Genomic DNA, 117,500 nt, shown 5'->3' with positions numbered 1-117,500 from the left:
CACACATCCTCAGGTTGTCATTCTTAACAGAGCTGAAACTATAGCAACAGATGAAGTGTTTCTATGGAAGTAAAACGGCAGCTGTCTGATGAGTCTGTCTTTTCAATAGTGCCAATTACAGCGAGTTCTTTCTCCTGACCCTGAGCCATCTACATTTACCTGTGCTGCATGCTGTCTGAGTGTAGATGTTTTAACAATGGGTCCCCTTTTGTCGAATCAATGAGAGCATCATTAAAGGAGGGGGAAAAAAAGAAAGAAAGAAAGAACAGAAAAAGCGAAAAGTACCGTGAGCGATCAAGACCAGGAAGGAGTTGGACAACTCTACACCGTTACCTAAACCATGCAGTGAACTTCAGACTCAGTGTACCCAACCCACACTGAACACCAGTACAGGAACTGAAATTCACTTCCACTGTTAGACAGAGCCAACCATGCTAAGTCTATGCAATCCAACCCCCCCCCCCCCCCCCTCTTTTTTTTTATTATTATTGTGTTTTAGTAATGCCTGGGAATGGGTCACTAAGGGGGCAAACTTTCTCCAGAGCAGAACCTTGTTGCGACAGCTTTCCCTTAGAGTGTCATAGTCTCTCAGGCTTTTCCTCACCTCCGCTCCCACCTTTGGGCCTCAGTCTGACGTTATCTAGCCTTCAGGAGGATGGGTTCTCCGGAGACTTTCTCTGGATTTGAAAATAGTGGCTGGAAGTGAAATATTGCATAGACAAGGTGTTGAAATGTTCGCCGCATGGGATCAGGAGAGGAGAAGAGCGCAATAGCCACTGTGTTTTTCTCCCTCTTTCTCTGGCTCTCGCTCTCTCTTTTATTCTCTCTCTCTCTCTCTCTCTCTCTCACACACACACACACACACACAAGAACCTCACTATCTCACTGCAGTGGCTGTGGCCGCCAGCCTGTTTTCTGTTCTCACTGCCTGATGACTAGCCTGCTGACTCATTCACCAGGCTCCCTGTCTCTCTCCAGCAGCCATAGCTGCCTGTGTAATACCAAACCAGGCAGTGCCAAGTGTGCGCCAGGGCTAATACTGCAGGCTTAAGATATAACAAACCAGTCAGTCATCTTCAAAGAAAGACCCACCACTGAACTCCAGTCAGAGTTAGTAGATAAAGATGAAGCGATATGCCCTTATAAAGAACTGCATTGTGCGAAAATGTCATTATTAACATTCTATTAGTAATTTACAGTACGACATGTGCCCTTATAAACACCCCATGTCGAAACAAGTCATATGCATATTTTGTCCCCGTAACGTTGCATGTCCCCACAACCCAGCAATACAAAAGTGTGAGTGTGTGTGTGTGTGTGTGTGTTCGTTTGCTTTCTGCCCAGTCAGCGCTTCGCTCTTCATTATTAGAATATCTTTATTAAGAAAAGCATATCAGCATTTTTTTTTTTTCTTTTTTTTTTTTTTTTGCGGAGGATGAGGTCTAAGACATCCCCGCTGCTCCTGGGAGAACCTATTCAAACTCAGTCCTCACAGCCGGACTAATTTAGTCATCACCAGAGGTGCCTCTTTAGCACGCCATAGAAAATCCATTCTCAGCAAGTCTAGTGTTTCTGCACAAACCCACATTGGGGCAGTTGGTTATGATACTTAAAAAAAAAAAAAAAGGAAAAAGAGAGAGAGCGAAAGAAAGAAAACGAATCGATACGCTTTTGATTCCTAACCTGCAGAACCAGGAGCCGATCAGCGGGTCGGCAACCATAGGTCGCCAACGGCAACCGTATACACACCTCGTCCGTATCATCCCAGATTGCCAAATCAATAAAGTAATCCAGTCCAAACCAGTTCGCGCCGCACTCTGGCTTATATATATATTTTTGTTTATCACCAAAGAGGAGACATAGACCTGGCCACTTTGGCCCAAACAGCATATACCTAGCTGAGTTATTTCTCCATACATGGCCGAAATGTGTGTACCGTCCCTTTAAATGCTTACTCATGGAAGCAATCAATCTCTTTTTCATTGGACAGACAAAAGGATGAGTCACTCAGCTGGTCTTATTATATTCCGCCTGCTGTGTAAAAATGATTTGTCTAAAATTAAACTCGACTAAAATGATTGATAGCAAACAATTCGGAAACACATCCCCTGGGAGAGAGACGACAGAGGATAATGATGAATGTGTTTTGAAAACACGACTGGGAGATTATGTTAAAGGTATATTAGCATTACGTGCTTTCTCAGCAAATATCGTACCATCTATTTGAACGGTCAAATATTAATTCTAATTTACCTGAGGTCTCTTAGTATGATTTTTGACACGTGTGTATGGTACACAGTGAATGCACTTTGAGGCTTAACGCTTATTGCTATGACTGTTTCGTGTAGTGTTTCTGTCTGTTTTTAGACTTACAAACACATGCAGTCCAGTCACATCTGCACAGTCCCAAACTCCAAGCAGATATAAAGTCAGAAGGAGAGTAAGCCTATTTCTGACGGGGGGGGGAAATATTTGCTGACGTGTTGGTTCGTGCTGTTGACACGTGCCACGCCAGCGTGGAAAGGTGCTGGCCGTCAATGCCTGGGCTCTCACAGTGAGTGCTGCTGGAGGTGAGACCTGTGTGTTCAGGTGGGTTTTTTTGGTGTACAGATGTAGGATCATTACTGGGTACAGAATACTTACACGATAAGAGAGAAGAGAGAAAAAGAGTTACAGAAACCCAGTTGCCAGTTGAAGGATTCCGGTGTTTGCCTCATTTAGTCTGGGGAGAGAGAAGGATGAATTATGAATGAGTAAGGAAGGACAGGCCATGGAAAAGGAATTAAAAAAAAAGGAAAAGAGCAAAAAGAAAGATACTTCAAACATGACAAACTGTAATGTGTGTGTGCATGTGTGTGTGTGTGCATGTGTGTGTGTGTGTGTAGGTGAAATTAAGGCCTACGAGCACAGCCTTGAGTATCTCATCTAAAAGAATTAATTACCTTGACTAAATATGTTCCTAGTTTCTTTACTCTGCAAATATTAACCTTAAACTGCACTTTACACCTTTTTTGCAGGATAATATTGAAATCCAGCAGACCCTCAAATGAGCAAGAGAGGGAGAGGGGGAGAGAGAGAGGGAGAGGGAAAGAGAGAGAGAGAGAGAGGGAGGGAGAAGAGAGAGAGTGTGTGCGTGTGCACTCAGGGCAGTAAATTGAGTACAGCATTGCATGCTGTGAGACAGTGTTGTAGGAGAGAACGCCTGGGCTTTGTTCTCTCTGCGCATTCGCCCAGAAATACTTCGGCCGCTTGGGACCTGTCATTTTTATACGCCAGTCTAAAGGACATTTGACTGCGACTGGAACAAAAAAAAAGAAAGAAAGAAAAAAAAAATGAGTCAAAGTATAAGATTAATTAAATTCCCAAATGAACGATGAAATATAGTTTTCTCTGAAAGAGACATCCACTCTCTCTCTCAGCATGGAAATGTCTTGTTTTGCTGTACCAGGCAGATAGTTAGGCAATGCATGGCGTTTCCAGATTTGCTGTATTCAGATTTACATATGAATAATAACCAGCTCTATGATGGATATGCTATTCAGTCTCTCCCTTTACTCACAATGATACAGCAAATGAAGTTTGGTGCCAACTACTATATAATTACTGTATTATGTATAATGTATTACCCAGTTCATTTCAGTGGTAATGAATGTTTAATTTTATACATACAATCTTTGGGACGTACAAGGCAATTACAGCTTATTGTACATAGTCTTTCTCACCAAAAAAAGGTGAATCTCGTGCATGTTACAATACATAGATTTGAAGCAGACACTACTGATGTCATGAAATATCAACGTATAGCCTTGGTATTAACATATAATTATGATTGTCACTGAGTTTGTCTAAAGTTTAGTGTATGACACTTGTTATAGGAGAATTCAGCTGTCTGGGTATTGCATTCCCGTTAGTTAGGGTTAGCGTAACAGATTGCTAAGAATCATCGTTAGACAGGTTCTAAAGGTCTGAATCAGTCACTTTGTGTAACTGGTGAACTGCCATAAACACAGGGTATAGATTCATCTGTGTCAGTGTTCTGATGATGGTTATGCCACATTCTCGGTTACACCTGATGAGTGGCTTTGACTGTTGAATAGGACATTCAGTTCATCCTACAGAATCAGATCCAAAACGAACTCAAATTAAACCTGAGTGGGACATAACAGAACCATCGGTTTGTCTGACTCGCTCCTTCCCTTCTTCACTTTCACGTTTTAAAGAATCTATAGAGGAACAGACTTAAACTGTGATTATAGGCACTCCACTGCATAACTTACTCTCTCTCTGGCCTTGAGGTTTTCTTAAACTCTTAAACCCTTTCCAATTTTCTCCTCACTCTGCCTAGTTTTCTCTCTCTCTCTCTCTCTCTCTCTCTCTCTCTCTCTATTGCAATATACCTCCATTTACCCGCCCCAGCTGTGTCTCTCTCTCCTCTTTGTTTCTCTGTCTTAATTGTCTCCCTATTTCCTTCTTTCTTTCTTTCCTTCTTTCTCCCTCACCTTCACAAGTCTCTCTCTCTCTCTCTCTCGCTCTCTTTCTCTTGCTTTGTCTTTTTCTGTCCCCCTCTGTTCTTTCTGTCTCTGTCTCAACCTCTCTACTTTCTCTCTTCCCCTCTCACTTTCTTTCTCATTCTCTCTCGCTACACTTGTTCCTGTAGTCCAGTGAGTCAGACATTTGTTTATTGACAAACTCGCCGTTCAGGGTCCTCTGTCGTAATCTTCATCCATCCTCTGTTCTTCATGAGACACTGAGCCAGTGAGTGTGACAGTGAAGGAGTGAGTGTGGTTGAACTGGTGTGCACCGGTGAACTAGTGAGTATGGGTGAAATAGTGATTGTGGTTGCACTAGTGAAAGTGATACTTAATATGATTGAACAAGCATGTGTGTGTGTGTGTGTGTGTGTGTGTGAGTGTGAGTAAACTAGGGAGTGTGACAGAGTGATGAATTCCTCTTTAATCATTTTTCAAATGATCTGCTTCAAGATCCAGGGTCAAGGAAGTAAGACTGTGAAAGTCACCCAACAAAGCAAGGTTTAAAAAAAAAAACGAGAAGAAGAAAAAAAAAACGTCAGCAAGCTATCATTTCAGGAAGGAACAGTTTTTTATGGCCGTTTATAAAGTGGTAGACTGTGAAATGCTACCAAAGGACAGAGAGACTATCATCTCTGACTGGCACATTTTACAAAATGGTCACGTCTTGATTAAAGCTGATGTCTGGTCTTTTCTTCTTGTCTCGTGTGGAGTTAATCACAGTATCTTACGGAAGTGTGCATTTCATTAATGAAGTGTCCTTAAACGCCCCCCAAAAAACAAAACAGTCATCTAACATGACAGAAGAGAGGCAGAAAGAGAGAGAGAGAGAGGGAGAGAGGGAGGGAAGGCGTGAAAATAGAGATCAATTTCTGCAGATTGAATTATGAATGTAGCCTTCCTGAGGGTGTTTATTCTATCGGGTCTAATAAATAGACCTGGAAGCCTATCCACTCACCTCATTATGGCAGGACAGCTTGAGAGTGCAGCGAGAGATGAAGGAGGACCCTTTAATGTGGAGATAGGGAGACATCTCAAGACACATTGGTTTGAACTAATTAGCCACAGCATACAAGAGCTCTTCTAGCACCATTATTATCTTTTCCATTAAGTTATGAGGAGTGTGTTTGGTGTGGGTGGGTGGGTGTGTATTGAGGGGCGGGGGGGCTTACAAGGCATTATTGTTTCTTTTTTCTTTTATTTTTTTTGTCTTTAAATTTTATTTCTTCTTTTTATCTTAAAGAGGACAACTTCTTGCCGTCAACATCTAGTGGCCGACTTCGTTCCTGATACTGCCTGGTGTTGCCATAGCAATGGTATGAATAGAGTACAATATGCTTTATGTTTTGGAAACTGTAAGGTTTTGAACTTCTCAGAATTCCCGTCCAGTGTCCGGTCACTGCACTGCCAAACTGCTGTATCATTTTTAATCAGTGAATCAGTCTATCTATCTATCTATCTTTTTTAAATAGTAGAAACTTATGTTCCCCATCAGTTCTATGAGAACATGGTTTCATTGTTTTGCAGTCTTCAGCCATAACAATCTTTCTGTCTTTCTTTCTTTCTTTCTTTCTTTCTCTTGTCTGACTTTGAGGCTTTCTTTTGTTAGAAACAGACAGAATATAGGTTCTAATCATTTTAAATTCATGTTGGCATGGAATGAAGTTTTCCTCTATAACTGAAAAGAGTACATTTCAATCCACTTTTTTTTTCTGGACCCTTTTAAATAAAAATCTTTTTTTTTTTTTAATAACTGAAGTGTTCGAGAAGCGAAATAGGATCAAATAAAGTATCACTGTTATATAAAGTGCACTGACAGGGCAGAAAAAAACATCCACTGGGGCTGTTTTGCTTTTACCTCTTCGATTTTGAATCTTATGGCCATATTTCTTTCCAAATGGTTCATCATATTCAAATGCTGACATCGACTATCTGAGCAAACATAGCAGTATATCGATTTTTTTTTTTTTCTAAGGCTGCCGAAAGATCTTTCCAATAGCTTTCTGAACTGGAATACAGCCGTCAAATCAATGAAAGACATAAAGCGTGTTTGTAAGCGTATATACTTTAGATAGAGAGCCAGACTGCGCCGTGAGTTTTGTCTGACTGTTGAAGAAGCCGTCTTCGTGTATATGGACTGTCTCGGAGGGCAGCAATACCTGCTTCTCTGGCCTTGAATGCCCGTGAACCAGAGTCCATCGCTGTCTGCTGAGTTTCATATTCATTCCTGTGTCCAGAACAAGTTTTGCCTCAGCCTGCTCGGAAGTCTCCGCTCCTACCCCATCCTCCCCAGTCATTATAAGTCTGGTTCTTTTCATGGTTGTTTGGCTTCTCCAGCGCCAACCAGCAAGGCCATCTACTGCAACAAAAGTAACAGTTATTGAAAGAAAGTTTTGAGGAATCCAGTTGAATTCCGTTAGCCAGTTCAAGGAGTAGGACTGGGTTAGAGGGGGGGGGGGGGGGGGGTGATGAAGGGGTTTTTTTCTGTCTTATCTTGCCAGCCCACATGCTGGGGAATGCTGAGTACACCTTTGGATCCCTCGCTCACCTCAGCTGGTGCAAAGCTCGGTATTACATACACACTCAACCTCTGCTATCGCGAAAATATTCCTACTTTCATGCCTCCCCTTGTCTTCACCCTCTTTTTTTTTGCCTCTTCTGAAAGTAACGAAATAGTTGAGCTTTTGCCGTGGAGCGTTATCCAACTAGAGCTCTATTGTCCAGCTCAGTGCCACATCTTGGAAGAGAAAGAATGGTATTCATTTGTTCTTTGGTGATGCCATGGCTGTTTAGAGATTTGAGTTTTACGGAAGAAGTCTTGCGAGGCAACGTCATAATGAAATGTATTGTAATTCAGAGCCGACGCGTCGTAATGGGAACACGTGGACCCCTGCCTCGATAAGAGAATGGGGACTTGGCAGTCCCGGGAGAAAGTAAGAACGGTTGGTGATGTAGGGGGTCATTTTCCACAGCGTGCATTCGGTTTATCTCACTGCGAGCCAAAAAAGAAAGGCGCTCTGTATTTTTTTTTTTTTTCCCTCCTTCATCTCGAGTAACAGACTCACAGTGACTGCGGGGGGGGGGGGGGAAAATAAATAAATAAATGAATGAATTACCGTAAACAATAGTGAAAAGAGAATATGACAATGTCATTATGATTATGCAGACGTCAATCAGCGTAATTGGACGATCTGATTTGAGGTTTGTTTGGAATCTCTCTGATGGTGTTTGTGATTATGGTGCTGAGGTAGCAGTAATTAGTATTTGTGTTTTTAAGGCAGGAGGCAGGAGGCCTGCGAAAATCACCCTACTGTAAGAGCTGACAGTGTTTGCAATACAGAAATTCAGACAAGTTTTGATTTTTTTTTTTGCCTCCTCTCCCGAAGAATTACCAACACATTCATTATAAACATATTCATTTGGTTTTGAGCTTTTTTGGGGTTTTTTTTTTTCAAAACAAGACAGCACAAACAAGTTAATATATGCTCCTTTGTCAGTCTCTTTATTTGCGTTTTTTTTTTTTTTTTTTTTATTGGATTGAGCTGCCAGTACCCGTTGTGTGGTAAGCTCTCTGGTGTGCAGATCAGACATAAGTGAGTTAGTATATGAAGTATTTCAATGACTGGACCCCGTCACAATTCTCTTACCTTGTGGACTGAATCAGTGTCGCTCCCCTCGCTCAGGTCATCAGCCATATTCACGGTCTGAAACGCAACTTTAGAAACGTTTTTTGCAGTCCACACGGAGGCTAAGACAACAAACAGAGCGCTGGAAAAAAAAAAAAAAAATAAACAAAGCATTTCACCCCCCGTGTATTTCAGAGAATCATGATGCATTTCATCGGTCACAGTTCTTGAAAACGATGACATCATCTGAAGCACGCTCACATCGCATCCGGCTCTAAAGGATGAAAAGTACACAAACGTCTCACGCAAATATTGCATCCGGCCTTAATTTAACCGTTTGTGTACCAAAGTCCCTACCATCCCTACGAATTTCTCTGCCCTAGGCAGGACTGAATGTGTTGAAATAATTCCAAGCAACCATCACACCAGTGTCTTACGGTCTTCATCAAAACTGCCGTTCATCCCATTAATAAAGAATGCTAGGTTACAAGGAAAGGAGACAATAACGAGAACTGGGACACAGTCCAGCCATCCACTTACTTCAGATACACATTTGACTCACTCAGATACTCATCTGACTCACTCAGATACTCATCTGACTCACTCACTTCAGATACACTTTTGACTCACTCAGGTTACCATGTGTCGTATGGTATTTTGGCTAAACACAGACTCTGATATATAGGAATAGCTTGTTTTTGGACGTCTCTGGTACAGGGCCTTAGCTTTTCCTGAGACTCTTTGCGAAACCAAAGCAGATTTGACACAGTTTTTATGAGGCGTGGTGGCGGAGAGACCTTCTGCACGAACGGCAATTAGTACAACATTAGTTAACCACATGTGACATTACTGTGGCGCCGAAAAGCATTTAAAGATTCATCATTCTGTTCAGACTGTGGGAACAGCAATGCACTGTTTCCATTTCTCACACAAGAGCAGCTACCCTCAAAATCAAACCAAATTACTTTTAGCACACCCACCCTCTCTCTCTCTCTCTCTCTCTCTCTCTCTCTCTCTCTCTCGGTCTTTCTGCATTTTTCTCTATTACTCTTGGAGCAGGAAGAACTCCCACATGATCTCACTTTCCTTCCCCAAGTCATATTTTACTTATGTGTTTATGTGTTTTGTCCTCTGGTCCAGTGTCATAGCTGCATGCCTGAGTGTCTGCAAGGACAGAAGAAATGATACAACACAAGATGCCTTAGAAATACACAAACACATATATGCATGTATACCCACACACACACGCACACAGTTTTTCTTCAGTCTACTTTATGCACACACATTGACATATTTCACATCTATGAAAAAGATAAAAAAAGGGTGAATAACAGACACAGATGCGCCCTGTTCTTCAGACATGTGCCTCTTTATAAAATTTCTCACGCAGTAGCCCCGAGGAACATCTGAACAGAGCATGTCCGAATTCAAACGCGCCAGAGCACCGACGAGCAGTTTACGGCTCTGAATTACTCTTTTAGGGCCCATGGTATCACTGCTATAATCCCCTTATGGTTTCATTCAATTTCATGCCCAGATGACTGACATATGAATAGAGTGGCAACTGAAATCTGTTCGCAACATGCGAGATATTTCTACCGTTGCTTATGAAAGGTCAGAAAGAGCCTTTTTACTGGCCTCCAGCGCTCGTAGCGCCTGGCGCTAAATGAAATCGTGGCCTTGCCGTTTCCTGTCTGTGAGGACACCAGCCTCAGAGTTACGTCCTATAAATAGTTCGCCCTCGGCTCCCGTCTATAACGCCTGTCTCGCGTTTTGTTTTGTTTTTTTCTTCGTCCCGTCTCCGCGTCGGAAACGAGACCAAAGTATGGAGTGTCTGGAGGAAAGTATTGTATAACGCGGTTATAAAAGACGCTGAAGCAAAACGTTCGGCCGGCCTCGAACAAACGCACTTGATGCGTATCACACAGCTTTTATGCAACGAACCCCCCCCCCCCCCCCCCAACAAAAAAAAAAAAACGAAAAACAAAACAAAAAAACATATTCTAGTCAGATAGCAGTGGAATCTCCTGACCCTGAGTGTGGTGATGGGTCTGGGAGATGAAAGAGGAGATGAGGGAATGAAGGAAATGTTGTTTATGGTTCCACTCACACACGCACACACACACACTCACACACACACACCTCCCACCTTCCCCCCACGGGCTGCTAGTTCGGCGTGTGCTCCAAATGCAGTGAAATTGCTTAGTCTTGAACAGCAATTTGCAAAGTGCAGTGGAGAGAAGGTTCTCTGGCTCCAAGCGTATTAAGGGGGAAAAAATTAAATGGAGCTTCTTATTTAGTCTCTTTTTTTTTTTTTTTTTGTTTGGATGGACATAAAACTTTGCAGTAATTGCTGTGTCTGTCTTGTTTTTGGAGTCTTTTGAAAATGTAGCAGTCGCTAAGAGTTGCACAATGCACCATGTATCACTGTTTAGCTACATATGTTAAATGTAGAACATATGCTATATGTCAAAGTGCAACTTAATAAAAAAACGCTCTTGTTAGAAAAGCCTCTTATCTTTTACCCGAGTGTCATCTGTCAGAAACAAACAAAACAAAATGCATTAAATTAATTTACATGTTTTAAGTCTTTCTGGATGTTATTTTACATGCTTCAGTGACACCTCTTGCGATTTCTAGTTTAGATAAAATAATTATGGGAGAATTTGTGAGGCTAGTGTGAGTAGAGTTTAGGCCTTTCTTCAGTTTTAATCGGAGACTCATTACATCGGCCGCTGTAGCAGCGGGATTCGTTGCCTTGACATTTTGAAGCACAGGTATATCAGTACATTGCAACTTGTTAAGTCTGTCATGGGCCACAGAGACCAAGCTGTGAATTTCTGATTAAAGTAAGTTAAATTGGTCCATTAGTGGTAGAGTGCCCCAGGAGACACACTGGTTCCACTCAGAGTAAATCACTCTATCCGTTCCCCGAACCCCCCCCCCCCCCCCCCCCCCCGCAGCAAACACAAACACAAATACAAATATATACATTTACTCATCCTGGGCACTGCCCTGTGAGACAGGATGAAGAGGTAGATGAGAGATACTACGGAATGGGAAAGAAAGAGTAAAAAAAAAAAAAAGAAAGAAAAGAAAAAAAGAAAAAGGAGAAATGCAATGCCGTGGACGTTCTTTTTTTTTTTTTTTTTTCCGAAACATTATGTTTTAAATCTGCATAGGTTTTTATTTTGGTGTCATTCAGTGGGCTTTTTTTTTAGCTAAATGCAAAATATTCGTGATGACAAAGTGATGTTTATTTAGAATTATGACACATTTGTGTGAATATTCTTATTTGCATTTGGTTTAGTCTTAGTTTCGTTTGCAACTCTTAATAGAACAATAAAAAGTTATGTTAAAATGGTCATATTCGGTTGAGAAATAGATGTCCTTTTTTTTTGTTTGTTTGTTTGTTTTGGGTTTTTTTTCCTCAGCCAGTCCCGACAAGGCTGGCGAATGGTCTGGTTAGTGGCCAGAGAATCCTGCGCTCTGAATATGTGAATCAATCCTTCTCAAACATATGCAAATACGGACGCATGAAAAAACGTGTTTTTCGTTGTATGAAAACATGGACCTCCTTCAGAATCGCTGATCCGTGTTTTCCCCCCCCGCTGCGTGCGGGGTTTTTTTGGCCGCGTCCCCGGCACACGGTTCACCTCCCTCCCCGTCCTTCTGTTCCCTCTGGCCTCTTCCCCGTAGCCTCTATGTGGTGCTGTTGGCAGTCAGTTCGTCAGCGGCGTCTATGGGACTGCAGGCGAGAGGCATCAGATCTCGCTCGCTGCCACCCTGAAGCTACAGGGGCAACAGGGACCGCAGCACGGAGCAAAGGGGCCGAAAACACTCGGCCGGCTATAAGACAGATTCAGCTGCTAATTGGCTTTATTAATTATTAGCAGTAGGCAACAAGTTGTTAGTGTGAGTCATGTTAATTATACTTCTGTTGCTCTCTGTTTGTTTTCGGATGAAACCGAAACAAATGTGACTGTGTATCTCATATGTAGTGTGTGCGTGTGTGTGTGTAAATGTATGAGAGAGACAGAGAGAGAGAGAGAGACCATGTGTGTGAGAAGTCAAACATTATAAGGCAGTCATGTTTGTCCTCCCAAACAGCTATGTCTTGTCTAAAGATGCAATTTAACAGTGGCTAAAGAAATCACTAGAACAATTTTACTCTTTTCTTTTTTTTTTTTTTGCAGAGCTTTTAGCTGAAGTAACATCTAAAATCAAACATCAAAGCACGTGGGCAGAATTAGCTTGGCATAAATCAATCTTAGTATGGAGATGAATGAGGCATTTCTCAAATCCCACAGCCTACGGCTAAATACTGTGCGTTCAACTCTTCTGAAATACGTTTTTAATGACCCGTTTTTGACAAAGTTGGTAAACGTTATTGCCTTTTTTTGGCGAAAGACGGAAAGTGAATTCATTTAAAGTTAGCTCCAAGTTCGAATTGAAAATTGATCCGGAGTGACTAGGGTTTGTTCTTGACTGATTCCGCTCCGTCGGTGAACAGGCTTTTCTCATTGTAGGGATAACGAATGACTAACTTCACTTTCTAACCATACATCCAGTCCCATCTGTGTAAATTATTCTGGCATTATGTGCTTAGCTGGCCATACCGGAGCGCCAGCGTAGTGGCTTTATGGGTTCAAAATGGAGTCACAGACAAAGAACAATATCAACAGCAACAATAACAGCGTCATTCTCTGTGGCTCCCGTTTGGTCCGACAGACTAATTTTCTGACTGATTATGCTCACGTACCGGCCGCACGGAAGCCTCCAGAGAAAGGTGGGTTTGAGGTGCCACATCAACCATCCCACGGAAATGTTGTTTTGATTGCTGATTGCTATTAACGTGCCGTGTCCTCTGGGACACACACACACACACACACACACTCTGAAAAGCTATATCCACCGCAGCTCTGGTCCAGCTCTGTAGCGTCAACAGAACGAAGAGATTAAGCAGCCATAATAGAAAAGTAGCCCTTTAGTCAATATAATTAAAAAGAACATGTTTGATCACGTAGAACTTATTTCGCCACAGGCTATTAAAGCTCCTGAAAAGGAATGTGTGTTTGCACTGAGTGCGGTTTAGATATAGAAGAGCAGTCGTAGATTAGGGGCCTGGTATTTGTTCCAGTCCCCTTTCATTTTCCAATAAAGAATAAAAACATTAGATTTCTTCCTCTGGACCGGACTTTTCTGGTCGCTGTTTTGCTTGCTGTTATAGTTCATCATTTGAAATGTTTGTGTGCAGTACCTTTCAATCTTGTGTCATAAGTAAGGAGTAAGTTATAATAAGTAATTGTGTTTGTGATTTGGTTTCTGTTATTTGATTTTTTTTTTTTTTTCTGATAACAAGGCAACACCTGGGACATCTCCTCTGACAAGACTGATAGTTTTGTTTGGTGTGACAGAACATGACATTTTGGTCGAAAATTTGGAATGGTTTGCAATAGTAACTGCCGGAGAAACATTTTTCATATTTCTGAACACATTTTCATGTTTTATTCCTGGAGACTCTAGGCCATCATGTGTCCTTCACAATTAGTTTTCATTTTGAGGCAGAAATTTGACTCATTATAACACATGTGGGAGAGAGAGAGAGAGAGAGCAAATATGAAGTGTAAAGCATATTGCTATAGCTATTTTTGTCTGTTGCAGCTCATTTTGTGCGGTTATAGAATCTTTAAAGCATTTCTGTTTAAAGTTTATCAAAACTGAGCAACTCATTTGAAAAAAGTTAAAGTTGAACAAACTGACACACTACTAGTTCTCTGGGGGGGGGGGGGGGGGGGGGTGATGGCTTTACTCGAGAAACTTAAATGCTGGACAGCAGAACACGGAAATAACTGTGCGAAGCTTTGACTCGATCATATCTTAAATGAGGTGTATAGCCGCGATGAGATGTAATGATAGATGGGGATGGTAATGCATCTGCCCACTTTGCTTTAAAACTTTTCCCTAAGTATCTCCCGGATTCATTTCAACTGTGGCGCTGGCTCTACTCTGACGCCGGCGGGCATCTAAGAGGATTGATAGCTCTTAAAACATCTGAGTTCAAAGCTCTATTTCCTCTGAAGGTGCCCTTAAATGCATTTAAAGCATTAAACTCCCTTGCAAAGTCTCCTGTAATGAGAACTAAGAGTTTGGCAATGCCGTCCAGTTTTCCCCCGTATTACCCGAACAGCACAGCTGTGCGTATCGCAATAGATTAGCCTTTAGCTACACAAAGCACAGTGTGACAGGACAGTGAAGCGAAAAAACACATTTTGTGTTGAAGGGTAGAGCAATGAAGAGCTCCTAACAGACCGGCTCAACAGTACAATGCAGGCCACAGGGCAGTGGAAGTCTCACAGAGGGCAGCTTAGGGGAAAACGATAGCTCGAAGCCAATCCAGATGCTCTGCAGAATTGAGGCCTGTTGAAAATAAGACACAGGGGCACAGTTTGCAGTCAAACAGAGGCAGCGAGTACAGAATCTAAACTGGACTGTATGTCGTCCTAAATTGGTACAGCAGATAGACCAAGGGGGAAAAAAATCAACCGAGCGTGGTTTCTCAGTTCACCAGATAAACGTTAAGCCGAAAATCAGGGGCTGTTCAATGATCCAGTCAGCTCTCCTGTTGGACGGTCTTAATTTTATCCAGCTGAAGAATCGGGCTTCATTGTAGGCTGCCGCCACATTGTGTTTTATCAGTTTGTTTGTTCCCTCTGAAATTGCACGCTATAGGCGTTTTGCGCTGACTGAATTTGGACCGATGGAACGTATGGTTTGGGCCGTGCCCAGAAATACCAAGCCCGCTTTTACCGAGCCACGCTCTCTGGCTCGCTGATGTTTCTATTCGGTTTTATTCAACGGAGCGTTTTTTTTGTGTGTGTGTGTGTGTGTGTGTGTGTGTGTGTCTTTCCCGTTCGTCACACCATTGTCACGTGACCAGAGAAAGTCATCAAAGTTGGCCAGTCATCCGGAAAAAAAAAAAAAAAAAGAAACCCTGAAAGGTCACGACGCGTACAAACCTTGGCATCATTCATTGGCCAGCAGGTCTGGTTATTCTATGGGACCGGGCCTTTTTTTTTCTGGACACCATCAGACCCCCATTTGGCGCGGGTTCTGGTCTACAGAAACTGGCGTTGGCAGCGTCTCCAATGCATGGTGGGAAATGGGCAGTTTAGTCTCATCTCAGAGCTGAATCATGGCCGATCGTGATGAGACATCTGGTGCCAGCCAACGCCATGCACTGCGTTGTTGAAATTGGCTCGAGCTTAGGCCCGTGTGATGGGCGGTGCCAGTTCAGATGAAGGGGGAGAAAAACAGTGATGAAAAAGAGGAATCTGAGACGGGTCCCTCGACCGCACCATGGCCAACTGCATCACCTCAACCGCTCCCCATTAAATTCCACAAAAACAGATTGGCCCTTTGATACCTATCTTCACTCTTCTCCTGATGCCTGTGAAGTTTGACAAAAGGAGAGTGAGAAAACAATCCTCAGGTCATCGCTCTCTCTTTTAATTGAGACGTGATCTCTATCCCGGAGGTCGAGCATGGCTATCACGAAAGACTCCTCGTATGTTCACAGCAATTATGAAACGCTTACATGCACATGTGTGTCTCGTTATTGTATTATGTTTCTTTTAAAGAGAAGAAAAGCAAAACATTGTGTACGTGAAAGCAAGGGCGACAGTGTCGTGGTTATAGCTCCCTGAAAATGCTGTGACGTGAAGAAGGTATTTTGCTTAAGTAGAAAGTGAGCGTGACAAATGAACTTAAATAGATTCCTTTGACTTTTCCAACAGAAATTAGTACAAAAGGAACATTCTGCTGTTCACAAGCATCATAAGCATGCGTGGTATTAGTGAAATCCCAGACTTTTAACATCTGTCCGCTCACTCATGTATCCATGTATCCATCAACTTGCTGTACGTCTTATGAACAAGCATAGTGGGGGCCTTTTATTTTTATGTTGGTTCCACTGTCTGGTGTCTGAGCTTAAGACTTTGGCAGGACGTTTGTGGTTCTGTAGGTGATAAACGTCACGGCCTGACTGTTTGAACGTTAGACTTCGAGACATTCTCACACAATGACTACTTAAAATAATATGGAAGATGGGAATTGCACACATGTCCTCACTCTAAGGGTCTTCTCTTCTCAATAGGTCATTTGACATTTTTGCTTCTTTTTGTGTTGTTTCTGAGTAATGCAAACAACCATTTAGAGTCTCCTGTTTATGTGTGCAAAAGTTTTATTTGTTGAAGTAATTTTTGCCCTCTCTCTCTCTCTCTCTCTCTCTCTCTCTCTCGCTCTCTCTCTCTCTGCACAGAATGAGAACCCCTAATTCTTTGAAGTTATTCAGTACTTTAATTCACGCGCGAGTAGTCAGTGGTCCTGACTCAACATATTACATTTATTAAGCAATTTATTAAATTAATTTAACACTTTGTCAGTTGAGAACTAACTGAAATTGTAGACACTTGATTTCCGAAACAGCCTGCACACCACACTGTTGCATGCACAAAACAGCAGGTTTTTTTTTGGGGGGGGGGGGGGGGGTTTCTTGGAATGCTGTTTTAGGGCATTAATGAAAAAAAAACCCAAAAAACACTCATGATGTAATCACGTCCCCTTGTTGTCAGATTCTCATGACTGGAGTGTTGAGGCTTGACTTGACAGAGCTCTTGTGGGGACAGGGGACAGACAAGTGTAATTCAGAGGGCCGGCTATTGGCATTGTCGGACCGGCTGCAATCAATAGCTGGAGGAGATTCTGGGAAATGACATTATCTGCTTAAAAGGGCACTTCGGTTCCCAGGCTCCTGTCGTAGGGATTGCTTCTTTACCCTCTTTTTTTTTTTTTTTTTTTTTTTAGCAGACCTAATCGGAAAGAAGGAAAAACAACAGTGACATCCTTCAGTGATCACAGGTTTTCGATATTTGATTGGGGGGGGGGGGATTGACAGTGTCATCACCATGATGTTGAATTTTCTGGCCTCTTTTTGATGTCAAAGATGTCCATCCCTAGATGTAGACCCAAGGTTGAGCACCTAATTTCTCTCTCTCTCTCTCTCTCTCTCTCTCTCTCTCTCTCTCTCTCTCTCTTCTCTCTGTTTCCTTCCCTCTCTTGTACTTCTCATTTTGTTTAGAAGATTAGTGCTGTGTGAGACAGGCCTAGACCAAAAACCCTTTCCTTGGACTGACAACATGAAAGAGCCAAAGGCTTAACATTGGACACGAATGAAAGAGAGAGAGAGAGAGCAGGTGTACCCAAAGCCCTTGCTCAGGCCTAAGGCTAGAGCCAAAAACCCGCCTAAATGACCTTGGGGCGTTGCTAACTCAGAGAGGAGAGTGCAAACAGAGAGGAAAAAATGAGTGAAAAGAGTTGGCAGTTCACATCACAACATCCTTCAGAGCATCCTCAACAACTCTGTCTCATTCTCTGTCTACCCGAGTCTGTTCTTCTCTATCAGCGATTATGGCTTAGGAGTCTCCTCCATGAGAAAGCCTTTGGCTGTGTACCCATCCCGAGTTATGCTCTGTGGTCTGCTATTGGCCGGCCAGCAGTCTCACGGAGACATGGCAGAGCAGGTAACGGCAGGACCTGCTTCAAAGACCTCTGCCCGCCTCAGGACGAGGTCTCATAGGAAAGTCTCTGCGCGTCTCTCTCTCTCTCTCACACACACACACACACATACTCTCACATGTTCATACGCTCTCTCTCTCTCTCTCTCTCTCTTTCACTCTTATAATCTGTGCCCTGCTCAGTCTCATGCCTACGCATGCATGCATGCATGCGCAGACATACAGATCTGCAGGACACAGAACAAACTGTTATGAACTGGCTCTGCTTTCCTCCTTTTTTTATTTTCACTATGTAATCATTCCTTTCCCTTGTCCACATGGTGTGGATTTGGCCCTGGAAAAACCATGCCGCGAAGATGAGCCGCAGATGCCGCTTCATATGTGCGTGTGCGTGTGTGTGTGTGTGTGCGTGTGCGCGTGTGTGTGTGTGCGCGCGCGTGTGCGAGTGTGTGTGCGTGCGTGCGTGCGTGCGTGCGTGTGTGCGCGCGTGTGCGAGTGTGTGTGCGTGTGTGTGTGTGTGTGAGTGTGCGTGTGCGTGCGTGTGTGTGTGTGTGTGCGTGCGTGCGTGTGTGCATGCGTGCGTGCGTGCGCGCGTGCGTGTGTGAGTGAGTGTGTGTGCATGCGTGCGTGTGTGTGTGTGTGAGTGAGAGAGAGAGAGAGAGAGAGAGATTACCTTATTATCCATGATGGATGGCTTGTGTTTGCGCCGCTATCTCTCTCCCAGATTCAGACGGCTCAGACTTCCAAACGAAAAAACGCTAAAGCGTTCACTTGAGCAGAGCAGTACTCATCGCTCTCCACAGATCGGCTTGACCCATCTGATCCGGTTCTTCAGTTCATTTTCAAACATGCAGCATTGCACACCGCTCAATACGAGCTGGGAGACGGAGCGGCCAAGGCCGGCAAAATGATGTATGATTTTAATACAGCCGCTGTTTACAAATATGTCCCGGCAGGATAGTTTTGAGCCTGATTCTGTAAATTGCAGTGATTTGGTGGAGGATTGTTGTGTTCTAACACAGTTCTTTGGAGATTGCGTCCATTCATTGCGGTGTGCACACTCCGTGGTTTCTTTATGCCAGTACAGGCTGGGAGAGTGATTTGGATTTAGAAATTGTTAAGATTAGTCATATGTGCAAAACCAATAACACAACCATTAACTGGTGCTTTACCAATTGAAATATTTCAAAATTACAAATACTAGGTTGTTTCGCTATATCGAATTGCATTAAACAAGCAAACAAAAAAAATGCCTTGGTAATCGGGTCAGGGGTGTTGTTTGGGAACTACACATGCACTTGTTCTGACAAAACCTGTCACTGAATGGTGTGATCTAAGGCCTGGACCCTACAGGGACATGGTCTGTGCACTTTCTCTGGTCTACACATGTCTGCCTGGTGTTTTAGTCTGCGTTCTCTGTGCTTTCTTACTTTGCTCTCTGACCTCTGTGCAGAGACATATAGAACAACCCTACATCAAAAGCTCTCACCTGATTGGTCCAGTCCTCTACCATACATGTGATAAGAAATTAATGGAGCTGTGTGCACAGCGCCACCTTGTGTCCACTCACTTAATTATTCGTCATGATCCACTCTACTGTTTGACACACCGCTAACGCCCTCTTGAATGCTTGGTTTTGGAATTTAATACGTGTCTATCGTTGAAATATTTGATAGTCATGACTGATCAGGCTTGTGATTTTCTAATCAAAGCTGTTCTTTTTTTTTCTTTTCTTTTCTTTTTCTCTCTCATTGCCTGGATGGATCTGGATGGATGGTTGATGACATCATTACAGGTAAAGACCCATTTTTTATTAATATTATTTTCACTAATCATCTATCAAGAAGCATAGCAAATGACTTCTTTTCAAAACTAGAATGAAATGATATGTTTCAATAATGTTTCTTTTCAATGACAAAGGTTATGAAGACACTTTAAATAAGTATTGATGCTGATAAGGAGACAAACATTACAGACGAAAAACGTGGTGTGGATTTGTCTTCATGTTTGCTTGTGTATTGTCTAGAGTGGGTTCAGTCAGAGGACAGAAATACAGATGCTTACACAGGGTTAGATCCTTAATTCAACCTGGTGCTGACTTAACGACCAGCTTTACTCTACCTGATAAGCGTGCACCGCGGATGGACAGATTATTGTGGTGTGACACCCGCCGGGGCTGTGTGTGATTGAGGTGCGGTCAGTCAGGGGTTGAATGGGCGCAGACCTCTGGTGATTTAGGAGGTTCAGTCCCAGTGTCTTCTCCATGGCCGTGGTCAGAGGTCAAGGCAAAGGGCCGTCGATAAATATCGGTTTTCCTGTGAGGGCCCATGTAAAAGATCTACCCCTGTACTTATGTCCAGTCACTGGCTTATTGCCCTTCACAACAGAGTCCACATCGAACAAATGGTTACCAAGGCATTTTGAGAATAAAGAATCTTCTTCTTCTCCCTCCTCTTCTCCTCCCTCCCTTTCCCCTTCTTTATCACTCCCAGCTCTGTGTTCTTGTTCTGAGTTGCACTCATCACATGATGTGATTATGACAAGTTCTATGTTATGAATAGTCTATAATAAATAGTTATACTTCAAGTCTGTGGAGCTCAGGAGTAGTTTAAAGTGAAGCGCTCAGATTATGGTCAGCAGGTTGGCTCCAGGATGACTTTAAGATTGCTCTGTATCTAACCAAGCTTAATGTTCCATAGCTTTTACACGTATGCTCCAGATGCGTGTTGTCAGACACACGTGACACGCTACCTGTGTGATCCCAGAGCAATATACCGGGCCATTCTGCTCCAGGGCATCTCTCTAAGACAATCATATTCTTCCCTCACCGTTGATTTTATTTTTTCTCCTTCACGGTTGAGTGCGTGACAGTGTCTGAATATGCAGGGCTTCCGGAGGAGAGCTCGTAAATTGCAGGGTCGAGAGAGACTGAGAGAGAGAGAGAGAGAGAGAAAGGGAGAGAGGGAAAGGGCGAGAGAGAGGGAAAAAAATGAACTCCTTTGCAAAAGAGAGGCAGATGGGCTTTTGATCATTAATCCAGCCACCGCCCATTCTACCCCCTCCTACCTTCACATCACGTATTTAATGTCCGGAGAAGAATGTGCCAGACAAACTATGCCCCAGATACTGTCTATGCAAATGAAGCAAATAAATATGAATTTATTTTGGACTAGTGAAGCTGGGTTATTGCTGTTGCCTTCATGAATCTTCAGTGGCTCCTTTATCCATATTTAGTATCATCATCGGTGATCATCCACGAGTTGAACTTCAAATATATTTGTCAAATAATGAGGTTTCTTGCCACCAAAGTCAGTTCGTTTTTGAGGTCTACACACCAAGAGTATTTTCAGTAAGGCAAGAAAGGTATCATAAATGGATCTTCTCCACAAAAGAAGACTGAGACGTCTAGATTGTGGTCCATATAACTGTGTTGTGGGCACATACGTAAAAGATAGAATTTCCTGGACGTGAGGATGGATGTGAAGAAAAGGTAGTGTCGAAACATCAGGACTTGTTCTGGTTAAGACATACACTCTGAACAGGATACACAAGAACCATATCCAAGAAATGTGTTGAGTATCAGTGCCACTCCCCCTAATCCTTTACACTGAATTCCATCAGTGAGGACCACATCAGTGAGGACCACTTCAGCGTACATGACAATGAAACAGAATATGCTTACATCTTATATTACCCCTTATGCATGAAATGTCTTCTGTTTTACATAGACCAACAGAGGGAATGGGAGGAGGACGGGCCCATAAATAAAACAGAAGACAATATTGATTCACACACACTGCGGTTGAGAAGTCACTCTGTTGTTTTTAAAGTTGAATATTATTCCACTGCACTGTGATGAGCTAAGATGAGATGGAAAAAGGGATGAATTGAAAGATGAAAGAAGATGGTTTAAAAAAAAAAGGGGGGGGGGGGTGGGTGTGGATAAAGGCAGGAACAGTGAGACAGCGTAGGAGTGGTATCCAGTTTTAAGGACACCGCTAAAAAACAGACTGGGTTGGGGATGTAGGGTAGAGGAACGTAGCTGAGCTGGAGGAAAGGACATGTTAGTAGATTCACTGGTGGATTACAGACTTATTTGTGAGCAAAGCGTGTCACCAGGTTGAATGAGAGAAGTAGATAGACTCCTAGATGGGCAGATGACTGAACTGGGAGAGAGATAGGGATGGAACTGTGGCCGGTATGTTGGCCTTACAGTCAGTCTCACCAACCCGGAATAATCCGTTTCAAAAGTGCAGACAAACAGGAAGCTAACAGGAAGCTGTTAGATATTTCACAGACTGAGCTGCAGTGGTGTTTTTAACCCTCAGAAAGAGTGTGGGAACATGAGCAGAAGTGTGTGTGTGTGTGTGTGTGTGTGCGTGCGTGCGTGTGTGTGTGTGTGTGTGTGATAACTGATGAAAATAATGCACAGATTGAAAATGTCGCCTAGCAGGCCGCCATACTTCAGCTGAATTTCTAGCCGAATTTGCTTCAGCAAGTTACTGACAGGTGTTTTCTTGCCTATAAAAACCTAGTTCTCTGTATAAAATAACATTTAAAGAGAAAGAAAAGAGAGAGAGGGAGAGAGAATGAATGTGTGTGTATTAGCTGTTTCACCTCGTCTCACTCTCTCTGTATCCTCATTAACGTTTAGATGCATGCTTAGATAGGTGTCTCGAGGGATTCCTGGTCCCTGGCGTCGTGACTCCCACTGAGCGGATGCCTGAGTCGGTGTGTGTCCAGGCTTGGCCCACCTCTCCAGAGGAACACCGGGCCAGAGCAGCTTATCACCTCTGGCTTTCTGCCCTCAGTTTGAACCACGCCAGCCAGCTCCTTAGTGTCTATATCACCTCCCAGAACTGACTTCTCCCTCACAGCTTGGTCCAATCACAGCTTCTCACTCTCTCTCTCTCTCTCTCTCTCTCTCTCTCTCTCTCTCTCTCTCTCTCTCTCTCTCATTTTCTCTTTTCTCTCTCCCTCTCTCTCTCTCTCTCTCTCTCTCTCTCTCATTCTCATTCTCTCTCTCTCTCTCTCTCTCATTGTCTCTTTTCTCTCTCCCTTTCTCTCTCTCTCTCTCTCTGCCCCCCCCTCTCTCCCCCCCCTCTCTTTCTCTCTCTCTCCCTCCTCTTGAAATGTTATTCAAACCTCCATCTCCTTTCCTTTTTTCCCTCCTTTGTACTATTTACAGTTTCAGAAAAAAAGGACATGACAATGCGGTGTATCCCTCAAGGAAAAAAAAAAAAAAGAAAAAAAAAACTGGAAATGAGGTCTATCCCTACAGCCTCTGCTGTTTTTACCTGCGTCTTCCACACAGATTCCACATAATGCTCACCTGGGGCCCGTCGGTGAGGCTGGGCCAATTAAATTAACTCGCTGCCGAACTCATCTCCGTCACTCTCCCGCCACTGCATCCTGTTTACCCAGAGTCCCCGTAGACCTCCACCGCCGCGCTCCACTGTGTTCGGTAATTGTATTTAGGCCATTGGCGCCTGACAGAATATGTTAGAAACGGGAAGCAGATGAAAAAAAAAAAGAACGAAAGAAAAAAAAAACTATATACTATACAAGAGGGAACAGGCAAAATGAAATTCATAATAATACTGCCCTCTGCTACTCCTCGTGGTAGTGGATGGGCATGCGGTACTTCCATTCTTTGAGTTTGTGGTTGACACACGGGGAGAACAGGGAGGTCACCCCGGCATGAGCACAGAGTCCCGTCAAATCAGATAAACACCAGTCAGTCTCAGAATAATCCCCACAATGCTAATATACAAAAAATAAATTTTATTTATATATATATATATATATATATATATGTCTTATACAAACATTCTATGCCTTAAGACATCCTAGTACGAAGAAAGTTATACTTTGTTAAGCTGTAACATAAATGTGAATCGTACTACAACAGTACTAAAAAAATTGATTGATTCAGTGGATTATGTGTGTCCAGATTAAATTAGATTATAGTGAGGTGTTTTTAATTCAGTGGATGATGATTGTACATGTGTGTCTGGATTAAATTAGATTATAGTGAGGTGTTTTTGAATCAGTGGATGATGCTTCTACACGGGTCTCTGGATTAAATTAGGTTATAGTGAGGTGTTTTTGATTCAGGTGGATGATGATTCTTCATGTGTCTCTGGATTAAACTAGATTATAGTGAGGTGTTTTTGAGCATGTCTCCGCTTCCTCTTCCTCCCTACCTATTTTTCTCTCATGAATAAAACCGGACTGCCGAAGACTTGATTCCGTTCCCAAGGACACCTTATTTTTCATCAGATATCTACATAATTTGTTCATTTCTTCAAAGACTTTGTCTATTTTTCACGAACGTGTTCATAACAAATCTCGTATCTTGGGAGCCTCCGTGCCCCGCGGCGTTTTAAATCATTTTTACCTATCAAATGAAACAATAAATGAAATAATGCAAAATTCAACATTTACAAGGGGGGGGAGATGCACAAAGTAGCCCCGATGCCCTGCGGCAATCTGTTGACTCTCGACAATGCCAGCCGACTGTTTTGTTCGACATTCATAACAAGGTGTCGTTCTTTCTTCCGCGTTGATGGCGGGATTAGAAGCCGTCCTTGTGATCATCATCACGTTTAGCACTTCTAACAGGTTTCTGGTGGCTGCCGTGGCGATGTGGTCTCTGCCAAGGCCCTTTTAAGTAGAAGTGATCGGCGCCGTGGAGACGGGTTAATTAAAGTTAAATAATTAAAGAAGTGGCATTAATGACCCGGAGTGACTGAAGGTGAAAACATATGGCGACAGCAGACTTTCTGCTCTCCTCTCTCCGCGGTTTTAGAGAGAGGGAGAGGTGATGCCCCTCTTCCATTCACTTTGATGATGTCACCTGAGCATGGGCACAGGTGCTGGGGTGGCATTAGATATGCTGGACAGGTGGTATTGTGAAAAAAGGGACACTTCCATGCCACTATAATGAGAGGCATGCCAACTGGTCTTCCATCTGCTGCTGGGTACAGTGCTGGAGACTATTAAATCACTCCACAAAGTTTGGTTTGAGAAGCTCTCTCTCTCTCTCTCTCTCTCTTCCTCTCTATCTGTCTCTCCCTCCCTCTCTCATCCTTTGTCCATCTCTCCTTCACTCTCATGCTCTCATTCCTTCTCTCTCACCTGTTCTCTTCCATTCTTCCCCTCCCCCCTCCCCTCTCTCTCGCTCTCTCTCTCTCAAAAAACAAGTAAAATTTGCACTATGAGCATTTTTCCTTCCCTCTTTCCCTTTTCTTGCCTTCTTTATTTGTATCTTGCTCTCTTTCTTTGCATCTTTCCGCCTTTCTTCCTTTCTTTCTTTTTAACATGCCCATCTTCATCTCCTGGGTGTTGGACTGGGGGACTGGGCGTGGCGGATGTTGAATGACACACAGTGACTGGGCCTCCACCAAATCATAAGGTGTGACACACTCTGATCAGTTAAGAGGATTTCCCGTTGTCAGCCTGTGGTTTAGCTGTCAGCAGCTGACGTCCAGGCGAAGAGAGGGTACGCGCGTTCTGGGGGTCGTTCGCTTCGCGGGTCCGGTGGCGGGTCAGGATGCCCTGTCTCTTTGTCAGTCTGAAATGGGCCGTCAGTGAACAGATATTGCTGTTTACCACTCCGACCGTTTGGTTTTTTGGAGATCGGCGAGATCGGCCTTCGCCCCCCCAAAGCGTACTTGCTCGCAGCATAAAAAAAAAAATAATAAAAAAATAACAACATGACATCTGATTGTAACAGATATATTTTAATTAGGGTTGAATTATAAACAATTACATCCAGTACAAGTCACTTTGGACGGGGGTAATTGTTTTGACTAACTGCTCGGCCTTCTCTGCCTTGAATTGTAATTACCAAGCACGTAGATGACTGAGTTATCGGAGCAGACCAGCAGAATAAAGACGTGTCGCTGTTAACAGTGTATCACATGACAAAAGCAATTAAATTAACATGATCCTCTATCGCAGCACTCTCGCACTTAAACAAAGGAAACTTGGGGGGTGGGGGGGGGGGGTGCTTTTTTGATTTTGGCATTTTGATATTTAATACATCAGGTAAGAATAAGGGACAGGGGATGCAATCACATGAATAAATATCTCATTATGTTGAATACACCTTGGCCTAGTCGTGTCAAGTAATTGTGGGAAAGCGTGTCAGGTTAATATGATTACACGCGGATATGATGCTATAGCAATGTGTGCGCTGATTAATTTGACCTTGTGTCTCATTCGTTTGCTACATTGATTGGAGCTGATTGGATGAGATGGGTCTATTGACTGCATTGAAGACAAATGATTTCCATCCGTTCTTGTTAAATGCTTTCCCGGCGGAGAAAAAAAAAAAAAAAACCTTTGGATGACTTGGAATGGTACAGATTAGAGGACGAGAAAAGTCCAGGGCTGTCACGGCCTTTTGGAAATTTTGTAGAATATTGAAGAAAGATTGCAGTGTAAAAAAAAAAAAAAAAACTGGTTATAATGTCAGAGGAGCTACAAACTTCATTCCATTTTTCAACAGCGGGTCAACCCAGAGCAGCTGATAAGCTCTCTTGCCTGTCAGTTATGATTTCATAGCAAGACCTGGGTCACATAAGTATCTGAAGACTAGGCCCTGTCTCAATACTCTTCCGTGGCTCTCTCAATACTCTTACATGCCTCCTGTTATCTTATGACCTCTCCTGCTAAAGTTACTCCAATTCTAACTTGACTGAATGTTTTTTGAAGCAATACCAATGCAGCCTCACAGGAATGCCTCGCAGAGTTTTCATCAAAACTGCCATTTACTCTGTTAATTGAGGGAGCAAGGTCATGAGGAAAGGGAACGCTGAGGAGAATTGAGACACGGCCTAGTCATTCATACTAATTTGACTCGTGTCTGCTGATTGCTGCCGCGTCCCCAGTGATGCCCGTTGCATCATAACGGGGAGAGAGAATCAATCAATCAATGAATTAATCAGTCAGTCGGTTTGTGTAGGATCCAAAGAATAGCTTTAGTTTATTTTTCTTTCCTCTGTTTCTCTTTAGCCTGAGTGTTAAGAATGTTGCCAGTGTTTTGTTCTGAAGAGGCAGTGCTGTACCTGAACCGAATATATTTCAAATGGGGTGGACTCAGTTGGGTAGATGGATTCTCGATGTTACGAAAAAGATTTGCGCGCGGTGGGCCGATTTTCTCTCATAAAGAAAAAGGTGCCAGACTCCGCTTCAGCGCCGGCAACGGCGACGGCGGTAGCAGCTGAATCCACCAGAACATCAATCTGACTCTGAATCGGGGGCGCTGTCATGTCGCCATAGTCCAGAGGAATGGAAGCAGAGCTGTATGTTAAAAATGACCTAGCTCTGTTATCCATTTCGCCACCTGACGCCCATACACCCAGCCGCCAAAGCAGAGCCCATAACCCGAAAACCCCCAAGACGTCAGCGCGCATTCAAATGCCCGCAAGCAACGGTGCATACTGACTAACATCTGATAATTGAAATAAAGAGTGAAATCAATAAAGGTAGCAGAGATAGTTTTGAAATAGGTGTAAATGGATAGAGACCAGACGAGGAAGACGCCGAAGGCATTTCGGTGCTAAAGTACACGTCTTTCGTCACCGCCGCGCCACTCCGCTGACCGTTGACTCGCCGCTTATGTCTTTTTCCGCGTCTCCAGGCTCAGGTTCAACGGTTGAGTTTCGTCTCATCCGATTTTTTCCCCAACCCCAGTTATCCACTGCAGTCAGGCATCAAGTCCGCCTGTTTTAACTTTCGACAATAATGCGTGGACAATGTGTGCATCTTTGAGTGAGAAGAAAAACTTTACAGCCAGACGCAGCAGTCGGCTAAACTGTGACGGTCTTAACGTTATCGCGTTAACGCGCAGTTTAGCTGTCTCTTTTTGTTTTGGGGTTTTTTGTGTGACATTTTGATCTACGTGTTCAAGGTTGTTGAAGCTCTTTTAGACACAGGGGCCCATTTCAATAGTAATTAAATCATTAACACAGTTGGTCTGGTCCATTGTTTCAATATATGTGTGTGTCTGTAAAATTGCGATCACTGATAACTATGTGTCTTTGCAGTGACCAATCCAAAATAGTTTTACATTCTGCCGTAACATAACGAATCACAAAAGACGCTGAGTTGCCCAGTATCTCTGAGAATGCATGATAATATGATCAATGTGATTACCCACAGTTACCTGCTCTAACAAGTAATAGGTCTTTGATCTTTTTTTATCCAAATGACAGTTTAAAATAATGGGATTGTATGGAAATTCACCTTCGACACAGCCTCCTCAGTGGATATCACAGTCAAATCAATGTACTTCTCAGTGTGTTTTATGTCATTATGGAAAAGAAGCGTTATTTAAAAAAAACCTAAAAACTCAAGTGTTTTATCGACGGGCCGTGTGAGGGACAGACAAATAGTGAGGGTTTCTAATGAGCCTACGGCAGAAAAAAGGTCGAATTTCCCATTTAATATCTGAATTTTCCACTTGCATTAGAGAAATAAAGTGATAGCACAAATGTTCCTCTTCACTCATTTAGCTCTAATTGACGTTTGGTCACTGATACAGCAAGTAGAAAAGACCTCCAGCTGGGAATAAAAGTGAGGTTTCATTTGAAAATGTTCTGACTAATGATTACTTCAGTGTGTGCCCAGTCGTAATATTATAAAATCAACTAATCTGTGTAAGTTCACAACTGAAAAATTAAAAAAAAAAGGCAGTGGTTAATCAAACGAATTCGTTAATCAAACGAGTGTTATATTGTACATTTTTTTTCATTAATTTGGGTCTGATCATTTCGAGTTGTCTCGGCGGTTTTGTCGTCATGCAGACAAAAAAAAATCTATCTCCTGCGGTTTTACTGTGGGCTTATGCTCTTCAGCAGTGCTCACTTCTCAAACAGTCGAGTTCTTGGAAGCTAAAGGGCCATAGCACAGACCTATGGAGGATAAACCAGTACAAACTGGATTCAGCTCCATATCCCACAGCATTGGAGAATGTGGCAAGGGAAGATAAGACACGGGAACATGGTATGGGCTGAGCAGTGAATCCCTGTGCACAGGAATCCGTGTGTGTGTCTGTGTGTGTGTGTGTGTGTGTGTGTGTCTATCAAGCATTTGTGTGAGGATGCTTACCAAAGGCATTGTGCTCTCCTGTCTAATATTTCCACTGCTTAAATCACAGGACTTAAAAAAAAAAAAAACACTTTTTTTTTGCCATTTGAGACATGGGCAGTTGGTGAATGATACTGATCCTTTGTGCACTAGTTAAAGGCCAAGTCACACAGAGAGGCCTTTTTTTTTTTTTTTTCATGTTTGTGATTCTAATGACTTTCAAAATGTCATCTCAAATGTCCTGACTGACTCTCAGGCTCCTGCTAGCCTCAACTTCACAATGTTCCTCTGCGTTAGCAGGTCTCTGGAGGAGAGAAGTCTCTTCCATGCCCAGAGTCCCACTCCCTTACACATCTGGCTCCCTTCCTACTATCGCTGTCCAGTCACGAGCTTTAATTAAGCCACAGAAAATCCAGATATAACAATATAGGGTAATGTTTTATCTTTCGAAAAAAAAGAAAGAAAGAAAGAAAGAAAGAAAGAAAGAAAGAAAGAAAAAGAAATTAAATCCAAAGATAAAAAAAATCAAAATGCCTTCCAAAAAATTTGAACAATTTGGTCTGAAAGAACGTGCGGAGCGTGACACATGGCGTATTGGGGGTGTGACCGTAATTAAGTGCTGCTTCTAGGCTTTCTGCTAGTTTATTGCATCCCGCCATGACACTGCTGCTGTTTTGCATAATGCAAAACAGGTGGATGAACACTAGACTTTCCAGTCTGCGCAGCAAAGCTAATTAAACTTCACTGTTAGCTGCGTTCCAGCCTCCAGTTTAATTTTCTTGAGCACAGAAGCCTCTGGGCCACCAGCTATTTAAAGTGAGATCCGTCTGCGCGCAAGTTTTTATTTGTTTGTTTACTTGTTTCTTTCCGGGGGGTTTTTGTTTTTTAGGGTTTGGTTGTTGTTCTTGTTCTTGGTGAGAAATTGCTCAGTTCTGCTGGTATCTGCTCATGAAGCAAACCTGAGAAGATGTTCTTGCACGGTTGTGACTTTTGTTTGTTTGTTTGTTTGTTTGGGAGCTGAATTGGATTCTAAGTTCGGGAAAGTGTCAAGTCGTACTCTGGGTTTCTCGCTGCGCCTCCCCTTAGCCCCCCCCCCCCCCCCCCCCCCCCACCCTGTCTATCAGGTGTTTGGGGAGGTGCTTGGGATGAGGAGCAAGAGGTGAATATAACCGCGTCCCTTAGACTTACAGCTGTGATAATGGATACAGACGTGAGTGATTTATAACAGTAATTAGAATTTTCCTTTCCCTCGCTCTCAATTAGGCTGTGTTTTACATGACATAGCACCCCTCATTAAACGTGTAATCCGTGTCTCCTCTCAAGTCCTTTCATCTGATCTGACACTGACTTTAATGAGCACCAGCGGATTAGAACCTGTCACTACGAACGAGGCCACGTGACAAATTTACCCAAAATACATGTAACGCAGGGCAGGGCAGAGCCGCGGCCAAAAAAATTCACGCCGTGGTATCGGCCGAATGTTGGGCGGTATCGGCAGATATCGCGGCATTATGTTTTTTGGAAGGTTTTCGGGGTTTTTTGTCTGTGTTATTTTAAGTAAACACTTTCATTTTCTCTAATTTTCACTGCCTACAGTTTCTCCTTTTTTTTTTTTTTTGCTTTGTTTATCTAGTGTATGTTGTTTCCCCCCCCTTTTCATATAAATAGACTGGCTAATTGGTTGTTTCCTGAAATTTAACATCTTTTTTTTTTCTTTTTTTTTTAATGGCAGAAGGCATTTAACGACTTGAAGCAGTGCCATGCATTCTAGATGTATAATTAGTTTTCCTTCAGTGTGATTTGCTGGTGGTCTGAACAGTAGGATAAAATTGTTATTGTAGCATTATTGATCTCGTATGGTATGTGAGTTGACCCGTTCTGCTGTCCAGCCTTGAAAAGCTAACTGCTTTAGTATATAATGGTCACGTAGAGCGTTTTCATTTTAGTTCCTCAACTCAATAAAATTGTTGGGAAAGCTTCAAATTGTGTCTGATTGCTAGAAATCTGGAGCGATTAGAACAACTATAATGCATGACGGTTATTTTAAAGAGGACTGAATGAAAAGATGGAAAGTGATTGAATATATATGTTTGAGTCTGCATGTGAAGAAGAAGAAGAAATACTGTTATTGATCCTTGTGGGGAAATTCATCCTCTTTACTTAACCCATCCTACACACACACACACACACACACACACACACTAGGAGCAGTGAAGCACGCAGGGACCAACTCCAGTTCTTTTCCCCGTGTCCTGGAGTATGACACTGACAGGAGTATTAACCCTAACATACATGTCTTTGATGGTGGGAGGAAACCAGAGCATCCGGTGGAAATCCACACATACACGGGGAGAACACCCACATGTATGTGCGTGTGTGGCTCCATAACAATGGCTTTCCCTTTCCAAGAGTGTTTGAAAATAATTTTAGAGAAGGTTGTGAATCTCTCAGCCATGAATGATTCATTCAAAAGACTTTTCTTTCTCTGTCCCTCTTCTGTCCTTTCTCTGTCCTTTCCTCATCTGTATTTCTCTCTCTCTCTCTCTCTCTCTCTCTCTCTCTCTCTCTCTCTCTCTCCTCGTAGCTTCAAGATATGGAAGGTTCTCACTTGTCTCATTTACAAACGCTTCCACTGGTATTTGCCAGCTGGCGACTTTGAGTGGTTGGATAGCGTGTTGTTTGTCTCTGGAAAAGGACGTTGCTAGAAAGTGAGAAAGAAACTCTGTGGATTGAAACTGGAGGAAGCGGAGCGCTCGGTCCGAATTTTATGCCGTAGGGTTTGAGTTTTCTCCACCGCCTAAACGTTTTCACGGCCGTTCAGTTTCAGCTACAATACACCAGTCGTCTTTGTATCCTCACTAAGTCACCCGGATTTCTGGATGATTTCTACAAACGTTGCAAGGATTGGCGCGCGGTAAAACTACAGAGTGTTCAACTGTCAAGAACCTAACAGTGTTAGTTTTAGTAATGCTTTGCTATGCTCTTCACAAAAATACTATTCATTATCACCATGGCACAGTGCGCTCAGACTTTTCCAGTGCTGAGTGTTGTGTGGTTTGGGGGAAGTGGAAGTGTTGATTAACGCCCCCCCCCCCCCCATTAAGTGCAGCAGAGAAAACGTCCGCTCAAGAGGTAATTCTGAGACACGTGAAAGGCTGCTCTTCAGAGCAGAATGAACTTACCCCCAAAGTTTTTTTTTTTTTAGAATCAGATTTTTATTATTTTATATTTGACTCCTTTCGCATTCATTCGAGACATAAATATGAAGCCTAGATGAGGTTGAGTTGTGTCTGTGTTGGAAAACTGGAACTATTTTGAGGCGACAGCAGGTTGGCGCTACTCCTTCCCCTTTACATCTTAATGAAATCCACAAACAGTTACTGTCTTTGAGTCCTGTGTGTCTCTCCCAGGAACTCATCAGTAACAAAGTAAATGAACACCTCCTGGAGAAGACAGCCATGAGTCTCCCTCTATCCTGTAGCGAGCGCTAGGAACAAAAACAAAGCCAAGCCCCAGAGTTGGGTATTACTGCTGAAGTGTTTTCTGTGTTTGGTTGACCACAACAAAGAACGGGTCCCTCACGGTTTTACACTGTCGCCAGCGCGGCAACGTCTGCGCCTTACATCTGCATACTTAAGGCACCGGGCCTCCATAGGCAAAGCTTTAGAAACTTCACATTTTGAGTTGGGGAAAAAAAAAAAACAAGAAAAAAAAAGAGCAAAAAAAAAAGTTCCCTTCGACTACTCTGCCGTTCGGCTTGAGAAAAGAGAAACTCAGCAAGTAAGTCCAAAGAAAGCACTGAGTCAGATTTTTTTTTTCCCCCCTAAGTTTTTTTTTTTTTTTTTCTCTACCATCTTCTTCTCCTTGAACAGTTGTTCCCACCTGAAGTTTTAATTGCAGGAGCAGCTGAGGCAACTCGCAGAAGTCATTTTGTGCCCCATTATGTTTGGATGCTCAAGACAGGGCCGACAATTAGCTTGTCTTTTTTACCTCCATTGTCCCTGCTCCCTGTATTTAAAAGGTAATCTTCCGAAAAATGCGTTCACCACTTTTCCCACTTCCACACAAGACACCCCTAGGAGCGCACGCATCCGGAAAAATCGAATTTTAGATCTAAAAGTAGTAACACTTTGTATACGAAAAATTTGCCCCTTGCTCCACTGATTAACCTTAAAGGGGGTGGTATATGAATCCATATGGTATCTTTACTTAACTAGCTCTGCAGAGGTGAACTGAGGTTTGAAGTCCAAAAATGAAAAGGAGAGAGACTCCATCCGCACTAACTTAAGCCTCTCGGTGTTTTATATTCCTGTCTGTTCCGTATTATTCTGTGACCTTTTCATCTTTTACTTTCTGTCAGTCATTCCACAGAACCGTGCGCATGTCTAAGGGAAAGAATAGTTGAAATAGTTTGGTGGGGTTTTTTTTCCGGGGGGGGGGGGGGGGGGGGGGGGGTTGTTCGTTACCTTTCCTGAAATGAAGTGGGTTTTAGAGGACCTATTGTCTCCAGTGACAGGAAGTCAGCCCTGAAGAATGACAAAGTAATGAGTGGCCCTTATCTGTGCCATTAGATGGCCCACACACACGCCAGGACTTTGAGTGACTGCTGCACGGTGCCCGGCTCTAAACAGGCCCTGCAGATCCATCAAGCACGAGCTATTGTGCTCCAGCACTAGAAGGTAGCTTTATAATGCTAATTAAGTTTGTTTCATTTCGGAGGGGAAAAAAAAGCATACGTGTGTGTGTGTTGGGGGGCGGGGGGGGGGGGGGGGGGGTTAATGCCACCATCTCTGATGATGAAGGGTTTTGATTAGGGTCCAATCTCATTTTGATTCCACCGACGGTACTGAAGTAGGCACTTAATTTCAATGAGATGGACAGTTTTTTGCGTGGTCGTCCTTGGAGGTTTGGTGAGCCCCCACCGCCCCCGTCACCCAAGGGGTCTGTCTCTCTCTCTCTCTCTCTCTCTCTCTCTCTCTCTCTCTGCATGTTCAGCTCAGAGCACGCTCAAATTCATGCTTGCGTAGGTAAACCTTTAGCGCTGATGCCACCCTGTGAAATGCCAGCTGGGTCCGTGGCGATCCATCACTCTGCTCTCCTCTGGGGAAGGCTTTTCATTGCCAGTCACCACACTGAATGCACCACAATTAATTCATTCCTTTACTTAATTACCCTAATTTTGACGTCTGCTCCATTTTCTTATTTTATTCTCTCGTTCTCTCTCTCCCTCCCTCTCTCTCTCTCTCTCTCTCTCACCAAATGAGGAAAATGTTCTTTGAACATTTTCACTCTCTCTCTTCCTTTTGCTCTCTGTTCATTTTACCTTTCTTTGTTTGTTTGTTTCTTTCTTTTTAATGTACTCATTTCCATCTCCTCAGTGTGTGTAGAGAGCGGCTGGGAACACACATTTGGTTGTGTGTGTATGTATGTGTATATATATATATATGTGTGTGTGTGTGTGTTCCACAGAAGGCTTGCCATGCTAGGCTTGGTACTGCAGAGGATAGCTTGTATTCATTTCAGTTTTACAGTTATTTCCAGCCCTCCCACTGTCTTAACCGTCCTCTGTGATGTTTGGAGAACGAGTTTGGCTGGATTTAGCACAGTGTATCGTACAGTTTGAGACGTACGCTAACAGATGGCTCAAGTCTCTTCCCCAGGTATTAATGCTTAATTATCTGTGTCCAATTTACTTCTTAATATACCAGTAATAAAGAGACAACAGAAGGCGTACAGGGAAAGTGGGTTATGGAAGAGAAGAATATAGGAGAGACTGAAGCATCGTTGCATATGCCGAGAGCTACCGCTGAACCTGCATATGGTTGAATTCTACATCGGTAGTTAGAAATGCCTGTCAGCATTTGTTTAAATGTAAAATGTCACTCTAAAATCATCTTAAAGTTTTCCTTTTTTTTCCCCTTTTTTTTAAGGTTGTGTATCCAAGGCTAATTACAGCTATTTCAAGAGACACAGCAATTTTTTGTGTCTGATAGAAAAGGTAGACAGAAATCGATAATTTTATTTAATCCACCAGAGGGGAAAAGGCATCAGACTCGTTGCAGTTATGACCTGGTAAGTATAGTGTGTAATTAGACAGAATGCAGCATAGGCATATTGTTACCCCATTTAAGGATGGAAGGACCTCATTTTGTGTCATTAATATGTCATGAGCCGGTCTCATAACAGGAGTACGAGTGTAATTAGGCAGGTTTATGTATCCTGGCTGGTGGAGCAGACACAAGACGCTCTGACCGAATTTCATTAAGAGTGAAGAGGCAAAGCAAAAGCAGTCGTCAGCAGTGAGCCTGTAACAGACCTGCCAGTGTTCCAAATCCTCCATCTGGACTCACAAAGCCACTAAATGAAGACTGGGACATCAGGCAGTCTCATCTGCATTAAACTATTAATATGCCCTTAGAGAAACGACATATAGCCCCTCACAGGCCTGAAATAATCAGAGGTACTGTCTCTGGTGTGTGTGTGTGTGTGTGTGTGTGTGTGTGTGTGTGTGTGAGAGAGAGAGAGCCTATGTGTGTGTCAGAGAGAGAGAGAGTTTGTGTGTGTGTGTGTGTGTGTGTGTGTGTGTGAGAGAGAGAGAGAGAGAGAGAGAGAACACGAGAGAGTTTGTGTGTGTGACTGTGTGTGCGCGTGCGTGTGTGTTTGTGTGAGAGAGAGAGAGAGAGAGTGTGTATCAGTGTGTGTTCGTAAAGAGTTTACACAGAGATATGCCCTTTGAAAACAGAGAGCTGAAATGTCAAAAGCATAGAGAATAATGGAAAGGCAACATTAAAGAAGAGGGGGGCGAAATAAGCCATTCAGTTTATTGTGAAATAAAAACCCCAGTAACTGTGTCCATCCACAGCTGGTGTGTGTGTCTGTTTGAGGAGCAAACTTCAGGAAGCTTATCCGTAGCATCAGAGTTTTCCTTAACATTTGACACAGAAACTGGAATACAGGGATTCGTTAGCACATTATCAACGTTTCCACACATTGATTGATGCGTCAGTAATAGTGAAGCATAGACTGTTAAACACTACAGAAAAAGAGAGGTGTGTGTGTGTGTGTACATATATTTTTAGGAGGCAAGTTCCACTAGGGGTACACGTGGGCCTGCCTGTTTAATATCTTAATCAACAAAAATTTGATTAAGTAATCTCTGCCTAATACGATATCTTTATGCACACATGGATTAGAAATAGACTGCCCAAAATATTACGTCGAGTTTAATATATTCACAGCACCACAGATTTTCAAAATTCTCCAAGTGAATTTGTCAGCTAACATATGAAAGTAAGGAATTAAAGTTTAGAGGTGTCTATGAGGAGTTTACCACACAAATGTCACAACATCGTGGTCATTAGGCTCTAAATGAGAATGTAACAAATTCAGACCTGTTTTAACCATTGCGTGGTAACCCAGCATGGCTACACAGGTAGATTTTCTTACGACTGGAAAATAAAAGAAAGTGTCTTTCTCTCTTCCTTTTTGTTTTTTTTTTTTAAGGACCAGAAATAAATAAATGATGCACATGATTTTATTCTAGTGTCTTCACAACAAAAATGGGAGAGAGAGAGACCAAGCGATGAATAATACAATATAAAAGAAATATAGTGTTGCATGTTAGCACCCCCCCCCCCCCCCCCCACCCCCCAATACCACACACACACACACACACCATGCTATGCTATGACAGCTGAGGGAAAGAACCACATCATGACCTCAATTGCTGTTACACGTTTGAGTCTCAGGCAACCCTGTTTTGTCGCATCCATTTAAACAGCTCTATGAAGTCTACCCCCAGCGTATAAATTGTGTTTTTATAAAATATGAGCCGCAAAACAGGGCCCTGAATAGTGATTTTTGCATGACCGATAAATAATACAAAACTTGGATTTGCGCATGGTTTGGCTTCTAGACTGTTCTCAGCTCTCACACTTTCACTATCCCTTTCTTCCCTAGACCCAGGGAATTAGTAAATATGCTGTTTTGTTGGACCACCGTGTTTCACGATCATGATTTCAAGTAAAGTTATAAAAAAAAGAAAAAAAGAAAAGAAAAGAAGAGAAAAAAAAAGCTCCTGAAACATTTAAAGAAGTTCAAAGTTAAGGGAGAAGCCACATATGTCATCTTCTCTCTTCATGTGGGAGGCAAGAAAACCCAATGTGAAAGATCCCCCACCAAGACAGCCCGTGGCTCTATGAATGGCTTCCTCCTCTCCTTGTTTAAGCAGTCTTTCCACACACACACACGCGCGCGCGCTACACTGCCCTATCGCCATCGATATTTCCAGCTATTGAGGGAGAGCTTCCCTCAGGAGTCGTCAGACTTCAAAACCGTCTCAGAAGTCTTTGTTAGCCAAGTTTGCCAAATAAAAAATAAATAAATAAATAAATAAAAAGTGCCGCAGTGAGAAGGACAGTTTGAAATATGAAATATTGACTAAGGCTGACATTAGCTGGGAATCAGAAGAATCCAATGCTTGTCCTCTTTCAGCACTTTTTCTTTTATTTATTTATTTATTTTTCTCTTAACTGAAGGTCTGTTCTGGGACATCTTATGTGATGTAGACTCTTTAGGTTCTACACTTTTCAAACGGCACTATACAGAGAGCAAAAATTCTGTAGTCTAGAAAGGTTTTTTTTTCTTCTTCTTCTTCTTCTTTATGCTTTCCTTTCGACGGGTGGTACTATAGAGCCACGGAACATTCCGGATTCATCCTTAGGCAATCGAGCCGTGTGACTACATCTTTCCACAAGGACATGTTTACAGTACGGCCAGTGTATTTACAGCCTCTTCATGTACTGAGAAATGGATCATGTTTTTGGTGGCCAGCTGTCTCGCGTAGCCCATGAGGATCTCGTCTCTCTCTAGACGCGATTCTGTCGCTATCCATCCATCAACGTGTACGAGCGACGCTCACTAAACTATTTGTCTGAAGAGGCGGCAGAAACAAAAAAAAAAAAAAACCACGAAACGTGAATCATGCTCGCGGCTACCCGGTCTATCATGTACGACCCATACCTGTTAGACTTTTCTCGTTTGAAAGATTCATGACTTCGATATCTTTTCCACAGCTTATTGGAAATTGGAATGTGTAGCAACAAGCCATAAAAGATTTATTTTTCCGTTTTTTTTTTTTTTTTTTTACGTTTTAAACGGTAATACTTTACAGCTTTGGCAGACAGATGGCAATGTCAAACTTCAGTTTAAAGGTGACATAAAGCCTGGGGGGGGGCGGGGGGGGGGGGAATAAAGAAAAAAGACAGAAAATCAACATAGCTCAAGACGGGAACGATGAGCTGTTTTTGTTGTTTTGTTGTTGTTGTTGTTGTTCTTCTTCTTCTTCATAAGTACACCACTACATTATGGATGGTCTGTTCTCTTTTTTTTTTCCTTACCATCTGTTTTTAGCTGTGTCAGAGTTGGGTATAGAAGGCTGTCATAGCTTTTCCTCTTTAAAGCGTGATTCTAACTGTCAGTGATATGGAGAGAGCGTCTTCACACACTGCGCATCAAACCCACCTGTGAGTGAAAAGGCTTGTACGGGCTTCGGGCATCTCAGGCCATCCGCCGACAGAGACGGCGCTCACCTCAGACACTGCTAAAAGGAAAGCTGAAAAGAGTAAAAGAACAACAACAACAAAAAAAAGTTCGTTTGTTGAAAATCTTGATGTAGTGTTTTGAATATGTCTGAAAGTGTTTTAGCACAGAAAGACTGGAGTGGGTTCAGCTTCATCGGGGGACTCTGGGACATCAAAGACTAATGAAAGAAGGATGTTGAAATGTTCTTTACTTTATTATCACTTCAGTGTTGGTTTTGAATGCAAATGGTTGTCTAAACAAGTACTTCAATTTTGCGTATTTAAAAAAAAGGCAAAACACTGATAAACAGGATGTTTAGCCACTGTTGCTCAATAAGCCTCAGACTGATGATACAGTCACTCGGAATCAAAATGTGAACGACAGCGAACATCGATAAACTAGTAAATCCTGGTCAACTGAACGAGCAGTCTGGATCAGACAAATCGTGTCAGTGATTTAATTACAATCAGGTAATCAGCAAAAGGGGCTCACATGTCAACAACGGTGGGTTTCCCTTTGAGACAAGTCCGTGTATGTGTGTGTTGTGGTGTGTGTGCGTGTGTGTTGTGTTGTGTGTGTGCGTGTGTGTGTATGTGTGTGTGTGGGGGGGGGGGGGTATGTATAGCTGGAGGGTTTCTGGGTAATATTAACGGAGACCTAAAGAGATGTAATGTGTCAACCTGACCTTTCATGGCCGATAACTCTCAGCTCCTACCTTAACAGCCACCGTTAACGGAAATGTTCAGCCACGCTCAAGTCACGCCTAATTGGAACTCTCTATATTTGTCTCTCATCCTCATCAGTCTTGTTGGATCATCACTCCCTGGAGGACAGGGGTGTCACCCTTCTCTTTTGGGACAGCTCACCCTATTCCCCATTGCTTTTATTTATTTATTTATTTATTTTTTACCTCTGCTCCTCCTCCTCACTCTGTTTTTGTAAGGATGAATCTCCGTCAGGCGTAACCAGGTGCCTATGGCTTGCGGTCACGCGCGTGGAAGTAATTATGTCTCCCAGCTGCGCCTCCTTTATTTGTTTTACTGATGAGCAAGTTTATGTTGAAGAACTGTGCCCATAATGACTTTAAGGAGCATGAATCAAATATTCGCGATTAAATGGAAAACAAACACAACGGTCCCTCTTCGTAATGCGAGTCAACAAGGCAGAATTAGAGAGAGATCTAATAAAGACTGTTCTAGAAACAAAACAAAAAAAAAAAAAAAGAGAAAGAAAGAAAGCTGGTTTAAGTGATCTTTATTTGATTTATTAAAGTGTTTGCATGCTTGGCGGTCTGTATTTTCTTAGCAAAGGATCAAATGCAGCAGCAAGAAAAGGGAAAAAACAAAAACAAAGAGAACAACAGGATCCCGACGCCAAATGGCCGCACGAACGCGCGTTCCCTCTGATCACATCGCTTCCAGTGAAGCGACAAAGAAGAGTCGCGCCGTCTTTGTGGTTCCCTCCTCCTCCTCAGACACGCGTCACAGCGCGGTACGAGGGTTTGGGTACGAATTAGACGATCGTGACGCGTTCGCCTCCAGACGTCGGTGACATGGTGACAAACAGCACATTAAGATTGCATGGGAATCTGCTCTCTCGTCAAAGCGTTCGTGGCGTTCGGAAGGCAAAAAATATCTATCAAACAGCTGTTGCTCCACAACAGATAAGACTCCCCGCTCTCTCCACGCAGGCGATGCAAGGCCCTGCCTCCACTCCGGCTCTTTGCTTTAGCATTCATCTCCATTGGTTTGTGTATGTCACTTTGTTGAATGTATTACCTGTGGGGGTAAGGAAATCTGCCAGAGGCAAACACACTCTAAATCTAGTGTGTGCGCTTCAGATATTGAGAGCGAATAGAGCGAGAGAGAGAGAGAGAGGTTTGAAGCGGGAATGATGATAGGAAATGAAAATGGGAGAGAGAAAAAAAATCGGCGTCACACAGGGATAAGTCGACGGCCCCAGGTGAGCCATCGCCTGGGGCAATGCCAGGATGGGTGCTGCCGTTGCTTCTGTTTATCTGGGATGCAGCGGGTCTTGTGAACACACGAATTCTCCTTCCCTCTCTCTCTCTCTCTCTCTCTCTCTCCATCTCTCAACATCTCGCTGAAAGTAGCATGGCTTTGTTTAAAGGCCTCCCCTAAATGTCTGACAGGTGAAGGAAACAATATACATGTGCTTTTGTCCGTGTGTCGAAAATGATTAATATGCTGGTTTCCCTCTTGTTTCTTTGTATTTTTCTAGGATTTACCTGTTGACATAACACTATGCACTTTATAAGCTAGATATGATGAGAGTGTCTGTGTGTCTGTTTGGGTGACAAGACAATGCACAGCACAGAACTTTCTCAGAGGATGACATCATAGCTGTTCTCAGCTAGTTGATGTGATGGTTACAATTCACCTCTTGGCCATAAGTGATGTTGAGTTAGGACAGAACTCAGTCAAATTCAATAAGAGCCCATTTATTCAAAACAAATAATAGCTATTTGAAACAATTCAGTGTTAGCAGAAATGTCTCCAACTATTTTGAGTGTATGCGTTGTTCGGCACATAATATGACATTCTGGATTGGGTATGTCCAGTATCTTCATCATGCAGGCCTCCCTCTTCTTTCTTTCCTTTCCTTGGTCTCTCTCTCTCTCTCTCTCTCTCTCTCTCAGAAAACAACTCTCAGTTAATGCCACAGTGGCTAATCAAGAACGTAATGTCCACTTATCTACATTTCAGTCAGATCACATCTCATCATTTCATTCATATCTCATCACAGATATGCAACACGCTCTTGCGTGAGGATAATCACTGAGTGAATCTCCCTTTCTCTGGAGCAGGGCTGCTCTTTCTCCACCCAAGCATGAATGTCAGCATATGGACCTTTATAAAGAGTAATTGGATAGCATACGGCAGGTAAACTGAAAGCTCAATATAAAAAGACTTATAGAGCTGCGCCGTTGTTGAATGAGGACGATGTACACTCTCATATGTTCAGATCTTAAAGAGAGATGTGGAGAGAGAAGGAGAGAGAGAGAGAGAGAGGGAGAGGAGGTGTCTCCCAATGGGTTACACTGGAGCTGATTGTGAGTCTCCTGCTCAGCCTTCAGGCCAGGGCCACAGCTGTGTGCAGGTGCTTTCTGCTCCCGGGAACAGATTGAACTTGGCAGGATCTGAAGGAGACGTCCTACGCTAAAACACTCCCTGGCTAAAAAAAAAAAAAAAACACTCACTGCTTTATCCCAGCCACTTTGTTCAGCTCTTTAATGCCCTCTCAGAACCAAGCGTCCACACTGTAACTACAGCTCTCAGAGTGGAACCTTGAAAGCGTTGGAGAGTGAGACCAAAAGATATCCTGGACTCGGACAGGGAGCTGCAAACACGCAACGCTTTTTTAACTAAGAGTTACACTTTCATGTCGACAGCATGAAAAAAAAAGTTCAAAGAAAGAGTGATAGAACATAACTGGCCACAAGCTGGTTACTGAATGTAAAAGTTCACTCTTTGATGCGGTAGTGTACTGCAGATTGTAAGACGTGTGTGTGTGTGTGTGTGTTGATAAAAAAGCTACTTCATCAGGTTGAGTGCGTTCTTTCTGTGGACCACTCATCAAATGGACACAGAGAACTATGAAGTGTGTGTATTGTTGTGTAAGAGAGAGACAAGTCACCCAAAAAAAAAAAAAAAAAGATTAATAGTCAAGTTATAAGAAATTATCAATTATTATCATCAGATCATTTTAAGCAAGACTCAATGGGGTACTGCACATATATGTATTGTTACGTACATTTTTTTTTTTTTCATTTTTTTTGTCATGTGCGACATTAAAGCAAATTCTGTAGGTCACACTCAGTTGACCTCTACCCACAAGGTCACATTCAACCCCAAAGCCACCCCCGATGTCACGCGGTCCCTGATCATTGCTCCATTCCCTCCGTGTCTTTTATAGGTTTGTTCTATTGGATCTTGGTCGCTCTGACACCTGCTTACTGTCTACATCCAGTCTAACCTCGTAGCAAAATGACATTTAGGCTTGAGTTTGCTCTCAGCGCGGCATGTAATATGATTTTGGGTCATATATCTGGGCAGTAAGGGATTGTAATGTCGCTTATAGCTCTTACAATGGCTTGTAGCTTATAGTTCGCTAAAATAGCGTGATGTTTACTGAGATATTGGCTCATATTTCCTAGTGCAGGGCGACAAGGGTGACAGGCATATTCGTGTAGGGCAAGCCTTTGATGCGTCCTTTTTATTGACTCGTTTAGCTTTGGCTGAGACCCCCCCCCCCTTCCCTCCGCAGGAGAGAACCTAATGAGCCTTAAACGCCATCCTGATTTTATTTCACGTTATTTCATTTGATTTTATGCTATTTATTTCCACCGCACACTCCAGCACTCCGGCTCAGAAAAAAGGAAAAAAAGAAAGAAAAAAAAAAAAGAAGGAGGGGGGGTGAAAACGCTCCAGGCCACGGCAAATTGTCAAATTACCATTGAGAACCACACAAACAGGAAATTAGCAATCAGGTGCTATTGCTTTCCTTCCACCCTCTGAAGGACTTAAAAGGCAGGCTTTTTATGACGACTTCCTTCTGTCAGATTTCTTGTTCACCTGTGCTGAATGTGGCACTTTGTTAAAAGAGCTTAATTCAAAACATTTGAGCAGAGCGCACTAGGAGAGAGGGATAAGGTGTGTATTTGGCAGAAAAAGTGTTAGTATTTAAGAAAGACAGGAGAAGAGTGGGGAGAAAATAGCAGAAGGTTTGGTGGGAGAGAGAGAGACAGAACGAGAGAGGGAGGGAGGGAGGGAGGGAGAGGGTGAGTGAGAGAGAGAAAGAAGGATATTTGAGAAACAAGACCAGACTCTTGTGAAACACATAATGCGTGACAAGTACCTATCTCTGTGCAAAGTTTTAATCTTCACAGATGAAAGATTTTAGAGTTCGGCAATTTATAGTGCTCTTTCAAAAAAAAAAAACTTTCTTGTGCAGGAAACAGTCTAGCCGTCTGCCTCAATCATTTTATGTCTGTGAAAACCGAAGAGCCAATCAGACGATCTGAGTGGAACATACACGGTCTGATTCAATAAAGGTTTAATCAAGGTTTGCCGCTCTTTTACTTGTCTGAAGGTTTGAGCGTACAGAGAGAATCATGAGGGCTGATCTAGCGTGATATGCAAATGCTCTGTGTTAAATTACAGATTACAACGGGTTTTTTACACAGACATTGGGATTAAAGTGTGGTTTTTAGGTGTTTCTGTTGGAACGCCATCACAGTGGACCAGTTACCTCTCCAAAAACGAGCGGGTGTGTGGCCAGAAACGGGCTAATGATTTATTAGCGTATAGTTTAATGCTAGCAACCAAGGAACAACTGTTTTCCCTCCAACGCCTTTGTTTGGCAAGCAGGGCAATTTTTCCAAAAAGAGAAGAAATGAATTACGCGTATAATGTATTATCATGGAATTTCTAAGCTGATTCTAAGTGAGATTAATGCCCTGGTGGATGACAAACACAAATAGCCAACACCCCTGCATGTGTCAACTTCTCCTCCCCCTCAGTTTTAAACATCATAAACGATGCAACTCGTTAGCCTGAATCTTTTACTCCAAACTCCAGCCTTAACCTCCGATCTGAATACAAATGCCTCCATGCATCAGAGAGAGAGAGGGAGAGAGACAGGTGCGTTGTTTCTGTACAGTGTGTGCAAAGACAGAACATTACAGCCGTCCAGAGCAGAAACCTATTAAAAAGTCCAAAGGCCTTGAGAGCTGAGCAGCTCTTTTTTTTTTACTCGTTTTTGGGGTGCTTTTTTTTTTTTTTTTTACCCTCTTAAAGCTGGCCGTTTGGTGTTATCCGCAGGTTTTTCCAACACCCTGCTCCACCGCGAGCCTTTGCTCTGTTAACATGTAACGCGTGTCAGCTCCGCTACGCGATAATGATCAATGAGAGCCGATGAGGCGAGCCTCCCATTACGTCGACGCGTTCATAAGGATTTGACATTAATGTTCGTAACGCTAATCTCTGTTTCCCTGCACCATCTTCTCCCATCTATCCGAAGCCGATGATCTGTTTTAGCACCTCTCATAGACTCAGCAGGCCTTTGTCCTCACAGGGATGTGGAGCTGCCTCTAAGCATTAATTTTCACTGAATTTCATTAGTTATATAATAGGCTAAGTAAGATGAGAAAAAGAGGTAAAAGGATAAGTCTTTCAGATGGTATGGTTTAATTATTTAATCAGGCACATGTGTGGTATTTTATAGTGTGAAAAGGATTTTGTTCTTTTTTATTTTTATTTCTATATTTTATTTTATTATTTTATTTTTTTATTTTTTTTTTTTTTGCTTGGGTTTTATTGTGTAATCAGTGTGTGATGTCATGAAATACTGTGGATGGGAAGCACTTTGGGGTGATACCCCCCTCCACACACACACACACTCATTATAGTCCCATGGGTTGCATTGGTGATACCAATATAGGAGGTGTGGAACGACCCTAAAAGGAGCTGAAGGTTTCTCCTGTCTCACTCTGCTTCGTCTGATGCTATAGCGACCAAAAGATAAAAAATCGTTTCTCTCAACACCTTCGTGTCCATGGAGAGCAAGTTTACAAAAGATCAACTCCACATAACCTCACTCACTCAGTGGTAACTGTGCAGCTGTGTATGTGTCTGGAAACAGAAACGTCTCTGAACCTTCTATGGCGTTCGAAGCGTCCCCCCCCCCCCCCCCTCCCCGTCCGTGTGTGTGTGTGTGTGTGACTGGCCTGACTGAATGAGTCACAGAAACAGATGCAGGCCAGAGACTCTTCCCTCCGCGCGGCGCTGACACGATTTAGGGCGTGGTCCGCTGGAAGTGCAGTGATGCGGCAGCCTCTCTGTATGCCTCTCTTATCAGGGCCCCGTTTCATTTTTTTCTGTTTAAATCTCCTCTATGAAGCACTTACCTCCACACTCTGGATACAGTACTTCGCTCAAAAAACCCCCAGTCCCTACTCTCCAGTCCATTATGAGGTAGAGAAATCTGCAAAACTGACAAAATCGCCGCTCTTTGTCTCCCCGGTGGTGGCTCTTCCGTCGTAAAGATAACATGGTTTAGGGAAAGCTCGGAGCATGTGTCACAGAGATGCTGCTTAGGCAAATCTGAATCTCTCGCAAGATGTTTTCATCAAATGTGTGGGTAAAAGAAAAAAAAAACGAATCGTTCCCTCCCCTCTTCATCCCCGATGGTTCTGTCCCGTCTCCCCGTTGTGTTCGTATCCTGAAAAGTTGTTTGTTGAGCGGGGATTATGTGCGGTTCCCCTATTTTTCTCCTGTAAAGGTTGTCATTGACCATGCAAAAGGTCTTTGGCCCCCTTGATCAGAGCAAAACAGGGCATCAATAATGCAGAGCTGTTGAATTATTCACCGGCTCAGAGCCACAGGTGAGAGGTAGACAGCAGAGAAAGACTGTCAAAATGACATACAGCACTCTAAGTCTCCTCCTTCACCGCAGGAGAGCACTGTAAAAATGCCCTCTCCCTCACCCTCCGCCCCCGCGCCCTCCTCCCTCCTCCTCTCACCCTCCTCCGCCTGCCAGACAGGGGGCCTCCAAGTCTCTCGCCTAATTTATCCCTAGAGAATGCTACTTAGCCCCTGTCACTCAGATGCGAACCGTGCCGTTTGAAAGAAAGGCCCGACGTATTTAACAAACAGCGGCGAAGGAAGGAGCTGTCAGTTAAACTGCTCTAATACGAGATGCTTTAATTGTTGGAGTTTGTTATGGTGAAATATTAACTGTGTCAACCCTGGCTACAATGAGAGAGAGAGAGAGACCAATGCTGATTTAAATGGGAGAACATAATAGAGTGGTGAAGCGTTTTACCCCCTTTAGTGGTGAAGAGTAAAGGGGGTAAAACACAGACACACACACACACACACACACACACACACTTATCTTCATATCATAGCAGAGGACTTCCTGCTGACTTCTGTTTTATTGATATATATATATATATACACACACACACACACATATATATATATAAAATAAGCCAGTCGTCATTGTAACCATAACGAAAGATGTATTTCGGTACAGTCTACCTTAACAGTGAGAGCTGTTACTTTTGTTTAAACTGGTGACTATCCCAGAAATGCACATGCGTGCACACACACACACACACACACACATCATTTGACTATATCTGAATGTACAGAGCATGCAGTGTGTGTAGGCTGCGGGTCATTTACAGTGGTTTAAAGCTTTGGGTGAGGCTATGCCGGACAGACATTTAACATCATAACTGAGCCACAATAGATTCATGGAGCCATACCTTATTCTTTAGATAACTCTGCCCCTCGATGCTCTTTTTGTGTTTCTGGTAAACAAGTGGAATGGAGGAAAATAAGTAGCAAAGGGAGGTTTCCCCGCAGGGGCGGCAGAGAATTCTTCACGCATTGTGCTTTGTGAAATTGATGGGTCTATTGGTATGCTTCCAATGTGCCAACAAACCTTTTTCAGTTCACAGCAAGAAGAGACTTATCACACAGCCTGACTTTGTGTGTTTTCGAAGATCTAGATGCCGAAAATGCACTGTCAGAGACAAATTACAACCACAAGAAGATGAGGGAATAGTATTGAAAAACTTTCTAAAGTGCTCGTGTGTCTTTGCATGAGTGTGAGTGTGTGTGTGTGTGTGTGTGTGTGTGTGTGTGTAATTTATTTTCCCGGAAGATTTATAGATAATTGGGCTTTATTTACTCCTGCACATAAACGCTGTACTAATATCTGTTTTTTTTTGTTGTTGTTGTTTTTTTTATTATTTAAAAAAAAAAAAAAAAAGCTCACAGAACTCTTTTATGACCAGTGTGGTAATTACAGTGTGGTCCTTTTGATTTAATCCTCCCTTCCCTCCAAGCTACTGTTTTTAATATTTTAGGCCGTTTTTCAACAGGGAGGGAAGAACAGTAATAAACGGTGCCTTTTGTTTTTTTTTTTGTTTTTTTTTTTTGGAGTGGTTTTGTTAATTTACAAGAAAAGTAGTGTAGTACAGTTTTTCTGAACTTTTCCAACTTCAGGCTTTTTAAAACCGCTGTTCAGGATTAGCCAGCGTTTTAAGCTGAGGCCTCCCTGCCCCTGTGTAGTCCGCTGGGTATTGTTTCCAACGGCTCTTTATTGATATGCGCACAGAAACTTTGAACTACAAGACTCGGCAAAGTCGTCTGCACAGAGATATCAAGGGGGCAGGTGGAATTAGAGCCGCGCGTCTGTTTAAACATTGGAGAGGTTTTCCGGGGAGAACACAAGCCCGACGCGGCCTGCATTACTAATTGGCGAGTGGCTGAAGAGAGCTCTCGCTGCTGATCAATAACCATTCACAAGGTAATAACACTACAGAGAATTTCAATTCGTCTGAGACACAAGCAGCAGAGAGCCACAGCACAAAGACAATTTTACACCGGGGGCCCTTGTTCTCCCATGTCGTCAAACCAACTTTTACCTTTTTACAAAGGGAGAGCTTTTGTGTGGGTGTGTATGTGTGTGTGTGTGTGTGTGTGTGTGTGTGTGTGTGACAGAGAGACAGAGTGAGAGAGAAAGAATTTCTTAAGGCGTTTGAGATGTTTGAGGAAGAAAAGAAGTAACATTTCATTTCATCACCCTTGGTCTGTGTAAACAGGCCCCACAGCTGAAGTCATCAGACATTTTGGTAAAAACGCTGTACTGGACTTGATATCTGCGTACGTGGTGCAAAGGTGCAGCCGGTGTGGGTTATCTGCAGATGAAAGACAGAGTGGCGTAACAGCACTGAGAACTCCAGTTCTGTAATGCTCACTGAATTGATAGGATCCAACTGAATTGATATTGTCCTAGTATGCTGACGCTTTGGATTGTTCTTTTGTACTCTTTTGGAAGGAGCCTGATAAAGATGAAAATCAACTTCTTGGGTTTTTTTGTTTTGTTTTGTTCTGGTTTTTGTTTTTGGTTTTTTTTTTTTTTATGGACAAGAAAATTGCTATGCTACTGAACTGCTCAGTGTACATCCCTAAATCTAACCACTTGTTTTCTCTCTTCTTTTCTTCCTCTTCTCTTTCCCTCCCTCCCTCTCCCACCTCCCTCTCTCCTTCTCTCCTTCTCTCTCTCCACCCCTGTCTCTCGCCCTCTATCTTTGTTTCTCTCCTGCCTCTCTGATGTGATTCTAGCGGCGGCTACAAAAAACAAAGTGAGAGGTGAGTTCTATGCTCCATCTTCTCCGGAGCTTGATTAATGGGGGACACTGTTACCAATAAACTGTGGTCAGATAGCCCTGCCTTATCTCTTCTCCAAGCTGGGGAAGTTTTGCCACTCTGCAGACCCAGCTCTGGCCCATGCACGCCCACAGAATCCATCCTTCTGAGCCTTCTGTTCACTGTGATTTCAACGCACTCATTCATTCATTCATTCATTCATTCATTCATCATTCATTCATTCGTATACTAGTTCATTTACTCATCTGTCTTTCTTCCATCCATCCATCCATTCATTCATCCATCCATCCATTCATTCTTTTATTTTTCTTCACCTCTACCTCTGCTTTCTGTTTCCTGTCTTCCTCTGCCTCTCCTGCCTGTCCTTAAAGAACTGCATTGTATAACTGCCTTGTTACCGATATTCCTGCTCTGTGTCACATGGCTCTGGTTTGTAAGCGCACACATCTTTTTTTTTTTTTTTTTTTCCCCTGTGCTCTGTCATTCTCTCTTGTCATTCTCTCGTTTGTGTTTATGTCATAGCCCTGATTTGTGCATATTCCCAGAGCACAAACAAGTGAAAAAAAAAATCTTGTCTGTAACAACAGGGGTTAAGATTTTGTAAGTGACAAAAAAAAAAAAAAAAAAGAAAGATTCTCTCCCTAGGAAAGTAGTGTCACTTTGATCTGATGAGACAGAATTGTCAGGTAGATGAAAGGCAGCTGAACTCTAGTTGAATTATTACTATACTGTAATGAGGTTAACAGTGTGAGCTCTCACATGATCTGTGTCATGTGATGAAAGCCATATATGTCCGGAGTGTATTGACCCAGCAGGAGCCGCACAGCCCTGCTTGTGTGACGGCAGGCTCGGAGACGCACCGTCAAACGATCTTTTTTCATGTCTTTTACTTTTTGAGCTACTGAGATTTCTGTAAACTGTTTTATCTTTTCCACACAACTTCCCCTTTGAATTATGTAGATACCTAAATCAGAAAATCAGAAGTTATGATGTTAAAAAGAAACAACGTGCAACAGTCAAATGGTACAAAGTAGGGAAACGGTTTTTAAGGATTCCGTGTGTTCTGATTTGATTCTATTTTTTTTTTTCTTTTTCATGAGTGGAGTATCATAGCAACTCTGTTTCAGTTGTTTTTTAACTGATTACTCTCATTGTCTGAACAGTTCATTAGATTACTAGTTTCCTCGTACAAAAAATGACAACACAGAGAGGCTATTAAACCTAGCTCAGCAGTCAAGATGATTCTAGAAGAAGATACTGAAAGGTTCTCCTGCTCTGGTCTGGTAATGTGGAGAACAAGAGATAGAAGGATTAAAACCTCCTTCCACCATGGAAAAAAAAGAACTCTTTAATGTATTTTGACTTTTTACCAGGAAACCAGTTCTGGCACACATCTGTAAGTGTGTGGTTTTGTTGGTTCTGTCCAGCCACCTGTGTCTGAAAGCATGAATTACATTCTGATCCGTTTGGGCTCGGTCACGGGAGGCCGCCTGGGTTGACTCCAGAGACACCTCAACACCACACGACCTTTAAGAGCGCATCTGGGAGTCTGCCCACTGCTACTTACCCATTTGTCTCCTAACAGAGAGAGAGAGAGAGAGAGAGAGATCCAGGCTTTGTAAATAAAAGGGAGGTTTGACCTGGCCTTCTGTAATGGTCTGTTTCCAGCCTAATGGTTTTCATATGGCTGCATAGGAAATCCATCTCTCCTTTAATGAGAAAGAGAGAGGGAGAGAGAAAGAAACAGAGAGAGAGAGAGAGAGAGAGAGATGTTGTGTAGATCACTGAGCTAGGCAGGATTCCCCTCAATCTCGTTTGGCGTCTAATGAAGATATCGGCATTAAGACGAGAAGCTCAGATTTTTATTGATCACCTCAGAGACATAGCTATCCCTAGAAGCAGCCAAACCCCAGGAAACCAACAGAGCCAAAATTTATTTCTCTCCGTTTGTGAGCAAGCGGGTATTTCAGAGTTTGATGTCCACCGCAGCTTTTCAGAGTGTGTTAGCAGAGGATAAGAAATGCGAATGCTAGGTCATAGGTCTGTTAAATCCTACAGAAAATGCATTTAAAGAACATCTTACAGAGTTATGGAGTTAAATGACAATTTACATGTTCATCTTCGGCTGTTATTGAGAATCTTTTTATTTCCATAACAACAAATGCAAAGTTATTCTGAAGGAAAGAAATAACAGAAAATGTGTTTTGAATACCAGTGTGTATTACACACACACACACACCATGTATTTACCATAGATACATCAAAATCTCTGTCAAGATCTCTGTCAAGTTCCATCCATCCATCCACCCATCCAACTGTCTGTCTATCTATCTATCTATGACATTTGGTTCCTTGTTATATTTAAGGTCCAAAAATCTTAACCACACCAGCAGACGGCCGCAAATGTTTCTTTAATTTGATACAAATGAATGATTAGTGGTTTGGGGGTTTTTTTTTTTGGTGCTGTTTCTTTGTTGTTTGGTTTCACGAAACAACTGCACTACACAGCGCGTAACAGACAGAGGACAAGATCCGCGTTCACGTCGGCTGTCGTGTCGGGCTCACGAGAGGAGGGTTCCGTTTTTATTTTCTCTTCTGTTTTATGAAGCAGCGCGCTAAAGCTAGGCCTTAGTGTTATAGCCTTCTCATATTCAGCTTTAACGGAGTGTGTGTCCTTTCACACTGCTGTTCTGTCATTTCACAGTTTGTTGTTTGCCACATGGGTGCTGATTGAATCTAAAGGACGCTTATCTCCAGCACACTGAGGAGAAACGACAGACTTTTTATGGGTAAAAGCTCACTGAGGTTTTTAATGGTATGAAGTGTGTTACGCTTGGCTGGACTGAAGGGAGTTATCTCTTTGTTAGCACAGTCTTCATCTGTAATACACACGGAAAGATCTAGAACCACAGCAGTCACGTTCAACACAATGTGGCCACGCCTGTGTCAGTTAAGTGAAATTTAATTGAGATATGAAGTAGCAGTTTGAAGGGAGAATCTGGTTTTGCCTGAACATCAAACCAGGAAAGCTAATTTGATGTGTCAGATTTCCATGGTGGTCCGATTGTTTGAATTGTAGGCCTATTTGTACACTGAAGGTTAGTAAACTGACAGGGTGAAAATAGACCTCAACACTGTTCTTTACTGGACCGAAACTCTCTTTGGACCCCAGGACGTGTAGGAGAAAGAGACTAAACACACACAAAAAAGAAATAAACATATAAAAATTAAAAAATAGAAATCAACTTTGCCGTTTCCCTGAATGGGGGATGGAAACAGAGCACGTGTATAGAACGTGTGTGAGATGGTATCGGAGAGAAACTAATCCAAGGCACCTGCAGCCACTCTGAGAGATGAATAATTCATGAGTGATTCAGTGAACAGGCATGCCTCTGACTGCAATTTCACCTGCGTGTCGTCCGCACGCTGCGGGACCCGGTGCCAGTGTCGGGGGGGTGTTGGGGGGTTGGCGAGGTGGTGGTGGTGGGGGGGGTGTGCCTGAACGCGCGTTCGGTCGTTAACTGAGTTGTTTGTGTCAACACCACTTTCGCAGGGATGGCTCGATCAGGACGTTTGACATTCCCCGCATCCCCATTGGTTTCCACACGTAATAACGCCACACACACACACACACGCAAAAACCTTGCAACAATTAAGAAACTGTGGGATAGGGCTGTTTGTTTACACTGGCAGAAAACAGCTGTGCTCTGGTCTAATTGTGCAAATGAGAGTGGAAGTGCCGGGGCCAGTTCATTTGTTGTTTTGTAATTAATTAGATTTCTGAAAATAGGAAATTACAGTGTGTTTTGAAAAGCGTGTGTCACGTTCCGAGTATGAAGGGAACATGCTGCTTTTCCCCGAGTTTAATTGAATTTGTTCACTGTGTGATCTTGTTGCAAACCCTGTGCACTTCCCCAGACTGCGGGCTGCGTTTTTTTTGTAGGGTTTTTTTTTTTCCTTTCTTTTTTTTTCTCTTTTTCTTTTTTTCCCCCCCATATATTCATTTTAGGAAAGGAAAAATAAATATTTGAGGTGTCAATTCGATCCGACACTTCACCTCAGAATATTCACACCTTCGCCTGTAGATACATTCTTGGAATAGTTTAAGAATATTTAGTATAAAAACGTGTTTTTTGGGGTTTTTTTTTAAAGTTGAAGAGACAGGGGCAGACTCAAAGCAGAGTTTCTGAACTCTAAAAAGACTTTGGAAAGATAGCAGCTGATAATCTATAAGATCCAGGGGTCGGGGTTACTGAGATTAAGCTGTCGTTTTGGTATATCAGGGGTTTTACTTTCTCCGCTGGGCTTTGAGTACGTACCAGTCTTTTCAGAGTCAATAAACAAAGTAAATCTTATCTGTGTATCTGTCTGAAAAAATAAAAGCTGTCTGTCACCTTAGTGATACATATTTCAGCAGATATGAGTCAGGCAAGATTTCATACCTGTCTGAGTTTACGTTATTCTTACCTACTAGTGCCTTTTCACGCAAAAACACAGTGCGTATTAGATTATCAGAATTAAATCTGACACAGCATAAATTAAATTCTGTGTCTTTTTAAACAATTGAATGACCCTTTGAGGATTAGTACTCTTGACCAATTACATTAATCAATTCATTAATCAATTCATTAATTAATTACTTAATTGATGGAGATTATTTCATCAGTAAACAATGACTGGTTTTGACAGCTGTTAAAATAAAGTGCAAATTTACAGAGACGCTCAACACCAAGGACTTTGAAAACTATTAGAAAACACTCTGGACGCATTAATCTGGATGTTACCAAATAAGGTAAAAATTAGTTTGGGCCTCCATTAGGGAGCCTGGAGCGAGCAGCAGATCTTGGGCCTCTTTGTATCGTTTTGGGCTCTGAGAGTCCTCCAGTCTTAATTAAGGATCCAACCAATATCCTTCCCATGCCGTAGGGGAGGCCTCTTTAGGGTTTTTGGGAAAAGGCATGATCAAGGACAAGTGAGCAGGGTTGCCACAGACTCTCCTCCTGCTGCACCATCTCCAGAGCAGGAGGAGGGAGCAGGAGCTGTGGTGATTAGGAAAAAAAAAAAAGGTTATTAATCTCACAGAGGGTTGCTCCATTTTGGTTCTTTTTTTTCCGTAATATGGTGTATGAATGCACTGAAACCAAACCTTGGGTGTCAAGTGTGTGTATATTCCACCAGACAGAGTTGAGGGTGGTGGTGGGGGGGGGGGGGGGGGGGGGGGGGGGGGGGGATGTGGGCGGGGGGGAGGGTGGGGAAAACAAACAGATGGAACAAAATCACCCAAATACCACCTGTTTACTACAGGCGCATGTCTGGCACAAAACGCAGCCTAAAACATCTGCCCGCAGACTGCTGGCACCGAAACTCTGCCGTTAAGCTTCCTCACCCTGCGTGTTCGCCTGTCATACCGGAGACCTTTCTCTCCCCGCGAACATTCGCCACGACAACGAGACAAATCCAGAGGTTAAACCGGGGGACGGAGGTGATCGGTTTGAAAAAAAAAAAAAAAGCGTCTCCGTCTTGATTTTTTTTTTTTTTTTTTTTTTTTAAAACAGGCTTGGAGATGCCGCCCAGGCTATTCGCATCTCTTATCGCGTCGGCGTCTGCCGTGACATCGGGCTGAACAATTTATAGTAATTACATATGCTTGTCTTTAGTGTCACTCTTCATCCTCTCAATTCTAGCCTTTTCACACAGCACGCTTGATTTCACTCACTGATATCAGTCTTCGGCAGTACATAATGAAGAACTGTTGTTTGGCTGTCTTCAAGTTAGCAATGCGCTCTCTCTCTCTCTCTCTCTCTCTCCCCTCTGAGGACTTGATTGGCTTGCGTGGCGGTTAGTAAGGTCCAGTTCTGAAGGTCACGGGCTTGTCTACCTTCAGGCTGTCAGTGGTCTCTCGGAGAAACAGAGCTCCGTTTACAGGGTTTTCTGTAAAGGTCAGCTTGTTCTGGCCCGGCTCAGAAAGGTTACAAGAAGCATGTGGGTTTGAGGATACCACAATGATTATCCATACATGCTTGTAAACATGTTTCTATAGAACTTGCAGCAGTTTTCCATATGCACTGGTGCTTGCTTGATGCTGAGGTATAGTGGAAGTCAACAGAGTTCTATACTTCTATAATGTTTCTTTTTGGGTTCAGTTGAAGGAATGGTTAGGAAGCTCTGTGTGGTTAATGATGTACGTCACTTTTCCATAGGGCAAAAAAGACCATTTTTTTCCACTTATAGTCTCATTATTTATGATAGGAAGCATGACTTCTGTCAGAAATTCATTTCCATGATACAATGAAGGGGTCGTTAAGACTGAAGGTAACTCAATTTATATGTACACACACACACACACAAACACACACAGTGGCAAGGTTCACTCAATGGTGACGAGGCGCATTGGGGGGGTGGGGGGGGGGGCGCTTATGAACCTTATATTCAAAGGGTGTATATTATGTTACTTAGTATGATTAGTATATGACATTTCTATACATTCATAGAAAAAAAAAACTATAGTTACACCAAAAAAAAGAAAAAAAAGAGCCGTGGTCGTAAAAGCCAGTGCACAGGAGAGCTCTCTCCCGCTGTGTGCATGTGTTCGGTTCAGTTCTCTCTCTCTCTCTCTCTGCATGGGTGTAGCTCTATGCGTGGTACATGTAGTCACCTGAGGACGCTGTGTGTGGGGATGTGTGTGTGAGGGAGAAGAGCTAATTTTACTCATAAAACAGAAGACAGTACGGCACATACAGACATTTCACATTTCACTCAGTCAACACAGGCCAGGGTGGAATAACTCACTTCACTGCTCAATTAAACTCTCACTGGAACACGTCAGTCCCGATAAAATCATTACAATGCTCATATTCTCCACGGAGTGGTGTCACACACAGGAGAGGACAATAACAACACGCATGCAAATTCCACCTGCTCTTCCGACTACCATGCTACTGTGCACCAACTGCATAGAAAATAGGACAACAGATTGTTTACCAGAAGACTTCACACACACACATACGCACACACACAACAAGTTCTGGCACCGCTACGTCCACTGACTACTGATGAACTGGAAAAGTTAGATCAACGTCTAGATCAACTAGGTAGATCAATGTTCAAGGCTCTCAGCTTTTTTTTTTTTTTTGAGGCCCAAAAGTTAAGTTTACAAGAACCCCCCTAAAGGTGAGTATTAAACCATGTGAGAATTAAACTTCCTTACATTTTCAAATGAATCTTTTTTACAGCCGATGATGAGCAGAACTGTTCTGAAATGATGGGGGCACGAATGCAAATGTGGTCCAGTAAGTCTGAAATGGGCCATGGACCTCCGTGCATGTCCTTAATGACTCTCCTCCTAATTTAATCTCACAAGGAGCTCAGCACAATGCTCGGCAATTTCTTCTCCTCAGATGCTCAAAGCAACATCAGACTAATTGTCTAATTCACTGCCTTCCCTGATTACGCTGGCCGTGCAGAGAGTGGGTTGGCTTTAATGGTCAATCTTTCACCGTTTCTCTCACTCACTCACTTGCTCTCTAAATAAAGTCCAGGAGAGCGTGTTTGTCAAAACCCAGGTGCTGAACTGTAAATACACGCTCCTCTGAATTATCAGCCCTGTTTAACGAGAACTAATTCACCGAATCCAAGCGTTTGACGTGTTTACAGAGGTCTGCACGGCACAGATGAATCTTCTCATTTGTATGGTCCGAGAATGAAGACTTAGAGTGAGGAGAGTGTCAGAACCTCTGAACAGCCAGTAATATAAAACTAATGAAACTCATTATGGATCAGTCCAGAAAGGAACAGTTACTACGCACATACCAAGAGCGTTTTCAGGAAAATGGACTGAGATATATACGTGTGTGTGTGTGTGTGTGTGTGTGTGTGTGTGTGTGTGTATACAATATGCGCAATCTGTCTACCTATGACAGTCTTTAATGATTCTTAAAAGCATCTCTAAGTCTCTATCAAGACCTGTGTAGGCTCTTATTAGTCTCTGTTTATCAGTCTCTGTGTGTACAGGTTATATAAGAGAGCCCAGAGAGCTTCTTAGGTGTGACTGTATGAGGGAACATACAGTCTGTTTCTAATGAGGTTTATTAGGTGAGGACTTGACTTAATGGGGTTATGTTGTGACTCACAGTGAACACCTTTGTCATTGTTGCAGTGCTGAGTTTGCCTGCTCATTGCTTCCTCATTGGCTGTTCTTTGACTGTTCGTTGGCTGTTCATTGGGAGCTAGTTCTCATTATATAGTGCAGCCAGCTGAAACCAAACCAAACTAGGGTTTTGGTTTTTTTTTACCTCATTTCTTCAACTGTGAATTAACTGCTGGAGACTTTAATTTCAGTCCTGTCAGATATTTGCTTTATACAAAGAATATTTTCTACCTGGAAGTTTCTTACAAATGCGTGTTTTTTAGTACACAAATTACAGGCTTTCTCCACCCACACACATTCTGGTCATGATATGTGTGCTGTCAGGGATTATGACTGTTGTTTTCCCCCATTTTAAAATGATCCAGAGTATTGTGCAGTCGTAGCCGGTGCCTGAATAATATCTTGTCATATAGAATCTGCTCATTTTTGAATAAAAAATCTACACGTATCTGGATGACAGTAAAGGTGGTGAGAGAGACAGGGACAGTAGGGAAAGGAAGAGTGAGAGGGGGGTGGGTGGAAGAAAAAGGAGAAAAAAAACATAAAAAACCTCCCTGTCAGGCCATGCTTCATGCAAAAATCGTTATGAATAATTCATGGACCCCCTACCTACAGTAATGCAGATTCATTTCTCTGTCTCTGCCCCCCCCCCCCATTCCACAGCCTTCTTCCATTTCCAACGTATGTTGTTGACTATGGGAGACTTTAATTATGGCCGAGAGTGACCAGTAATCTTCACACATCGTCGGGGTTAGGACGGGACAACTACGTGGGGTTGGACTCAACTCCTGGCCAGTTTGCATCTCTATGGTGCCCTGGCTTGTCTATCAAACTCTGGATCCCTCCTTTTTTCCCCTTAGTATTCTGCTCATTCTCAGAAATAGGACCAAAATACTCCTACCAAGAACATATTGAATAACCTATTTACCCACTTTATTGACTTTTTTTCCCTTCTTTGTAAGGTTTAAAGCCACAGGGAATTGAAGGTGCTGGAGAAAGACTGGGTCCGGTCGATGTTAAACATTCACTGCATGTGTGACTTACTGGAGCAATTAGATTTAGTCTTTCTCGTCATGTGGTACACTGTGTGTGTTTGTGTGTTTGTGTGTCTGTTTTTTTTTTAGAGCTGAGTGCTTTATGTCACTGAGAAGAATGCAGATTTCCAGAAATTGCTAATTTGATTAACACATTCGCTCACAATGACTCTGCAAGGTTTTGTTTTTTTTTTTTCCCCCTTCCCTGAAAAATTTATCCCCAGTCCTACTGGGTCAGTATTTAACACGCATGTCGAAATTCTTTAATTAGCATTCCAAACTCGTTAACTGTTGTTTGATCCCCAAAATGCATTAACACAGGCTGATTGTGGTAAAGTCGCAGAGAAGTTTGAAAGCACTCTCCTCAGAGGAAAAAAAAAAAGACAGAAAGAAAAAGAGTGGAAATTGGTGGAAGTAAAGCCAAAACCCCTAATTCTCCACACCTGTTCAGCGGCTCTACTGGAGTTTTTTTTTTTTTTGTTTGTTTGGAGCGACGCAGGCAGCCCAGAGAGCAGTTTGGTTGAGGCCTTGTCAAAACGAGCCCACCAGAGGCGTGAAAGAGGGCTAACTACCACAGCTGGCCAGTGGGCCCTCCAGTCAGGAGCCCCTGTGGAGAGGCCCTTAGCGGCTGTTTTTCTCCCTCTCGCCTCTCGTGCGAAAGCCACACCACGCGGTTCGAGATTGCCTCTCCAATCACGTTAATTGTGACACGCTGCAATTAGTGGCGAATGGCGCAGCTCGCTAAAATCGTTCGACAACACACAAGCTTGGTTTTCCACAGTTGTTTCACCAGCCACATCACGTCTCTCACTCTCTCTCTCTCTCTCTCCCTCTCCCTCTCTTTCCGTCTCTCTCTGGTTCTCTCTGTCCTTGTCCTTGCCCGTCTAGATATGATCTTTTCCTTTTCCCATTCAGCAGTAGCGGAAGCGTTGACCTCATTGCCAGACTGTAAACACACTCAGATCATTCATGGACCGTTTATGCTTCCGAGGCCTGTTCTATACACATCCACATTTTCATTATCCCTGTTCTGTGTCCCTTCACGCCGCGTGACGATTTATCATCCAGCCGTCTAATCCCGGGTGTCACCGTGGATGTCAGTTTGTGAATAATTTCTCAACGTGGCTAAACCTTTATTCACTCCTGGCTTTGCATTCTGACACATCAGGGCTAAGGGAGTCACGCTGATACATTGCTCCAATCATTATGAACTTATTTAGTGGACTTTCCCAGTATCCCTGGGCTGTTCTTAGAAACCAGTGGCTCTGTTTTGACTCTTCACCGGTCTACTGGGTCAAACATTTTGCCCAGGCCCACCCACCATCTCAGCTCTTAGCACGCTGCTGTCGGTATGGTATGTATTTGCATGCTCTGTCAGACACAGGATCATGGGCATTAGCTGTTCTTCACCTCTGAGGTCACTGCAACCCATTGGTTTGGTAGATACTCTTCAGAGCTTAGTTAACAATACGTTACAAATGAGTCTTTACTGTCACCCAGGGGAGGTGATTCACTGCTGAGGAAGACTGAGGAAGACTATGGGACCCGGCAAAGAGAAACTAGTGGAATTATCTTTGATTTTCCCGCTTGATTTTGTTCTATCCTGAAATGGGCACAGAGCAGAGTGGCTGAAACAGCCCAGGGTGTTGTGACTGTATCATCCACTGCATCACACTGACGTGTAGGGCAGTTTGTGAATTGACCTGACGCAAGATTAACTTGGTGTCTTTCCCAAAACACATAGTCCATAGTTTAGCAGAAAATGTTTAGATGCATTTAAAACACTACAGCCTTTTTGACAGCCTGTCGTCAAGATATGCTTCCTTCTTTACGCTGTGCGTTCCTTTGCCTGCCAGTACAGTTGTTGTGCATGGTGGGGTCTAGAAACACCGTGTTTTCTAAAACAAAGGTGTTTTTTTGTTTTTTTTTTCGGAAAAAGAATAAAGTCGAATACGAAAGGTACCACATGCCGATTTGCTCATTATTCAATCTTTTCTTCTCTCTCTCTCTCTCCCTCTCTCTCTATTTTTCTTCTTCTTCTTCTTCTTCTTCTTCTTCTTCTGTGTTCCTTCTGTGCATCTCTCAGGAAGTCAAGGTCAGTTTCCCATCGTTCAGAACGTGACTGTGACAGAAGGAGGAACTGCCAACATGACCTGCCGCGTGGATCACAATGACAACACCTCCCTCCAGTGGTCTAACCCAGCACAGCAGACGCTCTTCTTCGGGGACAAAAAAGGTGAGTGAATGAGTAATCAATTCAGTAAGCCCCCCCCACCCCCCAAAAAAATTAGGACCCCTTAATTCGTTCCCAATAGAAACTCTGTAGCTTTGACCAAGTTCGTCCATACAGTCAAGTGAGTGCTGGAGGTGGTGGATGTGAGCCGGTGGGAGGTAAGGCTTAGTGCATGGACAGCTGTGTGTCTGCTCTATTGAGAACCTCAAGGATTACTGCATTAGGTTTAAATATCAACAGTCTCTGGATTGCTCAGGTTTATATGTATGAAGATAGATTTTCCATCACGTGAGAGCAGGACGGGGGTTGGGGTGGGGTGAGGTATCGTTTACAGTGGGATCTTTGCCAGCCGGATGTTGTCTGATGAATTTTTATTCAACTGGAGCGCTTGATTGATTTTTCTATATAGGCCTGCAGAGACTCAATAATTTTGGAGCATGCCAAATCAACTTACACCCGTGCTTATACACGCATATGCTACAAGCCGCACCAACGCAGACACATGGGCCGGCTCAAACACACATCACACACACTCATACACATCCTATACACGACTATACATGTACGCATGCACGCTCTTTAACCCACATACACACACACACACACACACACACACACACAACATACCGATACACACACATTCATATGAATCCATACATATACACATGTTCATACACATATACTTGCACACATGCATGTGCACAGACACACACACACACACACACAGAAGTGGGCCAGCAGCATGATTAATGTTCTATGCTGGTAGCAGATTACTTTTGATAAATGAGAGAGGATAGCTCAGGTGGAGGGACTTAAAGGATTTCACACATTCTTACTGGTCCGATTGTAAAACCGCCGGACCACGTGCTGTTCTCAGATCAGATCGATGCTCAGACGAAATGTTAGCACTAGTTCGAATCGCCCTTCGACCATAATCTCTCTCACACGGCCCTTTGAAGCTATCGATTTGGAACAGTTCTTGTTTTCCATTAAACTTCAGCAATAGCGTGGGAGAGAAGCTTGAATCAACATATTCTGCAGGTGTATGAATGTTCATCCGGATCACCCGGTCCTCCAGAACCAGTCTCTGCACAGATATCTTCCATTTGGCCACCGTTATACCTTATTTAATTGGTAAATGAAACATCAAGCCTTTAATGTAGGTAACCAGGCGTGATGGCTGTGAATTAGAACAGATATGGCCTCACGGATGGTTCTAGAAAACCGGACTTAGTTCCCTTGTTCCCCTTCCCTTTACTAGAGTTGAGTGCTGAGACATAAGTTTGGCCCAGTTTACCTCCAGATTTCCTCATTTCTCATTTTCATTATTTCTTCCTCTCACACATTTTCCCCCCCCATCCTCTGGTGGTTAAAGTAATTGTGAAAGACCACCTCGTTTCACTCTGACATTTTCTACATTCGTGAAAGAACTTTCTGTGGGTTTTACTACATCGCTGTTATTTCTCGACCGTGAACTTAAAGTACAAGTTTCATCTCCGCTCGCGGCTGCTTAAAAATGTACAGTAACGTACTTTCAATGGCCACTTTATTAGGTACACCTCTGCTTGGTACAACCAACTTAAACCACCAAGTACAGCCCTGCTTTTCCCTCCAGAACAGCCTGAATCCTTTACACCGAGGATTCAACAAGGTGCTCGAAACATTCCTTAGGGATTTTGGTTGATGCTGACACAAGCATCACGCATCTCCTACAGATTTTTCATCTTCCTCCTCTTGGCTGACAGGAGTGGAACCCAGCATGGTACGCTGCCCCTGTAGCCCCACCCACTTTAAGGTTCCACACGTGGCACATTCAGAGATGCCTTTCTGCATTCTACCATCATAAAGAGCCGCCATTTGAGTATTTGTAGGCGCTCTGTTAGCTTGAACAAGTCTGGCCATTCCCCTCTGACCTCTCGCATTAAGAACGTGTCTTTGCCCACAGAACTGCGACTCACTAGATGTTTTTTTTTTTTTGTAGTTGTTGTTCATCACACCGTTCTCTGTGAACCCTAGAGAAAGTAGTGTGTGAAAATCCAAGGGCAGCAGCTGTTTCTGAGACACTGGATCCACCACGTCTGACACCAACAATTATACCACGGTCCAAGTCGCTTAGATCACGGACATTGCCTGTTGTCATGTTTGTTTGAACGACAACATAATATATAACGCATGTAGACATGGTTGAGTCACAGGCACATTATTTGCTGTTTGGAGGGGCAGAAGCTTGTGTTAATAAGCAGTTGTATGTATTGAAGTGGTCACTGAATGAACACGCTTTGTGTTGTGAAAAAAATCATGAGGAAAACCTTTTTTTTTTTGCCTTTCTTCCTATGCTTTCCCTCACCTTGCAGCTCATGGTCTGCATGTGTGAGAGGGGGGTGGGGTTGGGGGCACAGGAGAGTCTTGCGTCAACGCCTTTTGATTGGCCAAAAAGCAGCAGTCACTGAGTAGGAAGGCTCTGTTTGCAGATGCTGTATTGATTGCTGCTCGTGTCAATCACCGGCGTGCTAGTCTGTTTTAAACAGGAAAAGGGTTGAGAACAAATCCACTTACCCACATAACCGATTTAATTATCAACAGGAAACCACAAAAAATAAATAAATAAATAAAAACCGCAGACTACAGATATATGTTCATGTCCAAGCTAAAGTGTTTTGTGTCAAAGACAAAAAAGCAGATCTCACCGAATGTGGGGGAGAATCAAACGTATTCTCTAGAAGCTCAGTTCGGTTTGCATGGCGTGCTACATACAATATGAGGTCAAATGACTGTTCAGAACCCTCTGATATCCCCTTGTTATTCAGATGTGCTCTGTCCCTGTGTGTGGAGCTCTTTCCATCATACATGCAGTTGGCGTTTGTCAGTAAGTCTTTTGTTTGAGAAGTATTTCCATTTTTGCCGGCCACCGCGCGTGTGAAGAATATTCCTCCGTTCCAAGCAGTCTATCTTTCCGTCAGTTCCGCTGCTCGAACCTTATCGTCCAATCGATCCGCCAGACTTTTCAAGCTCCTCGCATCCAGACAGCCACGCTAAAAGATTCACTCAAGTGTCCTCCACCCGTTCTTGAGTCAGGAGCTGCTCTGAGAAACGTGTTTGAAAAAAGAAAAAGAACGAAAAATAAAATAAAAAAAAAAAAACACTCCTCTTTAAGGTTGCAGTCAGAAAAAGAGTGTTGGTGTTCTAGATTGATTGTTTGGGGGGGGGGGGCGGGGATAAGGCTCAGGTGTTTTAGCAGACTGCCAAACAGAGGATTCAGGGGACTGGTGTGAAAATGACTTCATCGCGTTGACTTTTACATAAACAGGGGGGGAAAGCTCGGTCTTTTTCTAACTCTCCCCTGTCGCCCCGCAAAAGAGGTGAAAATGAAGAATGGGACAGCAAAAAAGAGAGAGAGAGAGAAAGCGAGAGAGCAAAATGAGCAGGGGACCTGGACTCTCAGTGCTGGGCCAAAAGAGATTTCAGGGAGAGATTTACACCTGCAGATTTTTTTTTTTTTTTTCTCATAAGCTGCTGTGTACCCAAATCACAACAGCATTTTTCTCTCTCTCTCTCTCTCTCTCTCTCTCTCTCTCCCTCTCTCTCTCAAATACACAGACACACACGCTCACACGTGTGTTTGTGTGAATCGGTTTGTGTGTGTGTGTGTTACACCTAATTCATCCACAAAACAAATTTTCTGTCTGTAACCCAGGTTACATTCTATGCATTTTGTTGTCTTGTCTATAAGTGAAGAAGAATAATAAGAAGAGAAGTCTTTGTCTTTAGGGCTGAAGGTTGAAATTCCTACAGAACAGTGTATGTAACTTAATGTAACTGCAGAGCATAGACAGACCATGGGCTCCTGTACATCCTGTCGGCGTTGATTTCTGATGCCAGCATTCAGGACGGTGAGAAAACAAGCCAAGAGAATCATGTCTTTTCTCATCTCCAGATGCCCAACTGAGTTCTGAACTTGGTTCCTGGTGCCATTTTTCATAATTACAATTTCTTCTCCCCATCTCTCCACATTCCCTTTTATTGTTTTATTTTTCGCATATTGTTTACTCTGGCACAGTCGCGTTGCATTGTGACATCACCTCAATTAGATACATCGTGTATTGGGTAAATGGTAGCAGAATAAAAACAACTTCAGAAAAGTTCGGTTACTTTCAGCTTCTCAGAGCTGTTTAAACACTTTTCAGGCTGTGTCAGTAAAACTCCACAACTGTTTGATCTTAGCATCCTTTACCAGAATATATTGCTTAGGTTTTTATTGTTAGTCTGTCCAACTCTGGGACCCATCTCTCTCTCTCTCTCTTTCTCTCTAGCTCTTGCCAGCCCTTAACACCACATTGAGTGTAAATGGTGCAGCGTCAGCCAGATCCCTGGTGCTTTAAAGGGACGTGTTTATGACACTTCAGCATCTGTCTATTATAAATATGAGTTTATTACAATCAAGGACATTATTTATTTCACTTTGTGTCTTTTCTGCCAGTAAGTGGCCTCATTTAACATTGCCAAGAACACCCCTCCCCACCCCAAACACACACACACACACACACACACACACACACACATCACTCGCTGTCTCACCCTGAATTTGATGGTTAAATTCACCGTTTATCTACTGGCAGAGGAAGATACAGTGATCTTTATGCCTCTCTCCTGGGTTCCTGGCCAGTGCCGCTGCCGGTTAATTCTTCCCCCGTGAAAGCGTGTCAATGCCAGCAGTCGCTCTTTCTCTCGTTACCACTGGGCCTTTGCATTCCTTCACCATCCGCCACTAGTGAATTACACTTAAATGGATTTTATGTGCTCTGCTCACCAGACCAACAAATTAGGTAATTCAGTTTGTGATAGCATATTACAAAGGAACAGCACAAACCATCTATATGACATTGTGAATGTGTATGTGTGACTCTTTGAGTGTGTTTCTGCGTGCGGGTGTGTGCGCGTGTGTGTTTGCTTGTGTTCGATTGCTAGGGGATTCGGTTACATCATTGTCCCCATGAGGAAAGAGAGCTGTCAGTCAAACCGTCTGGCTGATGATCTGTCCACGAATATCACCTGTCTTTGGAGAAGGGACAGCCAACTGTATAAAGCGGTGTGTTTCAGTGTGTGTGTGTGTGTGTGTTTGTGTGTGGGAGTGAGAGAGAGAGAGAGAGAGAGAGAGACTTATTCATCCCAGCTGGACATACAGATCAATGACAAAAAAAAGCAGTTACCACGGTTACCTCACAATGAGATGGTCGAGCTTGTCTGAAGTATCATTACGTCAAGAGATTTCTACCTCAGCAGGGCTGATAAATCTCAAACAAACAAGACAGCAGTCGGCGAGGAAGCTGTGCTCGTTTTGGCAGATGTTTAGGCGACACATTTTCTTCTGCCTAATTGACTGAAAAGCAGAGCTCATAAGCTTTAGGTAAGCAGTCATCTGTGTGTGTGTGTGTGTTTTATCAGCCCTCCTGAAATGTAAGCCTCTTCTGTTCTGTTTCTTCTGGATGAATATTCCATTTTTGGGTGCTGAGAGCTAGTTAGAGATGCTCTTTGATGGCCCGAGTGAGAGTGATGACCCGAACGCACACGGATCGCGAGCGCCTCATTTTTTTCCGTCTCATTCAAAAATGAAGACAAGGCGAATTAAGAACGGAAATGATTGAGCGAGGCAACCAATTACAGAGGCCCCAGACTTAGATTCCTTATTATAAGGGCTATTTGTCTGCCAAGAGAATCAGTCCAGAGAGAGGGAGAGAGAGAGAGAGAGAGAGAGAGAAAGAGAGAGTGAGGCAGCATTCATCACCGTATTCCCAAGGGTCAGTGTTAATGCTGTCAGAGCCCACTCATGCTACTATTACCATAACCCACCACACACACACACACATACATGTATGCACAGAAAAAGAGTAGGAGAACAACTGTGCTGCCACCACAAATCAGTGCAGGCGAGCGCCAAGTATTTGTTTTGCCCCAACAGGCATGCTCTCGCCGTCCCTGAGAGGAGCCGCAGTTTTGTCACGGCGAGGGAAAAAAAAGAGGTTGCCGGACCAGTGACTCATTTGCCATTGGAGGGGCGCATCAGCGCAGAATAAAGGAAGAAGAAAAGACAGGGTGGGGGTGGGCGGGGTGGGGTCATACCCACGACTGAGGCTCTGATCCAGCCTTAGCTTTGTAAGTCGTCCACCCCCCCCCCCCTCTCTTTGGCGAAAACACAGTGACAGTGCTGACCAACATAGTTGTAAATTGAATCATCAGGGCGTGAAGACAGCATGGCACTAAGGGGCGGAGATTGAAAGCTCGCCCCCAGAGCCTTGAAAACCAGTCATATCTCTCTCTCTCTCTCTCTCTCCGTTTGTATATCAGTTGGCCCCCGTAACCGCATTAGAATGGCTTAACGTCTTTCCGGGGCTTTCCTTAACTTCCAGCCAATTGCTCTCTCCACTCTTCATCACAGAAGACTTTTTCCATTCTTCAGCTGACCTAACATATCCTGGTACATTATTGCTTTTTCTTCCATTCTTTTTCTATTCGACTTGTTTTTTTCTTTTTGCTTATTTTTCCCTTGGTTAGGCCTACAGCAGGGTGTATTATCTGGCCTGTGTATATTTGAATGGAGCTCTCTTTGAGTGGGCGCTCTCTGCTTTTTGTATCACTGCTATACTTTTTAGTCTTCTCTTTTTTTTTTTTTCTTTTCTTTTTTACTTCTGGAGTGGTAGGAATTATAAAAGACAGCTGTAGTGAAGGAGGAAGTTAGAGTCGTGCCCGTGACAGTGTTCTTAAAGTGCCAAGACTCTGGAAGCTTCTTACAATGCATAATTAGACCGTTCCGCCACCTAATTTAGCACCTAAAAAGGCTGGAATTTGGCAGGAAACTCGTTTGGACCCTCAGTAAGTGCTTTCAAGCATGCCCAGACGTCGCCTTAGAACAGTCTCCCTCGAGAGAGTTGGCCGTAAAACATTTGCAGTTTTTTTCTTCTTTTTTTTTTGTTTTAAATGCCATTCTCCACCTCTTCCTCTGTTTGCTGTCATCTCCTCTCAAAAACAGGGTAGACTATAACAGTACAGTTATCCTTCACGCTCTTACCGTAGTGAAACAAATCATTGACCCCAACGTCATATTTCTCACATAGAACAAATGGCATTATAAAAGCTTTAATGTATGAAAATGTACTCATATTCTGCTACCGCAAAGTAGCTACTGTATGCAACCCCCCCCCCTCCCCCCCCGTTTCTTATTTACTCAATATTATGATCTCCATCACAGCAAAGGAAAGAAAAACAAAAAGGCAATGATCTCTAACATTTCAGAATTTTAAGTGTGTGTGTGTGTGTGTGTGTGTGTATAATCCAACAGTGGTGAAATGTTTGAGTGCAAATGAGAATAAGCTCTGTGTATCCGCCCCCAAAGTCAATGCAGGCAGACATTACAGGCAAATGAACCATTCTGCCACGACGCTACTCCTCTAGATTAGAGCCAGGGAGACCTGAGCCTTTCTCCTTACTCTCTGCAATACCAACTCATAATAAAGACAATACGAGGGGATTTAGCTCTTGCCGAATCACTGTGGAAACATATGTGGGATATTTGGTCCTACTGTTTGGTTTCAGGTACTACCTTACGAATCAAGGAGGGAAGGAAGAGCAGTCTGTTGAAGGTGTGACAAGATCTTTTAATGAACTCTTAGTGTTTTGTTTCCGGGTCACGGTTCTGGACTGGATTAGCGCAGTGTGAGTCTGCATGAATTCGTGATGGTAAACCGGTATTCAACACCGAGGAACAAGGAACCACCCATAATTTCACCCCTCTTCAACAGGGCAGCATGTAGCTCCATAATGAAAGGGTGTGAGAGAGAAAGAGTGCTAGCCCGCTAATGGAAGGTTTTCTTAACAGTTGTGTTAAAGTGTCTCGTGGATTCCTTTTTTTTTAATGAGATTCACAGAACCACACTGAGAAAAAAAGCAAATTAAATTTATCATCAAGCATTGTGCGGTTGGTCTTAAACGTACTACTGTTCACAAATCCTTTTTTCTTTTTTTTTTTTTTTCTTGGCACACTTTCAAGTCTCAAGAGATAGGTGCACCTCCAAAATGGGGTTATGCCTTTTAGAAAATCACAAAAAAAAAACAAAACATGAAATGAATAACTCTTTTTAAGCATATTGACTCGGGAAAAGAAACTCCAGAGGGGGAATACTGTATTTTCCACCCGGTATAACCTGAATGTCAAATACGTACGCTGAGAGAGAGAGAGAAAGCAGCCACACTGTTGGGACCATGTTCATTGGATGGAAATGAAAAGACGCGCTTTCTCTCCATTTCACCGACAAGAATGGAAAAAAAAACGGCAGAATCACCATTTTTCCCCAGACACCCGAATGTTTTAGCTTTATGAAATTGTACATTTTAGCAACGTGACTGTACCCGTTCGATGTACCACTCGGACTTTCAAGCAGAGCAGTCGGTCTGTGACAGCATAGTTATCACATGGACATTTTGGTCGTTTCTCTTTTTTTCTCTCTCTCTCTCTTTCTCTTTCTCACTGAAATAACCATATGGGCTGCGAAAACCCACACAGGACATGGCAACAGTAACTGTATGGACGAAGTATGAGGTACGATGACCCCTACCGTGACCCAGTATGTCCCCAAAACCTCGCCCTACCCACGGAGCCGATGCTCTGAAGACGCTCCCTCGGATCACAGATGGAGGGATGTAGCACGTACAGAGAGCGAGAGCGATCTAAAACCCAGACTTCGTGGACTGTTTCGTTCGCTCGAGAAGTCCGTTAGCCGACTTATTCATCATGCAAGGGAACAGGACACTTTTGGGAACTTTTGTGGAGAGACCCAGGGGAGGGGGGGGGGGGGGGGGGGGGAAGTAATCGTATTTGAGATACCCGGTGTCATGTTGCTCAGCTACATCCGTCAGAATAACCAGCTCTCTCACATCACGGCTGCCAATTAAGTCGTTAATAATTGAGAACACCCAAACTCTGGCCTTACTATTCCCTCCAGACAACACCTGATATCTGAGACTGGCTGCCCGTGGCCCCTGACTCCACTGCGGAGCGTGATAGATAGCACAGCCATGTCTGGGCGGATGTCCTCCCCGTCTATTAAAGCAATTAAACAAGAGGCATTGATTCAGTGCCCACTCCTGAAGCCAAGCATAGGAGAGGTGTAGTCTCAGAAAAGAACACATTGTGTTAAGTGTAATTCTACGCTTGGAAACAGTGCAGATTATATGTTATACATTACCAACTTCATTTGATTACCATAATTCAATGCGTCTGAAAGCTTGGAAAGTTTTGTTTGCAAAGTGCTAATTCTTGCTTAACTATAACTCTATCCTAGCTGCTGAGCGGCCAGGAGACCTGGTTCCAATAAGTTTTTTAGTGTTCCCTTTTCCTGGTCACCCTCCTTTCTTAACTGACAAGATAAATGACAGTTTTGATGAGGACTCATATGGTGTTTGTGTTTTATTGCTTCTGGAGTAGACGCAGTAGTTGCTCGAATTGTAGCACATTCAAGTGAAAAGGACTTAAAGTAAAAGGAGACACTGACGAGTATTGGGACACGACTCAGTCATTTAAACACTTACTTGACCCAGATCTGGAGTCCAGAACTCGGTTTTCTGATTAGCCACACGGCCAAGGCATTTTCTTTTGTCGAAGAGAGAGTTATTGTCAGGTATAGCACTATCAAGTTGGAGAGTATTCCACCGTTTTAGCGCTTTTGAAGTTAGGGAACAAGAACTGCCTTTGAAAGGCTTAGTCAGATGAAAAAGGTTTTGACGTGTCTCTCAAAGGTGTTCAGTCAACTCGGGAAGGTTGTTAGAATTTCAAATGAATCTCCCCAAAGCACAGGATTTTTTGTCCTTATTCCAGTGTTCAGCAGTGTGGGATTTAGAACTCACCATAACTGCTGATGAACCACGTGCAACTGGGATCTCGTTTAACAATCGCAGAGAAATAATATATATATATTTTTTTTTTTCACTTTACAAATGAGTTAGGGGGGGAAAAATTATATGTAATTCGACTCATGTTAATTGCTTTCATATTTAGATCAGAGTGATTATGTCCTTAAGTACTAGGACACTGTGTTCTCTCTTTTGTTCTTGTCTGACCAATGAGACGAGTGCATTTGATGGTCGTTTCTGATGAGGTCAGAATCAGAGCAGTGCTAGCCAGCCTTGAGAATGTCTGTATGGCTGTTTGTTGGAGCCTGTTTTCATCCAGAGAGATGGCAGTCTAGCCTCTGTATTGTGGCTCTGTAGGGACCGAATCTCTCTATGCGGAAACAATTATCTGATGAGCAGTGGTGTACGAGGACATTTGTGGATCTCCACTTGGAAATTTACTTACACACAACCACCCCCCGTTCCCCCGAACAAAAGATGCCGTTGTCAAAATAAAAGTGCCGAAAAAATCTCCTCGACTGTTTTTATGATTAGGGACAGGGTTAGTGTAAGGCTGTTAATCTTTACCTGCAGTAAAATGGAAGTCAATGGAAAGTCTCCACTAAGATATAAAAGTAAACTGTGTGTGTGTGTGTGTGTGTGTGTCTAATGTAATATTGTGTTTACGAACATCTGCCAGTCACCTGAAATGGACCGGGTCATGATGTACCATAGTGTTTTAATTAGGTTCTTAAAAAGGAAAATGCCATTAGCCACCTAATTGCTTCTGCTATGCGTTCATTAAAAATGCTCAATAGAGCACGATATTGAAAAATATAATTGTGAAGGTTAGAGAGGGCATTCTCCTATCAGCAACATTAGCAACATGTAACCATCTGCATCACTGTCACATTAAACAACACCATTTACTTTACAACATCCGCCACACACAGACACACACACACACACAAGGTGTCGTCTGAAATAGAGCATAGCACCTTCAGCTTCACTGCGTGACTTCACTGAGGCAAGAAATTGTTTACTAAAGAAAAACAAACACCGATGAAATTGTCAAGAACCTTGTCAATTTACCCTTGTGTATGTGTGTGTTTTTTTTACTCTGAATAGAGTGATATCAGGTTCATAAACATTTTTTGCTTGATCGGTCTCAAGCTGATGCGTTTTTAGGCCTAATGTTTTTTGACAGATGCGATACATGTTTATCCGTACATCACCATCTTCCGTACTGAGCTAATAATGATCCGTCTTTGTGTGTGACCCCCCCCCCTCCTGCTCCAGTTTAGGTGGTAGAGGTTTTGTTTTCTTGGCCAGGGGAACCTCCACATGTTCACCTCTGTCTCATGTGTTAAAGGTTTCCCCATCGCATAGCTGACCTTCAACTAAAACACGGTCCCTAAAGAACCGAGGGACGTAGAGAAGAACGAAAACAGAAGAGCTTTGTTTACCTCTTCCGCTTTTCCTGGGCTCTCCATCCATCCGTTCTGGAAAGAATAGGAGATAAGTAAAAGCTGCGTCCCTGGAGTGGGGCTAAGCATACCTGGTACTGTGTCTGTACTCGTGTGTGTAATTATCCAGCAGGCATCTCCACAGAACCTCCGCACACGTGGGACTGGAAACGTAACTATGGAAACCTAAAACACGGGTTCAGCTCCTGCTACTGCCTCTGTGGGCCGTCGTATCAAAATATACCCATATATGGAAATATTCAAATATTTAATAAAGAAAGAAAGACAGAAAGAAAAGAATGACAGAAAGAAGATGAAGAAATGCACTCACAGGCATATACCGCGGTTCTTCCTGTCGTTCATTCTTTGAACCGCGAGAGCTGTGGCAGAATTTATTTGATTGTTCATTAATTTTTTACTTAATTTATCCTTTTTTTTCATCCATTATAATTTTTTTTTTTTAATTCAAAGACATTCTTTCACTCTCCTGTTTCGACTGAATCATCAGATGTACGCGCTGTCAGCAGTCTGTGGTGATGAATTGATCATAAAAACGATTCGCTAATGAAAGTAAGCCAGTCTCACAGTTCAGAGAGGATACAACAGCTACTTTGAGCCTCAGGAATCCCTCGTGGCCTGATGGGAATAAGTGAACTTAGTTATAAAGGACATCTTAATGGGTCATGTCCTAACAGTACAGACAAACCATCAGAACATGAAGTCGAGCGGCAGAGTAGTTCTTTAGGCTACAGGCTTATGAGCTGTTGTTCTTACTCAACACAGGAGTGAAGCAAATTTTACACCAAACCTCTGAGGACTGAGGCTTCGGTGAATTCTGCATTGATCTTGTCAAGCACGTGTGTGTGCCTGTGTGTGTGTGTGTGTGTGTGTGTTTATTGAGCATATTGTAGGTATGTTTATCTAATATAGATGTCTTAATCAGCATGCTACACTCACTCCTGCTGAAGGATGCAGTTTATGGTGCTACTGGTCCTTCTAGAGAGAGAAGTCCATCCCTGTCACAGGTTGTTCTCTCTCTCACCCTCTCTCTCTCTCCCTGCTTATCTCCCTTTCTCTTACTTTTTTTTTTAACTTACTGCCAATTAAACTTGCTAGCCTTTTAGCAGTAGCATTTTGCTACTGATTAGAGAAGCAGCAGCTAACAGCACTTCAGCACAGTACAATACAAGTTTTTGTGCTAATATTGGGGGGGGAGGGGGGGGGGTAAGGCAGTTACTGGATAAGTTTTTCCTCAGGTGACGTTCATGTGGAATGTTGTTTGTTTGTTTGTTTGTCTTTAGGTTTGGGTTTTTTGGCCAATGTAATCTATCTGCCACTTTTGCGAAATGAATAAGGAGTCGCGGACGACCGACGAGACCAGAGGTCAAACTTCAACTCAAATCTAATCACATACAGTTGAATGGAAACACCGAGCCTAGAAATGTATTATTCAGCTGTATCAATCTGTCTGTTGGGTTCAGCCCCGTGTCCACGGCTCTGCTTACAGATCCATCAGACCCAGCTCTGATGCATTTGAGATTTGCAATGCCTGACCAACATTCAAGCAAATTCTGTAAAGTTTGGAACTTTAACTTTCATAGCTATCAGCTTTTAGCAAAAGTAAACTTCTTGGGTAGAGGAGAAAACAAATGAAGGATTTAGAGACCAGGAAGTGGAATAGAATAACATAAAATTTTGCTGAAATTCCGCTGTGCAAAAGAAAAAAAAAAAAAAGAAAAAAGTTTGACAAAGACATACATATTTCATTTTATTCTAGTTTTTTTTCTTTTGTTTTTTTTTTTTAAGAAACAAAGAAAAACTTCATTCTGTCTCTAGTTTACTGATGTACTCCTTCAGGTAGAAGAAGAAAGCCAAGTTTGAAATCTCCTGGTACCCCAAACAAGTCCTCTTCACGGTACGCACAGAAAGTTCCAACGCCATGCCAGAGGGCGAGAGGAAGAATTTGGAATTGAATTAAGCGGCCTTTTTACCCTAGATCTTGTCCCCTGTCATCAGTCTACAAAGGACGAAAGAATGGATAAAACCTTTTTTTTTTCCCCCTTGAGGTAGTTTAATCCCCTCCATCTCTTTTTTTTTTCTTTCTCCTGTGACAATCAGCTTAATAGACAGAATGACTCTTATTTTTTTTTGCAGCTTCCCATTGTGAGGCTTCAGAGGTACCCCTGCTGTAGGTAATAGGGGTTTAACATTAGCATACAGGAATGGAAAAACGGACAGAGGTTTTTTTGGGGGGGTTTTTTCGCCTTCTCTTTGCATTCTGCCTCAGCTTTTGGGAGCTTGAGGAGACACCGTATCCCAACTGTTTCTCATTACCTGGCTAGCAATGTCGGATTCTCACAGCTCCGCTGACAGACAGGCCTCCATCTCCTATATGTATACACACACACACTCTGTTAGCAAATATTGCTTTCGGTCCCCAAGGCAAACACAGTCTGGGGAAGTTGGGCACGGACATTGTTACGCTTTCGGAGGAGTAAAGAAAAAAGAAAAAAAAACAGGGCTGCCCACCCTGGGACTTGCATTCCATTTCTTTAAATCAACACAGCAGATACACCAGGGACGATTTCTCTGTAAAAGCCCTATCTTTGCATTGCTTTCAGGGTAGATGTATGAGGACTTTAGATATTTCTCCAAATGATTGTGAGAGGGTTAGCAGGCCTCGGCCGTGATAAATGAAGTACAAGATGGAGTATTTGGAGTGTTTTTCGGGTATTTACCCTTAAAGCACGTTAGGCCCAGGCTGTGCTTTCATCTCCAGAAGAGCAAACCTGTCAAAAAATTCAGAGCGAGTCACAAGTAAGAAATTATATGTTTGTGTCCTCATGATGACTTAGCAGGCTATAGCGTGGTGATCGTATGGTGTCTAACACAGCGTAATACTATGAACTTGATTATGGCCTTTTGAGAAAAAAAACTCCCGCCCTGCATGTCTGACCTCATTAACCAAACCATTTACGTCAATATCAGTGTATGATCTAGATTAGACCTTTTCTGGAGGCAAACATGCTGTACAAAAAAAAAAAAAAAAAAAAGCTGTAATTTCATGTCACTGTTACCTACAGAACATGAAGTCACACTTGAAAAGAAAAAAAACATCTGCTGAACTTGTTTTTCAAATGCAACGTTTATTATCTTGAAGTTTACCATAGATTTGTGAGTGTGCTGGTTAATTTGTGCGTCAGTTCAAATATTTGCTTTTGTGTGTGTGTGTGTATTGATTTGCATGTGAGAGAGATGAGAAATACTGTCGATCACTCGGGTCTCCTTTATTGATGAACAAACAGAAAAAGCCAAAGCAGAAACAGTATCAAAACGGCTACATTTCAGTTTTTTGAAAAGTCTGCCCGTGAAGAAAACACAACGCGTGAAAATATATACAGCAGAGAGAAAGAGAGAGTGCGTATTTTAATTTGCATAAACCTCAGTCATCAGGAAACAATATAAGCCCATTAGCACAGGAAGTGAGACAACTTCTCCTGCGGGCAATGCTGCTGGCTCGACCCTTGGCTAACACAGCTCTGTTCAGATTTAGCAAACCTCAAAATCATTAACAGTCTCCTGCACAGAGAACGATATCACACAGTGACTAAAACAAACTAAAATAGACTAAAATAAAAATGCTGATTAAACCGATTATCCAGGCATCACAGGTCACACTTCAAAATTCTGCTTGACCGAAAGTGTTTTAACCATGAGAAAACACGATTTTGGGCATTATTAGTCTGGAAAATGCTTCCCTGCTGAAAAGAAAAATGAATCGTTTAAATTCACAGGCAGTAAAACTCTATGTCTGTGTCTTTTGTTTGTGTGCTGTAATGTACCTTTTTCCAGCAAGCTGAAAAGTCTGTCTCCAGGGAAACAGGGACTGAAACTGTCAAAAGAGCATATATCCAGTCCAATCCAACATGAGATTCTTTGGGTTTGAAGCAATTTGCTGTTAAATTACATGAGCAGTGGGCAGTTTGCGATACAGTAGGGTTTTTTTTTTCGTATTGTCCTGTAAGACATACCTGAGAGGTACCGTCAAATCCTGCTTATTGAATGACACTCAAATCGCATTGGTGACACTCTGTCCCTGAAGCCAATGGTGCATCAAATGCATCTGCCAACACGGCTCAGCCTGCCCAGATATCGGGGAAAACACCTGCTCGTTCCCTCTGTGGCCCCTGGATCTCAGCCTCTATCCCTGTGTGTGCACTGACAGCACTTGCAAGAGAATGCACGTCAGACCTGGGTCAAGGAAGAAGTCCCTGTATTTGAATGGCCAGCCCGCCGGCCCAGTTCTCTTCAGTGCTCCCTTTCCTCACGTCCTTATTGCCTTAATTGTATTACCTTTACTAGAACAGGACACAAAGCAAAGGATCTATATAAGAGTACTGGGACAAGGCCCAGTCGTTCAGATATAATCATTGGACCCAGGTTTGTTAAGCATGCATTTCAGAGGTGTGTGTTTTTACGAGCATGAGGCGTGAGTGTATTTCTGGAGAGTGTGTTTAACAACATAATCATTTAGCGTGTTGGCAGGCGTGTTCTACCCAGGAGACGTACTGTACACAACATTGGAGACACAGTTCAAAAAAGAAAAAGCACCCGACGAAGCATTTAACACGTTGTGAATACAAATCAACAAACAAATGCCTCTAAGTGCAAGTTCAGCAATGGAAACATAATTTACAACAGCGATAATAACCCCCCCCCCCCCCAAATGCCGTTACCCCAAGGCGGATTGATTCAATTTAAGCCATTAACTGATCATATTGCAAAGACGCCCTGGCACAGAACCAGCTCCGGGTCCGGTCCAGCAGTCTGTGTACCTCAGCATAAATCCCATCTCAGCAATGCGGCGTCACTGGAGCTGGTGACCCATCAGATAGGAAACCACGTGAAGAGAGCAACTAAGGTTTTTCTAGAAAGTCATAAACGATGATACCATTTCCTTACGTCTGCAAAGGATGAAGAAGGTAAAGAAAAGAAAAGAAAATCAATGCGTCTCAAGACAGCGGCAGAAGACGTCACCCCCTGACATGTACGTTTGAGGGAGAACTCTGTTGTGAGAGAGGCTTGAGAGAGGAAGACAGGAGAAAGGCGATATTTTGTCATTTCGACAGGTGGTCGGTCTAATAAAAAGGAAATAAATAAATAAGCTCTCTCTCTCTCTCTCTCTCTCTCTCTCTCCATGGAGGTGGTGCTGATATGTGGGTGAGAGGCAGTGAGGTGTGACAGCCTTGGGGAGGCTCACGTCATAGGAGAAATAGAGCCGAGAGGAGGCGCAGGCGGCAAGGCCGAGGGCCGAGATTTACAGAGCGATGGGAAAACAAGGAGCTGGGGTGTCGCGAGGCTACTTAAGCTTGTGAAAATGACTACTCTTCAACACGGTCCCCCCCCCCCTTACACCATCAGAAATAACAGAAGAGCTAAGTTATCATTTTGAGTTGTGTGTCTGGGGCCATAACGCTGGTGCTTTAGAGTAGATCTCTCTTATTACTGCCTCCAGTGAGTAAGCGGATTACTCCCATTGACTCTTACCAACACTCTGAAGAGTGTGGATGAATTACTGCAACTGATTTTTTTTTTTTTTTTTCTCCATAGGGATGAATGAATGGGATAAATACAGCCCCGCACACACATGGTAGGGGAGAGTGTGACAGAGTGTGACTGTCCCCGAACATTCCCCTAAATCATTTCCCATGTCTGTCCAGTAGCCTGTTCCCCTGCTCTAGTGTCCCTCAGCAACACTGAGTAGGCGGCTAAAAGAAAACATGGTCATCCAATTGCCTCTGTCCATAACATTGTGAGGGTTGAATAAAAAATGGTTTGGCAACTTTATGTATGTTATATATAGATATACACACACACACACACACACATATATATATGTACAAATAGCAAATCACCTTGTACTTGAAGTGCTATCCATTTGCATGGCATCCCCGACCCCCCCCCCCCCCCCAAGATTTTTTCTTCAAGGAAAACCCACTGCTTCAGTGGCCTCACATGACCCACACCTACACCAGGGTCTGTGAGACAACCAGGCAGAAACTCAACACGGGTCAGTTGCTACACTGACATTTCCTCGAGTCTAAAAAAAAAATTAATAAAAAACAAAAAGGATATTAGAAATAGCAAGCTGTTCACAAGAGCAAGAAATGACCTTACTGTGAAAATGTAAATTCCTCAGTCTAAACTTCTGTAGAATTCTGGTAAAATGTCAACGTTGCAACTGACCTACATTCGTTTTTTTGTTGTCGTTGTTGGTTTTGTTCTTTTTCCCCTCATTTTTTCCTCCCTCTGCAATGTGTATTTTTCTTGATCCTGCAACCACATTTTACCACTTGGTAAATGTGTTTTCTGTTTTTAACAACTCTAGTACCCCTTTTTACCATTTCTAAGCCTTGAAAAGACATTATTATGATGGGGTTTGTCAAAAAAAGATTCAGAGATTTTACCAAAAGGCTGGAGACTATTGATCAGAGCGGCATTCATAACTTCAACCTCATGAATGTTTCAGACGGTAACATTCAAAGGTAAATAGCTCCTTTTTTTTTTAACCTTCCAATCAGACACAACTCAGAGAATGGCAAATGTGAACTCATATAAAGTTCTGGCTTGTGTTTATTATATGTTCAGATATGTGCCAAGCGAAATGTTGCCTGGTGGAGATTGATTTCCTCTGGATAGGTGAGAGATTGAGAGGGGCAATAAAGGACTTTATTAGCTATTGCAAGAACTGTACTTATTTATCAGTCTGTGTATAATTTATGGGATAATTATGCATGATAATTAGATGGTGGCTCAATCACATGTGAATAGCTGGCGCTATTTTTCCAATGATCTTCATTTGTTAATGAGGATATGAGAGAGAGAGAGAGAGAGAGAGAGAGAGAGAAAGGGTGTGACTTCATGATAGCAGCTTGTCAGATTTCAGACAATTCCCCTATCATTATCTCTGGCAAGAGAAAACTTTTCGCAGCTTCTCTAGCGCTGTGTCTGATTCTCAGACCGGAATTCATTACAGCAGTCCCGACGATACTTTGTCACCACGTCCAACCTCTCCACTCGTTTTGGACAACCCCTGGAAAAAGAATAAACATCCAATTTTTTTTCAGTACAGAAACCCTAGAGAAATAAAGAAATGTAAATGATCTCCATTTTGACAGGGGAGCGCTTCAGTGGGGCAGGCTGGGGGGGCGGGGGGGTGTGACAGGGTGCTTTGTGGCAGTGCTGTTGCAAGGATTTTTTTTCCTCCTTCTCAGCAGTTCTGATACCCATGGGACAGGGGCGGGGGCGGGAATAAGTTGTTGTCTTCTATGTTGGACGATACTGTCCAAGAGATGCAGGAAAAAAGGTGTAAAAAAATTGATGAGGCCCCCCAGTTTTTTGGGGTTTTTTTTGGTAATTACATTTGAAATGTACAAATAGACATTAGCTGTGATCAATGGTTCGTTTTGGATGTTGGCACGGTAACCGACGCTTATCGTTAGATACTGTTAAGTGTGTAATATGAATTTGATCATACGCGTGCTTGAAGTGTTTATTCCCCAGACACTTGCCCTTTAGTGAACTGCCAGGGCAATTTCAGCAAAGGCGTCATTAATTACTAGTCGTGTTGTTAACAAGATTGACCCTTTAAAAACACCTAGGAAACTTTACGAAAGTGGAGGGGAAAAAAACACGGGAGGGCAATTTATGTTTGCGTGTTCCCATGTTCCTCTGGCTTTGGATTTTGGATATTCTTAATCAAAGAACACTGTTCCTCCTGCTTCTGATTGTTACTCATTACATTAAATATATATTTTTTTAATTATCGTGATTTTTCCAATAACGTATTTATATAAGTGTTTGCATGCGCGTGTGTAAACAGTATATTTCCGCGTTCGCAAGTTTCGAGTTAATTTGGCTGGTATGCTTCCGATGTCTTCAAGCTGCTCAATTTCACATATGGAATGTGTAAACAGCACTATCAACACAGGAACGGCATTGTTAAAATTAGGCGGCCGTTACATACGAGCAGATGTGGTGCTGTTATGGAGTAAGTGATTATGACAACATGGCTCTGAAGCAATGCCAGCATGCCAGAGCAGCAGACGTATCAGCGTGGCATGCTCAAAAATAAACATGTCATATCCCATGTTGCCATGCTGTGTTAGCCAGAGAAAACACGTGGAATGAAATTAAAAAGAGAGAGAGAGAGAGCAGAAGGACACAAAGGAGAGATAAAGGAAACCGTTGTCACAGATACGAGTGTCCTCAGCAGTATGTTACAGCCTTAGACTGGTTGTGAATATAGAGGACTCCCTTCCCTTTATGTCTGGGTTCAGGGATGGATCAAATAAGTGTTTGAATAACTGGGCCTTGTCTCAATACTCATGCATGTATCCTTTACCGCGTGCCCTTTTCTACTGAAGCTACTGGCATTGTAACAGGACTTAGAATGTTAAAGCTATACCACAGAAACGTCACTATCTGGCAGAGCATTCATCAAGATCCACATTTATCCCGCTGATTAAGAGAGGAACGCCGCAAGCAAAAGGAGTTCTGAAGAGAATCGGGAGGGAACCAGGTCATTCAAGGTGTCAGATACTTATTTAACCCAGGTCTGGTTTGTCTGCCTTCCAAGAGACATAATAAGTAAAACCAGTTTTACATTAAATGGAGTTTTAACATAAAGGTTCAGGATGAGCAGTTTGAAGATGAACCCTCAAACTCCCTCTAGCCAAGCCACATATTAAGTTCACTCCCCTTCTACCACATTAGCTGGCTTACACTGCACTGTGTCAACTCCTTTTTTAAAACATCTCTCATCACCCCCCTGACCCACCTCTCCATCCACATGTCCCTAAGGAAGGCACTCTGGCTAACATCCCTCAACACAGACTCCGCACCACATTAGCCTAGTTTGTCACCCTGCATTCCCTATGTCTGTTCTCTCAGAACCATACCATTTGACAATCTTTTGACTATATAAGGAGAAATGTGCCCCGAAAGCTAGCTAAATGTCTGACGCTAGAGCAGCATCCCTGCAAATCCCATTTTTGGCCTCCCTACGAAACATATTAGGTCAGCCAGGTTTGGAAGACAATGGAGGACGTGAATGATGTTTAAATACATTTGTGACATCTACCTCCTTGTCAGGTAAACGTGGCTTTAAAAAATTGTTGTGGTCATGTTGGACTATCTTAGGAATGTTTTAAGGATTCCAATGAATTATTTGAAGTCCAAAGGACTATCTTTACTTGCACAAAAAAAAAAAAAAAAAGAATTCCACTCTGGACATCACTAAATCCAACGTTCTGTTCCATGGAATGTCCCAGGCATTAGGTCTCTGCTTTGAATCACACACTTTCGCTTTGGGAGACTTGAGAGGGTTTAACCTGTAGCAACATCAGTCCGTCGACATTTACAAAGCTGACACGGATGATAGTCATTCGATCGAAAGTTCCCGAAAGCTCTCTCTCTCTTGGGGATTGTTTGACTTACGCAGCCAGTTTGGATTTTAAGGGGTTGAACTCAGAAGGACACGGAGCTGAGGAAACAGTTGAACTGTAAGACATGACTTGTCCCCATCAATCTATTCACCTTTCAAATCCGTGTCTGATGCTTATGCATCCAGCTGCCTCGGTTTTAGCCCCTCTTTATTCTGACCATACATAAGATCTTTAAGCAAAGATCTTAAGCCTTTTTTCCACACAGAGAAGATTCGGTGAAGGCATGGAACAATGAGTGTGGGTTTGGACTTGAATAACCAGGGGCTAAGAGTACAGTTAGAGACAGTGCTGCATTGTGACTAGCTTAGCCCACACAATACACAAGGGTAAAGAAACTGAAAAGCTAGGAAGAAAGAAAAAAAGGGGAGAAACCTTCTAGAGCGGGTCCTATTTTGACTAGAGTGTTGAGTGGCCTCGCCTCTTGTAATGAAGCTTATTATGTTCAATTACCTTTGAGATGAGGGGTGCGCGGTTCGGCGGGAGCAACGCTAACCATCTCCCGGGAACCAAGCCGTGGCATGCAGACTGAGCCGACTGTCGGTTAATTCATTAAGAGGCATTAGGTGCTGAGGCATCTCGCTGGTGTGTGGGCGCAAGCAAGCATGCCTGTGCCGTCATACTTTCTATCTTTCATTTTTTTTTCCTATAATGCGTTTCATGAGTAAAATATGTTCTTTGACAAGACCTGCGGAGGCATTGCACCAAGTCGTGTCGTCGTGGAGATTATCAGAACGCCGAAAGCGAACTCACATTTAACTCTGCTCCGCACCATTGTCTTCCGTTTAGTTCACTAAAGTTTTCTCCTTCAAGCTATTCTCTTATGTGACAGTCAGTTAACCAGACTGCATGTACCTAAAGTATGTCACTGAAGCCAGCAGAGAGGCCTACAGTTCGTCGTTTTGGCAATGACGTGACTGATCAACTAAGCTTACCATATTGGGTTTGTGTTTGTTTGTTTTGTTTTGTTTTAACTAAAATTGTTTCAGTTAATCTTAAAGTCAAGCATCAAACATTTTTGTCAAACCATTTTATAGTCGACGCAAATTGTCCTTTTGTAGCTAGCTTTCAGATAAACCTCACTTGTTGAGGTTCGTTTCGCCAGAGATAATTAAGAAAATAAAGAGTTAATTAACTTTCAGTGAATGATTTAGTGGGAAGCCATGCTGTGTGTTTTAGAGCGAGGGTGAATTCCATCAACGCTTCTGCTAGGACAAAGCAGACATCTATAAAATAGTTTAATATTCCACGGGGTCGTTTTAGGACATTGATGAGGCCTGAAATGTCTGTGCAGGTTTGATGGAGGAGAGAGGTGTCGTGCTGGGTAACCTTGGATCTTTCAATTGAATTATACTGCAGAGATGGCCAATATTTCCACTCTATGTTTTTCCTGACAACCTTTCCAGCTCTGTCATTATCATCAAATTTACACTTTAAAAGGAGCTATGCACAATTTCTGTTCTCACAGACCTAAGTTTATAGATACAGTGATATTTATAAAGGACACTGAAGGATACTCAAACCCAGAAAAGTTCCTATTTCTCTTTCTATGAGATGATTTGTTTCCTGTCTCCAGCATTTCAAAAAGATATCATTATTTGTGTACCTGTTGTACAGATCAGATAAAGGTAAAAAATTAAACCACATGTTTTTGATCAAACCAGAATGATATTTATATCCAGTTGTAACAGTGGAATGTTTGACTACCTATTCACCCATATTGTGTTAGAACAATCAATAGAACTCTCACTCCATATATTTTATTGATTTAAAAACAAGGGTGAATTCGAGCAAAGGTGATCTATAATTTCACAGTGCTGCCTCACTGTTATCCATTACAAAAATCATTTCTTTCTCTGAAAACTGGAATTGATTTCTTTCTTGTGCTATGTGGTTCATGCTTTCTGATTATAACGGTCAATTGTTGAAATCTTCCAGCATTGTGTCACTCTAAAATATACTTCATTGAAAAGTAATTGGGGACTAATAATAGTAAAAAAAAGGAAAATACTTTTGAAGGATTTCAGCATTTTTAATGCTGTATAGTGTCAGTGTCTGATGTGGTACTGTATTTTCTATATTTTTGTGGGTAGTGTTTTATAATGGCCAGCCGCTTGAGACAGAGTGTTAATTGTGGTTTTAACCGCATGCTTGCGTTTTTGGGGTTTTTTTGTCTTTTTTTCACAGCTCTAAGGGATAACCGGATCGAGCTGGTTCGAGCATCGTGGCAGGAGTTGACCATTAGCATCAGTAACGTGACCTTGGCGGACGAGGGGCAGTACACCTGCTCTCTGTTTACCATGCCAGTGAAGACAGCCAAGGCCTACCTCACTGTGCTTGGTGAGTACGCACACACCCACGACTGCCCCCCCCCCCCCCCCCCCCCACACACACACACACACACACACGCACTACTGTCCCCATCACTGTAGATGAACCCAAGTCTCTGGAGGTCTTCATACCCATTCTTCTCAGAACCTTTCAGTAAACGTAACACTACAGTATTTAAGAGCTAGTGTAGCATCCAGAGGGGAAAAAAAATTTACACACAAGCACAGGTCAAATGAGTGAGAGAGACTGGGACTTCATGGCCATGAATGTGTTTATTTTCACCATACCTACAGTTGTGTTATTTTATATTTGTAGAATATGTAGGTTGCTGTAATGAGCTTTGAAAGTTCTGGGAGTTATGACAGAAAAACCAATATTGCATTTGTAGAAAAAATTAGTCTTTTCGGAACAATGATAGATAATTAGATTTTTTTTTATTATTCCAATAAAGTGATGCTGCTGAAGCTTCACACGCGGTCTCTGGTTTTAATTACGAGGACATTTTCCTAGTCCTCCTTTGACAAACACACAGAGAATCATAGAAGCGCAGACAAAATTAGCAAAGAAGATTTCTTCCCAGCACCTCACATTTTACATTCAGAAAAAGCTTTGTCGTCAAGGCTCAAGCATGTCATGCTAGCTATTAAAGTCGACTTCAGCAGCCAGCGAATGTAGTTTCGTTTCAGATTTTGCAGAGTTAATTAAGTACCCAATTAGTTTGCCCAATATTAATTACTTTGCGTTACTCCATTAAAGCCATTAGGCAGTTGTGCAGTTTGTGTCAACAAGTTTGTAGAACATTGTAGCCCTTGTTGATCGTGGATATGGATACAATTAATTTACCGCATAATATTTAATGATGAGAGTGGGTCGAAAATGCATTAATCCACCAGGTCCTAATGCATATTAAAACTTTTAAAAGGAACATGACGTTCATTAAGTCTTTAAATAGACGTCGGCCCATACAGACAGTTTTGTCCGCGTCGCGTTGTGCTTTGCCGTTGAGCTGTAAATCATGGAGCATTTTACATTTTGCTGAGTGGAGAAATACAGTAGATTTCCCTTGACCATAGCCAAAGAAAATTGAATTCATTTTGTTATCGCAAAACCATAACTCACCACCATTGATCCACTGCTTAAAATAGAACAGATTGTTACAAAACACTTTAGGGGGTTTTTCCTTGTGTGTCATGTTATTTTTAAAAGCTCGAAAAGTATGTCACATTTTTTTTTTTTTTTTTGTCGTTGTTGTAGGTTTTGATTTATTCTCCCTGCATGTGACTGGTGCCTCAAGCCCACAGTAGCACTACACTCTGCCAGCTAAATGCTTAATATCAAATCTTTTCTCCTTCAATCAAGAAGAACCCAATATCTCATTTTCCTGAGTAATGTTACCTATTGATTTTCCCCAAGATATCTGTCTTCTCTTTTACAGAAGGGGGGGTGGGGGTGTAGGGGGGGGGGGGGGGGGGGGGGGCGTGGATCACCGTGCCACGTTAATGAAAACTGTCTGTCATTGAATCTTCTGCATGTCTCAAATACTTCATCTAATGCCAATGCTAATTAACGTATTCATCACACAGGATTGGGGAAGTGCCCGGAGGGGCAGTGGTAGCGGCCAGACCAACAAGCATGGATCTGGCCCTAATGAATGTGATCTATATTATCTCTGCTGAGCGTACCGTGTTTCTGGTTGTACGTATTTATATTCTTGGTTAACCTGGTCGAGATTTCTGGATTCACACCGACGAGAATCAAAGCTCGCTAAGGTAAACTCAGAGGGTGTTTGAAAAGCTTAAGTCGACGTCTCCGCGCTTATATATCCAAATAGAGTCGGCAAGGTCGCTATGGTCACCATGAGAACTGAAAAAAAAAAACCAGATGCATGTTAATTTCAGGGCTTGACATTATAGAAAGTGGACCAAAAATAGTGGATCCAAGTCAATACAAACATAGCGCTGACTATCCAGCTTCTCCAACATATTCACAGAATAAGAGTCCAACCTTGTTCTATCCTGGGTTTTATATGAGGGCACACACCACTCCCTTTGATCAGTAAGACTTCCACATTAGCATAATTACAGTCATTACTGATTATTAGGAATAGATTATACACACTGGTTATGACGAGGCATGGTGCTGTCGTTGAGTGAAACTCCAGTTAAAACTTGTGACCAAAAAGCAGTACTGTTGCATCTCCTAAAATGTAGCCTGAGTTTTCATGCCTGCTAAACACATTTGCAGTGTAATCATGCATAGACTGAACATGTTTGAGATTAATTATTTTGAAATATTAATGACACTTTCTTGAGATCAGAGAAATTCTCCTCGCCCCCCCCCCTTTAGAATGTCAGTTCGGATTCTTTACATGTGAAACACTATTAGCTGAAGGTTTGACAGTTTAACTAATGGACTATCTTGTCAGAAAATCTTAGTTGTATTACCCATAGACCCGTGTTGAGCTGTTTGTGTTTCTTCACTTTTTGTGAAGGAGTTCCAGAGAAGCCAAAGATTGACGGTCTTGAGAAACCAGCCTTGGAGGGAGACCAAATCACCCTGACCTGCGTGACCTCAGGAAGCAAGCCCGCCGCAGAGATCCGATGGCTCCGCAATGGGAAGGAAGTCAAAGGTAAAAGATGAAAAAAAAAAAAAACAAAAACAAACAAACGACACAAACATCTCGAAAACAAGCTCTCATTAAAGAACTCAGACAGTTTCATATCCAGTTAGACCTGATTGGAAGAGACACACCTAAAATACACAGAGATGTTACAGAGTCAGAACCTCTGAAATCAACAACCTTGTATAGTATACAACGCCTCCGTTTCACATGTTCAGGATCTCAGATCATCTTCCCTCCTGTTGCCTTTGATAAATGAGCTTCTCTGGCAACCATGGAGTGCCACAGTTGGAGAAATTGTACAGTGTTGGGACACTGCAGCTGCTGTCTTCTATGCGAAACCGTTTTTGTTGTTGTTGTTTCTGTCTCTTTTTTTTCCCCTTCAATTTGAGTCTAGCTCTCTGCATACCAAGTAGGAATCATTGATTGCCTTTGTTGAGTACAATGCGGCACTTCCAAAAAAAAAAAAAAAAAACAGCTGTTGTAATTAGCAGTGAGACGGTGTCATCCTTGCTGGGGTGATTATTGTGTCTCCGGTGGGCAGAGGATGGGGTTAGGTAAGGGGTTTTGAGGATGGAGAGGAAGTGAGGGAATTAAGTGCTGTATTTCTGACTGGCTGTTTGTCCTCTGTTGTAGCTGAACTAACGGACCCTTTGTTTTGCTCTGGACATCACCAATTACATTCTCCTTTTTCTGTTCTAAGTCTAATTTTACTGGGAGATGTTGGCTTTCTTCATTTTTAATGCACGTCAGAACACAGAACACCCCTGCTCCTTCAGCTCTCACTGTTTATATATACACAAATAAAGAGAGAGAGAGAGAGAGAGAGAGAGAGCAACATCACCTATATTTATATTTAATTCCATTTCCATTTATGAGTACACAACATGCAGAAATTTGAATCTGAATGCTTGGATGTGGCTGGATATGCGACTAATTCAAATGAGGATAGTCTATAACCAGTAAGTCTTTCAAGGAAAACTAGAGGCCTACCAGTTGGATAAACTGTTGCTTCAAACTGTTGCTATTACTATTACAATTAGTGCTATTGCTATGAAAAAGAACTGATATGGATGCTCTCACTCTTTTATTGTGGAAGAAAAAGTCTGATTGTTTCTTTCTTATTGAACAAGCAATATGCAAACCATCAGTAGTATTGAATGCAAAACCTGAGTTCATACACAAATAGAAATTGCCCGGTACTTCCACACATGCTGGACCTGAGTCTTCTCTCCTCTTTTAGTTCTTCAACGATCTTTTTCTCTGTTTGCTATGAGACAAAGTCTAATTAGCGGGAAAGATCTTATCACATATTACTTTTCTGGTCAATCTGGAGATGAGATGATAAACAGAGAGACGGTAAACAGGAGGGGATTTTGGGGAGCTTACTCTCTGTTATCAAGGGCTTGTTGATTTGTGGATGAGACGGCAGCCAATTCTTCGCTCTCATTTGAAATCTCATTTTACCTTAAAACCCGGTTAATGACTAGATTGTCAGATTGGGCTCTTGCTTTGTCTCAGACGTAACAATGATTTCGCCACCGATAAGAAGATCTGCTCGATAATACGCGAATTTAGTTTAATTAAAGTGAACCGAAAGTTGTTTTAATTAGCGCCACTTATTTTTAAACTTCAAATAAAAAAAAAAAAGGTTCATTTTGACAGAGCATTGGGTTTTTTTTTTCCCTCTTTGCCTTAAGTGGATGTTTTGTGTGAAAATAGTTGTTGCAACAGCTAATGAGGTCACAATAATTATTCAAGTCACTAGTTGTTAAAGCTGGTGTTATCATCAACAGCGTTTTCATTTAATTAGAAATGTTTCTTTCTTTCTCTTCTGGTTCTAAAACACCACTGCTTAACAGACTCAATCAAAAATGTCTTTAATTTGCTAATAAAATAAATAATTGGCTACGAGACCCAGAGTGAACTATAGCAATACTGTTTATATACTCAGTTTTCACGTCCAAGACTCACTCTTAACAGCTCCTTAAGTTTATTAAAAACACCTTCAAGATGCGTCCTAGTGTTGGTGTTAGAATTTGTCATCTCCTGTCTTTGGACAGCTGTTTTATTTACCAGGCTTTGGAAGCGTGTTCCTATAAATAGGATGTGGTGCAGAAAGGGTTAAGTGTCCAGTCTACTTGATATGACTGTCAATCTGAAACAGTGCATAGAGAAGGAGAAGCTTTACGGTCCCATACGGGCTGTGAGACGTCAAGAGGAGTAGTTTTCATCATGAATGTAGCAGGAAGTGAAATCGTGATCGATGTTTTTAATAAGAGAGTTCAGGCTGCACAATGAGTAGGCGTGGAAAGAGAGAGAGAGGAGCACAGAGAGAAAGACAGAAGCAGAGAGAAAGAGGTGTGCAGACAGAAAGAGATGAAAAACAAAGCACATACACACTAAAAATGACTGCCATTAAATTTGATCAAAAATTAAAAGGCTGGAGCCAGGAGACGAGAGATTATTAGTATTGCAGACCAAATCCAATGTATTTACGTTGTCCAATCTGTGCTATTTCCCTGCTTCAAAAGGTTGAACTAAAACAAAGGGGGGTGTTGTTAAAAAAAGAAAGAATAAAAAAAAAGGATATTGCCTTTTGCCAAGGCTCTATCCAATCTATTCCGCCTGCCTTTTCCTGTAATCATCCTGCCGTCTGACTGTGTGTTCATCGCCAAACTGTCAATGCGTTCGTTCATGGCGCCCGCCCACGTCGGCTCCCTTTTCATCGCCTCTCCCGTGTCATGTGACCTTCTGCCGTGATAAAAAAAAAAAAGGGGGGGTTTATTTTGGAGCTTGGTAGCAGGAATAGGGGGGAATCTCTGGGAATTCTCTGGTGTTTGACCCGGTATTAAATTTGTGCTGGTCTCCGTGAAGGAGAGGACTAGCCATGTTCCTGCATTGGGAAAAGGGGGCCTGGAAAGGCGTGTGTGCGGAACCGTCGACCACACCGGAATCCAATATCACTGCCTTTCACATTTCACGTCCTTCAACACGCTCTCTTTCTCTTTCCCTGTCTCTCCACCAATCCCCTCTGTGTTGATCCTGCTCACAGCAATAACTCTGCAACTTCCCCCCTTTTTTTTTTTTGGCCTATCAAATCTGTTGAGATCTCTGCAAATATTACAGTGTGGTCTAGCATGACAGCAGATACCTCACTACAGCTGCTGTCTGCATCTCTGATGGGGGTTTTTTGGGTTTTCTTGGGGGGTTTTATTTTTTTTTGGCTTTTTTTTTTTAATTCATGGTTACATTTATATTCTCCTTCATTATGGACAGTGTTTTATGGCTCATATAGCATGAAATCAATCAATAGCCATTAAAAGGTCTAATACCAAAAATGCCTCCTCGGTCTGGCTCCAGGCATGAATAAAACATGTGGCGAAATGCTGTTTTCATTCAGCGTCTCAGAATTCCCCATACTCTCCCAGACCCATCTCCTCAGAGGATACAAGCTTAAATACACAGCACCAGGAGGGGTTTTACTTATTTATTTATTTATCCGATAAGTAACTCCTCCTCTTTATTTGCATGTTTTGTAGCAGCTTCACTGAGGGAGTAAATAAAGTGTTGTTCCTTTCTGAGACAAGTAGCATATCCATTCATGTCTCCCTACCACAGACTCCATGTCATGCAGAGTAGATAAATTGCTTTAGAGGGAGGTTGCATGGGCTGGGGCTGGGGCTGTGGAGGGGGGGGCCGAGTGGCATATTACAAAAGTGGAGGCAAGGGGGGGAAAAAAAAAAGAAAAGAAAAACTTAGAGCACATGAAAGGCGTATTCTCGAAGCTCGGGACGGATACCTCTGAGGACCCGCGTTTTACCTGCGTAAATAAAAACAGCGGGATACCACGACCTTAGGGCGACACTGTGTAAAACAGTGTGTAACACTAATCACTACAATGGACAGGAGTTCCTAGCACAACTTTCCACGTACAGCTAAAGAAGGCGCGAAAGCTCTGTTTGGCAGGCTTTCAAGCATCTCTCTGCAGTAGGTGGTGTTTGGATAGGTTTTGGTGGAAAGTGGAAAGGGGGTTGGAGGGTGGAGGTGGGGGGGGGGGGGGTTGGGGGTAATTCCAAAAACATCTGCTGCTGTTACACTAGCGATAATGACAAGCGAGCAGGTGCTCTGATATAAAACTCCTGGGCTCTGGGTACAAGCCTCGCTCAGGTAAAGCCGGGGAAACCGATGGCGCACCGCTGAGCCCAAAAACGCAGCAGCAGCTTCGGAATTTAAGGCTCTCCTTTCATCCTATCAGCGTGGGACCGACGTCTCGGAGTCCATCATCACAACTCTGCCTCGCCCGCTTTGATTTCATGCCCCTGTTTTAAACTGTGAGGTAATAGAATGTCTCTCCAAGTTTACCCGGCGTACAAAAAAAAAACACCACATTTCTCAGCAGGAAAGCACTCAAGTCCATCAAAGGACACAGTTTGCATAGATATTTGTTCCAGCCACATACAACATCACCTGACTGGCTAATTAGCCCAATTCCTTAACCAGGGTAGCAGCCTAATCAGGCTGAAATGAGGTCGGGTTTTGGAATAAATATTTGCAGACACACTGCAACCCTTCATGTACTGCCGAACCTCACACTAGAGACAAACAGATTCAGAAAGAATACAAAATGAACTGAAGATTTGTGTAGACTCTCAGACATGTCCGTTCGAACAGAGCATTTCACGCTTATCACAAACTACCATTAATTTGTCTCTTTGAGTATCAGTTTCTCTCATGTCTATGCTTCAGGTCATGATCATGTGACCATTAGACTGATGTAGGATGAAAGAAATGAGGAGCTTATGATGCAGATGGAGATATGGATAACAACGTTAGAGCTGTTTTATATATTTATATTTATATATATAAAATCCCGGTAGAGTTTGAGGTTCTGAGCCTGTGGAGAGAGCATCCAGACACCGTGAAGTAATATTACACATCACCAGACAAGCCAAAGCAAACGAAACTCATGCGCGCTCAGCAGAACGAGAACAAAAAAACACTCGAGCAGACACTAAGGGCCGCGAGGAGATAAATGGAAAAATAATTTGCTTCTTTCTTTTCGTGCTCTCCAGGCCCCCTGGACACAAGGGGTTCACTCTGCCCCATAGGAAAGCTATGTTACAAATGCTATTCCTTCTCTTGCGGTAAAAGTTTACAGCATATAAAACAACCTAGAAGACTATTTTTATGTACAAGTACGTCAGGATTTATTTGCATCTACATCTTTCCTGAAGAGTGCGCATTCAATTCGACCTAGAACACGGCTAATTTTCCCTGTAAATTAAGGTGACAGTTGTTTCACTGTCTGTGTTGACAGTAGCTGCCTCTGGCAGAGAAAATCCTGGAATAGATGCAGCAGAATCAATTTAAGAGTGCCAAAATGGTAACTCAAAAACATATCGAGTTTCGCATTTTCGTTTTCATCAACGCTTGGGTTTAATATTTTAAACTTTTCTTTCAGGCGCCCACAAAATATCCACCAACCCTCACCATAGCAGTGAAAGACAGTTCCTACAGTTACATGTGGATGGAGCACAAATGTTTTGTCCCACCTCAGAAAAAAAAGATTGTTCATGTGAATGGGCAAGACTCAGATGTTTTTTTTTTCCTTCTGTCAAAATACCCCCTCTAATGGGCTTGCAAAAATGACGGATAAGCAGTTCGCATCAGGTACCAGGTACCTTTCTCTCTCCTGTTGTTCTAAACTAGCTGTTTGAGGTGGAAATGAGCATTTACAATTCAGATCTGCTCAGAGCCAAGAATGAAATGCTAATCTTTTCTCCCATTTTTTCCCCCACTTTTTTCTCTCTCTCTCTCTCTCTCTCTCTCGCTCGCCCATTCACTCACTCACTCTCTCTCTCTCACTTTCTCTTTTTTCCCCTTCTTCCCTCAGCCTCAGCATACGCCTCAGCTATCTCTGAATGCCAGGAACGCATTCCAATTTGAGAAACGGCAAGCCTTATATCTTTCAGACAGAAATCCTAATAGTTAACGATTGCTCTGATTGGCACTGAATTGTGTTCCTATGATGAACGTAATTACACATGGTGTGTAACAGAGATTAGGAGTGTTTTTAATATGCCTCACATGCATGTGTGAGAGTGTGTGTGTGTGTGTGTGTGGGCGCACGCACACGCATCTGTTAAAGCTTTTCTAGCATAGGTTTGCCTTAATATCGTGGTTCTCTCTTTTGGTAAATCGACTCGTGGTGACAGTCCTATTCAATGAGAACGTTTGTGAAATAATATCTAATATGGTGTAATTACATTGTCCACATGGGTGGACACATGAGGCTGGATGGATGGATGGATGGATGGTCAAAATAACACAGCTGATCAAAAATTGCTTTCCTGAGAGGAGTTAATGGGGTTCAGGAGTATGAGAGGCACTGTGCTGTTTAATTCTTTTAACCTGATCTGTTTCATTTAGAGAAATTTACATCCATCCATTTTTCGTTCTTTGAAAGTCAAAGACAGTTTGGTCAACTGCAGTCTGGTTTGAAGTTTAAACTTCACCACGAGAAACTTTTCTTGATGCCTGCTGTGCCCCTGCATGAAACCAAAGCACAAAGTGGAACACCCTTCCTCTCTATCAAATCTAATTGTGTTTGTCTCAAAGTTTCAGATGAATCAGTCCATTCTTGTTTAGGAGTGTTTTCATTTGAACACTCTTGTGTACCAAGTTAGAAACCCCGTTGTTTTGGTTCCCTACTGTCATTTCTTGTACTCGGTTTTTATGAAATATATATTTGTACCCTTACTGGAGTCTGGTTGGATTGCAGACTCCAGTAACACCACGTAATTTACTCTGTGCAGAAAATGCAGTTTCGTGTTCACAGATGATCCACTAGAATTTGGCATAATAATCAATAATGGTTGCAAACATCTCAAATCTCATTTCGGTAATTTACAACCCTTTGAATCTACATGCGCGTGTGGTGTTTTGACACTGATTGGGAAGCAAGTGAAGAGACATTAACGAGGCCACTGAAAGTCCATCCACAGCAGCCTTTAGTTGTGTCAGAGGAATGGACCCAGTAAGCTTGCAAATGTCAGTGCCAAAAAGCGTTCTACAAAACACTGCTTTTTGGCAAATTACATGGTTTCTCTGAGTATGTGGTTCAAGGTCATCTGATATTTCAACCCAAAAATTCAAAAATACACACTGTCATCGGCAACGTACGTCATAGCAGCTTTTTGCTTTTCGGCATTTTAAAAAACACTTACGTAAGTATGAGACACACACACACACACGTTAAATAGTGCCAGCTCTTACATCTCTAATAATGACAGTCAGGCTCTGGTAAATCACATTAAATGTGCAAATGCACCTATTCCTTTGCTAAATCAGGCCCTCAGGAATGATAACTAAGAGTCGCAGGGATATGAAATTTTGGATATTTGGCTCTTATAGTCCTCACTTCTCACATTATGAAACTAGCCACAGCCGGCCAGATGTTGGCCCTACGTGAGAACCAATTTTGATACAACTCATGACTGTGTACACCACAGAATTTTTTTCCTCCCCTATCTTCTCCACCTGGTCCGCAGACATCCTTTATGACTTTATTTGTACAGTATTCGAGATTTCCGTTTTGACCTTCACTAGTAGACTAACCTTTAAAAGACGTCTATTCTTTGTCTTTTCTTTGTCTGACTATGCTCCATCTAAGGAGCCTTTTCATCAAAAGAGTTCCAAAGCATCTATATAGTGCAAACCATTCGTCAAACACAAGATGATCACCCTGGGTAATGGCTTTTTTTTTTTTTTTTTTTTTTTTTTACAAAAAAAACGTGTAGAACACTGATCCTAAATGTTATATCAGGACCAACCGTGAAAACCGGTTTGTGAAAACGGGGTTGTTTGGCCACTTTGCGGTGTCAAACGGGAAAATATCCGAACTGCTCATCTGCTCAATTTGATTTCCATATCCCGAATTTAGTGTTTAACCTCCACCAGCCCCACCTTCATCTCATGGCTGTCACCTCGGGCAGAGATGCCCAAAGCACTGTAGCACTCACCCCTTCTATCTGACGCAGATTTGTCAATTATACTTCTGCGTGCTCGGGTGCACCGGAGCAAGCGACCTTACTCCCAGTAGTTGTTGATTGACAGCTCGCTGCTGGGAGCAGTGCAGGGAGATGACTGGCTGCTCGATCAGATTTCGGGCTGGTTCCGACATGCTGGTCCAGGTTGGGATATCATTTAACCCCCAATAAACTCAGCTTCTGTGTCAGATGGACGTGAAGATTTCGTGCCATCTGTAAATTTAAGTTAGCTTAACATTGTAGATTAGTTCTCACACAGGAATGGGTTATCACATACGTAAGTTATCGTGAATTCTTTTCCTTACTTCCAGAGTAGTCAAACAATTCCCATAATATCCACAAAAATTCCATATGTCAAATTGTGTTAGAAATGGAATATTCAATGCAGGAGCCATAAGTCAAATAGTGGAGATTCATGAGAGTGTGAAGTAACCAAATATATACTTACCTTCTAATCTCCTGCCACTTAATGTCAAGTAAAAAAAAAAAAAAAAGATAAAAAGGTCTACACTTCAATGAACATTATTCAAAGTTTAAATAATCTTCTTACTTTGTTATTACCAGCACGGAGGGGAGTGAAATTGGCACAGATGTTTCGGCATAAGCCTTCATCAGTTTACAGCCGCATTCTGCCAGCAAGATGAGATGAAGTGTGAATTATAATTGTATATTGTAGGATGCACTGACTTCAAAAGAAAAAAAAAATGACATTTTAAATCAGAAATGCAAAACCCTCACTAAACTTTGTGTTCACTGCGAATATATTAAAAAAAAAAAACTTTATAGTTTTAATCAAAAAAATTGGATTTATCTTCGATATCGTTGTAAATGAGACTCTCTTGCCCCTCAAAGCCCACGTAATTGGTCCGTAACCCACGGGTGCCTGTGTTCAGAGCGTAACAGAGAAATGAAAGAAGAAGCTCGTAGCCTCTCGGGTATTGTGCATGGCTGACCTTTTTATTTAACCTTCATTACAATTTGAAATGGATGTTGTAACTTCAGACTAAAAAAGTGATTAAGTGGAAATGCTTCCCTCGACACTACTTAATGGCCTCTGTGATATGGTGGTAATTTGAAAAAAAAAAAAAAAAAGGGATTACAAACTGTTTTATTCTGATATGTTGATTCAGTTTAATGACTCTCTCTGATTGGTTTTACTGTTTACATTATCAGTGCCAATGAATAAAACGAATCCATTCCTGCTGGCCATGCATTTGTTACAAGCCTAATTCAAAGAGCTTGTGTATCCATTAACAATAAAGGCGATTTACACAGTTTAGTATAACTAATCCTCCAGCGATCTGAAATATTCTCACCCACTGAAATGTGGCAGTATCATTTCCCTGAAAAATTATATTGCAGCTGTTATGGGCGTGCATTTATTTAGACAGTAACGCGCAATGCAGCAACCCAACATATTCAAATATCACTGCACATAAAAGAAAACAAGTTATGTTTCCATGGTTCAGAGGAGACATGAAAAAGAAAAATTATTGAGAAATGCGGATTATACGGCACAAATCTGAAGTTTAAAGACTGTGAGATGTTGCATGGTTAACAGAGGAGTCGTACGAGAGAGTTTATTGAGATAAGCACTGTGTAACAGTACACCAGTTGTTGAAATGGTCCCCCCCCCAAAAAAATGAATAGAACATTGTACAATAGGAAATTGTATCTCTTGGATCTAAATGAAATTTTACTGATGTCATTGTTCCTGTGATAAGCAATTTTGTGGGGGTTTTGACAAGGCCATTAACAGTTATCAGTTTTATAGCTTTTTATTGATAATGATACATCAGCTATGAAAGTCACCATTTTTTGACAAGCCAAGTAGGTAGGTGTCTGCAGGCTTCTTTATAGCTGTGTTCATACAAACCTTGATTAAACCAGTCCTAAGCTCAGTGACTATCTGAATCTCAGGCCTTTTGTGTGTTGAATAGCTACTCTGTGGCGTTGTGGAAATATCGCTTTAGACTCCAGCAGTGACCAGAGCTCTCTGCTTCAGCAGGGGCTAAGGAGGTTAACGCCAGTGGGAAGACCTTCACAGTGAAGAGCTCCCTGCAGCTCCAGGTGGACAGGGATGATGACGGAGTGGCCTACACCTGCCGTGTGGACCACGTGTCCCTGGCCTCCTCCCCGCAGGAAGCCACTGAAGAACTGGAGGTCCACTGTGAGTCCAGCTCACAAACAAAGTACACATCACACACAGGAACAGGCTTTGCCATTTCCAGAGAAAATGTACAGCTGGGTTGTTTAGTTTGCAGGTTTCTGTATTGTCCTGAGTACGGAACTCAAAGTTCTTTTTGTCATAGATGCCCCTCGGGTGGAGATCAAGCATTCTTTGACAGTACCACAGGAAGGACAGAATCTGAAACTGGAGTGTGTGTCCAAAGGGAACCCCCCGTAAGTCAGAGCTTCTTACCAATATCTTTTTCACCTGTGCAGTTTGAGGATTTCAGTTCAGTGATCTCAGTGCATCACAATGACACCTTTCTGCAGACTTTTAGCCAAACACATTAAGTTAACAATGAAACAGACATTTTGTGAACTGTAACAAATCACGCCAAATTTATTTCTCTTTCAAGTTCAGATTTTTTGTGAATGTTGATTCTAGTAATGAGTCAGATTCGATTCTCGTGTCAAGATTGTTTCTTCATTAGCATAGTAAGATTTAGCTATCCCTGTAACGTACTATACGTATTCCCATATGCCATATGTGCGTTTGGTTTTACAGTCCATGGTGCAAGACATACAGGGTCTTGAGAGAGCTAATGTTGCCATTGTGTCAAGAGCCTTGTGTTTTGTGTTTGTGTGTGTGTGTGTGTGTGTGTGTGTGCGCCCTTCAGGCCAGACCCTGTGTTTTGGACGAAAGATGGTGTAGAGTTGCCTGAGCAAGAGCGGGTGATTGTGGAAGGCAGAGAGCTCACCTTCACGTCCCTAAACAAAACAGACAACGGTACTTATCGCTGTGAGGCCTCCAATCACCTGGGCACCAGTCACGCTGAATATGTACTGTTTGTCTATGGTAAGTGTCAATCAAATATGTGCTGTTTGTGTGTGGTAAGTGTTGAGTAATCAAACGGTTCCTCGCTGCTAACACGACTAATACGCGAGCATACGGCTGGATGACGGCATGTCCTTCGCTAATCTGAAATCAGAGCTTTTTACCATAGTTTTTGACGTTCTTCATTTTAAGAAATCATAGATCACTTTGGTGTAGGATGTGATACGGTTGCATAAATAAAGGTTTGAATAAAGGTTTTAATGTATTTCAGGTTCTTTCAAACTATGTATGGATTGAAACATTATTTTGCTTTATTACTGAGACAAGACTGAGCAGATAGATCACATTGTCCATGTCAGACACATGCGATTGTCCCGAAATCATATGGGAATGGGTGCAGATTCGGATGATGTCATAATGTTCAAATAGACGAAGTCACTGACCACTGAGTACCAGTTATTTTAGCTACAGAAGCTAAAATAATTGGTACTCCAGCTCTCCTGTTTTTGGTCTGGAACCAGAGTAGGGACCCTGGAACTAAAGTAAACAGATTTCACATGTTCAGATCGTCTTTAGTTAAATGAATTTGGTCTCATTCGTAATGGATTCGGGAGCCTTCAAGCTGAAATTAAGACCTCACAATACAAAACTGAGTGAGTATTGAAATATGTCTTCCAGAGAGAGACGAGAAGAACAAGAAAAACCATTAACTGAGTACAGAATGAACAAGCAGTTGCATATGTCCTCCAACCAAACCAAAGTGGATTAACCTAAGTTCTCCTTTGTGCTTTCTGAACACTATGAAGAATAGCGTGTTAGCCCTGAGCAAAATGCCACACTTCAAATGATAGTGTGCCCCTATGCCTTGATCTAGTCCCCGAACGTCACCAGGCCTACAAATCAAAAGCAATAAATAATCAGTGCAAGTTAGGTCTGCAGTGTTTACACGTTTAATTTATTAAGCATGATCGACTGTACTATTGAAAGATGCAGGTAGAACATAAAACCATACACACTATAATGTATAGAATACGTTTGAGGGGACGAATGACTTTCACTGTCCTGTAAATACACACAAACTGAGGAGAAGGAGGCTCCAAAATACAGACCAAGAGGTCAAAAATCACTCACGTTCCCACACACTGGCCCACATCTGCCCCTGTTTTTCATTCAGACAAATCAGCTTCAAACAGGAAGTGATGGACACCATCTCAGCTATCACTCCCTCCATCCGTCCATCCCCCCATCCGTCCATCCAACTGCTCTCCAACTCTTCACCTCCATTCACCGTAATAATGTTTCAGCATTCGCCCGAGAGTTCGACACAGTCTCTTTTCTCTTTTTACTACTTTCTCACCTCTTGTCGAAAGTTTTAAGCAAATTTAATTAGCACTTGCAAGTCTTTTGGAAAGGTATGTCCTTTGGCTTCCGTAAATGCCACAGCATTGGCGCAGGGGGGGTAACCAAAGCACTTAATGATGTTGATTTCATAAAACTGACAATTTTCCCATCCAAAAAAAAAAAAAAAAAAAAACCTAATTGGGTGCAACAAATACAGAGAATCCTTGTCTGCATTCATTACTGTCCTTAAACACCCCCCCCCCCCCCCCCCCCCCGCCCAGCTGTCGACCAGCTTTCATCAGTGATTAGCACACTTTTTGGCACTTACAGTAACCATCATTTTAATGAAACCACCTTTTTTTTCCTACATTTTTCCAGCTGAAAATGTTTTTTTTTTTTCCTGTTCAATATGTACCTTGTGACTTAATGTTTCATGGGGTATGCGCAGTGTCAAGGAAGCCCTTTAGCAAAGGAGAGAGAGACACTCAATGAATGATATTTTGAAGATTCGCCTCTAATTAAATGGGGTCATAATATTTATCCAGCTTTCTCATTTATCATTTTAGAAGGGAAAAAAAAGCTTGCTAACTACAATTTTCACAGCACTCTTGAACCCATGCAACATTTACCACTATGAGTTCATTTAAGAAATGATTATTGATTATTGATGATTATACATGAAGTGAGGAAGCGATTGTCATTCTGTTTGTTAGGTTTTTTCAGGCAAATCCCCATAATTGAAGAATGGTGCATTTAAAAGACTTTCAAATGATCAAAACGAATAAACACACCCAATGAACTGGGATGTTAAAGACATACATTGTCTACAAATAACTCTGACGCATCCTGTTTACTCAAGATGATATTCCAGCCCAGTCATTAATGACGTTAACACAGGACATCCGGGCCGGATTTGAGCAACTTGTATTGTCTTGATCCATCAGCTTTCGCCTGCTGCTGGTCTCTCTGAGTTCATTAGAGAAAACAGACTGCTGATTCACCTTATCAGCACCAGTTTAACTGTCTTCCTCAGCCCTTATCGCTACGGTAACCCAGACTTAATGCATTCCTAATGAATGCAAACACCACACAGGCTTTGGGCAAAGGCTTTTTTTTTCTTTTTGAAGGCTTGACTTTAGCTGTCGTTTTTAAAAGCATGAATACCTGAATTCATTTCATACCAAATCTACATGTTATTTTTTAAATAGCTGATTTTTTTTTTTTTTTTTTTTTATTACATCGCTGCGCCAAAATTTTACAAGAATTTTTCCCGCGTATACCTTACTGCACCGCTCTGACTTTCATATATGTATATTAATATATGTTTATTCAACACCTTTTCTTCCATGCCAGCGCTTGCCATTTTTTCTCGTGTACACCGTCACATTAACTTTTCACCTTCTCACATTTACTGCGCAGAGGTGACACGCGATGACTTCACGTCTCCAGCATTTTACAATATACCTGCAGTGTCACACAGTTTCCAAAACATGGATTTTTTTTTCGATTTCTCACCGCATCTGGATATGGGAGAGATATGGATATTAATGCTGTGTATATGCTACTCCCTGTCTTGGCTTTCTCTCAGAGACAGAGAGATGCAACTTTCCACTGCCGTTAAGGCGGAGGTTGTGATTGGCCCATAGATGCAGCTAAATGTCAGGGACATATAACGCAGAAAAACGCTCTGAATTATTCACTCTTTTCATTTGAGTTATGCTCTACGTGTTGTTTATTTATGTGTTATTTATTTATGTGTAGCATTTCCAGTTTCCCCATTCAACGCTGTTTTTTTTTTGTTTTTTATTTTCCTTTTGGTTTGTCTGTTTTGTAAGTTGTTCAGTTTTTGGGGGGGTTTCGTTGTTGTTGTTGGTTTCTTTGTTTTTTGGAGTTTTTTTTTTCATATTATTTGTGAACCTAGAGAATCTGTTTTGTTGTTGTGTTTAATTCAGCGTTGAGTTGATGCATCACTATTTTGTTTTCTTCTGTTTTGTCTTTTTGTTTTTATGTTTCCTTGTCTGTCGCCCTGTCGTGTGTGTGTGTGTGTGTACTTGTATGTGCCATTGACCAGATGTCCCTACCACAATGCCTCCATCCACAACACCACCCACTCAACCCACCCTCCCAGACACCACTGCTTTCTTAGACTCCAAACGCTCCATCCCCGAAGTCACCGATGACCGAGGTACAGTACCCTCTAATCCCTGCCCTGTCTTAACGTTGTCACAGACCCTCCCCTCTCTCTATCTCTCTCGCTCTCTCTGTTTCTGCCTCCTCAGTCTAAACCCCACACTCTCTCTTCTTCCCCCTTTTTCCTCGTTTTCCCTCATCTTTCTCTTTTTCTTTTCCTTTTTCTTTATTTAATGATTACCGTCGGCCACGTCTGCCCAGTCACTCCACGACTCTGATTCCCCCTCACTCTTTCTCTCCATCAGTGAGCTTTCTCATGGTCTTGCCCTTCTCTCCATCTCATGCCTGATAATGCTTTCGTTGTCTCCTCCATGAGCATAAGTTTGTTGAGTTCTTGTAACTTGCATCAGTCCAGAATGTTCCCCCTGTCCTCCTGTGTTCTCTGTGTTCTGTGCTGAGGAACAGACAAGTCCAGCCCTCAACTGTTGGCTGAATGCCTCACCGATTTAAACATTATCATTTGGAGCTTCTGTTTGTGATAACGCAGCGCCAACTTTTGAAAGTGATTATTTCCTGGAAAAAATGATGAGGGGCACATTCTTAATGTAATCATGACTTTTTTTCTTTTTTTTTTTTTCTTTTTAAGAGGTTTGCCGGGGTTGTCTCTCTTGTCCTGTTGCCGTTGTACGGTTATGGTTACCGCTGTATTAACAATATGGTCTAACACAGCACACTTGAATGGTTCAACTTTGGGAAGTACTTATTTCACTTTTTTGTTTCCTTGGGCAGTGATATATAAGGCATCCACAGCAGACACAATTTACATTCTGTTTGAAAGTTTGCTTGTGTTTTTCCTATCTTTCTTTCTTTTCCTTTTTTTTTTTTTTGAGTTATTTTCGAATAGTGTGTCTCAATTTTACGAGATGAACAATGTGTTTCATCTATGTTAAGCTGTTTTTTTTGGGGGGGGGGGGGGGGGGTTGTTTTGAAAATCTCCTCGCCGTTAAGAGCCGCCGATATCCTTCAACACATTAGTCGGTCGCGCCTTTTTTTTTTTTTTTTCGCACAATGGCCACGCTCATCGCTGGCGTTTTTAGCGGACGGCTCAGGGCCTCATCTCTCTCAGCCTAGCTTTAATAGCGGTAATAACTCTTCCAGAGGGAAAGCACAGCGCCCAGACGATGCCATCAGCCACGGGCTCGTCCCCCCGTTAAATCTGCCAAATGCATTTTTATGGCTTGCAAATTAGCCGTGACCTTATGAAGCCGAGAGGTTGAATAAAGTACACGGGTTTTCGGGGAGACTTTTTAAAATATTTACAGCTCACTTTTCATAATCAGCGTGTGTCTGCCCTGCCTCGCACCTTCACGCCGTTATTGTTCCCCATGACGCTCTCTGTGAAAGGCATGACAATCACTCACCTGTCTCCGTCTTTTGGCAGAAGCTGACTGCAGAAAATTCACGTTTTAGAAATTTTATTCGGAGACGTTACCGCTACCGTGTCCGGCAAAGAGAGAATCGGGACGGGCTGTCAGGCTTAGAAATTAAAGTGAGCTTTATTGGAATTGTTTCCAAAAGTTTTCCGTGAAATCTCTAGGAACAAGGCCTGCAGGGACACGGAGGAAAATCTTATTGCTGACAGATTGAAGGCAGACGTCGCCTTGTCTCTCGACGTGGTCGCCGGTGTCTGGAGGTAAACATATGTCTGTGGATGCTGTGGGTCAGACCTCTGCGATTTTTTTTTTTTTAGGCGTGACCGCACCACAGGAGCCCGACAGGAATCCATTGCCTGTCAGTTTTCGACCAGATAAAGCCTTGTTCATGCCCTGCTGATCCCAGTAAGACAGAAACAAATGAGGAATCCACAAGAGCCATTTGCAGAGGGGGGGTGGTTATTTCTTATTTGTTGATGTTACTCTTAAGTGTCTCTCAGGGAAACTTTGTTTTGCCAATTATGGTTTGCTCAGCCCTGGTTAGAGCTTCAAACGCATCCCAGAGGTCCTCCTTTTCCTCCAGTGTCATTGTTGAGGCTCCAGTGAGCTCCTTATGTATGCCACAGCCAACTGCAGTACTGAAGCTACCCATCTGGACCGTCAGGAACAGCAGCCTAAAACATGTTCTAATGGCGTTTTAGAGCTTGAACTTTTTATTTTTAATGAGATCAGGGAGGTTTTTTTTTTCCAATATCAAGAATTTGTTTACTTTTGTGTATTTTACATAGAGGAAAAGACACATCCGTCCACGCCATACCACACCCCCTTAAAAGCTCTTAATGACACATTTTCATTGCTATTGATTTTTCTTTAATGGAACCCCAGCTGTCCTGAATTAATTAAAAAAAAAAAAAAAGAAACGAATTCTCTGAGCCCTCTGGAGAACACATGAAGGAAGTTGCGGTGTGAATGTCCTCACATTCAGGTTAAATATCGGGACAATGGACCAGAGTTCCTGCTAGTTCTCCTTCCTCAACACACAGCAGGACAGCAGAGGAATTAAAATGTAATGCAAAGGTCTTTTCTACTCAGTCATCTAGCGCCGTTATTGGAGATCTGTCACATTAAGTCACGTCAGTGGAAGAATTATGACAACAATTTAAAATAAAGCACAGGACAAAAAAAAAAAAAAAAAAAAGTAAAAAGAAAACCATTAAATCCTGCGGCGGCATATGAATTCTCAATAAGGACCATTTCATTCATTATGGCCCAATGGTCAAAGACGTATTAAGTAATGCTTTAGAAGCAGATAGCGACTGGATTTAATTCGCACAAAAGGGGGCCTTTTTCCATTCTTTTCCATTTTGGTGCCAGAGATCTCGTTTGGGTCTCCTTGTTACGGACGGTCGTTTTCCTCGTCGGGTCTTTGTGATTGCGTTCCCCTAATGAGTCATCTCCCCCTTTGTTCGCCTCTCAAAAAGCAACATCTGTATTTGCTCTTTTTCATATTTAGGTTAACCATTCGGTCTCTAAGCGGAGTCCGACGTGCATTTTCTGGGCTAATTTGTTTTGAAAAATCTAATTAAATGACTTTGACCCGTAGCGTAGTCCCTCTTATGTATCCCGTTTGATTTCAGAGCAGTTCTCCAGAGACGTCGGCATGTAAATCATTCAGTTACAGGCTCACAGTTCAACGTGGTGATTATTCCAAGAGGAAAACCTGACAGAGTACGCTCACAGATGGCAGAAAATGGTCTCCCTGTCCAGGTCTTTGTTCTCACTTTTTGTCGAAGGAAATGGATGGAAAGAGGTTCTTTTTTGTTGTTTTGTTTTTCAATTTTGGAAGTATTCACTCAGATGTAAATATCCTGTGACATCATGTGCCACTCCAGAGACCCCTGGCATACCATCACACTGGCATCTCATCCTGGCATCAGCGTTGGTTTTTCCATTAGATGCGAGTCGCTGAATGTTTAGAGTGTTTGGCTGAAAAAAATATGTTTGGCATAATCAACTCACTCAACTCAAAAACATACATTTAGCCTCTGTTTTATATCTCCTCTATGGTTTGTGACTGTGTTGGTTTGATCAGTCATTGGTTGTGGCATTGAAGGTGTCAGTAGGAGTGAAACAGCCAGCCGAACACACAGTTTAGTCTGTGCTGTGGTTTGGGGTATGACCAGCCTGTCCAGTGGAAAATTTAAAGTACATGCCACAAAGTGTTATATATGTTCACACCCCCACCATACAGGGAGAGGAAGGCAAAGAGGTAGAAGTTTCTAGAAGCCCAAGATGGCACTTCCCTTTTCCCATCTTTCAGACAAGAAAGGATACTATCATCATATCTGTAAGATGGGGGGGGGGGGGCAGACAGAGAAGCCAAAGTCATGTGACAGGCGGATGAGAATATTTCTAAAAGCCTCTTTAAGGCTTGTGGCGGTTTTTTCCAATATTGATCTGAGGACCTTGGCTCATGATTCATGAAGATGCGTCAAAGGGAATCCGTATAATGGTCCTCAGGAAGAAAAGAAAAAAAAGGAAAAGAAAAAGGATCCATTTGCCATCTTTAAAATCCAATATTTAAGATCCACCTACAGACAATCACCACAATGAAATGTCCATACAGATAAACAACATCACAACCTAACGTCGATAACATACAGAGGGGAAAAAAAAAAACGCTCAGCTGGTCTTATTACCTCATATTCCCACAGGATATAAGCTGATCAGTTAGTTATTAGTATTATACATTCAGTTTGGATATTGGTGTTTGAATGCTGGGTATGAAGAACAGGCATGAGACTTACCACACCTTAATCAGTTCTAGCTGTTACTTTCACTTAAACCTACTGAAAATTCCATCTCTATGTCACTGTGTCTCTCAGCTCTGTTTGTACTTGGCCAATTATTACATATCAAATATAGTTTTTCTATTTTTTTCCTCTCTCAAATGATGATGTTTTGTATCAGTCTGTGAAGTATATTTTGATACACAAGATGGATCTCGACGTCATCTGTATTCGCCTTGTACTCTGTAGCGTAGTCAGCACTGTCAGATGTCGCCGTTTTAATTTCACGAGCTTGGCAGGACTTGCAACTTTACGAATCAGCACGTTCCTTTCAGACCGTGGCCCACTATATGATTCACCTTCAGCAGCCTAAGAGCACTCAGGCATCCCCGCTCTTGACTCATCGTCATCCATTTCTCGCCAACTGTCATTTTCTTCCCGTGGTCCTTAAAAGCGTTTATTCAAATACGTCCAGAGATTGCTTCTTCGGCAGTTATCACCGCCATACCGCTGCAAGTCCTTGTTCAGAAGGACCAAAGAAAGAGCATACGACTTAAATATTCATGCCATTCTCACCTTGAAACCTCTTCCCAAGGAGAGAACAAAAGGCTCCTCAGGCAAAGCCTGTTCCGTTTCGGCCTCACCGGCTTTGCTTTGGCTCTAGCGCGAAGAGGAAAGTTGCTACACGATGTTCTGCCGGTGGAGTCGCTTGAAATATTAATGTGAGAGGAGAGAGAGAGAAAGAGAACGCGTGTTTGGATGTTTTTTGGGGGGTTTTTTTCGTGATCTGTTTCTTAGAGTTTTTTGGGAGTTCCCCCCCCCCCCCCCCCCCCCCCCCCCCCCCCCCCCCCCCCCCCCCCACTCTGAGGGATGAAATGAAAACAGTGGGCTGAGACAAAGATTAGCTGAAGCTCACGGAGGCAGATGAGCACAGTTTGAACTCGTTCGGTTTATTAAAAATGCGCGCGAGTCGCAACGATAGGGGGAGAGGATGGAATTATAAATATTAAAAAATGGAATTGGCGTGTTGGCTCCAATATTAAATCAAATTGAGAAGAACGTCTCTGGCCTTATTAAAAGATAATGCGTTCTGGAGCACGAGAAATGTATCTTCTTTTTTTTCCCTTCATACCTACAGCCAAGCGTACTCTGTGTCAGCTGAGAGAGCGTTGATGAATTCTGACATCACGCCAGGCTCCGTCTACAGCAGGAAAGACAGAGAGCAAAGGAAGGCTGAGCGAAAAAGAACAATATATATATATTAATTCAGCATATTTCCCAGAACAGCCAAGACCCCAAAACAGATCGCCGCATAATGAAACGGAGCGTTTTTACTCTCATCGATTTCCTCGGCCCTGAGAAATTAACTTTCACATCGTTATCATCGGCAAGACTTCTCAAAATGTTGGCAAGTCAATAGATTATCCCCAGAAACCCCTATCATCGCGGCCTTGTTTGCCTCTGATAGAGAGAGAGGAAGAGCACACTGGCTCAGTAAAAAGGATTATACCATTACTGGAGCATGGTCTGTGTAACCATACTCAGTCTGATGAAATGTTGCCGTATTAAAGATGTATCTTTTTGTTGTTGTTGTTTTGCAGTCATTATGTTTCGTTCCCATGGAGACCGATAATCTTTGAAACCTGAGCGTTGTCAACGATGGTATAGGTATAGTTTGTGTGAGTGTTTTAGTCATTGTGTCCGTTTTTCTTTTTTTTTTTTTTTTTTTTTTAAACCAGAGCTCGAACTCAGCTGGGAGCTATCAGATCTCCGGAATGTTCCGAGTGACACGAGGTCTGTGGGACTGGGACGCTGGTGCGCAGATTTAGAATCATTATCTCGACAAACACATTGACAAAATTTTGCTCCTGTTTATGTTAGGTGGGAGGAAGGGAGGCGCGAGAAGTAGAGACGTTTCAGAGTGATGGAACAAACAGACCTCTTTATTAGAGACCCCCCGCCCCCCCCCACGCCAAGCAGTCCCTCCATTACTAATTTGTGAAAATTATCCGAGGATTTGAATGATACCCTGGCCCTTTAGTTTATCGTAGCTTTCTGAGGTTGATGTGGTAATTGCGGGCGGCGATCCGGATGCTTCCAGAACACAAAAGAAGGCGCGGATTAAAGGCATGCTAGTTCAATTACAACGCGGCTCCGCGGACTGCACCGGGAGGAAGTTAATAAAACGACGCCGATGGAGAGGGCAGAGATGCCACGCAAATCGAGGACTCGATTTAAAATCACGGCTGGAGACCCGGCCGTCCTCGTCATAACACCATTAACCGCCCCGGCTGAGGCTTTACTTTTGCACGGGCTACCGTTGTCCGCACTACATTCTCTCAAGCCGAGAGACGAATGAGTCGCTTATTCACCAGGAATGCCCCCTCTGGTTATGATGACTGACTGTATGTTTGAGTTTCTTCTCTTTTTTTTTCCCCTGTTGGACTAAGGTAGCGAGTGAGAGTGAAAAATACAAGCATTGAGGAAGGAGACTGGTCAGAAGACGACAGCAGGGCCAAGAACTGAGGGAGAGAGTAGACTTTCTTTTTCTTTGTCTTTCTTTCTTTTTTTTTCTTTTTTTTTTTTTACTGCGAAACACAGGACGTGTTGTTTGTCCAAGGAACTTTCTGTACACACATTTGCCACAAGCAGCACTATCTCCATCTGTCTCTCTCTCTGTCTCTCTCTCTCTCTCTGGCCCTGTTCACCTGAGCGTGGGATGAGCAGCCAGCGTGCTCGATAAGTCTCAGCGGTCCAGACAGGCTCGCTGTTCCGTCTGACCGCTCATCTGAAGATGCGCGCTGTTAGCCAAGGGCAACTGACACCAGACAGGACATGTTGAATCTCTGTTTGGGAGACTTTAGAGTGCTCCTCTTGTTCCTTTACGCTCCAAAACACCAAATGTATAGATCAGCGTCCCCTCGACCTACAACATATACTGCACACCAGACTTATCAGCTTACATGTGTGTGTGCCTCTGTGTTCACATACTGACACTACATCAACTCAGTCACAATAATCGTTCCAATGTTCAGAATATGCAGTATTAAGTAAGTCCTGATAAACTGTTTAACCCCCCCCAGTGAACTAAAAAGTCAGTATATATTACAAGCTTTATGGTTTGCAAGAAGCATATGTTATATTTTCAGCAGGAATACATTGAGTGGTCCGCTGACAAAAGCTTAGAAATGTTGTGTTATAGTCATATGTAAATAAGATGTTAATGATGTTTGTTCTCTCATTATAATACACACTTGGTATTAATATTATTCTGTTAATATTTTGGTTTGTTTCAGTGGATTCCACTGTCTTTGGCAAAGTTCAAGTCGTGAAGTTACAAGCTATGCGTTTTTTTGAAGTATCAAACCAGATTTTTGCCAGCTAGCATTTTTTTTTTTTTTTTTTTAGGAAGCAGACTTGTTTCTCTTTGTATTTGATTCAAAGCAGAACTTTTGAAACATGAAAATATGGAAATTACTGGAAACACAGTGGTCCAAGAGAAGCTGCAGGGAATTTTTTGAGGTTAATTGGGGAGAACGGGGTGTGTGTGAGTTGTGCATACACGAGTTTGTGTGAGTGTGAGTGTGTGTGTGTCCTTGGCAAACTTTTGCACGCATTGTCTCAAAGTGAATGTGTGGGAATGTTTTTTTTTTGGGGGGGGGGGGGGGGGGGGGGTCTAGTCCTCTGTATGCCAGCCCTCTGTATGTATTCTAACCGATTTTATTGTAAGATGAAGTATACATGGATATATGTATTTTGCCTTTATTTCTATGTTTGTTTTCATCATTTTCATTGAATTATTCATTCAGTTATATCTTGCGCTGTATGGTTAACAAGTTGGAATTGTTTGCTCCTTGTGGGGTTGCAAAAATAATAGACCTTTTTCCCCCCTCTCCTTGTTTCACTCTATCACTGTTTCCCCATGCCCAGTTCTTCTGTCAAGGATTTTCTGCTCTGACAGTACAAAAGGCAGTGAAATAAAATTAACACAGTCACAAGTCTTACTCTCTCTCTGCCCCTCTCCCTCTCTCTCTCTCTCTCTCTCTCTCTCTCCCTCTCTGTCTCTCAGATCCAAACGCTCTGGAGCACCACGGCCCTGACCACGCCCTGATTGGTGGAGTGGTGGCTGTCGTCGTATTCGTCACCCTGTGTTTAATCATTGTCCTGGGACGATACCTAGCGCGGCATAAAGGTGTGTGTTCCCCGCTCTCTCATCAACGCACGGCACAGCTTAAACAGTTCGTTATCAGCAACCCTTTACAGATTCATTACCATAACAACACACAAATGTACGTCTGTCAGCCCCCATACACAAATCCCCTCATAGCAGAGATTCTGCTGTATGAGACTGACACAAAGGGAGGTGTATGAGTCACTGTCGGCCAGTTCATTACCAATGACTAAAGCTCTTCCAAAAGTCTATGAGACCATGCCATCAGTGAAACTCAGGTTTTCCATTTGTGTGTGTGTGTGTGTGTGTGTGTGTGTGCGCTCGTACGTGCATGTTTGTGTTTTAAATATATATTACATTTCTTTTGCATAGTTCATAATCTGCCTTTAGAAGTAATAAAAGTATAATTTAGGTCACAAGTCATAGCAGTGGAAGTTATTATAGTTTGCCAAAGTTATGAATATGTAAATTGGATCCTCTGTGCCGTGTGACCGTAGCGTAATCGGGGGAAACGTGCGGAAAACCTCCTTTCAGGCATCTTAAAGCAGTTTGAACAAAGGGATTAAAAATTCAAGGTGACGAGTTGATTTAAGGGGTGAAAACAAATGCTACGACGAGTACACACGGTAAAAACTTTTTTTTCGCCCCCCCCCTGGAATATTCAGGAACGTACTTGACAAACGAAGCCAAAGGAGCGGACGATGCCCCGGACGCGGACACGGCCATCATTAACGCCGAGGGCAACCACGCGCACGCGGAGGAAAAGAAGGAATACTTCATCTAGACTTCAGTTGGGCACCCTGACCTTCTTATTCCACTGCCTTCATTGGCCCATATCGAAAAGAATAATAATAATAATAATAATATTATCGTCAGACAGCAGCGAAGCTCCTCCTTAATTTCATTCCTCTTTCTTTGGTCATTCCTTAATTAATTTTTTTTTTTCCCTTTTTCTTTTTTTTTTCTTTTTTCTTTCGCAGCCAGTTTTTTTTTTCCCTCTCTCTATGAATCAGCTCGACTCCTGGCCCTCACCTGCCACTTTGTACAGGCGACTTTACTTTAGCTGCTGAAGATGTCGCCTTTTCTATTCACGTTATGTCTGTAAAAAATCCAAAAAAGAAAGAAAAGAAAAAAAAACTCTAAAACCACGTGAACCATTAAAAAAAAAAAATTCACTAAATCTACAGCTTTTCTTTAGTCCTGTATGACCTTCTGTATGACCTTTCCTTTCCTTGCGTCTGCACAGTGCCTAAATATACAGACATCCATTGATTTTTCTCTCTATGCCTTCGTTTAGCATTTGTTTCTGTGCTGATGTAAACCAATCACTTGCTTTCTGTCTCAAACATTGCAACACAAATGATTCTCATTTGTGCCATGGTTTTGTTTCTTGTTTGTTTTCATTTTGTTTCTCTCTCTCTCTCTTTTTTGGGGACGGGGGGGGTTTAATTGATAATTGATTTCACCCCCTTTTTTTTTTAATAAACTAGAAAAAGCAATGAAACAATGAATCAAAGGGGGAGTTGATTACTTCTATAGCTACCGTTCGATGTTAGCTGGATTTTTGTGTTAATTGATTAGGATAAAGTTGAATAGTCAAAAGGTTTGCATTTAAAAGGATAGCTCACACTGTCGTTTAAATCAATATTTGTACTTGAGAAGTAGATATTGGCAAATTTATGAAGTAGGTCAAGGCAGTTCTCAAAGCCTCATAGTCCTAACACAAGAAGCCATGTGTTTAGGTACACTGATTTTGATCACCAAAAAAAAGTAGAATAAAGTTTTTTTTTTTTTGTTTTGTTTTTATAAAAAAAAAGCATAGATAGTGAGGTTTTCAGGCTAAAGGCTCAATCGAAATCAGTCTCATGACAATTTCACATCCCTCCATCTCCTCACCCATTAATCCAAATGGCGTGTGTTTGTTTGGTCTGTATATTCCAGCACTGTCTTCAGCCCCGACTCGTGTAACACTGGCCTAGCGTTGCCATGGCAACATAGTTCTAATTATTATTACTACTGCTATTATTATTATTACCTTGATGTTTTCATAGAATGTGTCAAACCAATCACAGCTCTTGGCCATGTACTGGGTCAAGGTATATTCTCATACAAAAAAAAAAAAAAGGCTACAAAGCACTATGATAGTAATACTCATTCATTTACTCATTTTTTTCCTTTGAAGTTTTTCACCGAGGGCTTTGGGTCAGCGTAATGAGTGTGGGGTCTCTTCTTTCACGGTAGGCTTTGCTTTAAAGTCACTGGACTGTAGTAAATCAGACTTAAGACATGTATCGTAGGTATCTACCGAATGGCTCTATCCACGTTGTTAAATATCTTTGTATTTTGGGATAGAACTTAGATATGTTACTGGCCTCCAAACGAAACCCAGACGGAAACGCTTCCCACGGAATCCCTTTGTCCTGTCCTGACGTTTACATTGTCATTAGGAAGTTTTTGTGCCATGTGGGTTTTTTTTTTTTTTCTCTCATCGATGAGTGTGATGGTTAACCAGAGAAAAATAGAAGCACAAGTTTTGTCCTGGGAAGACAGTATTTCTTGCCAAATCCGGGGTGGACCGTCTCAGGATGATGTGATCAAGTAACTATGAAATGCCACAGCAAAATTAATATTTCAAGATTGTCTGGGCAAAAATATGTAATAGTCACTGACATTCACAACATTAATGAACGGTTGAACTGTTTTTGAAAATGAACTGTCCATACATTTTGTGGGGTTTTTTTGTTTTGTTTTTTTGTTTTTCTCTCTTTTTTTTTTAATTATCGTGCTGAACAGGCCCCCATGTTACTGTATTGCATTCGCACTACATGTGCTCATTAGTGACAACTGTGTTTAAACTTTGGCGTTCAGAATACTATTTAATTTCTATATTAGCCAATTTAACCACTAAAAATGTTCATAGCAGGGCGATGTCATTCTTGGGGGGCGGGGTTTGTTTCTTTGTTTTTGCTTCTCTTAACTGAAAACATGATCCATTTGCTTTTCTCCCAAGGCATGTATATACCGTGTAAGTACTAAATTTTTGGTAAAAAAAAAAAGGAAAAAAAAAAACAAACAAACAAAGAAAATCCTGAAGTTTTTTTTTGTTTTGTTTTCAATTCTCAGTGTAAATTATTTAATTTCAGTCGACTGAAACCCAGTGGAAATGCGTAACTGGTTCTCTTAATTTTTTTTTTGGTGTGGGGGTATTGTTGGAGAGTTGTGAGAGTTGTTGCCCACTCCCCTGTGTTTGGACTTTCAAAAAAACAAAAACAGAACCAAACATTAGATGTTCCACAATCACAGGACATAGGAAATAGTGAATTCTGCTGACATCAAGCTAATCCCAGTATTTAAAAAAATATATAAATATATATATACACACAGTACACGGTATGATTATTGTTAACTTGTGATGAAACGATTCATCGTACACATAATCAAAGCTTTTCAGTTTTCCAAAGTAATACAAAAGAACCGTCTTTTGATCGTATCTCTTTATACAATGTATCGGATACAAACCAACAGGTTTCTGACACGAATGGAACGGATTCTGTTTTCATTGTACTCCTCATCTGTGTGTAAGAATCAGTAGTTGTGTGATACCCACTGAGGAAGCAGAAAGTGTATGTGTAAATGTGGGGTTTTGGGTGGGGGGAGGGGGGGGGGGTATGGAAATAATTGTCAAATTACTTGTTAAGGCCAATACATGATCAGTGTGCTCAAATTACAGAAATGACAGCTTTTATAAATCTTTCTACAGAATCACAAACTATTCTATGTGTTTTCTCTCTCTCTCTCTCTCGTAATGGTAAGGCCAGCTTGGCTGAATCTTTTCAGTACTTTGCTGCATTATAAGATTTTTTCAAATATTTTGATTGTGATTGTTCACTGAAGGTTACCTGTAAGTGGTGACATTTCTGCATATATGCATAGAGGAGATGGGGGGGGGGGGGGGTCATTACTCAACAATATAGTTGACATATTACACCAATATCGCATATTATCAACAGTTTAAAGAAAATAATAAACAAATAAATAAATCTGCTTCATTTAAAATAAATTAAAAAAAAAGAGTCACCATGATTGCCTTTGTGTTTGCAATGAGAAATGTCAGTGTTAGGTGTGAAGTTACAGTACCAACTCTAACAGAGTGTTTTAACAGCCGTTAAAATGTCCTTGCTGATAGACATACCACTGTCATCAGTGTTCATGCCTTGGTTTTTTATTTTTTTATATATATATATATATATATATATATACACACACACACGCTCTCCAACATATCATCTCATCTTTGGCTTGCTTTTGCGATCTTTCTTTTCTTTTTTACCAAGCATTTGGTAAATATTTCATTATACTGTTTTGTTTTGTTTTTTGTTTTTTTGTCAAAGGCATGAAAACAGTATTGTTGGTTACGGAGTGAGGCTGAGAAGCTGGCCTGAGTTTCTGGTTTACCCTGGTCTTCTCTGAACTCTTCACTCATCAGTAATACATTGAGCTTTGGTTTTTATCATCATTGATTGGCTATGCTTTTGTTAATCCAGACCCATAGAGATTAAGCGGCACGTGTAATAGAAAATAAACTGTCATCTTACGCTGTGTACCCACCAGACGGAATTGAGAACCGGAGGGAAACGTTTACTGTTTATTCTGAAGGATTTTGTTGGGGGTTTTTTTCTTTTTTTTTGAAAGCTGTGAATTTTTTTTTTTTTATTCTTTTTGAAGATGTGATTTTTCAAGCTTGATTTTTTTGGGGGGAAATATTACATCAACATCAATGAAAACCCAGTGTCCTATGTTTTTTTTTTTCTTTTTTTTCTTGTTTTTTTTAAATTACACGCTGGAGCTACAGGACCCAAGTTCCCCACATGCCTCGCCAATAGCCAATGTGTTTTACACAGCACCCAGTTCCACACAGACCTGTTCAAGAGAACTGTCAGTCTCACCCTCTCTTGGTACAAGAGTACACATGTAATGACTTCCAATGTCATTCTCCCTTTCAGTGTAAATTCTGTATAAACAAGAGACTTGAACTGTCCTACTCATGACGTTTGTTACCAAAAAAAAAAAAAAATTCAAGTCACTATTCAAACCATAGCGCAACTTTGGGACAATGAGAGTAATACGTTTTAGCAAAAATTTCATCTCACTGGCCTTTTTTTATTATTTTTTTTGTTTGTTTGTTGTTGTTGTTTTGTTTTAGTCTTACATGAATGTCAGAGCGCATGATGCAGGAAGCTCTTTTTTTCAGTTTGTTTGACTTTTTTTAGTTTTAATTTGTTCAGTTGTTTGGCGCTTGTGTTGTGTCTCTTTAGTAATTTTCAAAATTCATTCAAGTGTTCAGTTCATTCAAGAAAATTCAAGTAATTTTCAAACTGATTTACTCTTTCATATGAATATACTTTTTTTCCTTTGCCTGATAAATCTGTAAATCTGGACAACGTTGGTCACAGACATGTCACTAATGTTTGTTTGCTTTTTTTTTCCTTTTCTTTTCTTTTAACATCTCAGGAATGTTTGAGATAAGTTTTGGGTTTTATTTTTTATTTTTAGAGAGGAAACTGGTGAGGCTCACTCACCTGTTTGCCCCTGTCTGCTGGAGATGTGTTTCCACTGCATTTCAAAATAGATCATTATAATGTTAATAAAAGTTTTTCTGTGTTTATTTAATGTTATTCTGCTTTTTTTCTCCATCTTTTGAGAGTTATGAGTACAGAGTCATCAAAAAGTAAATAAATAAAAGCAAGTTCATTTTTCTACCACATCATAATCTGAAATCACTGATACTAGAAATTCTGTTGGACTAAATATTTAAATATTTCAGTGTTGACATAAAGCGATATACATATTTTTGTGAACTGTTTTTTTTTTTTCCTTTTATTTATTTCATTTAGCTATTCATCACTCTGAAATTAAGAGCCAACCCCAACTGACAGTATAAAAATTGCATTATGCAAACCATCAAAGCTTTTTAGATGATCCAATTACCATTACGGTTACAAGTACAATTACAATGACAAACAGCAAATACACCCATCCCTTCCACTCCTGTAAACTACCCTCAGTTTCAATGCTATGCCATATATTCCTACAAGACTGTCAAACAATAAGGTGAAGCCAAAACAAGGATTTAGTTGTTACATTGCATAAACAGAGCATTATTATTCACTCCATATGCCATAGACACAGTTTTCCCTTACAGTTCTCTGGAACCATTCTAATGGACTTCAGGGCAGAGGTAGCAGGTAGCATTTTTTGTGCACTGGTAGATTTATGGTTTTTAACAAAGTGGTTTAACTAGCTCACATAAAGAATAGTGACAACAGACAATGAAGGGATCTGTGCTTCTTGTAGAAACCTGAAATGAAAACACCTCATTTGGATAGGTTTTTTGTGTTTTTTTTCCCCCTGTATGTATTCAATCCAGTTTCAATCCAGATTCAAGACATAGTTCACCTGTACGAAATGGACCAGTTGTATAAATAAACAGGAAAATGACTCTTCTGGGCTGGATTTCTCTTTCTTTCCTTTTGTTTTTGGGCTGCAAAATAGTATTCAGCTTAGTTATGGCTTTCAACACATCCAGTTCATTTCTCAAAACCGCTCTCAAAACTGTACTGTGAGGTTATTGTGTATATTAAAAGACTTCGAAATATTGGATCTCTGTTACTCACGGTGATTTTTTTTATTGATGTTTTTGTAAACCATACCTGGTAACTTATGGAGTCTGTGCACCAGCTCAAAAATATGATCACTGATGAAAGACCAAATGTATAACCACAATCTGTTTTACAGAGATAATAATTGAAATGTATCGACGACAAACTCCAGAGTAGCCAGTTCTGCAATACTTTTACAACTTAACCCCCGGTAAATTGGCTTTGGATAATTCAGTCATTAACATTTCTTTCCTTTAGGATCTCTGTTTGAAGCTGCAATCTATCAGTGTTAGAGTAGCGGCTAATGGCTGTAAAATGGTGCGTTGTTTTGGCTGCCTCGTCAAAGACGGATGCCAGTAATAAAACAACAAACCCTCCGTTGGGGGGGGGGGCACAACTGGAGCCCTCGGGCTATGGCAGAGATCGGAGGGGGGGGGGGGGGGGGGATCTGCCGTAGGGGGGAACAAGTCTAGACCTTTTACCCCTCTGGGTCAGCGTTGCCATGGCAGCACACAGCTGGCACTATTTCTCCATTTCGGAGCGACCGATGGGTAAATACGATAAAAAGACGAAAAGGCGTCGACCAGCCTGGGTGGGAAAAGAGTAAAGATTTGGCAGGAGTAAGTTCCTGGAATCCAGCCTCCAGCTATACTCAACATTTAGAAACTTTAAAAAATGATCTTCGTAATGATCTTCATGAATCTCTTATGAGATTACAGAAAACGGAGACCAATTAGGAAACCTTTGAGAGGGTTTGGCGAGTTACTATATTGCTCATAACCAAGGTGTCATAAGAACCTTTTTTGTCACAATTAATCGTTCGCCGTTTTGACGGCATCGACTTAGCATGAGCAGAAAAGTTACCCCGTACTAAAACGCAAGAGGGTTCGGCGAGGCCCAGGGGGTTGAAATAACGTGTTTATCTCTCCTACACCGCCACTGCGCGCACCGCTGAAAGCGTCGGCCGATTTCTGACAGCCTGCCGTCGATTAGACGGCATGAGTGAAAAGGCACACCTTTCCCCATCAGTCAAAACGTGGACATGTGACCTTCTCCTAAAGGGGTTTGTTGCTTTTATTTAAATGATGGGAAATGTCATTCATGTCAAAATCAAATCACCGCATGCGTTTCCAGACACTCCTGAAGGCCCATCCGGCGTCCCTGAGGGAGGTTCAGGTTCGAATCGTCAAGAGACCCAACCGAATCTGAAAAGCACTTCAGCGCGTCTCGCTGAATATTAATTCTGGCCCATAAATAGAATGGTTAATCAAGCTGTCCGTGTCCTGGGGGGGAGGCTGCTTTGGCTCCACACTTTTTTTGCGAGTTTTGACTAAAAATAAACAGGTCTGAAGTCATAGATGATGCTAAGGTTTTGTGAGAAAATGTTAAGGGTTTTTTTTTTTTTCCACCATAAGCATCTCACATTTCTCTCATGTATCCCAAACAATGACAACATAATTTGAACAAAGACCAATTAGTTTAAACTAAAGAACTAAAGATATGAGATTTTTATCATTTATATGTATCAGTCTTTGACATTAAAGAGATAAATCATGCTAACTAATGGCATGCTCTCTCTCTCTCTGTATTTTATATATATATATATAGATTTATTATATGTGTGTGTGTGTGTGTATACATATATATATATAAAAACATAGATAGATAGATAGATATTTCTGTTAAAAAGAATATCCCAAATCAGTGATTCTCAACTGCTGTCCTTGGGGCCCACTGTTCTGCACGTCTTTGTTTGAACTCAGGACTGACACACCTGATTCCACTGAAATTAATCACCAAGCCCTTGATTAGCTCAATTAACTTGTGATAATGAAGAGCTAAAACAAAGACATGCAGGACAGTGGGCCTCCAGGACTGGAGTTGAGATTCACTGCTTTAAATTCATAATTCCCTTTTAAAAGCTTTGACGGCCCACAGGCAGGTAAGCCTTATGGCCAGGACAGCCTTTTTTTTTTTTGCTTTTCTCCTCCCCCTCGCCTTCCTTTTCTCTCTCTCTTTCTCTGACTTCTTCATCTGACTTCTCTCATAAGACATATTGATTATTGTTGAAACAAGAAAATCAATTTTCTTCGTCT

General features: G+C 42.2%; 1 protein-coding gene across 1 annotated transcript; it reads left to right on the top strand.

The window, feature by feature from the left end:
* Window positions 1–39,786: 39,786 nt before the first annotated feature.
* Window positions 39,787–109,529, top strand: cadm2a (cell adhesion molecule 2a). Its single transcript, XM_030792219.1, has 10 exons — window positions 39,787–39,952; window positions 59,881–60,030; window positions 83,063–83,215; window positions 85,698–85,835; window positions 95,886–96,047; window positions 96,190–96,280; window positions 96,724–96,902; window positions 100,294–100,407; window positions 108,644–108,766; window positions 109,411–109,529. The coding sequence occupies exons 1-10, from the start codon at window positions 39,787–39,789 to the stop codon at window positions 109,527–109,529; spliced, it is 1,395 nt and encodes a 464-aa protein (XP_030648079.1).
* Window positions 109,530–117,500: the final 7,971 nt, after the last annotated feature.

Source organism: Chanos chanos, chromosome 15 (assembly GCF_902362185.1).
Source record: "Chanos chanos chromosome 15, fChaCha1.1, whole genome shotgun sequence".
Lineage (NCBI taxonomy): Eukaryota > Metazoa > Chordata > Actinopteri > Gonorynchiformes > Chanidae > Chanos > Chanos chanos.
Note: the sequence above shows the minus strand (reverse complement) of the source record. Positions and strands in the feature narration are given on the sequence as shown.

Excerpts from the sequence above, each read along its gene's own strand:
- cadm2a (XM_030792219.1), top strand. The coding sequence starts at position 39,787 with ATGGCCGCACGAACGCGCGTTCCCTCTGATCACATCGCTTCCAGTGAA. Across the intron at positions 39,953-59,880 it reads TGACGCGTTCGCCTCCAGAC|GAAGTCAAGGTCAGTTTCCC; the intron begins GTCGGTGACATG and ends TGCATCTCTCAG. Across the intron at positions 96,048-96,189 it reads TGAAGAACTGGAGGTCCACT|ATGCCCCTCGGGTGGAGATC; the intron begins GTGAGTCCAGCT and ends TTTTTGTCATAG.